Source organism: Schistocerca serialis, chromosome 11, assembly GCF_023864345.2.
Source record: "Schistocerca serialis cubense isolate TAMUIC-IGC-003099 chromosome 11, iqSchSeri2.2, whole genome shotgun sequence".
NCBI lineage: Eukaryota > Metazoa > Arthropoda > Insecta > Orthoptera > Acrididae > Schistocerca > Schistocerca serialis.
The window spans coordinates 45,693,140-45,837,318 of NC_064648.1; the positions used below are offsets into that span (position 1 = coordinate 45,693,140).

Below are 144,179 nucleotides of genomic sequence, written 5' to 3' on the forward strand. Positions count from 1 at the left end.
AGAGTAATGATTCAAACAGTAAAGGTGACTTATCTGTAAGTGTAGAGAATAAAGGTGAAAACTTTTTGAAGTTTGTTTGGTTGGTTGGTTGGTTTGTGGGATTTAAAGGGACTAGACTGTGATGGTCATCGGTCCCAAGTTTGTTTGGAACCAAACTGATAGTAACGTAGATAAATGTGCCTTCTGGAATAAATTAACTGTGTTTAGTCAACATTTGTATCCAAATTGGTGGAAAGAAGTAAAAGATCTAAGCAGAAAGTGTAATATTGGCAGTAATATATTTTGTGTTCTTTCTGTAATAATTGATCGAATAAATTCATTGTGTTCAATCTTTACCTGACAACATGAGTAACTATTGTAATTCTGTGATACCAGAAAAGTTGATAAAACCCTGTAAAGACAGTGTGGATGTAACAATCGATAAAACTGAAAGTGATCTTTTACATAAAGTGTCTAATAACAGAAATGATAATTCATGTTTTGGGTGTCCTTACATTAAGATTAAGACTGACAAGTGGGAAGGTAACTGTTCAATTGATACAGGTAGCCCAATTTTTGGTATATCTGAACAATTTAGAGACAAGATTGAGTATAGTATGAATTTTGTGGAAATGCTGCTTGTAGGTGTAAAGATAAGAGGAGCTACAGGTAATCAAACCAAATTGCTAAGATCTCAGGTACTTTTAATGTTTAGTATAGAAAACAAAACATTTGAATATGGATGCTTAATGACCCCTAGTCTGGAAGAAAATATAATTCCTGGTATGGATAGGATACTGAAAATTGAGGCTTGTTTGGATGTAATGCTAAAGAATTGTTTGTTTTGGAACCTAAAAGTAATACTTATGTGAAAACTAATTTCTGTATTTTAAACTGTGAGAAAAGTTGTAACTATTTACAAAACAATGTGTACCAAGGTGAGTACCAGGTGTTTGATGACGATATAGATATTGGTGGCACTGAGGATCAAAATTTTGAAAGTGTAGTAGATTCTAAAGCAAGGGAAGCTACAACTCCTAAGACCAACAAAAGAAACGACTTAGAAATTTGTTATTGGAGTTTATAAATGTGTTTAGTGAAAACCCAGGGTAAGTGGAAGGCTGTCAGTGCATGCATTTGCTTAGAGATCATCAACCTTTCCTTCTCAAGGCATATAATACACCATTTTCAAAAAGAAAAGATGTAGAGAAAGATTTTCAGAAAATGGAAACATGGGGTGTAATTGAGTGAAGTTGGAATGCTTCCAAAAATCCTTTAACTGTGGTAAGTAAGAGAATTGGTGGAGTGAGAATTGGTTTGGACTCTATACATCTTATTAAATTTCTTGTCATAGAGAATGACCACCCGGAGAACATGGATAAGCTGTAACACAAATTTTCTTATGTAAAATATGTGAGTAGTTCAGACTTGACCTCTGGATTTCATCAGATCGCACTTGAAATTAATTGTAGAAAGTATACTGCATTTTTGTGTTAAGGTGTTTTCAGTACTGTATGGTGCCATTTAGGCTAACAGTATCTGTAGTTGAATTCATAAGAGCTCTGGATTATGTCTTGTGAAGTTAAGTGAGTCCAAAATTAATTGTGTACATTGATGACATTTTGGTCACTGAAAACGTTTGGGAACAACATTTGGATCTGTTAAGAGAGGATGTATGTCTGCACCATGCTGGACTAGTCAACTTTCATGAGATTATATGTGTTGGGCAATGTATTCATGCATCTGCCAACTACATCAGTGTTGTGACTGAGATTGGTAAATTGTTAGCCAAAACTGCCAAAGACAGTGTTATTCCACAAAAATATGTTTCTTTCAAGCAGGGGGATTTATATCCCAATACATTATATAACTTGAAATCAGTATGGTTTTTTTTACCAATTTTAAACGATTCTATTAGGCATTTACATATGTAGGTTAGTTTGCATGAATAGCTAGCAAATAGTGGGGAAGACATTTACTAGTATAGACCATATAACATGATGCAACCACGTAAGCTTTCATACAATGATTTTGGTTCTCAAGCTACTCGATTATGTCATCATTCAAAGCTAATTATGACTCTGTTTACCTGTCTTTATCCTGAGCACTGCAAGATTGTATCTGACTGGAACTTGAGTTGTGGGCAAACTGTCTTGGGTAGCCCTGGTCATCACAACAGTGTATGTGTACACAAGGAGTGCATACAACTAATGGTTGGGGCTAGATGCTTCTTATAATTACTCTTTACATGTGACTCAATTTATTGATACGATTGTGAACTTAATTCATTTCATTGTGTCACAACATTTTTTGCTGTTTGTACATGTGTGGTTTGGACTCATGTGTCGGTCCCTACATCATAAGTTTAGACCCAAATATTTTTTCATTATTTTGTCCTTTCATGAGCCAACATATCCTTAAATATTATGTGGCTGATTGATTTTGAGCTATATTCCTGTTCATGATTGAGTATATTATTCTGGTCAGTACCTGTCATTGTGTTTTTCGAGTCAGTTCACATATCTTACACTTAGGCTTTGAATTTTTTCTCTTCTTCTTTGAAGATTTTGGATGTGTGATTTCTATGGATGTAAACTTGCAATTTGTAGTTCTAGTAATTTACCTTCTCTCTGTATTTATTTCTATAGTTTAGTGTTGTAATGTTGTAATTTTAACTTTGTATTATTTGTCTTGGGACAGTATGTTCCACAGATCTGAGAATCTGAATGCCATGTCCAGATATATGTACAATAGATGTTTCTCTTATGTTTTCTGTAATGTGTTATATATCAGTTACTTCTATACATCTGTATTCTGTCTTTTGGCATCATCCTGTATATTGTTTGGCAAACCTTATAATCTGTCACAAAATATTGTAAACACATTTTTTCCCAATTTTTGTGAGCAGGAGGCTGTAAAGGGACACGTTCCTCTAGCACCACTTTTCTGAACAGAAGTAGTCAATATCAAAAATAATTACAACTTTTTAAACAGGTTAATATTATTTCAGCTGTTTTTTAAAGGAATTTCCCATGATTTTGTACAGGATGTATTATATTTATGGCTATAATGTATAAAAAGAAATTAATTTCTTTTTGTTGTTACAATTGGTATGTGCTAGCTTTGAACATACAGTTATAATTACTTTTAGAAACATTTGAAAACTACGAAATATTTGGCACACTTAAAATTCCTATTATTAATTGGGCAGTGTGATGATGATTATGTTTATTTCTAAGTGACATGCCTCTGATGTGATCAGATGTGTTTTAATTTTGGCAATAACCATGTAATTTTCAGTTTTGAAGTGGAAATTGTAAAGACAGTGTGATATAGAAAAATGTACAAGAATAAGAATTACAGAAGCAGAAATTTCTGCTCAGGCAATACTTCAGATTTATGTACATCAATTGGAACTGTGAGAACCTACAACGTCAAAAATTTCAGCTTCAGGAATCAGCCCCTAGACATGAAGAACTGAAGCCAACGACAAGCAAAGGATATAAGTAATATGTTTATTGTAAATCTCACTCCTCTTGATGCTTATTAAAAGAGTTGGTTATGAAGTCAGTGACAATCAACAAATGACATGATGGAGGGCAGATTGCAAGACTGATGCGCTACTGAAGTGGCATCATAGAAGAGACTACCTAAATCAGGTTGGTTGGCTTACAGTACTTATGCAATACAGTGTCATTGGTGTGGATGACAAAAACATAGAAAATGCAATTAATGCAGCTGCACTGTTACAGCCCACATTAAAAACCATAACTATAATTTTGCACTGTATGCCAGACACTAATACTGAAGCATTTGCACAGTCCTGGGAGAAAACTGACTTATTTGTTGCACAATGATGTAAGTACAGGATATACATTCTTGGTGACATAAATACTGACTTAAGACTAAGGCAACCACACAATTTAGTTTTCTTAAAGTGCTATGACTGGATGACTTGTATTACATTGATGATAGTTCATAACAGTTTCTCTGTTGTCATCAGTGTTCATTAACAATACTTCATAAAATGGCAGGGTTTCTTATACCTCTCATCACATCCTGAAATGAAAAATATTCCTCCCCCCCCCCCCCTCCTTCCACAGAGTTATCCTGCTGCCTACTGAACTTAAATGATATCTTTGTCTCCCCCTTTTCAACCCCTGCTCCAAACCAAGTGCCCCAGGGGACTTATCCTGCAATAGATGCAAGACCTGACCCACACCACAACATGTTCCAATCCTGTCCCAGGCATCTCCCATCCCATCAAAGGCAGTGAGAAATGTGAAAGCAGTCATGTGATCTACCAAGTTATCTGCAATAAATTTCTGGTATTCTACATGGTCATGACCACTAACAAGCTGTGTGTCCACATGAATGGCCTCCACCAAACTGGCCAAGAGACAGCTGGATCACCCAGTTGCTGAGCATACCACCCAGTATGATATGTTTGAATTCAGTGACTGCTTCACTGACTAGATTCTTTCCACCCACACCATCCCCATGATCTCAACCTTCCCTATCCCCTTCCCTGCTCCCACTCCAGCCCCTACACAGCCTTCTACTCCCCTGGTGCACTGGCAAAATCCTTTTCCTTTTTCCCATTTTCTAGATTTGCAATGACCCTAAATTATTGTTGTTCACATTTCACAAGTAGGATTTCAAAATGTCTACATGAACAATTTTTGTCAGTTCTACATGAGTAAATAGAATGCACATAATTTGTTTTTCATTGTAAGTGTCAATTACTCATAGTAATATCTGAAACTGACATCGTGATTTAATGTACAGTTTACTGCAACAGGTGTGCAAATGGTGCCATTTGTAAGATTGTAGGACTCAGTTGTTGGATTCTGTTGTCTCTGATTTGTAAAACCACAGTTCTTTTATTTTGGACTATGTCATACAGTACTGAGAAGTTAAAAATCCATGCTGCTTATTCAATACTTCACTTTAAAAAAAATTCTGTTACTGCTCTTAAAATATTTTGGTAGGGTATTGTACTCATGCATCTACTCATAAATTTTTGTTTGTCTGAAGTAATGGTATTGTGATCATTTATCTTATTACACATATCTGACTAATCTTGATGGTACACAGGAAATCAAAAATATCTGTGAAAGTAAATATCATTTTTTATGTTTTCTTTTATCATTCCGGACGAAGGTCATCCTACACAAGATCATGCCTACTTAACCCAGAGTTCCTGTTTTTAGCTTCTTGTCTGAGGTACATGTCATGAAATATTTATGCTGGATAATAGCTCTGTGGATGCAGATCTGGTGCAAGTGTTACTGCTCTCTTTTACAACAACAGTGTTCTGTTACTGTGAGTACTCACCCAAGTAAATACTGTTATCAGAATGTGCCCACATTTTGTCAAAAGGAGGGGATTATGTGTTATCCAAGAGCTATTATGCTCATCCCTGAACTAATTAAAAATTTGTTGATTAACACAAAATCAATTCAATATTAATCCTTTGACAAAGATTACTTTAGTCCAGAGAGTTACATAAAGACAGCAAATGGTTTTCAGTACCTTTTTATTTATTCTATTTGGTCTTCAGCAGTATAATACTATTTAGCCAAGATTGCCTGTACTTGGGATGTGTTTATTCTTTATGGATTCATCATCTCATCAAACTCATTGCATTAGTATATAGACTATTCCACAATTTCATTGTTAGATGTGAATATTAGTAGTGTGTATGGGTATTTAGCCCCCACTCATAATTTTAGTTTTCCTGAATTTGCTGATGAGCTTTTAATTGACTTAACAGAAACTCTTACAGGCATATATTGTACATGAAGATTAGAAATCTTTACAAAATTGACTCATTCCTCATATGATTTGTTCTCTTCACAACATAGAAACAAACACTTAAAGTGTCAATGAGCACACTGTACAGTATAGCATTTAGTACTGCAGTTTTGGGCAACATGTTTTCCAGTTGGAAAAGAAGTTGCTTACAAAATGCCTTTTTTATGTGCACTCCTCTCTACATAGTTGTATGAGCAGCCATGTTTTATGTTTAGTGCTTCATTAGGAAGCTTTTCTTCATCATTATGGACTCTACAATTGCCTAGTGAAAATCTAAACACACTATATAACATTACTGACTTGGTTATGTTGCTGGTATTCTTTGGTAATGCTAAAATTTTGAAGTCTCATTCTCTGAAACTAGTTGGAGATGTAATCTAATATTTCAATGCTGAACATGAAAACACTGATTTAAACATGAGATTACCTCACATTTCTTAGTGACAAAACACATAATTATGAAGATTAACTTCTGCTATCACCTATTTTTATTGTTTAAATAAACCAAGTAAGCTACTGCACTGGTTGAACTGTAAACACATTCAAGTCTACAAAAATGTAAATCTTCAGAAAATAGCATTTGAAAGAACTCAGTCACTATAGCTTCACTAACACTTTAACACAGAAAAGTTGTGTGGATGACTACAGCCAGATTTTCCAAAAAAGGTCATGATATAGTCACACTGAGTGACTGTAACAGTAAGATCTCCTCGTATTAGTGACTTTGACATTGAAATGTAGAATGATGAGTTCACTCAATGAATTTTTACATTGAGACATTAAGATGAAAACAGCTGATCATGACTCTGCCATGCAGAAGTTACTGTAATGATTACTAGACGCTATATTCCTATTGTTATATAAAGAGAACAATGTCAAAATTAGTAGCAATGACATTATGAGGAAGCAGGTAATAATTTGTTTTATCTATGTGATAGACAATTGGGAAATAAATAAAGTTGGGTGGATTGTTTTGTTCATTCAACACACATTGTTGTGGGTATTTACTGAGCTTCCTGTAAATTTCCCAGTATAGTAGTTTCCTTCATTTCTTAATTGTCAGATTACCCTGATAACCAAAGCAATTTTCCAGTTCAGAAAAATTAGAGTAAGAAAATTATAACTAGATTATTGTGTTATAAACATACAGAAAGGTCCAAATAATAATATTATTTTCTGGGTGGTGGAGACCTTAATTACAGATAACTTTTTAGTTAATTACTTTCCACAAATAATAAAATGTTTACTGACAGAGTGAAATGAGGGCCTTCAAATAATTTATGTCATTCTGGAAATAAACATTTGTTACCTCATGAAATGTTTCTGAGCATATGGCTTCCAAATAAAGTAAATCACCTATTTCTCTTAAAACAACATATACAGTGAATAATTATGTATACCATTGGCATCAGCAGAACTCAAATAAACTGATGAATAATTAATTTTACTGAAACATCACCTAAATAAGAATTTTGGTGCTTTATGTAAATGTGGTACCTCTACTACCAGCACAATATAAAAAAGAAGGTGTAGAGTTATAGCAAACAGAATTATTTCAATTTGCTAAGTTTCAAGTTCCTCATCTGTACAGTAGAAGCATGTCTTATGCTGCTCCCATTTCAAAAAAGTGAATCTAAGGTTCTCAAATCCAAAATGGCACATGTAAATCAGCTTTTATGAAGTTACTGTTGATTGCTTTAGCACTGCAGATAAACTAGCTGGATTATGAAAACATATCAAAATTAGGGACATCTTTAACCCAGCAAGTTTCTGCGAGGAACACAGTATTATAAAAAATAAAATGCTCTAAAAAGGTAATAGAGCACTTGTACACATAGTACAGAGATCTACAAAAGCAAACTTGGTAACAGTGGCATACAAGGGCAGTCAAATTAATATGAAAGATATGAAGAAACTAAGTAAACTATTCAATAATACAAAAGTAATTATCATAGTTGTTAACACATTTATTCCACTGTAAGGCAAGGTGGTGAATGTCTTTGTGGAAAAATGTTTGCAGTTGCCTCCAGAAACATAATTGGACCCAGTCATGCACCTCAGCATCTGAAGCCAAAGGTCAGCCATGAATGTTTTTCTTCAGGGCTCTGAAAATATGAAAGTCACATGAGGAGAAATTGTGACTTTATGGAGAACATGTAAGGGTTTCCCAGTGAAATTTCTACAGCGTACTATATAGGAACTTGGCAGGCATTTTGTTGGCAAGTTGTTTCAACTATGCCGCACAGTTTTCCTGGGAAGCCTCCACACAACCTTCATACAGTCCCAATCTCTCCTCACGTTATTTCCATATTTTTGAAGCCCTGAAGAAAAACATTCTTGGCCATCCATTTGCTTCAATACAAGATGGGCACACATGGGTACGATCATGATTCTGTGGGCAACCACAAACCTTTCTCTGTGAAGGGACTGACCATCTTATCTCACAGTGGCATAATTTTATTCACAACTATGGTGATTACTTTTGAAATAATACACAGTTACTAACTTCCATAAGTCTTGTTTTCATTTGACTGCCCCTTATACATAGAGCTTTCAGCTTGTGTACTCTTACTAAAGTTTTTCATCAATGTAACCAAATATATTAGAACAAAAGATGAAAGTGACATGGCTCACATCCCATGCAGAGCCAATCACAAAATATATTGATTTCATTGATTACTTTGAAATTATTTTTAAATTCTGTTATATTGGTTCCATGATAAATCTATAGTAGCCAATCTGAGTCATGATAAAAATTGCTGTTTTGAAGAGTGTGCTGCAGCACGTTGTGTGAAGCAGTCACCCTCCGTTTCTGGTGGCGGCGCCGCTGTGACAATCACAACTTTGGTGTCTCCCTCTGGTGGAAAAGGAGAAAGATTGCCTGTTCAAGTGCATTTAAGGGGCGTTATGAGCTCGGCAGGAGGTCAATCAGGTGAGTCTGGTCAGTTGGTCAGTCCAAGTGAGGCTGGATCAGTCTCACGACACAAGTTGCTGGTCTGTCTCTCGTTCGCATTTGTGCAGCAGTGAGCGTCTGTCTGTCATCGGAGTGCTAGTATGGCTGTCATTTGGATCAAACTTTAAAGCCAGGAAATGAGAGTCTTGTCACTCAGCCAGTAACAGAACTCAAATAGTGGTCGCCCGGTTGGGGCTGTGTTCCTGCATCTGAGTCTGCGCATTAGGCCGCCAGTCTGCTCGAGTTGCTTAGGCAATGGTCATTGGCGGTTGGATCGGTCGGTTGGTCAGTCACGCACTGAGACACAAGATGACTGGTCTGGCTTGAGCATCTGAGCATGTGAGGTCACCACATGAATCCAGTGGGCCATGCCATATAGAAAGGGGTAGCGGCTTCGCAGTTGACACGAGAGCAACAGGAGTCAACACACAACATCAGTCTGGCCAGTGCGAGCTGCGACGCTGTGGGACGGGAGATCGGCGCGCCTTCCTGCATCCGTTGAAGTGACTGGCAGTGGACAGTTTGGGAGAGTGTTGGGGGTGCTGCACCAGGTCTTTGCCAGAAATTGCAGTTTATTAGAAGTTAAGAGATTGGAGACATGTTGTTTCATTTACTTCTTAAATTCTACTTGTTTTGGTAAACATTTTTGGAACACAGTGATCAATAGATTATTATATTTTGACTAAAGTTCAGTCTTGATCACACCATTTATGTTTCAATGATATAGGTAACCGGTTTCGGTTATTTTTACATAACCATCATCAGACCCATGGTTCCCTTCGGATGGCAGGTGGAGCTCTCCTTAGCTGCTACGAAGTTAACTGAGGAGAGCTCTGCCTACCATCCTAATGGAGCCATGGGTCTGATGATGGTTATGTAAAAATAACCGAAACTGATTACCTATATCATTGAAACATGAATGGTGTGATCAAGACTGAACTTTAGTCAAAAAATCTACTTGTTTTCTTGGTGAGGTCACCAGCCGCTTTGTTTTGGGGTCATCCCACTAATCTTCTCCATTTGCCCACCAGCAGGAAGATGGTTATTTATGAATTGGGCTGTCCATTTTCCCTTGTGGAGTTGGGGCGGGTTAGAGCAATCTGCAGTTTGGGTTGTTCAGAAATCCCCCTGTCAATCTGCCATACATAAATAGCTGCCTCTGTCATGTTTGTCAGATCAATGCTAACGAATTTGTTGCTTAAGGTGTAAACGGCAAATTCCTGAAATATGTTTTTATCTTGCCTATCATCTTGCAAATTGGTATATGTGTAATGTAGAGCTTGTTGGTACATTTAATGTAAATCTGCATCTCACGGGTTTTATTTAAATGGTCATTTTCGTATATGAAGATGCCACCCTTCCACTGTAAGAGTTCTTTTAAAAACCAGTTGCGCTTTTGGTCGCAAATAATTTTTAATGTGAGTGTTTTGTGCCATATCCATCTGTCTTACAGGGTGTGTAGTTTATGTGTTTGTGTGAGTTGTTAAAATTTTTAGTTTAAAGTAATCTGGTGTGTTGCAGATTTGCACCAGTGTAGTCTTTAAGAGGTTGTTGTGAGCAGTCGTGACTACAGCCATGTTAAAAGGGAGCGGCAAGGTTTTCAAACCAAAAGCTCATACTATAAAAAAAAAATTAAAAAAAGATGTTATTTCTGCCTCTGAATAAATTGTTACTTGATATTTTCAGGGCGCTTTCTGGTTACAATTTTAAATCTGTTTAAAAAAAAGAAGGTTTTTAGAAATAAAATTTCCATTTATTTAAAAAAAAAAATTTTAATTCGTTCATCAGTTACCCATTGGCAACTACTTCCGCACTCACATAGTGTGATTAAATGTGTTAATGTTCTTCATGAATTCCTAATAAAAAAGTAAATTCTTAAGAAAATGTTTTGAAAGTAAATACATGGTTCATTACTTGTAGCAGAGCGTGGTTACTTTCTTGCTACTACTCTTTGAGTAACTGATGAAATTATACTTGTACTTATTTTATAATTTAGTAATATTTCGCTTTCGCTGAGTGACTGTTTAGCTGCATGTTTCAGGTTGTCATGGCGGCCAGAGAATGTCCAGGATTCGGTCTATTATGCAAAAATCAAATATCATATGAGTTGCACATCTGTAATATAAACAAAGAAGGCACTGTTCTTGAGTTGCTAGGGGATTTAAAAGATACCTTGCTCAATCCAGTCCAAATTTCACCAGAGGTTATTGGTTCCTTTCTGACAGCCATGGCAGCAGAGGCAGTAGAGGTTGGTGAATTCCAACAACATTTAGACTGGTTTCGTGTTGATCAACCAAGTCGTAAGCAATTAGCTAGACTACGCACGCATTTGGTTCACATGTTTAACTGGGTCTCTGATTTAGAACAACTTACTGTAAATGAGGCTGATCATAAGGAAGTGGTTGAGTTGCAGTGAAAGATGGCCGTGTTGCAGATTAGGTTAACTGGGTTAGAGTCTATCTCCAAAGAATCTAGTGGGCAGGTCCAAGTCATTCTGGCAGGGACAGGAAGCGAACTAAATAACCCAAACAGCGGAATTGAACCTAGCTCGGAGTTTTTCGCAAAGCTACCTAACCCTACCGCACTTCTGTTAAAGGATGTAGGAGAATTAAGTGTAGAATCATTGGTGAAATTCTGTGGTTACTGGTTTATTTTGAGCAGCATTCCCTTGCTTTTCGAATATCGTGCTCCACCCTGTTAGCTCTACTGTACCTGTTAGCAAAGGGGAAGTGTAATGAATTAATTTCTAGAGCTCTTTCAGAAGGGTTCTCGTTACAACAACTTAGGTGACTTATAATTGCTGAGACACTCACAGAGGGCTCTAGGAAACATCCAGAATGTCAGTATATTTGGAAGGTGCAGACCGCTAGTGAAGATTTGTCAATGTATGTGGAAAGGGTAAGGGTAGCTTCGCAGCCCTTTCTAAGTGATTTATCAGAAGAACAATTAATTGCAGTAGTTTTGGAAGGGATGGCAGCTGCTGACAAAATAAATTTTATTTTCAAGTCACCCCCAAAGACCTGGGAAGAACTCTCTGTTGTTGTTACTTCTGCATCTGCACTAAGGTTAAGCGAGGACTCTAGGAATGTTAGTGCGTCGGGACAAGTGAAGGAAAATTTTGGAGTGGAGAGAGATCATCCAAGCAGTATTTATCAAGGCTTACACAGGAAATGTTTTTGATGTGGGGCTAGTACGCATTTGCTTAGGAGTTGTCCGGTTTCATGTGGGGCAAGAAATATTAAATGACATAAGGGCAGACGACACATTTCCGGTAGTAACTTATTGTGTAGTGAGGGGTGTGCCATAGTTGCTGATTCCCGATTACGCCTACCTTATATTTGTCTTAATTTGAATTGGGAATCTCTGTGTGCTTTATTAGATATGGGTAGCACGTATTCCTTGCTTAATGAGACTTGGTTTCTGGAATTTGGCAATCTTACCAAACTGAGACCTAAAAAAATCCCGCTTCGGAGATGTTTTGTGACCAGTGGTCAGGTGTTGCTTCTGGCGGGATGGGTTAAGGGTATTGTTACTGTAGGACAGATTTCGTTGCCAATGACCTTTGCTCTCATTGCTAGCTTGCCAGTAAATATGGTGCTGGGTTGTGATTTGATTTCTAAAACTCAACTAGTTTTGGATTATTCCGGGGGTAGGTTTTCTTTTAAGTTTCATGCCAAATCATAAGTTTGGATTTTGTGAATGTTGAGTGGCGTTAACATCCACACCTCCTTCCTTGTCAGTCACTCCTATTAATGATATTGATCTCTGTCGTCTTTCTCCAGGGGAGGGCCAACAGGTCCATGAGTTGTTGGATGCATTTCCTGGCTTATTTAGTGATAAACTTGGGGTAACAAATAAATTGGAATATGATATTCGTTTGACTGACAATATTCCGGTTAGACAGTCCCCAAACCGTCTCTCACCTCCTAAGATGAAAATATTGCGGGAAAAGGTACAGAAGATGTTAGATCAAGGGGTTATCCATCCCTCGACTTCTCCATATGCCTCTCCAATATTCTTGGTACCAAAGGATCAGGGTAGTGATATCAGGGCAGTGGCAGATTACGGTTGTTTAAATGAAAAGGTGATTTTGGAATCAGTCCCATCGCTTGATCTACACAACCCCTTTACTTGGTTTACAGGCTCATCTTGGTTCATTGTTCTTGACTTAAATCAGGCTTATTACCAGATCCCATTGACAGAGGAGTGTAAACATGTCACAGCATTTTGCACCGATTGGAATCTATTTGAATTCAACCTGGTGCCCTTTGGCCTGGCCACCAGAGCTGCTGTTTTGACTCGTTTATTATATAGTATACTGGGTGAATTTAAACTATGCTTTGTCTGTAATTACATGGATGACCTTGTGGTATACAGTAAATCGTTTGAAGAGTATTTGAGTCATTTGCACCAAGTATTTACTAAACTTCAGCAGGGTGGTCTAACCGTTAAACTCTCCAAGGTCACACTTGTGAGGCCCCAGATTTCCTTCTTAGGTCATATTGTTTCAGGCGATGTGGGTTGGAACAATCAAGATCAGACTAAAGCCTTGCACGTACTCCCACCTCTGACTGATAAGCAGGGAGTCGCTAAGTTTATAGGTATGGCAAATTATTTCAGGAGGTTTGTTCCAAATTTTGCAGCCTTAGCTACCTCTTTGAATCAGCTGCATAAAAAGAGAGTTAAATTTACTTGGGGTTCCACCTAGCAGGCGGTCTTAGAACAGATCAAAACTGCCATAGCTAATCCACTGGTGCTTGGGGTGACTGATTTTGATAAGCTTTTTATATTTCAGACGGATGTGTCGCGTGCGGGTGTGTAAGCCATCTTATTACAAGAATGGAAAGGTCAGCGGCAGCCTTTGGCCTATACCTCACGCCATTTGAATGATACTGAGGCAAAGTACTCAGTCTACAAATGTCAGGCCTTGGTGGTCCTATTTGCATTAGAAAAATTCTGGTTTTACATTGAACACAAACCTTTTTTGCTGGAGACTGATAATCAAGGCTTGAGTTGGGTCTTGGCTAGGCCACGTAAGATCAATCGGATCACACGTTGGGCCGTGAGAATCTCAGCCTTTAAATTTGAGGTTAGGCGTATAAAAGGTTCCAAGAATGTAGTTGCTGATGCCCTTAGCCGGATATTTGAGCCACCATCCGATTGTTCGGAGGAGTAGCACCAGGGTCCACTTCAGGGTCAGCTTTTGGTTTTAGGGGAAGTACCCCAACTGTTTAGTAATCTCAAAGATAACCAGGAACAGGATGTTGAATTGGGTTCCATCAAACAGCAGATTAGGTTGGGTGAGGTAGTCAAAGGTTACAGCTTGAGAAAAGATATTCTGTGTAGGGCAGTGGGTCGAGAGCGTCACATCCGAATTTGTCTGCCACATATATTACTCCAGCCAATATTCCAGTATTGTCATTGCTCTTTGGTGGGAGGTTACTTAGGCACATATAAAATGATTCAGAAAATTAAGCAGTATGAGACCTGGCCTCATCTTGAGTGTGACATTAAGAAATTAGTATCCGGTTATCATTTGTGCCGGGCCGCAAAACCTAGCAATGCACTACAGCAAGGTCTATTGTCTTCGGAACATGAAAATTACCCAATGGATCATCTTTATGCCAATTATGTGGTCCGCTGCCACGTTCCAGTAGAGGGAATATGTATATTTTGGTGGTATTTGATGCCTTTTCTCACTTTACTTGTCTTATTCCCAGTAGAAGTAGTACTACCAACATAACTATTTCTCACCTTATAAACATCTTTAGGATCTTTGGGCATCCTAAGAGCTTGGTTAGTGATAATGCCCCTGCTTTTGTGTCAAATAAGTTTAAGGCCTTTTGTTTTGGGAATGGCGTCAAGCACATAAACACAACACAGTATTACCCTCAGGGGTCCTTTGCTGAACGTGTGAATTGCAACCTAAAATCAGCTTTATTAATTTACCATCAAGTTAAACTGAGTAAGTGGGATACTAACTTGCCCTGGACTAATTTTGTGTTTAACACTGTGGTTCATGAGGCATTGAAGACTGCTCTCGCCTCTTTCTTATTGGCCTATTCTATCCATTTGCCTTTGTCTAACTTATGGCGCATCCAAGACTTACTCCTTGAGCGGGTATCCCCAGGGTTAATTAGAGAGAACTGGAATCAGGCTAGTCGCAATATAGTGGCTGCCCATGGTCAACAAGCCATGCAGTACAACTGCAATAGGCATCCTTATCAGGGAAAACCGGGGGATCAAGTCTATATTAAGAATGTTCAGGGTCGAGGAAGGATGGGAGGCCATGTAGGGAAGTTCACACCCCACTTTATAGGTCCACACATGGTGCTCTGTGTGTTGGGGCCGGTTAACCTGTTAGTCAGACATGATCAGACCGGTAGGGAATATCGAGTCTATTTGAGCCAGGTGAAGTCTCCGAGTTTGGGTGCCTGTTCTAGTTTGAGGGGAGGAGGTTGAGCCATGGTAAAAATTGCTGTTTTGAAGAGTGTGCTGCAGCACGTTGTGTGAAGCAGTCGCCCTCCATTTCTGGTGGTGGCGCCGCTGTGGCAATCACAGCTTTGGTGTCTCCCTCTGGTGGAAAAGGGGAAAGATTGCCTGTTCAAGTGCATTTAAGGGGCGTTATGAGCTCGGCAGGAGGTCAATCAGGTGAGTCTGGTCAGTTGGTCAGTCCAAGTGAGGCTGGATCAGTATCACGACACCATTTGCTGGTCTGTCTCTCATTCGCATTTGTGCAGCGATGAGTGTCTGTCTGTCATCAGAGTGCTAGTATGGCTGTCATTTGGATCAAACTCTAAAGCCAGGAAATGAGAGTCTTGTCACTCAGCCAGTAACAGAACACAGCTAGTGGTCGCCCGGTCGGGGCTGTGTTCCTGCATCTGAGCTTGCGCATTAAGGCCGCCAGTCTGCTCGAGTTGCTGAGGCAATGGTCATTGTCGGTTGGATCAGTCGGTTGGTTGGTCACGCACTGAGACACAAGATGACTGGTCTGGCTTGAGCATCTGCGCATGTGAGGTCACCACATGAATCCAGTGGGCCACGCCATATAGAAAGGGGTAGCGGCTTCGCGGTTGACAAGAGAGCAACAGGAGTCAACACACAACATCAGTCTGGCCAGTGCGAGCTGCGACGCTGTGGGACGGGAGATCGGCGCGCCTTCCTGCATCCGTTGAAGCGACTGGCAGTGGACAGTTTGGGAGAGTGTTGGGGGTGCTGCACCAGGTCTTTGCCAGAAATTGCAGTTTATTAGAAGTTAAGTGATTGGAGACATGTTGTTTCATTTACTTGTTATATTATACTTGTTTTCTTGGTGAGGTCACCAGCTGCTTTGTTTTGGGGTCATCCCACCATTCTTCTTCATTTGCCAACCCGCAGTAAGGTGGTTATTTATGAATTGGGTTGTCCATTTTCCCTTGTGGAGTTGGGGCGGGTTAGAGAAATCTGCAGTTCGGGTTGCTCAGTAATCCCCCTGTCAGTCTGCCATACATTAATAGCTGCCTCTGTCATGTTTGTCGGATCAATGTTAACGAATTTATTGCTTAAGGTGTAAAGGGCAAATTCCTGAAATAAGTTTTTATCTTGCCTATCATCTTGCAAGGTGGTATATGTGTAATGTAGAGCTTGTTGTACATTTTATATAAAACTGCATTTTATGGATTTTATTTAAATGGTTATTTTCGTATATAAAGATGCCACCCTTCCACTGTAAGAGTTCTTTTAAAAACAAGTTGCACTTTTGGTCGCAAATAATTTTTAATGTGAGTGTTTTGTACCATATCCATCCGTCTTACAGGGTGTGTAGTTTATGTGTTTCTGTGAGTTGTTAAAATTTTTAGTTTAAAGTAATCTGGTGTGTTGCAGATATGCACCAGTGTAGTCTTTCAGAGGTTGTTGTGAGCAGTCGTGACTGCAGCCATGTTAAAAGGGAGCAGCAAGGTTTTCAGCCCGAAAGCTCATACTATAAAAAAAATAAAAATAAAAAAATAAGTAAATAAATAAAAAAATAATTTTTTTTTAATTTCTGACTCTGAATAAATTGTAACTTGATATTTACAGGGTGCTTTCTGATTATAATTTTAAATCTGTTTAAAAAAAAGAGGACTTTTAGGAATAAAATTTCCATTTAATAAAAAAAAATTTTAATTTGATCATCAGTTACCCAGTGGCAACTACTTCCATGCTCACATAGTGTGATTAAATGCGTTAATGTTCTTGATGAATTCCTAGTAAACAAAGTAAATTCTTGAGAAAATGTTTTTAAAGTAAATCACAGTTCACAATCCATGATTAGATAGGGATTTCTTAATTATCACATACTAAGATAGATTTTTCCATGTGCACAGTGTAAATCTTCCCCTCTAGTTCCCCCTACCTACAATACACAAAAATTCAAGAGATCAATTTCTTTTATCAGTTTCTTTTAGTGGTCATGGTGAGTAAGGATATAACTGACAAAAGACTTATAAAATGGGCCATTATTAGAAATACATAATGGAGATGCTGAGTCACAGATAAATACAACAGAAAGACTGTAAAACAGCCCTTCATCAAAAAGATGATGTGACTTACCAAACGAAAGTGCTGGCAGGTCGATAGACACACAAACAAACACAAACATACACACAAAATTCAAGCTTTCGCAACAAACTGTTGCCTCATCAGGAAAGAGGGAAGGAGAGGGAAAGACGAAAGGATGTGGGTTTTAAGGGAGAGGGTAAGGAGTCATTCCAATCCCGGGAGCGGAAAGATTTACCTTAGGGGGAAAAGAGGATGGGTATACACTCGCACACACACACATATCCATCCACACATATACAGACACCTTGTGTATATTTCTGTTTCATAACCCATTATAATCTCACAGACTGATCAATATGAAGTCACAAGCACAGGAGAGGCGACGTGTGCAAAGAATCAAGGAAAAAGAACTGAACACATGGCAAATAAGAAGCTGTGTATCATTAGCTGAATGTATTATAACTGGCTTGTTATACCTACCTCTAAACATAACAATATTGTGAAAAGGAGAGTTGTTACTCACCATATAGCAGAAATGCTGGGTCGCAGAGAGGCACAAATATTCGACCAAATATAGCTTCCATACCAAGAAGTCACTTCCATACAGCCTAGCCACTCACAGCAGTCATAAATGCAGTGACACAGAGTCTCACTTGAGACATACCAAGGGTCTCACTGAAGCCTCCACAAACTGTAATTGTCCTCCCAACCTTGTACAAAAACAAATATCCCAAGCCTTATCTTTCCAGTCTCCCACCACATCCCCTAGGTCCCACCATCTGGACACAGAAAAGCATTCCCCTCATAGTTCAGTACCACCCAGGATTGGAGCAACTGAATTACATTCTCTACCAGGGTTTGGAATACCTCTCATCATGCCCTAAAATGAGAAATATCCTGCCCACTATCTTTCCCACCCCTCCCACAATAGTATTCTGCTGTCCATTGAACCTACATAATATACTCATCCATCTCTACACAACCCCTTACCTCATGGCTTATACCACGGTAATAGACTTAGATATAAGACCTGTCCTATACATCCTCCCACCACCACTTGCACAGTCCAGTCACAAACAACACTTATCCCATCAAAGACAGGGCTGTCTGTGAAACCAGTCATGTGCTCTATGAGGTGAAGTGCATTCTATGTGCGTATGACAACCAACAAGCTGTCTGTCTGCATGAAGGGCAACCGACAAACAGTGGCCAAGAAACAAGTGGACCACCCTGTTGCTGAGCACGCTGCCCAACATGATATCCTTCATTTCAATGACTGCTTCACAGCCTGTGCCATATGGATCTTTCCCACCAAAACCAGCTTTTCTGAGCTGTGCAGGTGGGAAATTTCCCTGCAACATATCCTTTGTTGCCATAACCCTCCTGGCCTCAACTTTTGTTACTCAGTGTCTTCTCCTACCCAACCTCTTCTCTGTTACCACTCCAGCACTACCCAGCCATCATTCCTCCATCGCACCCAGTCTTTTTACTTCTGTCCTTTTCTGCTACCGCCTCCCCCCCCCCCCTTGCTTAGCGTCTATCCACTACCATACATCTAACCTCCTAACCTCCTGGCTGTACATAGCTGCCCTTCCCTTTATCTACCTCATCCCTGCATGCTCCCGAACAGAACATCATTGTCCACCACCCAGACCCTACTATCCCTCCCCCTCCCTGCCCCATCCTCCTCCTTATCCCAGCCCCCTCCCCACCAGTCACCACTCCCATCATGCACTGGTGCTGCTCCTGACAGTGTGGCCTCAGTTGCCTGAGACAGCAGATCTAATTTTGATGAAGGCCTTACTAGCCGAAAGATTTTTGTTGTGCCTGTTTGTGACTCAGCATCTCCACTATGGACAGTAGCAACTCTCCTTTTTCACAATATTATTACATTCCATCCTGGATTTTCCATTGTTTGATTATTACTGGTTCAGTAACATCTGACAGCAAACGCAAAACTTCATGGAATATTTCCTCACAATAACAGAGAAACGCAGGTGCAAGTTGTGGTCCAGCAGAAATTTTCATATGTTGCTAATAGGTATTACATCTATACCCAATACAGCTGATTAACAGTTCACAATAAGCGAATAAATTTTGAATAATTGAATATATTATAACACAACATTACATGAACAGCCAGTCACAAAATATTATAATTTCATATTTTTCACAACTTTAGTTTTAAAGAAATGTAAGCAACTCAGTCAAGAAACATTATCCTTAGACTTATAATCATTAGTAGATGGACCAATAAACTCTCTTCTCAAAAGTGCATAAACCCCCGCCCCCCTTTTACAATACACGCACATTACATTATGCAATGATTCTGTATTACTTACTCTGGGAGGGGATGGGAGTAGTGGTTAAGCACAACACACATATAAGATGGGACAATATGGCTGTTTAAGATACATAACTCTTTTTTCAATAAAGAAATTTATTTTACTGCAGTTTTTAACATATCATACTAAAAAAATCACATTCATTACAACAGTAACTCCAACACATGAGATACAAGTGTCATCCACTTCAATAAACATTTTACGACAGTGGCTTTTCACAGTGGAATGTAAACCATTTCATTTTCTTAAAATTGATCTATGATACTATTGTTGACAATTCCATAACATTAATGTATTACCAGGCATATTAATTTGGCACAGATGGTAAAATATAAAATAATGTTCTTGGGTATTGGCCATGGCCTATCCTTAGTAACCATCCCAGAAAATATAGTGTGGTGGTAGAGAATGTTTGGCTGTGCAATCCTGTAGTCATTCTGGTGTGGTACTGGATTTGGAATCTGTTTCTGAAAATAAATCAAAGGTATACTGAATAAACTGTTGAATATTTTTTGATTGAACCTGGCAGTAATGGAAAGAATGAACACAAGTAGAATAACATCACTATATGTCAAATTAGAAAACAGTTAAGTACATACTGATTACTAACATGAATTTTGTATGTAAAGTACACCACTCCATCACCAATGAGGCACTAATCAATCTCAAATGAAGTACCTAGGAGTAAAAACTCCTGCATTTGAGCAAATATTAAGTTGACAAATGGTGAAGGAAATAATCAGTTAATCTGATCAGGTATTCCATTCACATTGTACATGGACAGCTGGAGATGCTAGTGTTTACTGATAATCATTTTGAAGGTGTATCTTCAAGGCATTAAGCATTCTAACAGCACCTTCACAACATATACATTTACTAATGAGGCTTGACATAAATAAACCATCACAATTTCAAAAGTATAGTGATTTTTTCCACTCATTATCATATTCTGTACAACCCACCAACAAGGTGAACCCACAGGGCCATGGAACAGTTAAAGGTACACATTAACAAAAGACAACCAAACATAGAATACGCTGTACACTATATTAAGAATAAATACTGCTTAATACTAGTTCTGTTTATGCTAGTTAAATGTGTATTAGTGAATTAGAAAGAAAGCTGCAGTTACTGTAGTTATATTAGGTATCTGCTAACTTTCTTATCAGAAACTTAATATTTACTTGATTATTCAGGTGTTTTTCAAAGAAAACAGAGATCAAAATATTTAATTACACAGGATAGTTTACAACACACTGCTTGCCATCTAGCTAAAGGAGTCACATCCTTGCACTAAGATAATCAGTGGCAGGAGTTGCTCATGATGTATGTTTTAAATTTTCTTTTGAATTGGCTGAGATAACCAATTACTTGGTGTGTGTTGGATAGGAGCTTCTAGAATGTTTTCACATTATTACGTAGGACAGAACTTCATTAAATCCTAGGTAACGATGCAAAGTTTACACAAGAGTTATATTTCTGTCTTGTATTGATAGTGACAATCACACTTCAGCTTGAACTGATTTTTAAGACCACACTAAGCCTTGACTAAAATAAATCTGTGATTGTGGAAGAGGAAAGGAGTCATACACCTGTAGTTCTTTCATGACACCTGTGTGCTCACTATAATGACTGATTTTTAGGCATCACACAACTTTCTATGGCACAGTAGGATACAGGAAGGGGAGAGCCAACTGGTTCCCTTTCCACCACCCCCACTGATGCTGACAAAGACAACAATAAAAATAACCCAAATGTATGTTTTGCTCCATTTGCATTGCATGTGCAGCTGTTGCTCATTTTAAGCACATGGAATGTTGTATACAACCAACAACCTTGTGCTTCCATGGTTGTTTGTAAGCCACTAAGTTTATTTCAATCCAAATTTAGAAGAAAATGTAATAATTGTTTATCACTAAATATGCCAAAGGCTCTCAAAAGCATTCAACAATAGCCACAACAGTTTTTTGTTATTTTCCCACTAATAAGTTCTGACAGGTACCAATACAATTTTAATACTTTAAGGTATATCCATTACATATGTGGGACACTGTGGGAGTGATGAATAAAGGTTTTCAGAAATTACTGCAATTCGCCACCTTCCGTATTATTTTTTGGTCTTTATTTACCGTGACCAGTTTTGTATCACCATCCTCAGACAGTACATACTTATTGCATGTTTGCAGCATTGTTGCAGTTGGGCACCTGTGGCCAGGCATGAACTGTACATACTTCTCATCACATTCAGTGCATACAGGTTTCGTTCTCACATCTTGACACAGCTACATGATCCACCACAATGCTGCAAATATGCAATAAATATGTACCATCTGATGATAAATCACTTGTAATTTAAAAACCAATCACGGTAAATAAAAACTGAAGACTAAAAGTAAAGCTGACTGGCTGCTGGAAACCCTTCCACAATTTTTAAATCTGACCTGGCAACTCCTGCTCGGAAGATAGATATTTAACAAAAACCTTGTGACATAAAAGACTACAATGATTGCCTGTGCTGTTAAGAAGTAGATGTAAATATTCCTAAACTGTAACATGAGCAGTGAAAGAAATCAATAGGTTCATTATCATTACTTTTCAGCCATTGAGCCAGCTGGTATCTGTAAATGGTTAGTATGAAGCCATAAACACAAGGAAGGAACAGAGTGTAAAACCAATGTAATCTACACCATTTTGATAGAAACAGGCCAATGATCCTTGGAATATAGCATTATTTTTAATTAATCAAAACACACACAAACTATATCTGAAAAACAAAATTAGTCTATACAAAGGTATCTACTGCTCTAACTACAGGGTGGAGCACGAAATGTGTTACCATTTTGTTTTTGAATATAAACTTTATTGTCAATACAATCTGAAAGGAACATATATTACAATGAAGAGTCATCCATGGAGATTTGTTCTAACTCAGCACATGCTCAATATGTCCACCATTTCATTTCCTAACTTCCTTCAAACGAATACTGAAGTTAGTGATTACCGTACAGCACATGTCGTCCATAATATCACTGCGAGCGTGAAGAATAAGTCTTCTGAGCTCCATTACATCACGTGGACATTTTGGGAAAATTTTTTCCTGTAGGTGCCTCCAAGGAAATAAGTCTGGACTATTGGGGGGCCAATTTTGTCTATCATTGAAGCGACCTGGAAACCTGAGTGACATGTCGAAATGCTCATGTAAAAACTCCAACACAGTGTTTGCAATATGTGGCCTTTCTCCATCTTGCATGAACCACTGCGTGTCGAAGGGCAAAGCAGCAAGGCAGTAGCAAGAAGCTGTGGAATTTAATGGAGCTCAGAAGACTTACTCTTCAAGCTTGCAGTGAAATTATGGAAGACATGTGCCGTAGGGTAATCACTAACTTCAGTGGTCGTTTGAAGGAAGTTAGGAAATGAAATGGTGGACATATTGAGCATGTGCTGAGTTAGAACAAATCTCCATGGACGGCTCTTCATTGTAGTATATGTTCCTTTCAGATTGTATTGGCAATAAAGTTTATATTCAAAAACAAAATGGTAACACATTTTGTGTGCCACCCTGTATAATAGAAGGTAGATTGGCATAACTGAAAATTGTGACTCCACCAATATGTTTTAACTAGAAATGTCATAAATGTGGTGCAAACATCTACTTCAAGAAAATACAATATGGTGACCATGGTGTCACTCATTACACCTGCAATTAAACATAAATAATATGTAAAGTATTTACTCCCGCAACAGAAAGAATGAAACTAAAAGTACAACCAAATGAAGATGGGGGGTTTTTGGCAGGGACAAACTAAATACATGACTGTAAGAATAACGATATCAATGCAAAACAAATATTTTCCCAAAAATCAAGTACACTAAATCCTCAAAATTTAATACAAAAACATTGCGAAAATGAAAACTATTGGTGTTGTAAATTTTGAGTGACCGATACATCTCAAAAAAAGACCACAATATCAGTAACCCATACACAACTCAAAAACTCAACACTACAGTTTTCTCTTGACCTACATATCTGAAACAAAGCATTTGATACCAGGACAAAACATACAACTCTAAAACATTGTGTTGAATATTTCAATTCACCCTTCTAGATCAAAGGCCTAGATACTGTGAAACCACACAAAACTCAAAAACACAATGACACAAATTTCACTTGACCTACACAGCAGCAAAATACGAAGCCCACAATACAAAAAAACAACTTTTAAACTATAAAATTCGTTACACACCCCATTACATTTGCAACATGGGTCTCTGCAGATGAGTGTAGTACCAGAACCCGATCTTATGTGAATAACCTTACGTTAGCCTCAGGTAGTAAATAGTGATGTGACAATGATTGCCAAATAGCAGAGGGCTAAATTATCTAGAATGAAGTTCAGTTACTATTGGAACATTTGTTCAAAGTGTGCACCTTCTTGGTACAACTTAAAAATGTCAATACTGGCAGCTTTGCACTTAGAAATCTTTCTCACTGTAGTGGCCCACAAACAGGACTGACAGCATACTTCTATTCAGTCTGTCCTAGAGCATTTTATTTTGAAGCAGTGCAGCTAAGATCTATAAATTTTCTATTCTAACACTGAAATTCTTATACTTACATCCTAAACCAAATCTCAGATGAACCCATACAACACATTACACTCAGCACATACACACAAACCACCAGAAGGACCATCAAATACAACAAAGCAACATATACAAACACAACCAACCCAAAAATTCTGCGCCGTAATGACGTCACACACAGCACCCTTACGTCACATGTCAAAGCAGATGGGTGGAATCGGATGCTTCTGTTGAGATAGTTCCAGGAACTCCATTACTTAACTACTCAAAATGTTTAAATGAGAGTTAACTCTGAAGAAGCTTTCCAACAGTCACTACAACAGTATGTAGCTGCATACAGCATAACTCTATACCCTTTCATTTGCACGTAGCTATGAGACTAAATCTGCTGTTTATAACAGTTATCAACACAACACTACACTTGCAAGTTGAATACATACATTACACTATTAAATAAATCCTATACATTTATATTCTATGGGAAAATAAAATATTCTAACAACATAATTTTAACCAATCAACTTACTTGCCTTTTAAAATGTGAATGTATATTATGATTCCTATTCTCTCTCCAACAGTTTTGCGTTCCGATTACCATATCTTAGAAATGAAAATAGCCCAAAGCCTACTGCTGAGTTATTATTACATTTCAGTACAGCATCTACTATCTTGGTGAAAACAAGAATGACATAGGTCTTTCGGCCCGCCAAAACTTTCGTGTTCGAAGGTTATTCTCATAACACCTTCCACTTGCTTTCTTCTTGCTTTTGCTACTGGTTTTATCCTGCATTGTGCACAGGGTCGGCAGGGTTAAGTACAGAATTGGCATGGTTAAATTTAAGGGGTGGCTGGATGCCCTTCCTGCCACCACCCCACAGCCCCTGGAACGGAAGTAGTGTACCCCTAGCTGTCTGCATCTAGTGTAAATTGTGAAATAGTGTGAATGTGTATCAGATGTCTGTGAGTCATGTAACTGAGGCGGGACATGAGGACCAGCCCAGTATTCACCTAGTAGGATGTGAAAAACCGCCTAAAAAACACATCCAGCATGGCCAGGACAACGGCCGTCGTCGTCAATCCACTGGGTGGATTCGATACGGGGCCGACGTGCCTACCCAAGTCCAGGAAGCAGCACGTTAGCACTCTTGGCTACACTGGCGGGTTCATAATGCCTTCCACTGGATGTGTTAAATTCCATTAACTACGTTACTTCCTGTGTTTCGCTGTCGCTAAAGATTGTCTCGGCAGCCATATTGCATGGGCACGGCCGTTTCCGACCAACACTGCGCTAAACGTCACCTTATTGAGGACAAACGGTATGTATAATTTTGCCAGTGTCGCCAACATAATTATTGTACTTAAAAGTTTGCCAAAAGTCAACTGATTATATAGACAAGAATGAAGCTGTATAAACTTGACAGGATCAGATTTATATACCACCTAAAATATTTATTCCAAAGCTTGTATACAATGCCTCAAAACAACAACCTCCACATCCTTTGAAACTTAATCTGTAATAGTGTTGTTATGATGCACACTATGTGTTCAAAAGTATCCAGACACCCCGAAACACATACGTTTTTTATGTAAGGTGCATTGTGCTTCCACCTACTGCCAGGTACTCCATATCAGCGACCTTAGTAGTCATTGGACATTGTTTGAAAGCAGAATGGGGCGCTCTGTGGAACTCATGAACTTTAAACATGGTCAGGTGATTGGGTGTCACCTGTCATATGTCTGTATGAAAGATTTCCACACTCCTAAACATCCCTAGGTCCACTGTTTCCAATGTGATAGTGAAGTGGAAATGCAAGGGGACACACACAGCACAAAAGCATACAGACTGACCTTGTCTGTTGAATGACAGAGACCGCCAACAGTTGAAGTGGGTCGTAATGTATAATAGGCCGACATCTATCCACACCATTACACAGGATTTTGAAACTGCATCAGGATCCATTGCAAGTACTGTGACAGTTAGGCAGAAGGTGAGAAAACTTGTATATCTTGGTTGAGTGGCTGCTCATAAACTACACATCATGCCGATAAATGTTAAACAACATTTCGCTTGATGTAAGGAGTGTAAACATTGGACGATTGATAGTGGAACTGTATCAGAAGGATCACGTGAAGAAGGACCAACAAATTTTGAAGACTATAGGGGCCCAATATGAAAAAAAAGATGTCCTTGACTTGTTGTTAAGCTAAATTAGCATGCCATCTGCAAGATGGAAAGAGAAAAATAAGCTGTTTGTTGTTTCATGTTTCTATTAGTGCATACATTAGAGATATGTGGAAGGGATACAAATTACATGTGGGATAAGTGACAGTATGTTCCACCTTTTAATGCAGAAGGTACAGCATTTCTCCAGTACTGATAAACTAGCGCATATGTCACTGGATGAAAAGTCTCTAATTGCAAATTTAACATATGACAACACTTCTGACAATGTTATTGGCTTTGATGACTTGGGGTTTACACTCACAGTATATTTCTCCCACTACTTGTCAGTTGCTTGTTCCACTTAAAATAATATGAAGATGAAGGTCATATTTGCGGCAACAGGCGACAATGACTAAAACACAGTAGGCCTACGGAATGAGAAATGGGGCGTCGATCCCTTTTGCATGTAGAGGTATATGTATATGCTTCTTATGTGTGAATCTATGTTTTTTTTCTTTATTGTTATTTTTAAACCTGTTTACAGGCAGGCCAGCAGTAGCATACTATGCCGCTCTTTGGCCTCAGAGAAACACAAAAGATACAAATGTAGACAATTAGAAAAAAAACACGGTGGACATATAAACGGAGACAAACACTTTTTAAAATACATGGAGCCATTCACGGGTCTAGAGTCCAAGATAAAATTTGTTCAGACACTTGGACACATACATAGATGAAAATCGTCACACACGAATATAGGTGCACAAAACTAATAACACTGAACCACTTAAGCACAATACGACGGCACACACAGAAACACGAGGCGTTGATCTCCAGTGCGAGAATGCTCACGATGCGTGCACGAGTCCGGGGACCTGCCAAGAGAGGAGGAGGGGGGATGGGAGAGGGAGAGGGGAGAGCAGAGATGCCACGGGCAGGGGAGATAGGGGGAATGGTGGAAGGGTGAGGGGAAGCCCAGGGGAAGAGGGGTGGAGGAAGGGGGATGGGGGGAAAAGGAGAGAGAAGGGAGGGAGGGTGCCTAAAGGAAAAGACACAGGAAGTGGGGGCGGGAGGATAAAAGTTGATAGAAGGGGTAGCTGGAGGGGAGGAGGACATCATCAGTGAGGGGGAGCTGGCGGAAGCCACCTTGGGTTAGGGTAAGGAGGGTGGAGAGATGGAGACCGGGTGGGACATGGGAATATAGTCGCGACAGCAGGCAGGGGTGGGAGAGGATGGGCAAGACAAGCGGATGAGGAGGATCGAGTTTACAGAAAGTGTACAGGATCCGTATCCTTTCAAGGAAAAGGAGGAGGTGGGGGAATGGAATGAGATCGTACAGGATCCGCGTGGGGGAGGGGAGACGAATGCGATACGCGAGGCGGAGAGCGTGGCGTTCAAGGATTTGAAGGAATTTATAAAAGGTAGGGGGGGGGGGGGGGGAGATCCAGGCCAGATGGGCGTAACAAAGGATAGGGCAGATGAGGTATTTATAGGTGTGGAGTGTGGTGGAGGGGTCCAGATCCCACGTATGGCCGGAAAGGAGTTTGAGGAGACGGAGTCGGGAGCGTGCCTTGGCTTGGATTGTCCGGAGATGGGGGGGTCCAGGAGAAGCGACGTTCAAGGGTGACGCCAAGGTACTTAAGGGTGGGGGTGAGGGCGATAGGATGGCCATAGATGGTGAGATAGAAATCAAGGAGGCGGAAGGAGGGGGTGGTTCTGCCTACAATGATCGCCTGGGATTTGGAGGGATTGACCTTGAGCAACCACTGGTTGCACCAAGCGGTGAACCGGTCAAGATGGGACTGCAGAAGGTGTTGGGAGCGCTGCAGGCTGGGGGCAAGGACAAGGAAGGTGGTGTCATCGGCAAACTGGAGAAGGTGGACGGGGAGGTGACGGCGGCGGCATGTCCGCCGTATACAAAAGGTACAGAAGGGGGGAGAGGACGGAGCCTTGGGGCACACCGGCGGAGGGAAAAACGGTGTAGTAATCCATGTTATGGATGGTGACGTAGGAAGGATGGTGGGAGAGAAAGGAGCCAATCAGATGGATGTAGTTAATGGGAAGGGCGAAGGTTTGGTGCTTGAAGAGGAGACCGGAATGCCATATGCGGTCATAAGCATGTTCGAGGTCTAGGGAGAGGAAGATTGCTGAGCGACAGGAATTAAGCTGTTCAGAAAGGAGACGTGTTAGGTGAAGGAGAAGATCATCGGAAGAGAAGGATGGCCGAAAGCCACACTGGGTAATGGGAAGGAGGCGGTGCTGGCGGAGATGCTGGTGGATGCGTCGTGTGAGGATAGATTCCAGGACCTTGCTGAAGACCGAGGTACGGGTGAGGATAGATTCCAGGACCTTGCTGAAGACTGAGGTAAGGCTGATGGGACGGTAGGAGGAGACGGCGGACAGCGGTTTACCAGGTTTAAGGAACATCAGGATACGGAAGGTTTTCCACAGATCGGGGTAGTAACCAGTGGACAGGACCACATTGTGGAGCCTGGCCAGGGTGGAGAGGAAAGAGACAGGAGCTTCACGAAGGTGATGGTAGGTGACACTTCCGTGACCAGGAGGGGTGTTGCGTTTTGTGCGGAGTGTAGCAATGAGATCCTGTGTGGCGATAGGGGCATTGAGTTCTGTGTGTGCAATGTTGTCCAAGTCCTGGAAACCAGGTGCGAGGGGAGGGACAGAGGTGTCAGTTCGATCGCAGACATCCGGGAAGAGTGAGTAATCGAACTAGGGATCATCGGGGATGGAAAAGACATCGGAAAGGTAGGATGCAAAGTGATTGCCCTTACTAAGGGTGTCAGGGAAGGGGTGATCATCATGGAGAAGAGGATAGTAGGGGGAAGGTTTAGTTCCGGCAAGGCGACGGAAGTCCGACAGGAACTTGGACGAGTTGTGAATCTATGTGTTTGTATTCGGTTGATATCCATGTGATAAGCTGCAGCTCTATCCACAGTTACAAGTGTTTCTTCACAAATGTATTGTAACTTGCCACTGGTTCATGATTTTTATCCCTACTTGCGCTTATGTTAGAATCATTTTTAGAAACATCGTTGTCTTCTGATATTACACAAACTCTGGTAGGCAAAAAGAAAAAAAAAAGTCAAATATTTCGTCAATCACGTAGGAAAGGGATGCATAACGAACGTGCCGCCGACGCATCTTTATCGCCGCTTGGAGCGCTAGTGTCGCTCCAGCTGTCAAACGGTGACAACTTTAACAGCAGTGAGCTCTATGTAGCAACCTTGAGCAGTGAGTGTCGCGACTGTTAATGTTAGACTGTGTGTCATACTAACAAATGTACACCGTGGAGATAAATAAGCAGAGGTAACAGTAAACTTGTTTCATTCGATCACATTTTTATTATTCTTGTAACTGCATGGGTAACACGAAGCATTTTACATGTTTTTTGTGACGATGCTCTGGCAATAGTTTCAATATTGTATTAACTTAATGGCTTTTGCGGCATATTTGAAATTTACTTTGTTGTGTATACAAACGGCCATGATTAAATTATCGTTGGTGGATTTGTTTATGGTCTGGGCTTGCGTGCGAATTTGGTGTGTACTTGTTTTAGGTTATGTTTTTCAATGCAAACAGCTTGTTTTCCATGAGCTTGTAATTTTTCTCAATAGACAGAGATCAATAATTTTTCCACCAGTATTTCGGAGCGCGCTAAGTACTCTACGTATACTGTTCATCAATTACGAAAAGTACATGTGCCGTTTGTAGCCTGTAGCGTCTTGTGAAGTACATGTTTTTTTGTCCCATCCGATAAAATCTCTACATGTATACTCTGTAACTTTGTAAAAGAGACGATTTGTATTTTCGACGTTTTTTCAATAGTTTCTACATATTGTGATCTCCAGTGAAAGTGCTAGTCATTTATAATTGCTGTGGCTAGTCATTTATAATTTTTGAGTGAAGGACGACCGAAGACAGCGAGGTGCTCACTTTCACTATTTCGTTATCTTAATCAGTATCACTGTTATGTAATATTTGTTGTGAAGGAACGACGAGGAATAAGAATAGCGTTTGGTATGATGTAATGTGATGCTCCTCCCGATAATAGCGTGAGTAACTTGATAGTATTCGTCAGTCCTTTAGTGCACATAGTTACTACCTCTTTTCAGGAATTGGGTACCGGTATCTGCAGATAAAAGATGATGTTGGATGTATTAATTTGTTGTGGCTATTTAGAATCATTTTAGTATCCTGTTATTTGATCTGCTGCATAGACCTGGAAATCTTACATTAACAACAGTTTGTGTTAACATGCGTATATGAATGTGGTTTAGTGTAAGGGTAATGCTGCAGTGTTGCAAATAGATGTAGAAAGAAATTAGCTGGTGTGGAAAAAGCTACTATGTAAGTGCAATTCTCACTGACAAAGAACATTACACATCATCAGACTGTAACAGAACATTCACCATGGGTCTGCAGTTAAGAGGGAGGAGAGCCAGTAAATATGTTTAGCAATAGAAAGTTAACCAATATTAAAAATAGAAGACATTTTAAAAAAAAATTCGACAGTTCGTATAAAATACAGTATGTGTGATTTTCTTTAGTGGATAGATAAAAAAAAAATCAGCATGGCAATATTTGCTCTATTGTGGATATTCAGTAATGCCTTGTACAAGGAAAGCCTTAAAGGAGCAACTGTGTCAAAAACACACATTAAACAAATGACAAAATGATGGTTTGTAGGCTGCTGAACTCCTCTTATAGTTAGGTTTTAATTTTGTACACATCAAGATGATACTGAGTAACTGAAGACAAACTGCAGACTAATGTCTGAGTTTAGAGATTAAGTACTGAAAGTGCCACATACATGATTAAGACCCACAAATTCCATTTTACATTGATGAGAACAGGATTATAACACATTTGGATAATCATTTGCATTAGGGTATTCCCAAACTAAATCCCAAAAATGGAAGGCTTTATTTCAATTTATCTTTCTTCAAATTTAAAATTGTGGTTGATGTAAGTTACTTATTTTCTGTAGAAAATATCCTTTCCATTCATTAGTTGCTTTGATTGCTCATAATGCTGTACGCCTAGTTAGAGTTCCTCTGGGAAAAAGCAAGACACCTCTCAAATAATGCTCACAGTAGTAGAGTATACCTTAAACCAATGGCAGACACAAACAGTATCAGTCAGTCTAGCATTTTTTCTGTTGGATGGATTTTGCAAAACATGATTTTCTATCATTTTGAGATTATGTGTTATGACACTTCATTATGAGAGAATTGTAAATCAGTTCTTGACATTAGACTCTTTTCTTCACCTAGTTTTAATTTATTTATAGTTTAGTGGTTCATCTGCTGCACCCAGTAATGGACTCAAAATACTGCCTTTCAGCTGTATCTCACATTAACAATGGAAATTGAATGTGACTTTTATTATCTGGTTCCTTGTCTTTCCTACAGCCTGACTGCAGTAATGGACCACGAAAAAACTATTTGGATAAAAGAGGAAACAAGTGAGATATCAAGTTCACCAGGCTCCATTGTAAGTAGTTTCTTAGTATTTTTTTACTGTTGTTTAATTAATTTCAGTGTGCAGTATGTTGTGTGAATAAACAGAATTCATGCCACTTTGCTGAAAGTATGAGGAATTAAGTGCAATAAAATCTCCAGTGAGTTTTTAAGTTTACACTCAACATTTACAACACTATGCATAGATTATAATGTGTGTTAAAATTCACAAATGATGCAGGGGAGGGTTTGAATTTAATTTTTGTAAATTTAGACAAATTTGTAATGCACTGCTTATTGGCAGTTATAATATATTTATATAAAATTGAACTATTATGATAAAAATAGTCATTGGCTGGATGTCATTTCCAATGAGCACAATATTTCAGCAAGTGACCACATTGCCATCACCCGGTGCACTAACTTACTGTGCACTTACTAGTGATCAGTATGAGCTATAAGTGTAATTTTTTAAAAGTGTATCATAGGTTACATAGATGGCACCTTGGATCTTGTGTTTGTATGTTCCTGTTGTAGACTGTGGTTGTCTGTTTTGTTTATGGGGTCGACAGAAGCGTCCGATCCCACGCACTGGCTTTGACCCGTGACGTAAGGGTGTTGTCGTGTGTGACGTCATGACGGCGCGGAGTTTGGTTTGAGTGTGGCCGTCTCCAGTTCTGTTTTATCTTATTTTATTTACTTTTCTGATCTGTTCGTTCTATCTTGTGAGATTTTTTTAAAATTTAAAAACACTTATTACTTATTTTAATTATGTGTTTCCTCCAATTTCTGTTTTAGTTTATTATATTTATCTTTCTGATCTGTTCGTTCTATCCCGTGAGATTTTTTTTAAAAAAAAGACAAAAATCACTAATCAGCTACTGAAGCATCTTTATCTTCTATGGGTTGCAGGGGTTACGACCCCTGCGGAGGTAGGTGGGTATTCATGCATGGCTGTCTTCACTTACACATTGTAGCTACTCAAGGCGTCTAAATTTGTTTATATTTAGTTTGCCCCCCACCCAAAACACCCCATTTCCAGTTCTTGTCCCGTTAGTGTCATTAGGCTTCTTGTGGAAAGTGTGTGTGTTTGTTTTTGTTTCCGCCATATTTGTGATGTAATGGGTCAAAGCAGACGGGCGGGATCGGACGCTTCCGTATTTCCTTGTTTATGTCACTACTTGAGTGGTGTCATAGATTGTCTTTTTGCTATACCTGTATAGGGCTAGTGGAGATGATGATCACTTGAGGAAAGCAATGAATTTGCATTGAGTGCTATACTATACCTGTTGTGGTTATAGAGTTGCAGCATAGCCTAAGGCCTAGGTTAAGTAGGGAGGTGAAAGTCTAATTGTGGGTTGGGAAACCCAATGAAGTTTTTATAACAATCTTTTTCCATAGCTACATTTATGCCATTGATGAAAACCCTTGCTTTCCTACCGTAGTCCAGTATTTTCAGGTTTTCAATGCATCTGAAGGTGTTAATCACACTCAAACTCCTGATAGTTATTCAGTTTTAATTTTTCTGATATTTGCAAGTGGTTAGTGAAGTTATCTTTTGATAATTTGTTAAGGGTTGTATTTATGCTGTGGTAATGACATAATCGGTCTACCAGTGCTCAGTCAAGTTCTCATAGTTACCTGGAAAGAAGTTTGAAGAGACTTTTACTGTGAACACTGGTTTAAGAAGTTAGTTTCATATAATATTTTTTTGCGTTAGCACTTGTCTCTGAATATGTAAACCAAATGTCAATAAGACTCATGGCAGAAAATTGTGATTTGTGTCTTTAGTTCACACTAATTAATTTTTAGAACACAGTGTACATGCACGCTGATATATTCCAGTGTGTATATTTGTGATGGTAGCAAAGTTGTGGCAAAACTAAGAGGTTTTACATTCAGTACTGATGTGGATTTTTTTTTTTAATTTTTTTTGTAGCTACCTGTTCTATTTACATCACTTCATGATAAATTATATTTGTTAAATTGCAAGGATGTTACAGAAATATTAAGGAATTTTTGTTGTAACTAATGTAACTCAAAGTTTGACCCAAACTTTTTGTTGCACTGTAAAATATTTGTTGCTTCCTTTGCCTCCCTCATCTTGAATGTTTCTGCAGAATTGGTAATGATACAAATGCATGAACATGCTCCATAGATTGGATTTGCAAAAATTGTGTTGGCATTTTGTGTGTTTATTGACAGCATAGCAGACAGTCTGCATTGAATGAAGCTAGACTTCACATTTATTGTAAGCCTGGCTTAAGACCAACAGTACAGAGATGTGTGTTGTCCAGCTTTCAACCTTTTCACCTTGATTATATTTCACTTCTCTTCATTATATTTAACCTCTCTTCATTGATGTGAAAACTCGAGGATTATCTTGCACATTTTTATTCTTTAAATGGTATTGTGTCTGCTGTAGGTAGTGAATCATGAGCAAGTTGAATAATTTGTGATGCAATAAAACCTACAATTTCTGTGATGATGATCTTTTGCCACTCCTATTTGGAGTAACTACAGAAACCAATATACACATGACATTTATCTTTCACACTACTTCCATTGTATAAGAGTGTTTTTCAATAACTCAGTGCTGTATGAAAAAGCTGTGGGTATTTCATCACTCAGTAAGAATTTATTTTTAGAATAGTTCTGTACTGAGTAATATCTAGAAAATAATGTTGTCATTCACGTAATTTCATTTTCTCTCTAATTGAAATAAAACAAATCAGTTTTGCATCAACCAGAATTACTGTCACACGAAAGAACATACACTGAGAACTGGCAATAAAATGATAGTTGATGCTAAATTATGTGGTGTTAATTATTCATGAAAAGTACTTTAATTGTGGCATAGAAGTTGTGAAAGTTGCTAACAGTGTGTGGAGATCATGACTAGCTGAGCATTATTGTCAAGGTGGAAATACGGAAGCGTCTGATCCTGCCCGTCTGCTTTGACCCATTACGTCACAAATATGGCGGAAACAAAAACACACACACACACTTTCCACAAGAAGCCTACTCATTTTGCTTTGTGTTACTCTCACCACAGGTCCAGGTATACCCCTGTAGTGTGAAAATAAAAGAAGAACCACAGGAGACTGGGAATCAAGAGGTAATTCTAGAATTTTTTTGACAGAATGGAATTAATCACTGATTTGTTATTTCACAGTTGTGGGGAATGTAAATGAAGAGGTAAGCAATATAGCTGAGCATTATTGTCAAGGTGGAAATACGGAAGCGTCTGATCCTGCCCGTCAGCTTTGACCCATGACGTCACAAATATGGCGGAAACAAAAACACACACACACACACACACTTTCCACAAGAAGCCTAATGACACTAACGGGACAAGCGCGGGATATGGGGTGTTTTGGGTGGGGGAAAACTAAATATAAACAAATTTAGACGCCTTGCATGAATACCCACCCACGTCCCCAGGGGTTGTAACCCCTGCAACCCATAGAAGATAAAGATGCTTCAGTAGCTGATTAGTGTTTTTTGTCTTTTATTTTTAAAAAAATCTCACGGGATAGAGCGAACAGATCAGAAAGATAAATATAATAAACTAAAACAGAAATTGGAGGAAACATAATTAAAATAAGTAATAAGTGTTTTTAAATTAAAAAAAAAATCTCACAAGATAGAACGAACAGATCAGTAAAGTAAATAAAATAAGATAAAACAGAACTGGGGACAGCCACACTAAAACCAAACTCCGCACCGTCATGACGTCACACACGACAACACCCTTACGTCACGGGTCAAAGCCGACGCGTGGGATCGGACGCTTCTGTCGACCCGTCAAGGTTTGTTCAGATATGCTAGTAATTATGACTGACTCACAATATCATAATTTGCCCACTATTGTCAAATATGGCACAAAAGCCTAAATATAGTATTTTTTAGGCATTGCTCTATATAGGTTGAAGTATTATCTTTGTACAGGAACAATAGTTTTAATATCTACATTAGTAAAATTATTGTCTTGTACAAGGACATGGTAAAAAGTAATGCCTCCACATTTTTTATGCAGAAACTGTTAAAGCTTTTCAAATAAAACAACCTTTGTTAATTTTTTTATGTCTTTATTCCTCATGTTGACGTATTTATTTCTCAACATAGTCACACACACAATAAACACATTTCTCTTGCTGAGAGACCAGTTCATTGATACTGACACTGACTTTGTTGACAGAGCCACAACCTCACCTCTGCTTTCACTGCTTCAGTCACAATCTAATGGAAGTCCTCGAAGGTATTCTTTAGATTTGGAAACAGATGAAAATTGGATGGGGCCAACTCAGAAGTATATGGAGGATAATTGATGACAGTGAACCTAAGCTGTCGGATTGTTGCAGGCATTGCAACCCTCATGTCTTGCCTGGCATTGTCATGCTGAAGGACAGGGTGGTGCATGTATGGGCAGACTCTTTGAATTTGAAACTTGATCACAGTACGCTGCTCCTCACGCACCAACATAGTTAAGCTACACATGTTCATGTTACATGCTACAATCCAGAGCCCTCTAGCAGCAGATGGTTCCAATTTGGGTCAGCAGAGCGAAAAAGCCTGTGCACATTACTCAGTCGAGTAATATACGTGACATGTAGTATCTCGACCGATACTGCAAACAGAATTAAAAAGTTGGAGGCATTACTTTTTAGCACACTCTTGTATATACAAACAAAAATAAGAACTACGCGTGATTGTGTTGATGTCTAAATAAAATGATGCATGATAGTTGCTGCAATGCCCTGAACCTGAACAGTGATTTCCTACGTATTTGACCAGTGCCTTGACAAGTAAACTATCCACAGACACTTCTTTGACTGAGTCAGTTATTCTCATGGGAGGTTTGATTAGTGGGCAGAGCAAGAATGAGAATTCATCATATACTGTGAAAATGATGACAAAGTACAATTCAAGATATGAATGCTTTTGCTTGAAAATACTCCATTATGTCCAGAAACCCATTATCATTCACATCACCATCTGAATCAGCATGATACTATATAATACCCACTTTTACAACAATGTGGCAGTTTTCATAATATACACCAAAGTATTATCTACCATTAAAATTACAGCACTATTGTAAGCTTCTTTTCTTTGTCCTCTCTTCTACATTTTAATAAACCCTTGCAATGTCATGTGCTTCAATTTATTTCATTATCCTTGTTATCAAGGTATTTACTTAAATTGCGGAGCAGTTCTGTTTGTCTTCATTAAATTTACTTTATTCTTTTTTTCATTTCTGTTTTTTCCTTCATTAAATATTTTTACTCTTTTTTTTCATTTCTACATTTATCATTTCCTCCATTAGGAAAACCTAGAGAAAGATGGACAGATGGAGCAAACTCCATCCTCCAGAGTATGAGTTCTTAACAACTGCAATGCCTCATTCAGTTGGTCCCTAAAGCCAATGTTATTTTGATCATACACAGTTTACACTATAGTGCATTTAAAAGCAGTTGCAACTTTTGACGTTTGGCTCACTGTGTGCCATTGCCTAGGTAGCACCAATGGTTAGCTGTTCAGCTGGTAAAGTGCCCATGGTGCCACACCATGGGTAAACAGTACCATGTGGTGTCACGCATCAGAGGCACCTACATTCATTTCCTCGCATTGTAAATTGATACTTTCTGGCAGTGAAGTGTTTTACAGCTGTCAGGCATTGTAAACAAGTGTTCCGTGCTGCCGTTGCATTAATAATAACATTGCAGCATGTCTGAACATGAGATTCACAGTAAAAGTGATCACCCAAGAACTCGTTCACCAGCTGTGAAGTGTTCTGCTGCAAAATTTTCCTCCAAATTCGACAATAGTAATGGACAATGCACAATACCATTCAGTTGGGATGGATAAAGTCCCAGCAATACAGCAGAGGAAAGCAGCTATTTTTCTCAGCGTACAAAGAAATATTCGATTGGATAAAGTTGAACCCATCTTGTGTACTTTCAGTACTGTACCAGCCAGAAACTCCATGCTAACAGGTCAGTGAACTGGCTAATGTTTGGACATTGTTTAATCAGTCTTTCTCCATATTATGCTCATTTAAATCCGGCTGGGAATATATGGTCCTAGGTGAAAAGTAATGTGGCAAAAAAACAACAAGAAATTTATACTCAGTGATGTTGAAATGTTGACAAGAGAAGTCACTGCAAATGTTATATCGAACTGGTCTCACGTTATCAGGCATATCAAGAATGTAGTTGAGGAGAGCTGGATTCATGGACCGTGACGAGTTTTGAGAAATATGGTACTTCTCTTGTTGCTGTGTTAACATCTGCTTCTTTTGCCTAAACACAGTATAGTTTACAGATACACATCTCACTAACATTGTAAGGCAATTGAAATGGTAACAGAATCCTAAAACGGTGTGTTATTAACCAAGCAACTGAGGGCGAGACATATCAGTAGTTATAAGAAAGCCAGTTCTCAGTATAAAAGTAAATGTGCAGCTTCTTCACTTATGTCAGTATATGTGGCAATTTCAGATATTAACCATATGGTAAAATACTCTCCTCTTTGCATGCTATCATCTCCCAAGCTTGTTTTGATATCTCAGACCATTTATGACTGACTTGATTTAATTCTTTTGGCCCCTATGGGGGCATAGGGCATCCAGGAAAACTCGCCATCTCTCTCTGTATTTGGCCATTTGCCTCAATTTTGCCCAGGTTTTGCCAACTCTTTTTGCTTCCCCTTCCATTGTCCTCTTCCATGTGCCCTTAGGTCTTCCTCTCTTCCTTGTTCCCTGGGGATTCCATTCCAATGCTTTTCTCTCGATGGTTCCATCTCAAGGTGTGCCCCAACCAACACCACTTTCTCACATCTGGTCTTGTATAGGTATTCGGTTTGTTATTCGCCAGAGCTCCTCATTACATATTTTTTTCTGGCCACCAGATATTCATGATGTGTCAGAGACATCTATTTATTAAGCTTATCCATTTTCCTGCTTTCAGTGGCATACACAAGGACAGCCTTCTCATTTGTATTAAAAATACGGATTTTTGTTTTGTACGTGATATTTCTGTTTTTCTGTATTGGATACAATTTATGCCTTTTTAATGTGGTTTTTCATGTCATCTCCAGCTCCACCATATTCCATCACTATACAATCAAGATACAGAAATGAGTTGACAGTCTCCACCCGCTGCTCCTCTATTAACAGTGGCAACTCCGATGTTCCCTGAATTTACTATCATTTCCTTTGTTTTGCCTGTATTTATCTTGAGGCCAGCAGTCTCTGCTTCTTCTTTCAGCAAGTTTAATGTAGCTTGCATATCCGTCAGCTAGGCTAGTGATACTGTGTTGTCTGCAAAATCCAAATTCTCTAGACATACATGGATCTCCCACTGGATTTCTCGTCTCCTGCCTGCTGTGACTCTTCACATAACTCAGTCTAGAACAAGTAGAAAAAGTGTTGGTGATAAAATGCAACTCTGCCGGACTCCAGTTATTACTTTCATGGGCTCTGTCACATTTCCCTTGTGGAATATGCAATGTTTGTAACCATCATATAGATATTTTATGATGTTTAAGATCTTCTGTGGTATCCCATACTTCTGCAACACCTGCCAGAGCACTTTGTTTCATGCAATCGAAGGCCTTCTGAAAATCAATGAATACCAGGTACATGTTTGCTTGGAATTCTTTGCTTTGCTTTAAAATTATCCTAAGAGTGTTAATAAGATCAATACAACTGTGTTGTGCCCTAAAACTGGCCTGTTCTTTACGCAGTCACTTTTCAAGAGACTCTTTAATTCTGTTTAAAATAATTCTGGTGATGATGTTACTGGCACTGACAACAATGTAATACCATGCCAGTTGCTACAGTCTGACAAATATCCCTTTCTTGGGAGCTTTATGACCAAACAATTTTTCCACTCCTTCGGAGATTTCTCTTCAAGCCAAATATGCTTCATCAAGGGATAGAGCATCTTAACAGTACGTTCAATATCAGCTTTTAAGAGCTGTGGTACTATGTTTTCTAGGCCTGGAGCCTTTGTATTCTTTATGGTTTTCAAAGCAACCCTAATTTTGTCCATTTTGGGACACTGCAAATTTATATCTTGATCTTCTTCGACTTACTCTGGAACATCTCTTACCTGTTCATCATGGTTGTCTTCAAAATTTAACAGTTCCTTGAAGTGCTCCTCCCATCTCTGTAGCTGTGCCTGTTGAATGGTAGGCATCACCCCATCCTTGTTCTTAACTGGTCCTTCACATCTGAAGTTCTTCATTGACAACCATTTGGTTGTATTGTAGAACCCTTTAATATTTCCTTGTCTTGATGCCTCTTCTGATAATTTTGGTTTCTCATCTTTCCATTTCCTTTTATCTCTCTGTGTATTCTTTATGCGCTTCACTCTTCTGCACTCTTGTCATACAAAGATTTAACTTAAGTTTTAGTTCTTTCCGGTGGCTGATCTCATCTGATGTAGCATTGGAGGTCCGTTCCTTCCATAGATTTGCCTTACATCCTATGATTTTTTCTATCACATCTAAATAACTGTCTTTGATTTTTTTCCCCAACATGTTTCAATTCCCTTTTCCATAAAGTTTTCTTCAGAGAGGATCTGGAATCTGTTTTGTAGTTCAAGAGCAAATGTTTCTTTGATCTGTTGGTCTTTTAGCCTTGCTAGATCTGTTTTCTTGCTCCTGTGACTGATCTTGGTTCTGTTTGCCTCTTTTTTCAGTCTGAATTCTGCCAAAACTAGGTGGTGGTCACTTCCAACGTCCGCTCCTCTTCTGTTTCTGACATCTAACGGAGAGTGTTGGAACTTGCAGCTTATGACTATGTGGTCTATTTGATTTTCGGTAACATGGTCTGAAGAAGATCACGTTTTCTTATGGCAGTTACAATGTGGAAACAATGTGCCTCCAATGACTAGGTCATGTTCAGTGCATGTGTCTATCAGCAGTTCACCATTTACATTCCTTATCCCAGTACCGTACACACCCATGATATGTTCAAGCCCTTCATTTTCTGAACCAACTTTTGTGTTCAAGTCACCCATTAAAGTTTTTAGGGCCCTAGAATTTGTTTGTCTAAGGGCTCCGTTAAGCTCTGTATAAAATGCATCTTTTAATTCTCCTTTAGCTATTTTATTAGGTGTCTAGCATTGAATTACAGTGACATATCACACATTTGTTTTAAAGCATGTTGTTGTTATCCATTCTGAGACTGGTTTCCACTCCAGTAAGCTCTTCTTGCTGCTTTTAGATAGTAAGAGCCCTACACCATTCCTACACATCACGTCCTCACCTGTCTGACCGGCGTACAGCAGCAGTCCACCAATTTGTGTTTGTAACTCCCCAGATTCTGGCCACCTTATTTCACTTAGTCCCAATATATCTAGTCGGTAGTTCTCCATCTGGTTTTCAACCTCTCTTAGCCTCCCTGCCTCTCTCAACATCCTTACATTCCAAAAACCAATACGGGTTTTCCTTTTCAGCCAAAGGTCATATCCTTAAGATCCATCCAGCTGTTTCTCCTGTTAGTTTCTGTGATGCGTGTTTTTTGTTGGTGTGGGTTATCAGCCCACAGCACCTGAGTGTCGAGGTGGGGCTGCCACCTCATGGCCTGGACACCTGCCAAGGTTTTATTTCAGGACATTACCCTATAGATAGCTTGTCTTCAGCACAACTAAAGAATGCTGTCCATGCCTTTGCAGTAAGGCCTATGTGCATCAATGTTGTCATGGTTTCCAAGGATCTTCTGCTGTCCACATTAGGGGGCTGTGCCTGCTGCCACACAATCACAGGGAGGAAAAGGAAAGAAAGGGAGAGTATAGGATGGGCCACGATAGAATAGGACAGGACACTAGGCGGGACATTGTGAGACACACTTCATCTGGATCCTCTATGGAGATCTGTCCAGCTTGGGAGGCCCTGCTTGTAGTTACACTACTGCTGGTATAGCCCTCCACTTCATTGGATCTCACAAACCTCTCGCCCACATGGATGGTGTTTCATTAAGGTGGTGTCTCCTGAGGGGGAGACCATTTATGAGATACAAGGGATTTATGAATATTTCATTCTGGCATTTTTACTGGCATGTGCGTTGCTGATGGAGACCTTTACTAACATTCCATTTACTTGACATTGGAGATAAATAGCAATTTCTCAGAGGTTCAAAGAATAATTCAATATGTTATATAAATTTCATATGCAGCATAATATGACCTAACACAAATCAAATGCAAATTCATAGTGACCCCCTATGTTTGTTTGCAAACTTTAAGAATTTCTTGCAGTAATTTAACTTATACTGAAATATCACAATATCTATGACCTTTCTTGAAGTGATAGGGAATTAATCAGAAAGTTGACAAATGAAGCTATAAGATGTGCAAGAAAGATTACAGATCAACCAGATGTGCAGCTGACAGGTTATGTGCCAAGCAGGCCTGACATTACCTTTGCCTGCTGATGTCATCCATGCTAGCAACTATGCACCCCTCCACTCAATCCATACTGAATTGTCAAAAGTCACAACTAATTTTAAATGCACTATAAACAACTTCTTCTTTTGTGCATTGAGTATTAGGCCTTCACTCTTCCTTGGCCTTCCCCAGCTTCGTCAACCTACTGGGCTATAATCTCTGATGTTGTAATATTGTCTGCCACTGTTCATTGTGTCAAGATATCGACTCAGTTTTCCTCTTTGTCATCAATTTTGTTTTGTGTGTTAAACATTTTAAATTCTGTCCTAATATCTTCTCTCATATAGCCATTTGTGGGTGTAAAGAATTCCATTGCACTGCCTGGATCTTACTGCCTTGTCATTTGTAAATGACTAATGACTCGCCTCCACGGGGTAATGTGCGGATGGTCATCATTTTCTAAAACTTCCTTCATGTTATTTTCTCTGTCTTTTTTTCTGAAGTACCTGTTTGCTTTTACATGTAGTTTCCAAATTTTGTTACTTTCTTACCTGTATCTTTGTCATGTTTGTATGTGATATCACATTTCAGATAGTTAAAATAGCTGACCTGTTGTACTGCTGTATTGCTCAGCACTGTTTTTAGATTTAAAGAGGTCCCATCCTATAAAAATCATACTTTACTTTTGTTCTCACCTTGGTAATGGCTAAGGAACAACCCTGACAGAACTGGCAGGTCTGAAGCCCATAAGCTGACAGCTACACCATCAGACTCAAACTGCATGGCACTTGTGATGTGATCAGAACATTTTCACACAGCAAGTGTTCCATGCAAGGCTTGAAATTCTGCCAGTTATATTATACAGGATGTATTCACTCTGGGAAAACTGGGAAATCCTGGAATTTTTTCATCTGAGGAAACCTAGGAATTTTTTAGGGCTATGGAAATATTTCATTGTTTTAGTTCTCAGTTAAAATTTTGTAATTAAGGCTGGTAAGAACTGATGCTCTAACAAAGGATTTTACAGCATCCTGCTGCAGCAGAATAATACTGTAGCAATAAAACATAAACAAGAGGATAAAACCAAAATAAAACATTGCAAAGGAAATGTGCCATTTACAACAACAACAACACACACACAGTGTACACACAAGTGTCTGCCAACAGCAAAATGCGTCAAAAGCTTCGGGATGAAGACTATGCAACATAATAACAAACAGCTTCCAATCAGTGTGACTGTTAGGTTCGCGTGAGTGGTTGCGAGTGGGCTCATGCACATGCTCAGTTTATTCATGTAGGAGCAGTACCTTTTCCTGCTTCGAGCCACTTGAAAATTTTTTCTGGCACACCGAAGCTGCCAGGGTGATTTTACTGTTTCTTCTTCATTTACAGCTCTCACATTAAATGGAAACAAAATGAATTTCTTTGGTCAGGAGCTATGAAATGGATTACAATGCATTCACATAATAATGGAAGTCTAAAATATCATATTGATTTTAGTTTCCTCATTTTATTTTATTTCAGCATTTTGGCAGTCAAATATTAATCACTTTGCAGAACAGTGAAGTTGTTTTTGTTGGTTTGCTAAAGAAATTTTGGCTTTTATTGATCCTTTCCACAGAGGCAGTCAATTTATTTGAAACTAAATGTTTCATTCCACACTGTTGGCTACTTTCGGCTGTTCACTGTAATTAAAGAGCATTTTTTCATCTTCTTGACAAAGTAAACTGCTAACAGGAGCCAAAGTCTAGACCATAGCAAAAGTTGTCTTAAGCATATATAAACAGTCCAGGGAGCTATCCAAATCATGAAGTGTAATGCATGCAAGTTAAGAAACCTAGAACCTTTGCCTGCCTTCTACAGGCAAGTGCTCTACTGATAGTGCACCTGCCTGTGAGAGGGAAAGGTCTTACTTTTGAGTAAGAGTCCTGCACACAGTGTTAATCTACCAGGGAGTTTAAAATCAATGCACACTCTGCTGCACAAGGAAAATTTATTCTATTTGGATGATTACTGCTTTTTTAGCAATGTAATTTTCTGTGTGAGGTGTGGTTGAAGACAAACCTCTCCATCACTCTTAATAGTTACACAGTTGTTACAGAGTTTTATATGCAAACTTTAAATGGGTAAAATTATTCTCCTTTTTTCAGTTACTTCAAGATCCATTAAAAATTGAGGCTCCATTTTACAACACAAAGGAAGATCCAGGACTGAAATTGAATGTGAGTCTCTCTGAACATAGTGTAAGTTTTCAAATCAGTGTTGTTTTATGCTTGAGGTACAGCAAGACAATCATGGAATGTAATTGCTGCATATAGTTAAAAAATCATAGATGGAGAGCCATTCTAACCTACAATATCAGTAATTTTTAGTATTGTTGTAGAGTTACCATGACTCATTATCCTTGTGCGTTATATGTTATCCGTGGTGGTGGTGGTGGTGGTGGTGGTGGTGGTGGTGGTATGTCAAAAGACTGCTTTGAACCCAGCTCTCCAAGCTACTCTATCCTGTGTAACCCTGTTCATTATAGAACAACTAATGCAACCTACATTCGTCTGAATCCAGAATCCTTCTTACTGTACTTATCTCTGGGTCTCCCTTTACAATTTTTAGCCCACCTCCTCCCCTCCATCCCCTGCCTACACCTCCTTCCAGTACTAAATTGGTAATCCCTTAATGTCTCAGAATGCATCCTATCAACCAATCCCTTTTTTAGTCAAGTTGTCCCTTAAATTTCTTTTCTCCCCAATATGAGTCAGTACATCTTCATTAGTTCTGTGATCTACTAATCTGATTTTCATACTTCTGTTGTACCACATTTCAAAAGCTCATATTCTCTTCTTGTCTAAACAGTTTGTCACCCCTCTTTCACTTCCATACATGGCTACGCTCCAGATAAATACCTTCAGAAAAGACTTTCTAACACTTGTGTGTGTGTTCAATGTTAACAAATATTTCTTCTTGAGAAACGCTTTTCTTGCCATTCTCAGTTTTTTTGCTACCAAAATAGCAAAACTTGTCTACTACTTTAAGTATATCGTTTCCTAATCTAACTCCTCCTAACCTTTGACCAGTACAGCACGGCATCATTTGGATATACACAGATAAGGCAAACATTACAGCTACTGCCCACCATGAGAGTGAATGCGCAGTGCTGTGGACACAGGGCTACTAAAGGAAACATTTGCCTTGGGTATCATTGAACCTCTAGTAGTAACCGAATGCATTACGATTACTGTGAATTGTGTGAACATGGTTCCTTTGATGCTTTGTTTTTCCTAATGGTAATCACATATTTCCAGCTGGGTAATTGTCGATTTCACAAGGCCAGAATCATGCCGCAGTGGTTTGAAGAGTATTACAGTGAATGCACATTCATGACTTGCCCATCACATCCAACTGATGTGCATCTGTGGAACACATGCTAATCTGAACCCACAAACCAACAGCCAGTAATTCAAGGGATTTGCATGAACTAAATTCTAGCACATCTAGTGCCATATACCTGCAGAAACCTACCAAGAAATTGTCAAATCTTTGCTATCCAGAAATACTGCTGTAGTGTGTTGCAGATATGGATCCACACACTACAAAACAGATGGTTTGATGAGTTTGCTCAACAGCGTATGGTACTAAAATATCTGATCAGAAAATTAGCTTTATTAAATTACTCTTTGAATAAGAGATGAGTCACTGAAAAGTGTGATCATCTTCATAATGAAATATTGAGAGCTATGTTGTATGTACATAATCAGAGGTTTTGTTTTCTTCTGTCAGCATGTGGCAGACCCATTTATAGCCTCGGGGTCCACTGATCATATTAAGGAGGATTCAGTACTAAATTTAGGAGCAGAAGAAATTGAGACTTTTGTAAGTATTCACATTTTACAGATGGATTGCATATGAAGTAAAAATGTCATTTGGTAACTGTGGAATACAAAGAATGCATTACAGTGAAATTAGCATCGTTTATACCCCTTAGAAGTTTTGTAGTATTGTATTATTCCACTTGAGTTATTTGCTGACTGTTATGAGTAGAATTTCAACAGAGCTGTAACAATATATGTAATCATATTTTCACTGTCACAGGTCGATATCAGTTACAGTAAGATCATGATAATTTGGCACTCTATAATCCAGTGAACCCAATAGTCCAACATGCGTCTGGTCTTTTGCCATGGCGTGACACCTTTTCAGCAATAATTGTTTGCCTAACTGTGTGATTATAGTCTTGCCAAGATAAGCCAGTTGCATTACTGGCTTTGTCAGTATCAGTGATTCTTCATTCACTAAACCTAAGTTTACAGTACTTATGTTTGCATCAGCGCTGTGGTATTTTAATTATTTAATGAAGTCATTGTGTGTGTTAATATTCAGCTACTTGTATGACTGTCAGTTAGACTACATCGCAGTAAAATGTTTGTATGTACAGTGAAAAATTTCCAAACAGAGCAAAAGTGCACCTAAAGCAGCAAAACACAAACGTGATGTTGACAAGCCACAAAAAACTGGTCATCATAAGCAGACTGGAAAAAGTGAGAACCAAAACAGTATTATGAGTGAACTATGGTCTGGGAAGCAATTTAAATGATGAGTAGTTTACAGCTGATCGCTCTCAAATTGTACAAATGATAAATTCTGTGTCTACGAATGAAGTGAGTGCTTTTTCAGGTGAAATTAAAATTGATTGACATAGGTAGAAATTCAGTTACCGAAGGAGAGTGGATGATGTGATATTATAAAAGTGTTTTGAAGTCACAGGAGGCACCAGAAGTTGACAGTGATTATGGCAAAATGTCTGCAACTAACATATCTGGGATTGACGCTATGGAAGCCTTAGACACTTTAGTGAGATTCACTAATTGAAGACAATAATATGGTGCCTGTGAAGTTGTAAATCTGAACATCAAGCAAAATAATTGTTGTCAAAAAAGGGCTCAATCCAAGAAACAATTTGGAATTTTTGTAATGTTCAGGGTGCTCTGAAGATAATTTCAGCTAAACCATTGGTGGTAGACACCAGTCTGGCATATTCCATGCCTGTGAGGCTGTCAGATATCTGTACTGTGTCTAAGACAGTGATTACAACTAAACTGCACCACATTATTGACTATAATCTTTATTAATTAGCTTCTTGATATCCTCAAATCAGTGGTCCTTATTGTATTTTGTAACTAGCATACAAAACTTTATTTATGCACAGTATATCGAACTTCTCTAAAACTTTGAGCCTTAAACTGTTGTGTTAGAGCAATGTACTATTTGACTTTCAATTCAATTTTATATGTATTGGAAAGTAGTTCTTTTTCTGATAAAGGCTGAGGCCAAAAGCTTAAATGTAAATCTCTCTTAATTTTGCCTGTTGGCAACTTAACATGTTATCTTTACGTTAGTAGCAATCTATCTTTTTCTAGAGTTTTGATATTCCTATCAGAAGTTTCACATTGTTTGAAGAAGACTATGCATTTCAGTATCTTCGATTAATGTGTTGTAAGCAAATTCATTGGGCTCTTACCTGGTCAGTGAGTCTCTGTATTTGTGAGTTTGTGGTAAAAGATTTCCACGCAGGGAAAATTATTAAATGTGCTAATATGTACACAGACTAGTCACAGTGAACTGGGGAAATAGTGATTGTCATATAAATTTTGAATTATATAGTTTAGCCTCATGTCACACACATGGTATCATTAACAGGTTTAAGCTATAATCAGATGAACTGTGCAAAACAGAAATAAAGAGGCAGTAAACTACTATAGTGTGTTTAAAAGAAGTTGCAACTTTTGGAAATTTGGTGAAGAAAGAGTGCAGGGAAGCATAGTTTCCAAGGGGTAGCAACAACACAATGCCTATCTTAGGTTATGACCTATAGTCAGCTGCCAAGCAAACATTCTTTGGCCGTAAAGAAATACAATACTAAACGGAGCAGTTACATCAATTAATTTTTCATATGTACTCACATTTACAGTGTAGTTAAGTGAAACCAAGGGAAGAATCATCGCTGTCTCCCTCAGAACTGGAACTGGCACTGGAGCTGACTGAACTGACTCTCTGTTCCATCTGTTCTTTCAGCAGTCCATAAATCCATGTCTCTTCAATTACCTTCTTTGAATGGCTGACAACTCAGTATCATTACTGTGGGGTAAAGTTTGCAATGGCTCTTTTTTTCTGCATTTCAACCTCAATGAGCCCAAACTTCTTGGTGTCTCCTGCCACAGTACCTCTCACCTGGACCCATATATGCTCAGCTGGATTCAAATGAGCATGATATGGAAGAAGCCTTGATTGCATTATGCTCTTTAATGTTAACTGGTTTGTTGACTTTGTATTGTGGAGGTTTTGGCTTCTACAGTGCAAGATCCATTAACTATGGTTTATTCATGCCAAGTTCAACTTTATCTGATAGAATGTTTCTTTGTGCACAGAGCAAAATATTTAGTTTTCGCCTCCTTGTTGTTAGAGCGTGATCCACCACAGCAGAGTGGTATGGCACATTGTCCATTATTATTATCAAATTCAGATGAACATTTCACAGCAGAACATCTGAAAACGTACAACTCTATACTGCACCGCGTATTATATTAACATACAATGTGTATTACCAAATATGTTATTACGATGCAGTAAATGTTACCCTCTGGGAGGATTTAAGTAAAACTGACCATGAGTTACCTAATGGGTTTGTCTTATTGAACCTGAATTCAGTGCTACGGAGGAAACCAGAAAGCTAAAGATTGAAATTTGGAATTTTTTTTTAAGAAACCAAGTTTGCTTAAATGAAATAAAAATTGTCACCAGCCTAATTAGGCATACTAATGTTGAACATTACTTTTATATAATCTGTATAGAGTTGTGATAAAGGAAAGCTACTATTACTTCTTACCCAATGAAGTGCAGTGAACTCTACTATAATCAGACAAGTGGTACAGTGATGCTAGCAGTTATAAATAGTATATGCAAGTTCTCATAGAAACAGTTAACAGCTTATTTCTTCTCAATAGTAATTACTTCATTATATATGAATTATGTGATCACCAAAATTTATGAAAGTCAAAATTAAACCAGAAATGGACATGGACTTAGTCCTATTTCAACATTTACTTTCCAAATAGTACAAATATAATTAAGTCACTTGCAATAGGATTTTTCACTCATTAAGAAGTAATATTGTTTCTACTTTTATGGATAAGGGCAATTACAGTAATTTTATCTTCAATAAACAAAATTGTTGGTGGGGGCTCTCAAATTGTTCCCCCCTCTCGGGGGCTAGCCACTCTTTGGCAGGTTCATACTTGGCTACCACGGAGCCCCAGCCTTTGGCAGCCCTTTTTACCTTCTGTGCTACATGTCTATCCTTTTGCTATTCTCTTTCCTCTCCCTTGGGGAACATTTCTGGGGTATTATGGGGAATGTTCTGCATTCTGTTGCTGACCTGCAAACAGTCTCAACTTTCTTTGTGGCTCCTTTTTCCTTTCTTTGTGGCTCCTTTTTCCTTTCTTTGTTTCCTTTCACCTCCCATTCCTCTGCTTCAGTGTTTGAGGATTCTCTCTTTTCTTCTGCTTCTTCTTCTTCTTCTTCTTCTTCTTCCCTGTGCGCTCCTGAAGGCTAGACCACATGTCTAACATGTAAAAGGTGACTGTGTAACACGTAATTCCCAGCCCCAGGTCGACAGGTAGGGTTCACATGTATCCCCTGATACAAGCCAGGCCCAGGGAGGGGTGACTGACTGAGCTGTAACCTCCCGCTGGTCCCTCTGTCATGTGTTCGGGAGGTGTGACCTGAGGTGTGAACAATCACCTAAGGCGGGTGTGCCCCCTTGTGTAGGAGCCCCCCAGTAGGAGCACGCCATTGGAGATGTTGCAATCATGGGGGATTTCCTCGCGATGAGTCACTCATCCTCTTCATCGATGTCAACGAAACGAAAACGTTATTAGGGTTCTGATTTGAAGACCCTTCCCACTGCACAGCGGTTCCTTGTTGTATCACGTACTGAGGATGGTCAGTCCTTCACCACAGTTAATCTGTTTATTATTTAGGAAGGTGTTGCCATTGTTGGCCCTTTGTAATCCTACTCTCATTTACGGAATGGCTCTTTGCTTTTGGAGACGGCTTCTGATGCTCAAGCACAACTATTTCTTGCTGCCTTACTTCACCACGGCTACACTGTTCATGTCACGGCACATAGAACTTTGATTTCCTCCTGTGGTGTAGTTTACACCAGGCTTCTTGACGGTCTGATCAAGGCTGAAATACAATCTTACCTCTCCGATCAGGTCATCATTGTCATCCATCATGTCATGAAAAAGGTCGATTCTTCTTTGGAGCCCACCCGCACTCTTTTCCTCACCTGTTATAGGGTGGTGCTGCCATCCAAGATTAAAGCCAGCTGAAATCATCACAGTCCAGCCATACCTTCTGAATCCGATGCGCTGTTATCAGTGTCATTGGTTCAATCACACTAGAACATCTTTTCGACACCCAGCCATACGTGTAACCTATGGCAGGGGTGCACACAAGAGCGAATGTCTACCTCTTCCTCCCTGCTGTATCAACTGCAATGGTGACCACGCCGCCTCCTCCCAGGATTGTTCCGTGTATCTCGACGAGCAGGCTGTTCAAGAGATTCAGGTAAAGGAAAAAGTGCCTTACCCAGTAGCTTGCTGGCTAGCCACAAGCTCTGTGTTCATCTGTCAGGCACTTACAGTTCAGTTCTTGTTACCCCTCCCTCCATGAACGACATGGTTACACAGATATGCAACCTCAAATTTGGCTCTGAGGTTGTGAAGTTGCCCAGTGTCAAAGTAGCATCACTGACCCCAGTCCTGCTGTGCAACAAACTATCAGACTCTCACCTCATGAGGCGAAGCTACCCACTACACAACTGGCAGGCAGGAAGGCCAGAAGGAGTACTTGTGGGAAGACTTCGTCCATCCCTCCAGCCAACTAACACCCAAGTCTTCCTTTAAGCAGAAGTGCTCAAAGAAGTCCGCTAAAGACAAACGGTCTGCCCCTTCACCAACTCGAAGATCCTGTTTGACGTGGTCGCTTAGCCCGGCTGGCCTTTGTCTCGCTGGTGCACACCACTATTTGTTTTTTGGCATTGGACTCCACCAACCAACCAACCGCACAAGCACTCCGATGCTTTTGTACACCCCTTGGAGCAGGATCCTCCTGCTTCTGAGCCCTGTAGTAGCGACCTTCCACCGGCTGTCCCTCCGCAGACATTCTCTTCCTCCTCATGACTGCCCTCCTATGGAATATTCATGGCCTGCGGTCCCACAGAGGATTTATGTCTGCTTCTAGCATCACAGCAACCCCTTTTGCTTTCTGGTGACTTTAATGCATATCATCCCCTCTGCTGTTCTCCCAGGGTCTGCCAGAGAGGAGCCCTCTTGGCTAACATTCCTAACCAATTCTACCTCTTCTGCCTTAACACTGGTGCACCCACTTTCCTTTCTGACTCCTTGCACCCCTATTCCCATTTGGAACTATCATTGTGCACTGCCTAGAGTGCCCCTCATCTTGAGTGGTCCATTCTTTCTGACACCTACTTGAGAGACCACTTCCCATGTGCTCTCCGTCTGCTGACTCCTACCCCATCCACATGCATACCTAAATGGCAGCTTACTAAGGCTGACTGGCAGCTTTACTCCTCCCTGGCGACCTTCGCAGAACAAGATTTTCTCAGTTGTGGTGACCAGGTGGACTACCTCACAAACGTTATCCTTACTTCTGCAGAACGTTCCATTCCTCGCACTTCATCTTCACCACATCGTGTCCCAGTCCTATGGTGTACTGAGGCATGCCGTGATGCAATTCACGCCTGGAGATGTGCTCTCCGTGTTTTTAACCACTGACCTACGCTGGAAAACTGCATTCATTATAAACACATGCGTGTGAAGTGTTGTCGTTCTTTGGTATAGCAAAAGAGCTAGTTGGATTTCGTTCACTAGTTCTTTTACCAGTTCCACACCTTCCTCTGTTGTGTGGGCAAACCTTCGATGGCTCTCTGGAACCAAGATCCATTTCCCCATTTCCAGCCTGACAGTAGGTCAGGATCCTGTTGCTATCTCCAACACCTTGGGCCGCCATTTTGCATAAGTTTCAAGCTCTTTCCACTATCACCCTGCCTTTATCCATAGGAAACGAGTGGAGGTGCTTGGGGCGGTACCCTTCTCTTCTCCCAATAGTGAGTGTTACAATGCCACCTTCACTATGAGGGAGCTAGATCCTCCATCCCAAGGCCAGATGCTATCCACATTCAGATGTTGCAGCTCTGCTCTCTTGCAGCAAGCACTTCGTGCTTAACACATACAACCGCATCTGGGCTGAGGGCACATTTCCTGGATGGTACCGTGAAGCCACTGTCATACCCATACCTACGCCCAGTAAGGACAAAAACCTTTCTTCCAGCTACCACCCCATCTCTCTTACCAGCTGCGTTTGCAAAGTGATGGAATGTATGATTCGTGCCCGGCTGGTGTAGGGGCTCAAACTCACCATTTACTCACAAATGCACAGTGTGGATTTAGAGCACAGCATTTTGCAGTTGACCATCTCGTTACTTTGTCCACCCATGTCATGAATGGTTTTCTGCAGAAATCCCAGACTGTGGCAGTGTTCTTCGATTTACAGAAGGCCTACAAGACCTGCTGGAGAACTGTTATCCTCCATACTCTTTACACGTGGGGCTTCCGTGGATGCCTACCCTGTTTTCTTCGAGCATTTTTACAAGACCAAATATTCAAGGTGTGTGTGGGTTCTGCTTTGTCAGATACCATTCAGGAAAATGATGTGCCTCAGGGTTCCGTCCTGAGCATCATCCTCTTTGCTATCGCCATTACCCCTATTGTGGCCTATCTCCCACTGGGTGTCTCCGGCTCCCTTTTTGTTTATGATTTTACCATCTATTGCAGGTCTCCATGGATCTGTCTCACTGAGTGGCGTGTTCAGCAAGGTCTTGATTGTCTTTACTCCTGGAGCATCAACAGTGGCTTTCACTTTTCTAATCACAAAACCGTCTGTTTGAATTTATGGAGGTGCAAATGGTTTCCCCCACCATCTCTACATCTTGGACCTGTTGCCCTTCTGTTTGTTGACACTACGAAATTCCTGGGTCTCATGATCGATAGGAAACACTCTTGGTCCTCCCATGTCTCTTACCTGGCAGCCCGCTGTACACAGTCCCTCAGTGTCCTCCGTGTCCTCAATGGTACTTCCTGTGGTGCTGATCAAACCACCCTCCTGCGTTTGTACTGGTCCCTTGTCCATTTGAAACACAACTATGGGTGCTTTGTTTATGCATCTGCTCGCCAATCCCTTTTATGCCGTCTCAACACTATCCACCATAATGACATCCATTTGGCCACAGATGCATTTTACACCAGCCCAGTTGAGAGTCTGTGTACTGAACTACCACTATCCTACTGCTGTGACTTTCTCCTCAGCAGGTATGCATGCCATTTGTCTGCCATCCGTGGTCACCCTTCCAATGCCTCCTTCTTTGATGGCTCCTTAGACCATTAGTATGGGGCTTGTCCCTCTTCCCTGTTACCTCCTAGCATCTGCTTTTGCCACTTGCTACAGTGGCTTAACTTCATGCTACCTTCAGTTTTCCCTGTGGGCGTGAACCCTTCACCACCTTGGGTTCGTGAAGCAGCCCATGTTAACTTTGGCCTTAATTCACTTCCTAAGGACACTACTCTAGCCTCACTCTGTCGCCTCCAGTTTCAAGACCTTCGCATGGAACTTAGTGATAGTACCTTTGTATACACTGATGGCTCACATACTGACCGTAGGGTCAGGTGTGCATTCGTTATTGGCGCCCGTGTCTTTTGATATCTGCTTCCAGCCCACTCCTCAGTATTTACAGCCAAGCTTTTTACCTTGTATCAGGCTGTGGAGTACATCCGGTGACACAGCCTTCCCGATTGTATCCTCTGTTCAGACTCACTCAGCACCCTCCAAAGTCTCTGTGCACTGTACACCACTCATCCCTTAGTGCAGCAGGTCGAGTAAATCTGTCATTTGCTCACTCTTCGTGGAGCCAATGTCATGTTTCTGTGGGTCCCCGATCATGTCGTTCTGCCAGGAAACGATGCCGCTGATGCTGCTGCCAAGGCTGCAGTCTTCTTACTTCAGCCTGTAAGCACCTCTATTCCCTCTGATGTTCTCTGCATTGCTGTGTGTCAGGTGGTGATGTCCCTTTGGCATCGCCAAGGGTCCTCCCTTCACAGGAATAAGCTTTGGCTTTTTAAGCCTCTCCCGATGCCTTGGACGAGTCATTTTCTTGGATTGTCCATAATGTTGTTCAAACCACTGATGAACAATTGTAGTCTGTTGACCAGGCTACGGTTTTGTAGTCACCTAGGGTCCAACCAATTTTGTCATAAGACCAGGGAGCCACTGCAGGCAATGTCGTGCTGTTGGTAAAGGCACTCACAGTGGTTGTCTGCTGCCATGGTCCATTAATACCAAATTTTGCTGCTCTGTCCTAACAGATATGTCTGCTGTACATCTCACATTGATTTATGTGGTTATTTCATGCAGTGTTGTTTGACTGCTAGCACCAACAGTACACAAACATTGCTGCTCTCATTTGTTAAGTGAAGATCGATGGCCATAGTGAGAGGTAATGTAAGTAATTTGGTGTTTTCATCATACCCTTTACACCATATGTCTTGGAATATGTAATTCCCTAATGATTTCCAAAATGGAATGTCCTAAGCATCTAGCTCCAACTACCATTCCGCATTCAAAATCTGTTAATTCTCGGTGTGGGGTCATAATCACTATGGAAACCTCTTCACATGAATCATCCGAGAACAAATGACAACTCTGCCAAGCACCTTCAGTTTACGTGTTGTGTATGTGATAATACCACCATCTTTACAAGTGAATATCACTGTCCCATGACTTTTATCACCTCACTATGTATGTTCTTCAATGAGTTACCCAATAATTCAACTAAACATACTCAGAGGTTCCCACAATATAAACATATTTATCCTCTGACTGTAGGAACTGAAGGCTACAGTTAAATACATAAAAGTATAAAGTTGATAACTTCTAGACCACAAATATAACATTAACTCTTAGTGCTCAACCAATGGGGTAGCCTAGACTGCCATATTTGGTCATTTTATTATTTCTATGCGCATACTTCAGAAAATGTAGTTTAATTGATGCACCACATTAATGAACTCCCCAAACCGTTCTTTTTGTAGTGATGTGTTGAGCAAAAATATTATGACATATGATGTCGGCAGATAAAATGATTACCTGTTTTCCAAGTTAAAAGTGAAGATTGCTTCATTATTCTGGGGAGGGGGTGAAGAATTTATGTTGATCCCACCAGTAAGATTTTGAGAAGTATGATGAATGATATACCGGGTGATCAAAAATTCAGTATAAATTTGAAAACTGAATAAATCATGGAATAATGTAGATAGAGAGGTACAAATTGACACACATGCTTGGAATGACATAGGGTTTTATTAGAACCAAAAAATACAAACGTTCAAAAAAAGTCCGACAGATGGAACTTCATCTGATGAGAATAGCAATAATTAGCATAACAAAATAAGACAAAGCAAAGATGATGTTCTTTACAGGAAATGGTCAATATGTCCACCATCATTCCTCAACAGTAGCTGTAGTCTAGGAATAATGTTGTGAACAGCATTGTAAAGCATGTCCGGAGTTATGGTGGGGCATTGGCATCGGATGTTGTCTTTCAGCATCCCTAGAGATGTCAGTCAATCACGATACACTTGAGACTTCAGGTAACCCCAAAGGCAATAATTGCATGGAGTGAGGTCTGGACCTGGGAGGCCAAGCATGACGAAAGTGGCAGCTGAGCACACAATCATCACCAAATGACGCTCGCAAGAGATCTTTCACGCGTCTAGCAATACTTTTTTTTTTCTTGGTTCTAATAAAACCCCATGTCATTCCAAGCATGTGTGTCAATTTTTACCTCTCTATCTACATTATTCTGTAGTTTATTAAGTTTTCAAATTTATATTGACTTTTTGATCACCCAGTACTTCAGACGGGGGAGAAGTAAACACTGGAACACTCTGGATTGCATCTTCAGATTAGACTAACCACTACTTTGGCCACAGATCCATTTACTAAGTCTGTGTTCGTAGCTCTGGGTTCTTGTTTCAGCCATGGGATAATGAACTTTGTTAATGCTGATATTATAAGACTTCTGAAGGGATACAAATCCACAATTTAGTGGAAAAACAGTTTTACTTCCTTGCAGGATATGTGTACATTGTCAAATGTCTGGTGTGTGGTGGCACTGAAGGTAGTTTATCTCCCATGATCTAATTTAGACTCCAGTGACTTCATTTCACACTATAGTGAAGTTCTTAAGAATTGTCTGCATAATGTCTCAGAAGAGAAATTTAAAGTGTTTGTCAAGTTATGTTTTTCTTTATATAACTAGATTTAATAGGACTACTGTGAATGGTATCTTTTTTAATAATGTGAATAAATATGATCTGCAATATCAATAAATGTAATGTGATTCATGGGCATATTTTAATTTTCAACATAACACTAAAAAACAGTGAATACAGACAAAATAAAGAATATATTGTACTTCAAAAATAAGATTTCAACTTTGCTAGTATGCAGGGTGAGATGACAAGGAGATGCCAATCCCAAGTCTACCCAGAATGGGCAAATTTAGCGAGCTGTGGTGTTAGCTGAGATATAGCAGAGAATATGGCGAATTTTCTGACTTCAGTAATTTTTAATGTTTATAGCTGCTGAATTATTACACTGACTTTAAGAAATGGAATTACATGTTTTATTCACTTGCATCAGAAAGTGTGTCCAAAGGGGTTTTTAATGGGACAACACGTGTTTCACTTAATCCACATGTACACAAGATAACAGTACTGCAAACCATTTCCCCACCATTAGGAGAAGAACATTTGTTCTACTGTACCAAATGTAAGCAAACATGCAACTCTGGCACAGATCATATTTTCATTAATACAGTTGTTTAACAAGTGCTCAGACTGCTGGACCGACAGCATTGTATGCTGAATTTCAAGGGACCTTATGGCAGCAATGGCCTGTGTTGTATAGCACATCATGTCTTCAGGATTTTTGGTTTTACTTGTAGGCTTCTTAATTTAATTTTCGTCACAGATAAAAGACCAGAAGCGTTAAGGTTGGCAAGATGTAGGCCATTCTATATTTCACAAATGATCACTCTAACAGTTTCAAAGTTTTCTGTTAAGTATATCTGTAATTACCTTTGTAGAATGGATAGTACATTTGTTGTGGTGGTACTAAATGGATTGCATTGTGGCCAGTGGGCTCTGTTTCCAGTAAGTGCAGCTACATATCTCTTATGAACTGCAGAGACTTGTAGTTACTTAGAACACTATCAATGAAACAGGTGCACAAGATACAATTCCTCAAAAGGCTGTAACACATATTGACAGACAAAGGTTGTTTATTCACTTCTCTTGGTGAGCATAGCTTTCAGCTGACCAGTAGTGCATGATGTAAACAATAATTTGCTACTAACATTCATTTTAATCGGATTACTCTAGTGAAGTTGTCTTCTCCCTTGACAAATTTTGCCCCTCAGCCACACTTATGCCATTATCAAATTGACAATTTCGCATTGCTTTTGATGAGTCCTGTCAACTGACTTCTTCTTGTAGTCAGGTTGTGCCAAATTTAATTCAGTCATCACTAGTAATCTGATCTAAAATTGCAATCTTCAGCTTTCTTCTGTAGTAGCATATTTCAAGTGCTTCTCATCTCTCATCATCAATCACTATTATCATCCATTTTATTACTTATCTTCCATGTTTCACATCTGTAGAAGGCTACACTTCAGAAAATACTGCCTAACAGATAACTGTTTATTCACTCTTAACAAAAGTTACTTTTTTGGAACTGTATTTTCATGCTATTGCAGGTCTGTATTTTATACCCTTCCTATTTTGCCCATCATCGGTCAGTTTCCTATACAAACAGCAAAACTTATCTTCTGCAATTAATGACTGTATATCTCTAGTTCTGTCAGCATCACATTATTTAATTTGACTTCATTTCGTTACCCTTGTTTCGATTTTGTAGATACTCATCGTATAAGCGCCTTTAAGAAAGTGTCAGTTTTGTTCAATTTTACTTTCAAGTCTTTTTCTGTCTTTGATAGGATTACAGTGTTATCCAGTGTGACAGTGTAGTTGATGGCGGTGGGATCACTTGTGGAAAAATTCCTGTAGTAGTTGGTGTGAGAGCTGCACCTTTTTTTAGACTGAAGTCAGCTGATAGGTATACCTACTTAAAGGAAGTCCCACTAACTAAGGGATCACCTTCAGAGGACATATTTCCAAGTAAAGGAATTACCGTATTTCATCAAAATGTAAGAGGTATTAGAGATAAAGTTAGTGCACTGCTTATAGATGTTGACTCTGAAATTATTGGTATATCGGAGCACCACTTAAATAATTTGACAACTCAGAGGCTTCCTTTACAAAGATACAGATTAGCTGGCTGTTTTTCAAGGAGTCCCTTGCAGGGTGGGGGAGTGGCTATATACGTAAAAAAACAGTATTCCATTTGAGTCCATAGACCATCATGGCACTGATCTGACCAGATATTTGAATGTTGCACAGGGACAGTTGAATTGAGTGAAATTAAACTTCTAATTGTTGTTGTTTATAGGTCCCCTAACTCTGATTTCAGAGCACTTCTGCCCAAGCCAGAGAGAGTTCTTGATTCACTTTGCAGGAAGTACCAGAAATTAGTTATGTGTGGTGACTTCAATATAAATTTTGTATATGATGGTGCAAGTAAAAGGATGTTGGTAGATCTCCTAAATTCATATGATATGATGCAGACTGCCTTTTTTCCAGCTAGGCTTCAGGGGAACAGTAGCACAGCCATAGACAATATTTTTATTCATTCTTCATTACTACATGGGAATTCTGTTAACAAAAGTGTGAATGGCCTTTCAGACCATGATGCACAAATTTTAACACTAAAAGGCTTTTGTACTCACACGAATGTCACATATAATTACAAACTATGTAGGAAAGTTAATCCAATAGCAGTAGAGAGTTTTTTAAACCTTGTCAAGGAACAAATGGCAGTACGTTTATGGTGTCGATAACATAGATGATAAATATAATGCTGTTCTTAACACATTTCTCATGCTCTTTGAGAGTTGCTTCCCATTACAACGTTCTGAACAGGGTACTAGCAGTCACAGGCAGCCTGGGTGGCTGACTAGTGGGATAAGGAATTATATCAAAATGTTAGAAGTATTCAGTCAAGCTACAGTAGCCCATTACAAACAATATTTTAAGGTGCTTAAAAATGTTATTAGGAAGACAGAGTATATGGTATGCAAATAGAATAGCTGATTCACAGATAAAATTGTCAGTTGTGAAGGATGTGTGTGGTCAGCAGCACAAGGTCGATGATGCAAAGTCAGATCATAGTAAAAATATTTCTGTTATTGACAAATCAGATATATATACAGCATTTAACAATCATTTTTGAAGCACTGCAGGTGAATTACATAAAAATTTAGTTTCTACGGGGAATCACATAACTTCTTTGGCAGGATGCCTTTCTGAGATTGATGTCTGAAAATCTCCTCTGTGATACAGACAAGGGAGAGATTGAGTCAATAATTGAATCACTGAAGACTAAGGACTCTCACCGACATGATGGAGTGTCTAACAGAATATCAAAGGACTGTGCTGCAAATGTTAGCCCTGTATTTAGCCATATTTGTAATTTTTCTTTTAGGAATGGTCAGTTTCCCGAACAATTAAAATACTCAGTAGTAAAGCCTCTTTGTAAAAAGGGTGAAAGGTATAATGTAGACAACATTAGATCTATTTATATGCCATTAGTGTTTGCTAAGGTTATTAAACAGGCTGTGTATGTAAGGATAATTGATCATTTTATATTGCACAATTTGCTATCAAATGTACAGTTCAGCTTTAGAAGTTGTTTAACAATTGAAAATGCTATATTCTCCTTTCTCTTTGAGGCACTGGATAGGTTAAACAAAAGGTTTTGAATGCTGAGCATATTTTTTGATTTAATGAAGGCATTTTATTCTGTTGTTCACAAAATATTGCTCCAGAAGTTGGACCATTATGGAATACAGGGAGTAGCTCACTATTGTTTCACCTCTTGCATGAGCAACAGACATCAAAAGGACATTATTCACAATGTTGAGAATGGCTGTGATGTGGGGTCTGACTGGGGTACAGGTCAAGTAGGGGGTGCCCCTGGGATCAGTGTTGGGGCCACTCCTGTTCCTTATTTATATAAATGATATGCCCTATAGTGTTGTGGGTAACTCTGAAATATTTCTGTTTGCTGATGACACTAGCTTGGTAGTAAAGGATGTTGTGTTCAACATTGGCTTGGTTTCAAGTAGTGCAGTTCTTGACATAAGTTCATGGCTTGTAGAAAATAAACTAATGCTAAATCACAATAAAACTCAGTTTTTACCATTTCTAACACACAATTCAACAAAACCTGATGTTTTAATTTCACAGAATGGGCTTATGATTAATCAAACTGAACAGTTCAAATTTATAGGTGTTCAGATAGATAATAAACTGTTGTGGAAAGCCCACGTTCAGGATCTTGTTCAAAGACTTAATGCTGCCATCTTTACTATTTGAAAGGTATCTGAAGTAAGTGATTGTTCAACACGAAAATTAGTGTTCTTTGCTTATTTTCATTTGCTTATGTCATATGGGATTATATTTTGGGGTAACGCTTCCCATTCTATAAGTGTATTTTTTGCTTAGAAACAGGCAGTTTGGGCAATAAGTGGTCTAAGTTCACAAACCTCTTGTCGACCCCTGTTCGTGAGTCAGGGTATTTTGACATTGACCGTACTATCATTTCTTGTTAGCAGTATTAGCTTATTTGCAAGAATAGACAACTTTCACTCAGTTAATACTCGGCAGAAATGAAATCTGCATTTGGATCAGACTTCCTTCACTCATGTGGAGAAAGGTGTGCAGTATACTGCTGCATCCGTTTACAATAAGTTACCAGTCAAGTTCAAAAATCTTAGCAGTAATCCACCCACTTTCAAATCAAAACTGGAGTTTCCTCATGGGTCACTCCTTCTATTCTGTTGAGGAGTTCCTTGAAAAAGTAAGCTGATTCCTATTGTATTGTTGATTGTGTTTACTTAAACTAATGGACTGACTTTTTTTCTTGGGTTTCTAACATCTGCATCTACATCCATACTCCGCAAGCCACCTGACGGTGTGTGGCGGAGGGTACCTTGAGTACCTCTATCAGTTCTCCCTTCTATTCCAGTCTCGTATTGTTCGTGGAAAGGAGGATTGTCGGTATGCCTCTGTTATTATGTGTATGTTGTAATTTCATGTAATGACATGTTCCATGACCTTGGAGATTTGCTCCTATGGAACGTGATGTGTAAATAAATAAATAAATAAAATCGACAAACTGTAGATTTTATTTCTTCTCCCTGAACATTAATTCACGAACTAAATTTTTCCTTGGTTTCTTTTACTGCTTGCTCAATGTTCAGGTATAAAAACATGGGGATAGGCTACAACTTGATCACACTTACTTCTCAACTGCTGTCTTCCTTTCATATCCTTTAACGTTTAGAACACCAAAATGGTTTCTGAACAAGTTGCAAATAAGTTTTGTTCCCTGTGTTTTTTCTCTGCTACCTTCAAAATTTCAAAGAGTGTGTTCCAGTCAGCATTGTCAAAAGCTCACCATACATCTAAATGCCCTATAAACAGGGGCTAGCCTTTCTTACCTGCTGAGTTAAGTTGTGAGGTCAGTATTTCTTCATGTGTTCCTACATTTCTCCAGAAACCAAAATTAATGTTGCCAAAGTTGGCTTCTGTCAGTCACTTCATTTGTGTGTAAATCATTCATGACAGTATTTTGCAATAACGACTTCTTAAACTGATGGTTCAGGATATTCACACGTCAGCTCCTGCTTTCTTTGGACCTGGAATAATCACATTCTTATTAAATTCTGAGAATATTTTGTTTATTTCATATATGTTACATGCTAAATAGTTTTTTCCTCATGAATGGATGAATGAATGAATAAATAAAAACACTGAGCTTATACTTTAAGAGAAGTGTGTGATCTTGAGTCATGTTTTAATTTGGTGCATGCCATTAGTGTATTCTCCTCATCCTCTTAAAGAAAAGCACTTTATACAATAATTCATATGAGAGATTCCTAATGTTGTGAATTTAGCGTGTGCATGTACTGCATGTTGAACAATAGTAATGAATCTCTTACATTATTTCTTTGTTACAGATGTTCAGCAATCCCGAATATGATCCTGTGGGAGTTAAGATGGAGGTGGTAAGCTACTGCTATGTCTTAAGGTCTTTTAAGTCTTTCTTTTCTCGGGATATATCTCTTGTCTAGTTTCTGTGTGCACTTAGTGGAACCTCAAATTCCAGAGGAGGAGGGTGTAGTATTCACAAGGAAAAACACATTCAGCTTTAGGTGCTGCATTTTTTATACAGCAGGTGGATACTTGGGGAAACACAAAATTCATACTGCTAATCCATTGTTAGTTGTGAGGCATGGGAATGTCAAATAGATTACAGATGAAAGGGTAGTTTTATTGTACATGATTTCTGCAGGGAAATAGGGCTCCTTGCTTTTTGGAACCATAAACCCAAGTTCTGAACTTATGTACTCACCATTGTAGTTTGTATTGGAAAATGTTCAGACGTCTTTGAAACGAAAGAAAGTCTCAACTCCCCTACTTGGCAGATTAGAGGACAACATGACTGAGAAGTAAATGTACTTCTTCATCTCTGATTTCGCACAAATTTATGATACATGCAGGGCTTGGCCAGAAATGAGAATGACAGAAGCGGGAACTCCAGATGTCCAAGCATTTAGAAGGAACAGTATTTTGGTACAGGTCGGGTAAGGCATGGGCCATTTATATTAGTATAGTTTATAGGGAGTGGTTGGCACAGTGAAAAGAATACAAAACAATAATCTGAAGGTTATATGTAAATGAAGGTCAAGGGGGGTGGAAATGAAAGGAAAGGGGAGCGATAATTGCTGTCAGCTACGTTGGGACATTATGCAGAATCGGTGATGACAAGTGAAAGTATGTACCAGACTGTGATTCGAACATGGGATCTCCTACTTACAGGGCAGATGCGATAAACACTGCACCATCTGGGACACAGTGTTACCACAACTGCACGGACTATCTTGGCTCGCCTCACAGCCGATCCACACTCCCATCGAGTGCCACCTATCCTCAGCCCCTGTCCATTTCCTCCATATTTACTCATCTGAGATTCCCACAGCAGGTAGGACATACTTGTGCATCCACATTGAAGTAGCTGGATTCATTGCCTAGCTAGGCCTATAAAATTATATGAAAGTGTGGTGTCTGCTCTTTTGGACGTGGACAGGAGCTGTGGGTAGGTGGTGCTCGATGGGAGTGTGGATCAGCTGAGGGGCAAGCCAAGATAGTCCATGCAGTTATGTCCTGGATGGTGCAGTGGTTATTGAACCTGCCTAGTAAGCAGGAGATCCAGGTACACATGTTCACTCCGTAATGTCCCAATGCAGCCAATAGCTGTGATCGATTCCCTTTCCTTCCCTTTATTCCCTCTCCACCTTTAATTTACATATGATTTATAAGAGGTGCAGATTCTGTGTCATGTCTGTTGTTTCGGACATGTCAAAAATGGTAGACAACCAACATTCATGTAGTCTGAAGGTTGTTAGGTCAAGCCCTATGTGGATGATTCTTTTAATCTTCTAACAATATTGTGAAAGTTGCTACTCACCATATAGCAGAGATGCTGAGTCACAGATAGGAACAACAAAAAGCCTGTCACAAATATAGCTTTCATCCAGTAAGGCCTTTCTCAGAATTAAATGACAATCATACACATATATACTTGTGCAAATGCAACTCGCACACACATGACTGCAGTGTCAGGCAACTGAGGCCACACTGTGAGTAGCAGCACCAGTGCATGATGGGAATGGTGATTAGGTGGGGGTGAGGAGGAGGTTGGTGTGGGGATGGGGAGAAATAGTGGGGTAGGGGTGGCGGAGGTACAGGGTGTCATCCTGATGGGGAGCACACAGGATTGAGGTGGAAAGAGGGTAGGGCAGCCATGTGCAGTTGGGAGGTTAGACGAAGGGCAGTGGAGAGATGGGGAGGGGAATGCAGAAAAGAGGAAATGTAAAATGATGGTGTGATAGAGAAATGAGGGTCGTGTAATGCTGGAATGGGATCAGAGAATGGATTGGATGGGAGAGGACAATGACTTACTAAGGTTGAGGCCAGGATGTTATGGGAACATAGGAGATATTACAGGGAAAGTTCCCACCTGCGCAATTCAGAAAAACTGGCACAGGCTGTGAAGCAGTCATTGAAATAAAGTATGTCCTGTTTGGCAGCACGCTCAGGAACAGGGTGGCCCATTTGTTTGTTGGCCACAGTTTATTCGGTGGTCATTCATGTGGACAGACAGCTTGCTGGTTGTCATGCCCGCATAGAATACAAGACAGTGGTTGCACCTTAGCTTGTAGACTGCTTGACTTGTTTCACAGGTAGCCCTGCCTTTGATGGGATAGGTGATATTTGTGACTGGATTGGAGGTAGGTGGTGGTGGGAGGATGCATAGGACAGGTCTTACATCTATGTCTATTACAGGGGTATGAGCCATGAGGTTAAGGGGTTAGAAGAAGGGGTTGTGTAGGGATGGATGAGTAAATTGTGTAGGTTTGGTGGATGGTGGAATACCACGGGGATGGATGAATATATTCTGTAGGTTTGGTGGATGGCAGAATACCCATGGTATTCTGGCCAAATTGCTCTTAAACAGTGGGAAGTAAGAAGGTGCTTAAAACATCAGTGTACGCCTGGTCTGCGATAGTACCATGCAAAACAACATGGGCTTCAAGCCCCCTCCATGAAATACACGACCACGCCATATCACCACTGCCTCCGAATTTTACTGTTGGCACTACACGTTCTATCAGATTATGTTCACTGGGTATTCACCATACCCACACCCTGCCATCAGATTGCCACATTGTGTACTGTGATTTGTTACTCCACAAAATGTTTTTCCACTGTTCAGTCATTGAATGTTTACACTCCTTACATCAAGCGAGGCATCGTTTGGTATTTACTGGTGTGATGTGTGGCTTATGAGCAGCCGCTTGACCATGCAATCCAAGTTTTCTCACCTCCTGCCTAATTATCACAGTACTTACAGTGGATCCTGATGCAGTTTGGTACTCCTGTGTGATTATATGGATAGGTGTCTGCCTATTATACATTACAAATCTCTTCTTCTATTGGAGGTATCTGTCAGTCAACAGATGATGTTGGCCTGTACACTTTTGTGCTGTAAGTGTCCCTTCACATTTCCACTTCACTATCACATTGGAAACAGTGGCACTAGGGATGTTTAGGAGTTTTTAATCTTGTGTACAGACGTATGATACAAGTGACACCCAATCGTCTGGCCACGTTCAAAGTCTGTGAGTTCTGCAGAGTGCCCCATTCTGCTCTCTGATGATGTATAATGTTTACTGAAGTTGCTGATATGGAGACCGTGGCAGTAGATGGCACCACAATCCACCTAATATGAAAAATGTATGTTTTCGGGGATGTCTCTATACTTTTGATCAGATAGTGTGCTGCCTTACCCTCTTTCCACCTCAGTGCTGTATGCTACCCAACAGCACATCACTGTCTGCCACCACTATGCTACTATCCCTCTCCCTCACTACCCCAGCCTCCTCCTTACCCCCCACCCAGCTGCCACTCACTTCATGATGCACAGATGCTGCTGTTTGCAGTGTGGCCTCAGTTGGCTGAGACTCCAGTCATGTGTGTAGGAGTTATGTTGGTACAAGTGTGTATGTGTGTGTTTGTTGTCTATTATTTTGATAAAGGCCTCACTGGTTGAAAGCTATATTTGTGACAGTCTTTTTGTTTCTCCTATATGCGACTCAGCATCTCTGCTATATGATGCACAGCAACTGCTCTTTTCACCATATTGTTCCATTCTGTCCTGGATTTTCCATTGTTTGATCTTTTAATCTTTTTATTTTCAATTTTTATATTACACTGCAAATAAACTGAAATAATGTCCAGTGTATTAGTGTACTGTATTTATTAATATTTCATAAAAGACAAGAAAAAGAGAGGCAGAGGAAAATTTGAGAGTGCAAATAAATTTACAAGAACGGATTGTACTTAGTGTCCACAAGGACTTTGTATATAACTTTGGATTGTAATTAAAGTGTAGAGAACTTATTCAGTTCCATTGTGACCAATTTCTACAGGAAGAGAACAGAAATCAGACCTTGTACAATGTCTGAAATGAAGAGTTTCATCGACCTTCTTATATACACTTCAGTATTCAAATTGATTAACTAAGACATATGTTCTCTCTTTTGTATTGATGGGACTGTCCATGCTATTTTCCGTATCACTATATCTTCAGCATTATTTGCTGTAATTCTCACCTGCTTGAGATTTGACAACCCTGATGACATGGAGTTACGTAAGGTTTCTGATCCAGCAGCTGCTATAACAAACATTCTACATAAATTCAACGAAAATTTGCAGCGATCCTATATTTTTGGGGTTAATGCTACAGTTGATGAAATGCTAATCGGTTTCAGAGGACACTGTAAATTCAAAATGTATATTCCATCTAAACCGGCGAAGTATGGCCTGAAGCTTCAATGCCTAGCTGACTCCAGGACTAACTACATCTTCAACACCTATCTCTACTGTGGAAAAGGTACTGATGGAGTAGGACCTTCCCCAGATGAGAACAAATATGCCATTATCACTCAGGCTGTCCTCAGATTGTGCAAGCCAATAGCACATGCTAACCGAAACAACACTGCTGATAACCGGTATGTGTCAATCGAACTTGCAGATGTGCTACAGAAAAATGATTTGACCACAGTGGGAACAATGCAGAAGAACCGAAAGGAAATTCCTGCATCTTTCTTGCCTTCCTGTAGGCGTGAAGTTGGAACAACGCTGTATGGATTTACCAAACACATCACGCTCATTTTGCATGTACCTAAGAATGGAAGAGCAGTAATTCTTATATCAATAATGCATCACTCCATAGAAGATGACGTGGAAAGTAAAAAAAAAACCTTTAATAATAGCCCACTATAACAACACAAAGGGTGCTGTTGATACTGTAGACGAAAAGTGTGTCAAATATTGTTAAAGTTGCCGCACACAACGTGGGACCATGGCCGTGGTTTTCCATATTCTTGACATGAGTGTTGTCAGTGCATATATTGTTCATCAGTCATTCAAGGAAAGAACTGTGCTTACCAGGATGAACTTCATGAAAGCCCTAGCGAAAGAACTAATCAAACATTCACTGCATGAAAGGATAGTGAATAAATGCCTCCCATGAGAATTGATGTTTTCTATGGTTAGAGTTCTAGGAACTGAAGTACATCTCCATGAAGAGCTGGAAAAGGAGGACAAACTACCTAGGGATGGAAGGAAGCCATGTCGCATTTGTCCACCAAAAAAGAAGAGAAAGACATGTTACTTGTGTCGCAAGTGCAAGGTCCCAATTTGTTTGGAATGCTCTTGTAAGGTGTGTCCGCAGTGCATGTAAGGTGGTGTGTAATGAGGCCGCTTTCAGTAGTGCAGATTTTTTCTGTTTCATTTGCTGTCAAGAATACTCATTAAATTTAACACCGGTGGTACTTGATCAAAATTAACCTGCAACAACCAAGTTTCAAGTAAAGAACTACACTTAGATATTTGGATATTTGTCCATTACTGTAAATTTCAATGAGAATTTAGAGTGCAATATGAATAAGTCTTTTTCACAGCACCGAAACAATATTTTGTTCATAATACTAAATTCAAAAAGTAGCACTAGATTGGTGATTTTTACTTATTTTTCCCACCTTCTGAATGCAGTCCACGGGACTGCATGACTGTAGTTGCGTGAGAAGTACTCAAGACTGTGATTAGGGGTTAAGAGCATCTGCTCCAGGGCGAAAGGTACTCTAGTGAATACCAGAAGGACCCTGAGGTATGCACTGGTTGTGCAGTACGGTGGTTAGACTTAGAATCTCCTATGGAGCCATAGTGTCGTGGGAGAAGGTAGAACAGCAGGTTGCAGCTAAGAAGCTTGCTAAGGTGCAGAGACTGGACTGCTTCGCTATAACAGGCAGAATTAGTAGCACGCCAACTGCTGGGATTGAAGCTGTGCTGGACATGCCTCCATTACAACTTTGGGTGTGAGTTTAATCTCTTGGCTGTTAAAGCCCAGGATTACAGAGCTTCTTTCAAAACACGGCTTTGGCATCATTAACTTGCCATGTTTTTGCTTATCGACCTTGGACCAGTATTCTATGTGCTGTCTTCTAAGCCAGTTCTGTAGTTCTAGTTTGATCATAGCCTTGGTGATTGTCAGGACAGGTTTCGGTCCAATGAATGGAGTCTCTGCCCCCAATTTGTCAGCTTGTTCATTGCCACCGATCCCTGAGTAGCCAAGGACCAACATTGGTTTTACCCAATCGCTTCCCCCTAGCTCCACCAGAGCCCTGTGACATTCTGCAATAATTTTAGATCTTGTTACAGGAGATGCTAATGATTTAAGGTCTGTCTGGCTGTCTGAATAGATGTAGATGCTACGATCCTTCTAGCACCTATGTATTTTTTCCTCCCCACACACACACACACACACACACACACACACACACACACACACCCTGATTGCAGTAATTTCAGCTTGGAATACCGAGGCCAGTTGTCCTAGAGAGATGATGCCCTCCAGTCTTCACTGAATTCCATATACCACGGCCCCAGCACCTTGGTCTGATTTCAACCAATCAGTGAACCAGACAATGTCCCCAGTATGGTGTCAAACTGTTTTTTCTTACTGTTCCCAACTTCAAATTATTATATTGTAAAGCTTGTTGAAGCAGTTGGGAGTTATTGTATAGTCGGCCGGCAGTTCCCCAGCCATTCCTATATTTGCCTCACTCACTATATTAGTGTGTGGGTCTGGATCTCTCAATGAGATGCAGTTTTTACCAGTTTTGAGTCTGTATGCACCAGCTGCTTCCCAAAGGTTTAGTGGAGGCATGTCCAGCATGGCTTCCACCCCAGTGGTTGGTGTGCTACTAATTCTGCCTCTTGTGATGAAGCAGGACAGGCTCAGCACCTTAGCAAGCTTCTTAGCTGCAACCTGCTGTTCTACCTTCTTCCAGGACACCACGGCCTTATAGGAGATCCTAAGTCTAACCACTGTGCTGTATATCCAGTGCATACCTCAGGGTCTTAGGCCATAGTTTTTTGCCAAAAGTCCTTCTGGTACTCAGTAGAGTACCTTTCGCCCTGGAGCAGATGCTCTTAATGTGAGGGGTCCATATTAGTTCCTCATCTAAGGGTACCCCCTAGATTTTTCACTATCCCCTTCACAGATTGAGTTTCATTGAAAAGCTTTAGATTCCAGCTTCAGTGTTGGATATGCTTCTTCATGATTGATACCACAACAGTCTTCATAGGATTAACCCTTAGGTTCTATTTAATGCACTGGTCTTGCACAATGTCCAGTGCACCTTGTGCCATATTCCTAACTGTGTCAGTAAATTTGCCAAGTATTACTATGACAAGGTCATCTGTGTATCCTTCACAAAATCATTGCCTGGAATCTAGTTTCTCAATGAGTTTGTTCACCACTAGATTCCACAATGAAGTGGGCAAAACTCCTCCTTGTGGAGAATCTCTAGTGGTGTTAATTACCATCTTTTCATTCATCACGGTGGCTTCTACCCTCCTCCTACTAAGCATGGCCTTAGTCCACCTACATATAGTGGTCACTAGGTCATGCATCTTTGCTGCCCTAATCATGGAATCAACGGTTGTCTTACAAAAAGTTCCCTCAATGTCCAGGAAGATGGAGTGGGCTCTTTCTTGAAAGCAAAGGACTTTCTCCACCCTCACAACAAATTGACAGAAAGCTTTCTCTGGTGATTTACCTGGTTGATGTGTGTGTTGGTTTGAATATAGATAAGCCATAGTTAGCCTCCTCTCCCCAACATGTACATTAACCAGACTGATTGATCTCATATCCTTGGGCCTGTTATGATCAGTATTCCCTGGCTTTAGAATAAAGACAACTGTCACTGCCCTCCAGGCGTTGCGAATGACTCCCGCTGCTAGGCTAACCCTGAATAACCTGCACAGTGCTCTTACAAGATTCTCTCCTGCTTGTTTCAAGAGAGCTGGAAAGATTCCATCGGGGCCAGGTGACTTGACCAGTTACAATGTTCCCACTGCCCATTGGATTTTACTGAAATCGACACACGCCTTGGCAGGTCGCAGCCCTCTCTTTGAGTGGCTGAGAACCATTGTCTTTCAGGGGTCGCATTCTGGCCTATGTTATCCGCCAGAGCATATTGAAGAAAATGAATTTTGAGGAGCAGTTCCAGTGTCTCACATGCTGTTTTTATATTTTCCCCATCCTCCTTCCTCAACGTACCTTCTGGATTAGTTCGTACCCTAGTGAGGAGTTTGTGAAGCCTGGCTTGAATTAAGCACCTCCCCATGCTTCTCACTTTAAAACCTTATGAAATATTCTAAGATAAATATTACATTAAATATTGGTGGAAACATAATAAACTGCCATCATTAAACTGTTAAAATAAGTAAACACAAAGGAATATTTCTATACAAACAAATGCGTCTTATCAGGTTAGATCATAATTTCCTGCTTATTTACATGGTGCTTTATGCTACTATGTAGCACATACAAAGTTTGAATTCAACCAATTGAACTGAACATATCTTGTTCACACTGCATAATAGTTAATTTTCCAAAAACGTGCGAACACATACTGACTAAGGATAAAGGTAAGGGTGTAGTGTAAAATATACTGTCTTTTGGTGTATGGAATTGTGGAGTATATTTAGCTCTCGTCAAATTAATTGAGTAGTTTTAGTCAAATTTTAGATACCCTGGATACAGTTGAGTTCCAGATAATCTGTACAGTTTGATGTGTGGTTTGTGCTTGTGGCAGTTTTGGCTTAACAGTAGTAAAATTCAGCATTATTGTAATCAGTGTTTATAAAAATTAATTAATGAAAAACTTTACAGTGCTATATTTAACTCCTGAAGTTCAGATGCACAGTTTGATATAATACCGTTGAATTCAGTTTTAGTGTTTTTCTATATAATACTTGTGAATAATGTTCTATAGCTGGAAAGTGACAAATTAGCAGTTGGCTATGCATCTGATTTTTTGAGAGATCAGTCAGCAGAGTTAGAATATTTGATATGTTGAATCTTTTGCTTATTGCTGTTCCTCATTTACTTTGGCTGCATTCATCTTTTGTTTGTCAATGGGTTGATGAGTATGTTTAAATGTGTGACAAATTCTACTTGCCATCATAGCATTGACCTTCGAAATGTCCTAAACTTCCTCAAAGATACTATTGCAAAAGTTGTATGAATGGGAATTTAAATACTGCCTCACAGTTGTCGGCTTTCTCTCTCAGGAAAGTATTCCAAATGGATAGCCGGTTAATGGTATTTCTCTTGGCTTGGGAGGAACATAGTTCACCAGAGAAAAATATTAAATGTATATTTATTTATTTATTATTTATTGTTCCGTGGGACCAAATTAAGGAGAAGTCTCCATGGTCATGGAACGAGTCAATACATGAAATTATAACACGATATTAGAAACAGATAAAATGAAATATAAAAAAACATATTCAGGTGACAAGTCGTAAATTTAAAGAAAGAAAATCAACAATGTAACACTGGAATTTGTTTAATTTTTTAGCTCTTCCAGGAGCTCCTCGACAGAATAGAAGGAGTGAGCCATGAGGAAACTCTTCAGTTTAGACTTAAAAGTGTTTGGGGTACTGCTAAGATTTTTGAGTTCTTGTGGTAGATTATTGAAAATGGATGCAGCAGAATACTGCACTCCTTTCTGCACAAGAGTCAAGGAAGTGCATTCCACATGCAGATTGGATTTCTGCCTAGTATTAACTGAGTGAAAGCTGCTAACTCTTGGGAATAGGATAATATTGCTAACAACAAACGATATTAAAGAAAATATATACTGTGAGGGCAATGTCAGAATTCCCAGACTATTGAATAGGGGTCGACAAGAGGTTCTCGAACTTACACCACATATAGCTCGAACAGCCCATTTTTGAGCCAAAAATACCCTTTTCGAATCAGAAGAACTACCCTAAAAAATAATACCATACGACATAAGCATATGGAAATATGCGAAGTAGACTACTTTTCGTGTTGAAGTGTCACTTATTTAAGATACTGTTCTAATGGTAAATAAAGCAGCATTTAGTTTCTGAACAAGATCCTGAACATGGGCTTTCCACAACAGCTTACTATCTATCCGAACTCCTAGGAACTTGAACTGTTCTGTCTTGCTTATAATATGCCCATTCTGTCTGATCAAAATATCGGTTCTTGTTGAATTGTGTGTTAGAAACTGTAAAAACTGAGTCTTACTGTGATTTAGCATCAAATTATTTTCCACAAGCCACGAACTTATTTCATGAACTACGTTATTTGATACTGTTTCAATATTACACACAAGATCCTTCACTATCAAGCTGGTGTCGTCAGCAAACAGAAATATTTTTGGATCACCTGTAATACTAGAAGGCATATCATTTATATAAATAAGAAACAGCAGTGGCCCCAGCACCGACCCTTGGGGAATGCCCCACTTAACAGTGCCCCATTGGGACGGAACATCACTACCACTTTCAATATTGCGGAGAATTACCTTCTGCTTTCTGTTCTTAAGGTAAGAGGCAAACCAATTGTAAGCTACTCCCCTTACTCCATAATGGTCCAACTTCTGCAGTAACATTTTGTGGTCAACACAGTCAAAAGCCTTCATTAAATCAAAGAAAACACCTAGCGTTCGCAACCTTTTATTTCATTCGTCCAAAACCTCACACAGAAAAGAGAATATAGCATTTTCAGTTGTTAAACCATTTCTAAAACCAAACTGAACATTTGACAGCAAATTATGTGACTTTAAATGCTCCAGTAACCTTGCATATACAACCTTCTCGATAACTTTAGCAAACACCGATGGCCGGTCGCGGTGGTCTCCCGGTTCTAGGCGCGCAGTCCGGAACTGTGCGACTGCTACGGTCACAGGTTCGAATCCTGCCTCGGGCATGGATGTGTGTGATGTCCTTAGGTTAGTTAGGTTTAAGTAGTTCTAAGTTCTAGGGGACTAATGACCACAGCAGTTGAGTCCCATAGTGCTCAGAGCCATTTGAACCATCATAAACACCGATGGCATAGAAATAGGTCTATAATTGTCAACATTATCCCTGTCTCCCTTTTTATAAAGTGGCTTCACTACCGAGTACTTTAATCGGTCAGGAAACCGACCACTCCTAAAGGAAAAGTTACATATACGGCTAAGTACTGGGCTAACATACAAAGAACAATACTTCGGTATTCTGCTAGATTCCCCGTCATATCCATGAGAGTTCTTGGTCTTTAGTAATTTAATTATTAACTCAATCTCCCTCTTGTCAGTATCATGGAGGAGCATATCAGGTAACAGTCTCGGAACACTTTTTTCTAAGAGCGCTATATGATTCCCTGTTGGGACTAGGTTTCTATTTAGTTCACCTGCTATATTCAGAAAGTGATTGTTAAATACTGTACATATATGCAACTTATCAGTAACACGGACATTCCCACATATCTGTTCGTGTTTCAATGTTAAATGACAAATGTTCAGTGACAATCAATCCTGTACATTTGATGATACTCACATTAATATCTCACTCGTAGTATTTGAAAATTTGAATGCAAGATAAATTTTAAGTTACCTTAATTATTTGTTCAAATTAATTTCCAGTGGTACTTACAGAGACTTGATACCATATATTACAGATTATAAAACTCATTTCTTTGTTAAAAAAATGGTTCAAATGGCTCTGAGCACTATGGGACTCAACTGCTGTGGTCATAAGTCCCCTAGAACTTAGAACTTCTTAAACCTAACTAACCTAAGGACAGCACACAACACCCAGCCATCACGAGGCAGAGAAAATCCCTGACCCCGCCGGGAATCGAACCCGGGAACCCGGGCGTGGGAAGCGAGAACGCTACCGCACGACCACGAGATGCGGGCTCTTTGTTCAAAAAAGTGCCTTCAAAGTTGAGGTGTGTTATACTCGAATTTAATATAACAAGTCCAGTGTTGGCGTCAAAATTCCTGGTTGCCTTAAAATTTGCCACATATTCAATGCTGCAGGAAATCTATTTCTATCTAGCAACATTGGATTCAATTGCACCAATGCAATGAACATGAGTTATTGGGATTCACAAGCTTGCTAACAGTGTCTCCCTCATGCCCCACAATCACAAACCAAGAGCACTGTCTAGCCTGTGACGTGTCATTGCAGTCTACAGTGCCAACAAACTTGAATTGAAAGTGATTTGTGTTATTGGTAACAGAAGAATATTTTCTTTAGTAGCTAGCTTCACAGTGGAAAAAATAAAAGGTACTCATATGATGCAAGCTATAAATAGAAAGTAAAAGCATATGCAGAACAATGTGGAAACACAGCAGCTGAGCAGCATTCCAGTCCTCCAGCAACAGAAAAAAAAATTGCTATTGGCAGGCTAGTAAAGAAGAACAGAAAAACATAAGGAAGGCCAAATGTGCAAATAGGGGACTGAATACAAAATGGCGAAAACTAGAAGATGCTGTACTGAAATGGATTCAAGCACACCATCCAAATGGTGTTCGAATTGCTACAAAAAGTCTCGAATACATGCTTGTAAGCTAGTGCTACAGTGGAACTTAACAGATACTAAGGGTGAAAATGTTTGGTGCTACAGGTTTATAAAGTGTCATGGAAATAGCATGTGAACCAAGACCAAAACATCTCATAAAATTCCACAAGAGTATGACAATAGTATTACCTTTCCATCACATTATTATACAACATAGAAAGAAAACCAGTATGGAACTAAGTTAAATAGTGCATAAAGACTTGATTGCCAAGTAACAAAATTGTTGCCATGAAAAGTGCTAAAACAGTAACTATTAAAACACTACACTGTTGTTCTTTCGTGTTGTGTTGATGGCACTAAACTTAATCCAGTGATCATTTTCAAGTGCTAAAAAATGTCAAAACATTGTGGAATACTGGCAGGTGTTGTTCATGTATGTGACAAGGGTTGGATGGATGAGGCTGGTATGAAATTGTGGATTAACAGAAGCAGACACAGGGGAGTGACACATAAATGCATTGCTCTTCTGTGACTGCATGCAAGCAGTACTGACAGTATAACAACGCAACTGAAAAATACTTCTGAGCACTGCTGTAGCCTAACAAAACACTCCAAATACTGTTATCTGCATATTTGCAGAGACTTTTTGACCTCCTTGCTGTAGTTCATTTGCAGTACATACAGCACCACTATGCTATACTGCGAAGGTATTATGAATGAGAAACAAATTTTTTTGTTCTGCTCAGTTACAGGCCAGCTAAGGTTTAACATTTCTTTATGCTACTCCTTCATCTGTACGCGTATTTCTCTCCACTCACCTGATGTCTAGTTTCTATCTTGTCTTTTTGGAACTATTTTGCTGTGGAGAATTTATCAACTCAATTCTGTTTCTGTATTTGGTTCGGTTTTCAATTTCTTGCGTATTTATACAAGTGTCTTGTAGGTCTTTGTGCACTTCTGTAAGCCAATGAGTTTTTTCAGTATGCTAAGACTCATTACCCTTCTTTGCCAAATTCTGGCCCCAGATATTTTCCTACATATTTATGTATACTTGTCTATTGTTTCTGAATTTAAATGTTTGTACTGGTGTTCTGTTTCCTAATATCTTTTCTTTTTTCATAATTTTCACTATTATTTGTTAAATCTGAAATCAGTGTTTATGATACAGATGTGTATTCTGGCCAAATGACTGCCTTCCGAGTCAGAGGTTCTGCAATTTTGGAGAATGAATATTTACTATGAACATCTTCTGTTTACTGTAATGCAAAGTCCATCTTTCATAGTCTTCCTCTTGTGACTCCATTTTCTCCACCATTTGGCCATATGACTTATCATAGATCCTTAAATTTGTCTTCCCCTGATACTCTCATACTCAGTATTTGAGTGGGATTTTGCAGTATTGCTGTTCCCCCATTACTGCTTCTTATCAGAGGAGATAAGTAGTCATGCTTTTCCTACTATTTTTCTTTCTCTCTGTTTTGTACCTTCTCTACGCTATCAGTATTGCTAAATTATCTACAAAAGTATAACAGAAAATTTTGACATCCATTTTCTAACCAAGTAGTATTCAACTTGTGGTATTATGTTCTGACAAGTGCTCCATCTGTTCACTGTTCATTTTTCTATTATGGTCTGAAAGAAGAATGGAGTTAGTCCATTGCCTTGGCTAAAGTCTATTCTTATATCAAATGAGGCTGAAGTTCTTTTAAAAGGACTCATGTTGTATTCTGCATGTCAGATTTTTTAAGTATTTTGAATAAAAGCAGTCGTGCTTTATAGTCATAAACCTTCTAAAATTTTACAAATGTATTCCAATAGTATTTTGCCACTTTAGTCCTTCATCAATCTGCCCATCACAGGACCTTCCTGTCCTAAGCCATCCCTGATATATCTTGTATTTTAGAATTTCTGCTGTAGTTTTCTCCTTGAACTTTTCATGTAATTTCTTTGAATCTTCTGTGAACATGATTATCAGTTATTCTAGGCCAGGAACCACTTTTATTAATCAGTGGTAATGGTCAATTTCAACAGGTATCTATGTCTGACTATGAAATTTATCAAGTTCTTGGAATTGTGCTTTGTTATTGGCACATAAGCTATGTGATATTATCAAATCATATTAGTGTTGATTGCATATCTTTTTATTGATTTAGTGATATATATATATATATATATATATATATATATATATATGTGTGTGTGTGTGTGTGTGTGTGTGTGTGTGTGTGTGTGTGTGTGTGTGTGTGTGTGTGGGGGGGGGGGGATGCTTATCTGCCAACAATTTAGCTAACTGTCTTTTTCTTACCATTTGTCCTTTTTTCTTACATCCACAGTCAGGCAGACATTTATAAATGAAAACATTTTCTCCCTGGACTGTTATGGTATATATTTATTCAAAATAATTTGGCGGCTGTACGATTCTCAAGTGGTAAGTCAGTGTATGTCTGAAACCTTTATAATTCCTTTTGAGGTAGTATTTTCCTTGTGTTAACCGTGTTTGCAAATTCCATAGTCATTACAAGACTGGAGTCTTCATTATGTCCAGACAATGTTAGTACTTAATGTACTAATTTCTGTCAGTCATATCATACTGCACATCTTTATGTCCACTCCCCAATGACTAGGCATCATGACATGTAATAACTTCGACATAGTTCGTAGTAAGCTGTCACCTGAGAATGGCATAAGTCAAAATTGCAGTTGTGAATACATTTAATTAATAGCAGTTTAGGCAGAAAGTGTTGTCATCTCCATTCTGTACCAATCTGAGGATAAAAATTTAATAAAAACTTACGTTTTCCTCTGGAACTTCAACAGATGCTTCTCAACATAGTTCTCAGGACTGTTTTGCTTTCTGCATTGTTCTTGTTAACATGATTTATTGTGCATCAATTATTGTGTACCTCTCATCTAAATATTGGATTACTGCAGGGAGTGAGTCTTTCTGGAGGTAATGGAAAAATTTGGTACTGATTGCAACATAGATTTGACGTTTATGAATGCAGAGCCTAGTTCTGGGATAGTTTCGCAAATTTCTTCCCTGTGTTCTATGTAAAAATCTACAGTTCTCTGAATGTGGTATTTCTTCATCTGTGAATGTGCTGTTTTGTAATACCAATTTTGTTATACATTTATAGTGTCTGAAAGTATTTTGAGTTTGCCAATATTTATTAATGTTTGTATATTTAATGGTCCAGGTCTGTATGTAGTTCTGGGTGTGAACTTAAGGTTGGGTTTAGAAGTCGCTCCTCACCTCTGCAAGTTCATCTGGGCTGCCCAGAGCACAAAGGCCTAAATGTGTCATTTATGATAATCAATTCTTCTGTCAGTGAATGGCAGTTTTCATAATAAAAAAACGTGAATGAAAATTTTACACAAGACGGAAGTGCATGACAGGTTAAAAATGTGAAGTGTCTAGTAGGAAGTATGGCTACAACCAAATTACTAGCTTGTGTAGTTATTTACAGTACTGAAGACAAATTGAGAAAATGGAAAGTGAATTCTGACTAATATTCTGTTTCATTAACTGCAACAGTTTATCATGTCCTCTTTAATGATATTTTCAAGCTTCACTTACAGCATTTGGTGGACTAATCACATGTTGGTAGGTGTTAATATAAATCTATTTATTTACTGTCCCATCAGTTGTAAATCACTGACCATTTCTTGAAATGTTTCAGGTGGAAGCCTCAACAAGATATGCATCTGATAGTGCAAGGTAAGTTTTCATAATTCACTGCAGAACTTTTTGAGAAATATTAATTTTTATTTATTGTGAGAGTACTTCAGAAATAAAATACACTACTTTAATTATTTAGAATTACCAATAAGCACCAACATTACAAGGCAGTATGGTCAGTAATGCTGTTCTGTGCAACAACCATTATGTGACTGTTCCTAAATAAATAGAGCACATGTCTAATATCTGTACAGGAAGACAAATGTTCAGGTTGTATATCAGCAGCTGTATTGTGCTTAATCTAGAACATCACTTGAAAATCACTGACATTCAAGAAATTCATCTTGATAGCCACAAGCTAATGTCATACAGCAGTAGAACAAGAAAGGGTGAGTGGCTATAAATCAAAAAATCGGAGCTGATTCCCAGCCTTTCAGATGAATGAATATAGTGTTGGACAACTCTTTCAATGCTGTGCCACAGTGGTGCTCAGGAAACACACAAGCTTGTAGTGGTGACAGTTTACGGGCCATGATCAAGAAGAATTGTGAGTAGCTGGTGCCAGTTTCAGTAAGTTTGTGAAGACTTAACTGGTAAATCCTCATTCTCTTTGTTCCTCCATCATCCTGGTGTGTTCCTGAAGGCTGGCTCTTTCATTAGACACATTACAGGTGACAAGGTAATGCATAATTCCTAGCTCTGGGTCAACAATAGGGTTCACACATACCCTCTGATACAGGCCAGGCCCAGAGAGGGGTGACTGTTACTTTCCCAAATGCCAGTTGGTCCCTCTGTCAGGAGTTCGGGAGGTGTGAACAGTCATTTACAGTGTGTGAATCCCCCACTGAGGGGGCACCCAATTGGAAGGAGCATGCCATTGCAGATGTTGGCAATCATGGGGATTTTTTGCAGTGGCTCAATCAACGTCTTAGGGTGTGTCTACTAAACATAAACAGAATGAGGCTAAAGATTTCAAGGCCATACCAGCTGTACATCAGTTCCTCATGGTATCACGTACCGGAGGTGGTCAGTCCTTTGCTATGGTTCATGCTTGCATTATTCTAAAAGGTGTTGTTGTAGTTGCAGGCCCTGTGAAATTCTTTTGTCATTTATGTAATACAACTTTGCTTCTGAAGACGTATTGTGATTTTCGGGCCCTACAATTGCTTACAGAATCACTCCTCCAGAGTTATCCTGTTTGTGTTGAGGACCATCGTTCACTGAATTCTTCACATGGTGTTCTTTACATTCTGATGCTAGATGGCCTCACCGAGGGAGAAATCCACACTTCCCTCTAATCATAGCATCACTGTGCCCCATTGAGTAATGAAAAATATGGATGCAAACTTAAAGCCCACATGCACTCTTTTTCTACCATTTGCTCAAGTAGTGTTTGCCTCAAAGATTAAGGCAGGCTATGAAGTCATCATGGTCCAACCATACATTACAAACAAAATGAGTTCAACATTATAATAAAACACATATCCTGTCAAAACATGGCCAAATGTGTTACTCTTGGCAGAGATGCTCATTAGGGCAGCTGTTTGCCTCCTCTCTGCTGTATCAGTTGTAATCCCATGAATGTCCCATGTGTCTTAATGAGTGAGCCATCCAGGAGATCTGAGTGAAGGACATCAAACTCCACCTTGTCACTCACAGTTGTTTGCTAGTCAAGATCCTTGCATTTTACCATCTGGCATTTACAGTATCATTTTTGCTATACCATGAATAATGGAGAATATGCCCACCCAGACTTGCAACTTCAAGTTCAGTATTGCAGTAGTGAAATCACTCAGGTCACAGTAGCATCTCCTTCTCCTCCTGCGGCTGCACAACAAACCATCAAATCCTTGCCCCTGATGACGAAATCGCCTGCTACAGAACTATCAGGCTGGAAGGACAAAAGCAGTACTCCCGCAAATACTTTCTACAGCTAAAAATGTAGTCTTCATCTGCCATCTAGAAAGTTCTATGAAATCAAACAAAAATGAACGGTTTTCTCCTTCCCTGACTTAGAGATCCCCTTCAGTTCTGTTGGCACATATACCCTCACAGAGCTGACCTTCATTTTGCTGGTGCCCACTGCCTACTGATTTTCTGCCATGGAATTCAAAGGCTGACCCAAGGAGAATGACAAAATGTTTGTAGATCTCATGAACAGGATTCTCCAGCCTCTGCCCCTGTAGCAGTGAATTTTTGAAGGCTGGTACTCAGCAACCGCAAGGTGACTAACCTTCATTTGTTCCCTCCTCCCCAATCCCCATTATGACTCTTCTCCAATGGAACATTTGTGGTACTAGATCCAACAAGGAGGAATTACAGCTGCTCTTGGAATTGCAGTGTTCGCTTGTTTTCTGCTTCCAAGAAAAAAATTGTCCTCACAACCCCTTTGACCTCTCATATTTCGTTCTGGGACTCTGTGACCTTTCCCCCGAGGACTGCATTCCACCTCATGGAGCCATGCTGGTCATCCATCTCACTGAACACTCGTTGGGTAGCTGTTGCAGTCTGCTTTTTCCTCCTTCATTTCACCTTTTCTCTTTGTAACATCTACAGCCCTCTGTTATTTGCTGTTACCAAGTCAGACTTACTCCAGCTCATTGGTCAGCTCCTTCACTCCTTTTTGCTACTTGGTGACTTCAGTTCCCACCATCCGCTTTGAGGCTCCCGGAGAACCTGTCCAAGACGTTACCTCTTAGCTGACCTTCTGAATCATCCCTGTTAGCACTGGAGCACCCATGTTTCTTTCAGATTCCAGTCACATTTATTACCATTTCGTCCTCTCGTTCTGCACTGTCCAGCTCACCTGTAATCTTGAATGGCCCACTCCCTCTGACACATACTCAAGTGATCACTTTCTGTGTGCTATACATTTTCCGACTTCTACCCCACCTGAGTGCAAACCCAGTTGGCAGGTTTCTGAGACCGACTGGAGGCTTTACTCCTCCCTCACGACCTTCACATAGCTGTGATGACCAAGTAAGGAATCTTCTGAACGTTATCCTTCCATTGCAGACTGTTCCATACCATGCACTTCAAGTTTACTGTAGCATGTCCTGGTCCCTGGTGGACTGAGGTGTGCAGGAATGTGATTCGCTTGTGGAGATGTGCTCTCCACATTTTGAACCATCATCCATATACATCTGTTTATATGGTTTGGCTTTGTCGGACACATTTATCTGAGTATCATTGTCTTTGCTATCCCCATTAACCATAGTATGGATTCTCCCACCAGCCATCTCACCTCCCTTTTTGTCAAGGATTTTACGATCTGTTGCAGTTCTACATCAACTTATCTCCTTCAGCAGCGTCTTCAGTGTCGTTCCTATCGTTTTTTCTCGTGAAGCTTGTGCAGTGGCTTTCACTTTCCACTGCCAAAACCTTTTGTATGAATATTTCTCGGTGAAATGAGTTTCTTACACCATCCTACATCTTGCGCCTTTTGTTCTTCCACTCGCTGAAACTAGAAAATTCCTGGGGCTCATGTCTGATACGAAACTTCCTTGGTCCTCCCATGTATTCTTACTTGGCTCTACATAGTACCTAGTTCCTCAGTGTCTTGCATCTCCTAAGTGGTACTTCCAGGTGAGTTGATGAGACTACCCTGCTCCGTTTTCTTTATCCCATGTCCATTCATAACTAGACTGTTGGTGTTTAGTTTATTCCTCTGCACCTCTGTCCATCATATGGTGTCTTAACACACTCCACTACCACGGAATATGTTTCGCCACTGGTGGCTTTTTCACTAGCCTAGTTGAGTGTCTGTGCAGAAGATGCTGAACTACTAGTCATACTGGCATGATGTCCTCCTCAGTGGATAGGCATGTTGTATCTCTCTCACGTGTGGCCACTCATCCTATTCCCTCATATTTGAAGACTCCCTTGCCTGCCAGTATGGGACATGCCATTCTTCTGTTACATCCCAGAGTTCACTTTTGGCTTTTGCTTTGGCAGCCTAACTTCACGGTACCCGCCACATTCGTGATGGTTGTGAACCCTTCACCTCCTTGGCTTCGTGTAGCAGCCCATGTTCATTGTGGACTTCATTTTCTTTACTTTTATAAGCAGGACCCACTGTAGGAAAAAATGGATAAATAGTATGGACTAACCTGTCATCAAGGTACAAAATTCGTTGCGATATTATGCTCTATGCGAATTGTACTGACAGTATGGCCACCAGTTGATAACTCAAAAATTTTATCAGTATTATACACCATCACTTGACCCTTTGAGAAATGTAGTAGCCATCCTATTGAATATTTGTGACTGAAGTCAGCAATGTGTTTCGTTTTTATCTCTGATTTAAACATATTAACGTTTACATGTACCTCCAATCCCTCAGCAAAACGTTTCAAGTGTACATATGAATTGACAATGTGGCAAGAGCCAGGAGGTATTGCCACAACTTCCCCATTCCCTAGACGCAATTTATTATTAATTCAGTGACGTTAGCTATGCTTTTGTGTGTTTCCAGACCAGTTGATTCTGTACATCACTATTCCCTGCTCATCCATTGGAGGAAAGTAGTTTGCTTTCAATTTAGACCAATTAGCATTAGAGTGTACTTAATTACATTGCAGCCTCAAATGATGTGGAGACTTGCATACTGCTTGTTTTTATGCAATTTTCTGGAAAAATACCATGCAGAAATATCCTCAGAGGTATGAACTGAAGTTATGGTAGTGTCGAACATTGTACAACAGCTGGTTCCTATTGGTAAAATGACAACACAATCTTTCATGTGGCCTTAAATCACAAAGCGCTACATACCCTGAACAACATCTAAATTGACAGTTCCACGTTTCTTGGGTTTCCACACTGTCTCAGGCCATGTATCCTACATAAACATGCTGTAAAATATCGCGATTTTAAATTTTCTGACGAGTTTAAGCGGATCTATGTTTTTAATCCTTCTTTCCAGTACCACTGCTGTGGGCTGTTTCTTAAATGTACAACCAAAGTTATTTCCTGTATTGTAAATATAAGCCTTTACCCATAGCGATGGCCTCCATGGTCATATTATGCCTTTTAGCTGCTTGTAATTACTTTTCGCATTTTTGGATGTTCTGTACTGCTTGAAATATATCAGGTCTCCTAGCTAATGAAACCAGTGGCTGACAGCCCAGCAAATGGAGGTATCATAAACAGAATTGGTCCACCAGATCTCTTTGGTATTGGTAGCAACCTATGCCTTTTAACACATCGTTTCCTTCCTTCTTTCTGCCTCTAGGCTCGTTTTGCCGCTGTCACGAATTTTTTAAACATCACATAGGTTTTTCTTCTTGTTTAGTATGCAGTGAGCTGCATTCAGTATTTGCTTGAAGGTTAGTCCAGTACCCAATTTAAGTTTGAGCAAACATCGCCTTATCAACCACATATGCAGACATAGGTTGTCCTACATGAATATCCATCTCTTGACATACCTGCACAACCTCATCAATAAATATTTGGTCTGCAATATGGTGATCTTTGTTTGTAGTGTAGGCGATCATGTGCTCTTTGCGTATATTGTCCAAAGCATCAAAGCCCTTATCACCATAAGCTAGGTGCTATTTCAATTTTGTTCCAACTCCGCAGAAACTGTATCCAGAGATACAAACTTCTGATCGCAGATTCTTGAGAATGCCACCTCCAACTTTGTTGATACGTTTCCTAGCACTCATATCACACTACTGCATGGTTTGAGCTTTGCTTTTCGTATTACATAGCAAAATGCAAGTGTTCACCCAGCTGTAGTGCTTTGATGAGAAACTAAGCCATTTCATCAATGCCCTGTTCCCTCAACATCTTATGACCTGCTGTATGAGGAACATATTGGGTTCGAAGCGTTCCCATAATTCGTTTGTAACATCAATAGGTTTGTTTTTAATTCTGTGGTGAATAATGTGATTATACTTGAAATGATTTGTGGCTGTATGTTCAGGCATTTGCACGTACGTTGAAGATTAAATTGCTTCTACATTCGGTTTCTAATTATCCAGTTCAACCATTTGGCAATAATAGTTTCCAAATGAGAGAATGCTGAATAGTGATTTATCCCACATCGTTCCAATTCTGCTTTGAAATGCCTATTGTAAAATTCACTTCCATCATATGCCTCAAGTCGGTTGGGCAGTCGATTTAGTCCTGTGTGCAACAATTATTCAGAATCCTCTGTGCCTGTGACCGTGTGTGCCTGTGACTGTGAGAATGTAGTTGAAACCATTATTTGATTGTAAGTAGTCCTGTGTATCTAAGAGATCAGCCTGCCATGCATAATCCATTCCTCGTATTATCAGATATATTCTGCATGCAGGTCTGTAAAGCTCGTGAGCTACTCTCTTCGCAATTACTCGACGATGCGTATTTTTCTAAGCTCAGGTAAGATCAATAACATTATGTTCATGTAATCTGCAATCTCTTGCCTAACTGAAGCTGTAAACAGTCGTAATCGAGCTATGATTTCATTTAGTTACCATAATTTATATACTTCAGAGGCAGATTGTTTAGTCTTTCTTGCTGAACTTCGACTTTTATCTACACTATGTGGAGCTGCTACTGCTGCTGTAGTTACAGTCCTGTATTTGTCGCTCTATGAGACATCTATTCATCCTTTCGGGGTTTTACATGCGTTCGTCATACTTAATATTGCACCACGTGTTTTTATAGTTACAGGGTATATTTTTAACATTTGCCATTTTCAAAATTATTAACTGTAACAGCCTAGGCAATCTTCCAGATTCCTTGTTAACAATTCTTACTGCCTTCGTGGTTAAACATATTGTGTGCTTACCTAAGAAATATGGTTTCGCCCTGATGACCCCATATGTTCTGTCTTAACTCAGCATGCCTCCTCCTCCTCCTCCTCCTCCTCCTCCTATTTCTGATTCTATCCATAGTACATGACAGCTCTTTCAGCCTGTCAGTTACTGGCTTAAATATTACTGAGAGATAATGGTCTTGTTGCAGTTGACCTTACTTTCACCAAAGTAACTTCGGTCAAATTTCCAGTTTTTAACATTATACTTTCTCATCAACATGTTGGTGTAAACTAAGCCATTGCTGGCCGTTGTGGCCGAGCAATTCTAGGTGTTTCAGTCTGGAACTGTGCGACTGCTACAGTCGCAGGTTCGAATCCTGCCTTCACCATGAATGTTTGTGATGTCCTTAGGTTGGTTGGGTGTAAGTAGTTCTATGTTTTAGGGGACTGATGACCTCAGATGTTGAGTCCCATAGGGCTCAGAACCATTTGAACCATTTTTGAATTACGCCATTTTTGAGACAGTTTACAACTTAGGTTTACTTTGAGACAATTGGTGGTGATGGGCATGAAGGGCCTTAGCTATCACATCAATATTTCACACATACATTAGTTTTATACTGACTCCTTTAATTTTCTTGTTGACACACAGCTCATATTTCTGTATATGAACATTCAACACCTCAAATTCATAACACCTCTCTTAACAAGACCTTCAGTTCCATTAATTTAGTGTTGATTGCCTCCATTTTTTTGTCAAATGCGCGTGCTTTGCGTCCTCTTAATGAATGTGCAACACATCTGCAAATTTGTACATAGTGTACAATATACTGACACATGTGCATTGCCTTTTTGAAGAATCTAGTTAAAGTTCTGTTTCTATTGACTCTCATTCAATTTACTAGTTTTATCTGTAACCAGCAAGCTATGCTGAGAGTTAATCCAGCAATCCTTACATATAACGAATTCATTGAGTAACATTTCTGTTCCTAGATGTGCTTCGAAAATATGCTTTAATTCAGATTGCCTGTTCGAAAGTTACAAGGTTGGTGCATTCCAGACCAACAGCTTTTGGATGCGTAAGTATGTCTCACTGAAATAAAATATATTGACTTGCATGCGGCGAGCAAAGCAGAAATATCTGCACATATCGTGATTTCCCACAGAGATGTTGCCAAATAAGAATGTGCTGTTTTGTTTTACTTTTTCAGGTGGTGAATATCACTGCCTGTTAGTCCCTCAATTCCGTGCAAAATCTCCTGCAGTAGCTGATATTTTAACTGAAACAGTATTTTTGAAAAATATGTACATGCTCTAAGTGGACTCCCACAGGATATGTCAACAGTGTAAAAATTTGATTATTTTCCACAGCATGAAGCCCCAATAACCAAAGCATTTCTAATATCAGGAAGTAATGATCCATTCGTCTCGTTCTTCTGGTTTATACCTTCATCATTGCAGGACCAGTCATTTAAAGACCCTTGGGGTGAGACTGTTTCTTTCGTCCACTTGGTCATGGTGGTAACTGTTTATTTACATTGAAATGGAGGGGTTTTATAAAGTATTAGTTACAGCTGGGCATATAAACAAACTTAAATATGATCATAATTCAGTGCCCACATCTGGTAATGTTGAATAATACATTGACACTTACCTCAGTGCACAGAATGCATCATGGAGTAGAGCTATGGTAGTTTCTAATGAGTGGAGAGTTTGGCAAGCTATCGACAGTAAATTACTGCACAGTGTGTTGTAGAATTGGAGAATATGTGACTGCCATCTTTGCCAACACTCTAGCTCATCCTGTACTGCATTTCATTAAATGTTAAAAATCAGCTCCTGTAGATCTGTGCTCCCTCTGTTAAATATTTTAACTGTACCGACTGAATCCCCTACAGCGATGGTATGATCACTTTGTAACATCAGGGAACATCAGGGGAGAGCAAACTTTTCTGTGGAACAAGGATGAAATCTGCGGTTACACACTGCATGCTCAATGTCATTAATCCAAGGAGAATATCGTTGTTGTTGTTGTCTTCAGCCCAGAGAGTGGTTTGATGCTGCTCTCCATGCTACTCTATTCTGTGCAAGCTTCATCATTTCCAAGTTACTACTGCAACCTACATCCTTCTGAATCTGCTTAGTGTACTCATCTTTTGGTCTCCCTCTACGATTTTTTCCCTCCATACTGCCCTCCAGTACTAAATTGGTGATCCCTTGATGCTTCAGAATATGTCCTACCAACCGATCCCTTCTCTTAGACAAGTTGTGCCACAAATTTCTCTTCTCCCCAATTCTATTCAGTACCTCCTCATTAGTTACATGATCTACCCATTTAATCTTCAACCTTCTCCTGTAGCATTCTAACTATGTAATCTTCGACCTCCTGTAGCACTACAATTCGAAAGCTTCTATTCTTTTCTTGTCCTAACTATGTATCGTCCACGTTTCACAACCATACATAGCTACACTCCATACAAATACCCCAATAAAAAAATATTTTAACAAGATTGCGATCAAGACTGTTTTAAATTTTAATTTCAACCCTCAGAATCGCCTGATTTAATTAGACTACATTCCATTATCCTCGTTTTGCTTTTGTTGTTCATCTTATAGCCTCCTTTTAAGACACCGTGTGTTCCGTTCAACTGCTCTTCCAGGTTCTTTGCTGTCTCTGACAAAATTACAGCCTCGTCGCATCGGCAAACCTCAAAGTTTTTATTTCTTCACCATAGATTTTAATTCCTATTTCAAATTTTTCTTTAGTTTCCTTTACTGCTTGCTGTCTCACTCCCTTCCCAACCACTGCTTCCCTTTCACGCCCCTCGACTCTTAAAACTGCAATCTGGTTTCTGTACAAATTGTAAATGGCCTTTTGCTCCCTGGATTTGACCCCTGCCACCTTCAGAATTTGAAAGAAAGTATTCCAGTCAACATTGTCAAAAGCTTTCTCTAAGTCTACAAATGCCTTTCCTTAATGTGTCTTCGAAGGTAAGTCGTAGGGTCAGTATTGCGTCACGTGTTCCAACATATTAATGGAATCCAAATTCATTTTCCCTGAGGTCGGCATCCACCAGTTTTTCCGTTGGTCTGTAAGGAATTCGTGTTCGTATTTTGCAGCTGTGACTTATTAAACTGACGGTTTGGTAATTTTCACACGTCATCAACACTTGCTTTCTTTGAGATTGGAACTATAATATTCTTAAAGTGGTTTGAGGGTATTTCGTCTGTCTCATACATCTTGCTCACCAGATGGTACAGTTTTGTCAGGGCTGGCTCTCCCAAGGCTATCAGTAGTTCTAATGGAATTTTGTCTACTCCTGGGGCCTTGTTCCGACTTAAATCTTTCAGTGCTCAATCAAACTCTTAACACAGTATCATATCTCCCATTTCATCTTCATCTGCATCCACTTCCATTTCCATAATATTGTCAAGTACATCGCCCTTATATAGACCCTCTGTATATTCCTTCCACCTTTCTGCTTTCCCTTCTTTGCTTAGAACTCGGTTTCCATCTGAGCTCTTGATATTCATACAAGTGGTTCTCTTTTCTCCAAAGGTCTCTTTAATTTTCCTGTAGGCAGTATCTATCTTACCCCTAGTGATATATGCGTCTACATTGTTATATTTGTATTTTAGCCATCCCTGCTTAGCCATTTTGCACTTCCTGTCGATCTCATTTGTGAGACATTTGTATTCCTTCTTGCCTGCATGATTTACAACATTTTTATATTTTCTCCTTTCATCAGTTAAATTTAATATCTCTTCTGTTACCCAAAGATTTCTACTAGCCCTCACCTCTTTACCTACTTGATTCTCTGCTGCCTTCACTATTCCATCTCTCAAATCTACCCATTCTTCTTCTACTGTATTTCTTTCCCCCATTCCTGTCAATTGTTCCCTTATGCTCTCCCTGAAACTCTGTACAACCTCTGGTTTAGTCAGTTTATCCAGGTCCCATCTCCTTAAATTCCCACCTTTTTGCAGCTTCTTCAGTTTTAATCTACAGTTCATAACCAATAGATTTTGGTCAGAGTCCACATCTGCCCCTGGAAATGTCTTACAATTTAAAATCTAGTTCCAAAATCTCTGTCTTACCATTACATGATCAATCGGAAAGCTTCCAGAGTCTCCAGGCCTCTTCCAAGTATACAACCTTCTTTCATGACTCTTAAACCACGTGTTAGCTATGATTAAGTTAAGCTCTGTGCAAAATTCTACCAGGTGGCTTCCTCTTTCATTCCTTTTCCCCATTCCGTATTCATCTGCTACATTTCCTTCTCTTCGTTTTCCTATTATCGAGTTCCAGTCCTCCACGCCTATTTAATTTTCGTCTCCCTTCACTATGTGAATAATTTTTTTTATCTCATCATACATTCCTTCAATCTCGTCATCTGCGGAGCTAGTTAGCATATAAACTTGTACTACTGTGGAAGGTGTGGGTTTCGTGTCTATTTTGGCTACAACAACGTGTTCACTATGCTGTTTGTAGTAACTTACCCACGATGCTATTTTTTATTCGTTAGTAAACCTACTCCTGCATTACCCCTATTTGATTTTGTATTTATAACCCTTTATTCACCTGACCCAAAACCTTGTTCCTCATGCCACGGAACTTCACTAGTTCCCACTATATCTAGCTTTAACCTATCCATTTCCCTTTTTAAATTACCGAACGTACCTGCACAACATTGCACACTCCAATATGTGGAACGCCAGTCTTGTTTCTCCTGATAACAATGTCCTCCTGAATAGTCCCCTCCCAGAGATCCGAATGGGCACTATTTTACCTCCGAAATATTTTACTCAAGTGGACGCCATCATCATTTAACCATACAGTAAAGCTGCATGCCCTCAGGAAAAATTACAACTGTAGTTTCCCCTTGCTTTCAGCCATTCACAGTGCCAGCATAGCAATGCCATTTTGGTTAATGTTACAAGGCCTGATCAGTCAATCATTCAGACTGCAATTACTGAATAGGCTGCTGCCCCTCTTCAGGAACCACACGTTTGTCTGACCTCTCAACAGATAACCCTCTGTTGTGGTTGCACCTATGGTATGTCTATCTGTACCGCTGAGGCACACAAGCCTCCCAACCAACGGCAAGGTCCATGGTTCATTGGGGGGGGGGGGGATATTACTTTGTCATCACTAAATTGATGGTTATCAAGTAATACCACTTATTAGAACTCCCTTTTCGATATTACACTGACACTAACATGCTTACACCCAATGGTATTCAAACAGTAGGTTTGGTTGAACAGCATTATGTTGACACCAGATGCCTGCTGCTACGACGACTTCACCTTTCCCGCAAGGAAAGCACATAGTGTTAGTTAGAAGCTTATTTGCTCATTTTCTCTGTTCATCAGCGTCAGCATTAATACTTAAACTGGCTCACAACAGGGACTTCTGATGCATGACTTGACATCCTTATCATTTGTTGTTGGTCACAAGAGAGCAAATTATTTATCAATTGATGTAAGTATATTTTCGTGACATCTACTATCATTATAGTTATAATTGTAATATTGTTGTTGTTATTTAGCTTCAAACCCTGTATTTTGTGCGCATTTGTGTATTTATCAGGCACATTTATACGCTTTAGTAACTGTGTAGTGCATAGAACCACTGTCTGCATTGAATCATTCGTTTTGTGTTACTTGCAGCACTTAGATCGCCCAATCCAGTGGTAGCTCTCATAGTAGCAGCAGTAGCACATCAGAGTACTGTGGGCTGACACATGTTTCCATTAGAAGCGACTTATTTTAAATTTTGTCAATGCTCCTTACCTTCAACTCCTATTTTTCGCATATGTCTGTGTATCTACCATACCAACTCTGGTATGGACAGATATAGTAATTGCTGTGTTCAGATGTGAATCAAGTTGGTGATTCTTCGCTCACAGCTCCAGGCAGTGTTGTACACCAATTGGTCCACTGCTGCAGTCATATTGGGTACTGTCCACACTCAGATTGACCTCTCACTTGTGGTTGAGTGGAAAGTCATTCAAGCGTGTGGGAGGCAGTGGAAGAATTTCCATGTTGCTGATCGAAGAGCCTGCTCTGTTCGTCTGATGAACAGATTTGGGAGCTGTGTATGGCTGATGGAATCCATGAGCCAGATGAAGTCGTGTGCCATGTTCCAAAGGAAGCCTCTCAGTGTGCAAGACTGAGCATTCGCAGAGGGTAGTATTACTGGTACTTGGAATCTCCGATGTTAGGTGTGTAATGGCGCCATTTAGAGATAAGACTGCATAGGAGGGGAAGGAATCCAATGTGCATTCTGTGTGCATACTGGTTGGAGTCTTTACAGATTAGAAATGGGTGCTTCTGAATGCCATGAAAACCATGGCATAGCCAGCTGTAAGTGGTGACTCACGTTGGTGGTAACAATACAGATTGCGTTCCATGAGTAATGAGACCAATGTCTTTCTAACACAATGGTACACCACAGTGTGTTGTAACCTGCTGGGCTAAGTGGATGGGGGTGTTAGTTTCAAAACGCTCTTTGTCTCATTCAGTTGCAAGCTGCCGGAGAGTCAGGACGTGCGTTTCTGTCAACCCCGTTTTGAGTTTATGTAACTCGGCACAATGGATCATTCTGTACAGGAATGGTATGCTATCAAATTTTACGTTAAACTTAGGAAGTCCGCCACCAAAATGTTTCCATTAGTTCAGCATGACTTTGGGGATGATTGCTTGTCCAAATCGCAACTTTTTCGATGGCACAAGTCGTTTATGGAGGGCCGAAAGGAGATCACCGACGAACCTTGCAGTGAATGGCCATCAACCGCATGAGTCGACGAAAATGTGACGCTTGTGCGCGATTGTTTGAACTCTGACAGACAGCTGAGCCTTCAATTGATAGCACAAACTTTAAACATGTCAAAAACAACCTTTTTCCGCATTGTGACCGAAGATATGAACATGAGAAAGATGTGTGCCAAACTTGTCCCAAAAGTGTTGACCGAGGAATACAAGCACGCTGCCAAGAAATGTTGGAAATGTGTGAAAATGATCCTCATTTTTTAAAATCAGTTATCACTGCTAAAGAGTCGTGGATTTTTGAGTACGTCCCTGAGACAAAAAGGCAGAGTTCAGAGTGGCACACCCTATCGTCGCCCCGTCCCAAGAAGGCATGCATGAGCAAGTCCAGGATCAAAACCATGCACATTGCCTTCTTGGACGTCAAGGGCATTGTCCACCACGAATTCCTACCTACTGGGACTACAGTGAACTCAGCTTTCTACTTGGAAGTGCTCAAAAGACTGAAAAGGAGGGTCTCGTGCTACCGAAGCGACAGCAAGAATAAATGGAAAGTTCACCACGACAACACACAGTCACAGTGCCTTCATTGTAAAAGATTTCCTTGCCAGGACCAAGACCCCATTGGTACCTCAGCCTCCCTACAGTCCTGACCTGGCTCCTGCTGACTTTTTTTGTTTCCTTGGTTAAAAGGAGTCATGAAAGGAAAACACTGGGACACGATTGAAAGCATCCAGGCCCATGTTACATCAGCTCTAAAGAAATTGCAGGATGCCTTCCAGGCATGGAAACACCGCCTCCAGAAGTGTATTGACGCAAGAGGGTGCTATTTTGAATTTTTTTTATTTGTACGAATATATTAAATAAATGATTTTTTTATGAATTTGGTCGCATTTCTTATGAAACGCAACTTACATGTGTCACATTGCAATGAAATAGGTTCTGTCTGGTTTCAGCGCCTAGCTAATAAAGACTGCCATTCTTGCCTGAGAGATGAAGGTGGAGCTCACCATAATGGGCTAAACTGAACGTGGTTATTTCGTACAGAGTGGAGTGAAGGTCTGAATCAGAGTCCCAGACAGTTCTGCAACTGGGTAGGTTGCAGATTCCTCAACCTGCGCCAAAAGGTGGTGGATTTACAGGTTCTGCTAAATGGGTCAGGAGTAAACTACGCAAAGAAAGCAGTTCCACGAGTATAGGGGATGTGTAGAGGAGACTGGGCTTTTCTAGGTGAGAGGGTCTCAGGTAAGTGCAGAAAGGGCTTCAGTTTCAAAGGCTGAAGTAGAACACCCAAGGAGGGTAGATACAACCACAATAAGTATTGTAGTTGTAAATTGTGGTAGCTGCATTATAAAAGGAACAGAGCTCAAAGCGGTAACAAAAAGCACTGAATCTCAAATCCTTGTAGGTATTGAAATACGTTCAGCTGAAATTTTTCAAGAGACCTAACCATGTTCACAAAGAATGGATGAAATTCAGTTGGTGTAATGTTCATTGCTGTTCGAAGTAGTTTACCTTGTAATGAAACTTAAGTAGATATTCCTGTGAGGTAGTACAGATAGCAATCAATTAAAAGTTCCAGGCTGAGAGGCTATAGTCTATCTGTAATTCGTTGGTAACTGCGGGCAACATCTTTGGAGGTGAGTCAACGATGGCTGCCAGGCCATGGATTTCCCGTTTATATAGAGGGCACCAACGTAAGTCACGTGGGGCCGACTGTAAGTCTGTCTCTGACTAACGTCATTATTCTCGATTTAATGTAATAGATCGTCATATCGTTGGTGCAAAGTTGACTGCCATATCCTGCCTAACTTTAAGCCGTCCTCTTTTGTGCTGAAATCATTGTGGTGTTCCTGAATCTCTATAGCTTCCCTATACATATGTGCATAATAATCGATGTCCTGGCTAGCACGTTTTTCTCATTAAATTTTATTTCATGGTCGACATCTTTAAAAACATGTTCTGCTACAACTGATCTGTCGATATATTCCAGTCGACACTGCCTTTTGTGTTCGGTTTAGCGGGTATTAACACTTCTTATCGTTGTTCCAATATAAACCTTCACACAGCCACACGGAATTGTATACACCTCAGGAGTTGCTATGGGGTGTAGTGCATCTTTCACCGATCTTAAACACTAAAACTTGGTCACTAAAATTCTTCCGGATTTGAGGCCGCATTGTCAACTACAAAATTCCGACGTTTCGGCGACTGTTGCAAGACACCTTCGTCAGATACCCTGAGGAAGGCGTCTTGCAACAGCCGCTGAAACGTCAGAATTTTATAGTTGACAATGCGGCCTTAACCCCAGAAGAATTTTTTGACTGTGACAAGGGCCGTGAAAGCCTACGTTTACACTCACTAACCGTTTTCGTAGGTCTAAAGATTGTTATAACTTGAAACTTTGCCAGAACTTTCCCAATACTGTCCGTAATATTGCAAATAAATGGAAGAAAAACTCTTCCAGCTGACAGTTGTTCTTGCTGAATGTTGTCACACGCTTTTCTTCTGGGATGAAGTGCTTGATCTATCTCGTTGTCAGCGTATCCATTTTTCTTAACAACCGTTCGCAAATGATTTAGATCATCTTGCAAGTAAACTGGCTGACAGATATTATTAGTTGTGTCCACCAGTGTTTTAATGACGCCTCTCTTCTGCCTGGGATGATGGTTCGAATCCTTATGGAGGTAATGGTCAGTGTGTGTGTGTGTGTGTGTGTGTGTTTCTCTTTTATACACTTTATGCCCTAGACTGCAATCTGCCCGTTTAATTACTGATACATCCAAAAAATTTAGTTGTCCATTTCTCTCTTCCTCCGTAGTAAATTGTATATTTCGATTAATACTATCCAAATACACCGTGAATACATACAACTAGTTCTAAGTTCTAGGGGACTAATGACCTCAGCAGTTGAGTCCCATAGTGCTCAGAGCCATTTGAACCATTTTGAATTCTAATCAAGAATAACTGTCTGTTACTTCAGGCGTTGGTATCCTAAATGCAGTGGAGCAGCTTAAGAAAGGCAATGCCTCTGGTCCAAATTGTACACCATTCAGGTTCCTTTTAGAATATGCTGATGCAATAGATCGATACTTAAGTCATATACAACTCTTCATCTGCAGAAAGATCGGTACGCGAAGACAGGAAAGTTGCGCAAATTACTCCAGAACCCAAGAAAGGAAATGGGAGTAATCCGATGAAACGCAGACCCGTTCCAGTAACATCGCTTTGCAGTAGGATACTGGAAAACATAATCTGTCTGAACGTTATGAATTACCTGGAAGATGTCATTTGTTGACAAATAGCCAACACATATTCGGAAAACATAATTCTTGTGAAATACAACAAGCTCTTTATTCTCGCAAAGTAATAACTCATATAGACAGATGACATTAGATTGATTCCATTTTTTTTTTTTTTTTTTTTTTTTTTTTTTCAGAAGGCTTTTGGCTCAATTCCTCACAAGTGACTTCCAATTACATTGTGTGCCCCTGGAGTATCATCCTAGTAGTGTGCACTGATTCGTGATTTTGTGCCAGAAAGGTCACAGTTCGTAATAACTGATAGAAAGTAATTGACGTAATATCTGACGTTTCCCAAGTTTGTGTTACAGGCCCTGTCTTGTCCCTGATGTACATACACGATGTAGGAGACAATCTGAGCAGCCCTCTTAGATTAGGCGGTCATTTACGTTATTGTAAAGTCATCAGATGATCAAAACGAATTGTGAAGTGAGAAAGATATCTGTATGATGTGAAAAATAGCAATTGACATTAATTAATGAAAAGTATGAAGTCAACCACATGAGTACTGAAAGGAATGTGCTAAATTTCGTTCACACGATAAATAATACAAACCTAAAAGCTGTGAGCTCAACTGAATACATAGGAATTACAATACGAATACGCAGCCCCCGCCCGCGCGCGCCCGCCTCCCCCCCCCCCCAGCCCCCGCCCAGCCGCCCCCCAGCCCCCGCCCGGCCGCCCCCCAGCCCCCGCCCGGCCGCCCCCCAGCCCCCGCCCGCCTCCCCCCCAGCCCCCGCCCGCATCCCCCCCCAGCCCCCGCCCGCCCGCCCCCCAGCCCCTGTGAGCTTAAACTAAATGGAACCTTTATAGTTCTAGCTGTGTATAGGTCCCCAGTCAGATATTTCCAACGATTTCTGAAATACTTTGAATCTTTATTGTGCCATCTGCCAGTCAGACAAGCAAATTATAGTTTGCGGGGTTTCCAATGTAGATATTCTGAAGAAATCAGATAGAACTACATTGAAGTATTTCTTGGTTCTTTCAATTTGATGTCAGTTATAGATTTTGCTGCATACAGGAAAGCAGCACTAAGAAAGATACTTTACAGACTGAATATAAATTTAGTCAAATACTTACCCCTTTTGAGAATGATCCTTATGATCAGGATGCACATCTAGGTATACTATATAACATAGTTCCATACAAGTAATGCAAAATAGTCCTCCCAAAATAGTGCATTCAATTTAACAATTGTACAGCTAGAAACAGAATGGGATGAAATCTACAGGGAAGCTGATGCTAATTTCAAATTTAATGTGAAAATAATTTCCCAAAGGAAACAACAAATCATAATTGTAAGAAACAATCTAAAAAGCTGTGACTTATTAAACAGATAATATGTTGTAAACAGAAAATCGAAATTTATTTTACAGCCAGGAGTAATTATCGAGTAAGAGCCAAATATTACAAAAAACTGTTGCACTGTATTAGGAAAAGTTATTAAAAAGCCAAGAAGTGTGTGCACCACGTCTCGGATTAGCACCTCTGATGATAAAATGAAAAAAATTTGGGATATTGCTAGAAAGGAAACATGACAGTGGAAATCACAGAAAGATTTTATTCCTATCAAACTCAGTGAAAAGTTTAACAAAAATCAGAAGTAATTGTATAATAATTTTTTTTAATGTTGTAGGGAAATTAGGATACAGCTGTTCATTAGGAAATACAAGGTTGTACATGGAAGAAGGAATACCTATGCAATTTGATAAAATTGAAATTCAAACCACCTCTCGAACTGAAATTAGGAAAATAATTAATTCACTCAATGTAGAAGCACACATGGAATTGATGGCACTTCCAACAGAGTACTAAAAGCCTGTTGTGAGCAGGACATGCACAAACGGTTTAAATCATATTTAAGTGGAAGAATGTAGAAGGTTGATTTTAACAGTAGAGATAGTGTGCTAAAGTTTGCAGTCCTTGTAATATTAGTAATATTTTCCCTACAAACATTAGTATACGCTCAATGGTAAACGCCTGATGGCCTGAAGCTATCAAACAATTGTAATGTAAAAGAAATTAACCGTCAAATAGCGGTGGCAGAATCTATTATTCTTTATCTTTGCCACTCTCACCCGGCGGTCGTAAATCTCTAAGTACACTTATCGATTAATGATATAAAAAAAGAATTCTGTTATTTCAAGACAAATGAAGCCTTGAGCGATTCACCTTTTACTGTTATTATTCCATGAAAAGCAGACTTGCTGTGTTCTGCAAAAATTTTAAAATTTGTGTAAAATACTCCGTAAATGTCCTAATTGTCTTTTCAATCAGAGAACATGTAGTTTTATGTAATTAATTACTAACAGGGTCCATGGAGAGGACATTAGTATGAAGTATTGCCTGTTATGTACAAAGCTTTTGTTAATACGCACCAGCCATTGTAACTTAATATTAAAAGGTACGTAGCATTAAAAACATGTGCTTTTATAGCCAAATTATCCATAAGTATCTGCATCTCCTCATTACTTTAATGTTAATCATTTTGTATCAGTTTATCTCCAGAACCTACAATCATGCTGATGGACCCAACACAGCATTGAGGCAGGGAGGAACACTACCATTCTCCTTTCATTTCTGAATCTTTTTTTTTTTATTGTGTAGTATTGCTTTTCTTTTAAAGTCAGTAAATCTTTTGGTCTATTAGTGTCGATCCAGGTATGGCTGCATTGCGGTCATGTGAATGAGCGGAAATGGTAATGTTGCTTTGATAACACTACATCTTCTGATATCACTACATCCTCTGAGGTGGTATGAAGAATGGTGTCCCACAGTGTTCACGTTTGTTCCTCATATTTTTCTTTATATATGTTAATGATCTGGCACTCTACAGTCATGAAGATGCAAAGCTAGTTCTTTTTCTGATGATGCAGTAATCACACCAAAGAAATATGAATTAGCTGAGGAAACTGTGAATTATGTCTTTCAGGAAATTAATTGGTTGTCTGCAGATGGTTTTGAGAAAACACAGTGTACACTGTTATGTGCAGTAAATGGCACAATACCATTGATAAGTATAGATTTAGAACAGGAATCTGTTGCTAAGCAGAGTATTTGAAATTTCTGGGTGTGTGCATTGATAAAAAATTGATTTGAAGAAGCACATCATGAGCTTGTGAAACATATCAGTTCAGCATCTTACGCCATTAGGTTTATTGCAAACTTTGGTGACAAACATATCAGTAAATTAACTTATAATGCATATTTCCATTCACTTCTTTCATATACCATGAAGTTTTAGGGTCACATCATTTAGAGAAAAAGTATTCATTGCACAAAAGCCTGTAATCAGAATAATAGTCGGGAAGCACTGAAGATCACATTGCAGACACTTATTTAAGGAAGTAGGGAGGTTCACAATACAAGAATCACAGTTCAAAGATAGTAGCAAAGAGCAGTGGCTAAATCCGACTTTGGCACAGAAAGAGATGAACTGCGCTTCCAGAAAAATCTTTGTTCGTCTATCAGGTAGCATTAACAGTCAGACAGATAGCCAACCAGCTTCTAAAAACAAATCAAAAATATTTATGAATGAGGACATCGTCTACTCAGTAGATAAATTTTTAAATTGAAATAGTAATTGTAAAAAAATACATTGTATAAAGAAACCTAATGTTAAACTCACAAGTTCCACATTGCAGAGTGACATATTCAGGATCTGTGGAACATGTATTAATGTATTGTAGTATCATCAAACCTGGCTAGGACTGTATATAACTCTATAGTTATCATAATTTGTATCTTACCAGCTGTAAACAACATCATGTTGAAAGTTTGGTCAGCATGTGGTTTACCTGTGTCAAAGATCCAAGAAAGTACTGATTGACTTTCTGCCGGGGTTCAAAAGGTATCACTCTATTATGTACACTATGATTGCCAGAATGCACTGACCACCTGTGTGTCAATGTTACGTTTGAGCAGTGCATGATAAATTAAGTTTGTAATGGTCTTATTAGTCTTATTAGTTGTGTTCAGACGACCCTCAAGTAGATAGTCAGCACTTGCCATCTGTAGATCATGAAAGTTTGTCTTCTGAGCAATATCTAAAAGGGATTCACTAGACCTCTATGCTGTGTAACTTGTCCTATCTGACAGCAGGTGTATAAGAAATGTACCTACATGGGTACCAGACAGGCATATATTTTTTGAAGACAGAGTGCAGAAATCAGTAGGATATGATATTACACATTAACCTGCCGACTTGGAAAATTGGATGAAAAGCCATTTCATTGTTTTATTCTTAAACTACAATTTTTAATTCATTGAAACAATGTGTAACATCGTGAGCAGTTAATACTACTAACCGATAAAGTGATTATCTGCAAACATTTTGATCAATCACAAAATAAATATATTTAATCAGACATTTAGAGTAAATGGTTCTAAAGTGTGTGTACATGGATGATATACACTCTCCAGTAAACAAACCTCACCAAAATCGGAAAGCTTTAATCAGTGGTCCCTCAAATTTTCTCTTGACTAAAAATTGTTTCCATGAAATAATGAGAGAGTGAAGGAGTGATACTGTGTGTTAAGGATGACGAACATTAACAGTGATTTCAACTTCCTATGCCTTATGGCAAAGGAAGTGATAACGTCACTTTCAACTTGGGCAGAAAGCCACACCAACATATGTAATTGAATTACTTAGTCAAAACACAGGTAGCAGTGAGGGATATGTAGCCCAGGACCCAGTCTGTAACTTAGCAAACATACAAGGCGATAATTATTGAACTATATCAAAAAATCGTAAATTAGTTACAAACTACAGCGTTCACACACTTTATTCAACATGTAAACTTCACCACAGATATTGAGATTTAGGTTATGACATGTTCGATATGCCTGCCATCATTGCCGATGATGTGGCTCAGCCAAATAGCAAAATTCTGCTATACCCACTGAAGTGTCAGAACATCATTGTCGTCGATGACCACCTGAATGTCGCTTTTCAGCTCAGCAGTGGTTTGGGATTACTGTTGTACACCTTGTCTTTAATATAGCCACACAAAAAGGACTTGGATCTGTTCAGATCCGGATAAGGGATTTTTCAGAATTGTAGGAATTTTTTAATTTTGTTTTTCAATTAAATTTTTGTAATTTTGATTGCTAAGAACTGATACACTTATAAAAAAAATTAGTTTAGCTCGCCATTGCAGAATAATACTGCAGCAATAAAACGCAAAAGGAGGAATATCACCAAAATAAATCTTTCGTTGCAAAGAAAATGAGCCATTCACATAAACAGAATAAATGCACACACAGGCATCTGCTGACAGCGCTGTTAAAGATTCTACAATATTTTCTAACAATGAACTTTCAATATATCTGATTCCTGGGCACATTTTGATGAGTGAAGTCACAACTGATTACATTTCTACATGACGTGGTGAAATATGTCGAATGTTGGTTTCAGAGGCACTACTTTTGAAGTAAATTTCCTTTTATGTAAGATGATCATGCATGTCAGAATGTGTGATGATTTTCTTAAATCATGGAGCATTATATTCACATTCAAGACTTAACGCTGACCACCAGCAAATGTGAAAAAATTTTGGGCCCAGAGGACAAGCCATTTATGCCTTATATTTTAAATTTTGGTGACACACTTGCATTTGCTATATGTTGAAAAGGTAATACAAAAAATGACGAAGTTTCGAGTTTAGTCTTTCATAATTATTATAGTTTGTTCATTGATGACACATTATGCAATAATGCTGGCAAAAAATATAGTTGCCTTTCAAAAACAAGAGCGAAGTTCTTGAGTAATTTCACATGTAACTGGCTTTACTATGGGTGAAGTCGCAGTGCTCTACAAAACACACATCCAGCCACGTAACCCACAAAGTGTCTGGTGCACATCAGTGAAATTTACAATCGTACTTGTCAGAAATATAAAGCTGCTAAAATTGAAACTGGTGCCCTCAGAAAAACAGCAAAAACTGTTAGTAAGTCAATATACTTACTTACTTACTTACTTATCGCGAATGGACCCAGAAGGATCACGCAATGCTTTCTGACGTCGTTTCTTCCATACTTCTTTCATTCGTTCTCCATGTTTTCTTTTTCTTTCTTCTGTCCATTTTGTTCCTGGTCTCTTTAGTGCGTCCTTCTCCGACAATACAATCCACTTTTCCACCTTATTTCTAAAAGTTTTTCTATCTTTGACATCTTTAAGTTCAATATTTGCTTTTTGTAAATCTAATTTTACTTGGCTAATCCATGGTGTTGTTAATTTGTCAATATTATATATGAAAACTTAACTTTCCTTGTAGTTGACTGATGCATAGTAATTTAAACAATTAATTTCTTTCGCTTGTGTGTTTGCACAGCTTAACATTCATTTTGTTATTGGCTGACATCACATTTCCTATGCTCTGAATATCTGCTGTCATCGACTGGCGAGATCATGTGACACAAGCTATGCTTGGCCCACAAAAGCATGTCACAATCTTTCAGTGCTTTAGAAGCTACTGTGATGTAATTGTTGGAATTCGTGTTCGTACTTTCGTCATACGAAAATATGTAGTGGACATGTTGCCACACATCAAAGATCTTTCATAAATGCTTTGATTTTTGCTAGGTTGAGATTCCTAAACTGCCAGAAAGTTCTATACAATCTTATAAACCCATAACCATTCCAGGGATTGATGAGGTTTACAGCTCCTAGGGTAACGATATCTTTCAAGATGAAAAAATGTACTTCCACCCACTAAAACGTTTTTCACCCTGGAAAGCGCGTTTCTAACTGGGAAATCTGGGAATTTTTCTTTTCTGGACATACACCGAGTTAAAAAGGTTTAAGGCTTCCATATGAAATGAAATGCCTATTGAGAAGAGACGTCTTGCATGGGTGGTACAGTTGTTTTATCAGAACAGCAGCACTGCATTGCAAGAATATCATTGACATAAATGGCCGAGAAGAGCTCCATGTCAATAAATACGGTGAAGAATACAAGCAAGAAATTTGAAGAAATAGGTGAATTGAGTGGTACAGCAGATTCCCATAGCGGTCATTCAAGTTGCTTTTAGCTGACCATGCAACAGATGCCTCAAATTCTGCATTAAGTGTTAGAGTTGTCACAGGATCTCTCTCTCTCTCTCTCTCTCTCTCTCTCTCTCTCTCTCTCTCTCACTCACACTCACACACACTGCCTCTTACCGTGCCTCCCCCAGTCAACAGTTCAAAAGATTTTGTGGCACATTTCACACTAGTATCTCTATAAGGCTCAGAATTTGCTGTTAAAGAAGCCCCAGGATAGGCCATAACGCTGTGACTTTGTCTTTATTTTTGGCATGCCTGGAAAAGAGTGACTTTCGGCTGGGGAATATTCTTTGGAAGTACAAGGCATATTTTACTCTGCATGGGGCCATGAGTGCACAGAACTATTACATATGGGGTTGTCCTCCCAAATCTTGTGCAGGAACATCCACTGCACTCAGCTTATGTGACAGTGTGGTGTGATTTCACAAGCCCCTTCATTCTGAGTCACTGTTCCTTGTAGGTGACAGGTCAAGCACCTCTTAGGTGTACAGAGACATCTGAACTTTATAAGGACCTTGTTATGTAACTTGATTCAAGCATTTCAAGACCACAAGTGTCTGCACCATTATTTTGATGTGAGATGGGGTGGCATGATATGTCAGTTGTCGACTGAACTATTGGTTTCATGAAATCTTTGGTATCACCCGCATTATATCTAGGCAGTTTAAAATATGCGGCCTTAGAGATCCCCCGACCTAAGTTCATGCGACATGTGCATGTTGGGATATTGCATAAACTAACAATTACTTGTAGTTACTTTCTGATGTCAAGTAATGCATGTGTCTTGAAAGTACCCAACTGAGTGAAACTTTTGTCACAGATATCACATTTGTGAGGTCCCCTTCCCATTGATTGGGAAGATTTATTGGGGATGTATCCAGATATTCCTGATCAGAAAGATATCATATGATGACAATCAATCTGATTACACTGGATATGCTGTAGGCAACTGTTAACCATGTCATGTCATGGATACAGCATGTTGCAGAGTCAGTAGACCATTTTGAACACGTAACTTCTGATCATATCCTAATAAATGTACCAGAACCACCATTATCATCGCTCTGATCGTTTCTCCTCTTTTCCTACATTACGATGTTACAGCAACCTACAAAGTATAGAGCGCACACTGCAGCACCCAAACATCAATTTTCCCCTCAATACATTCATAATAAAGTTGCTATGACATCTTGCAGAGATACCACACTCATTCTATGATTGCTACTCAGCAGAGGTTTTTATCAACAGCTTGTGTTTATTGTTGTTATTACAGTGTAATAGTTATCGTGTCTTCTGTTAGATTCTTTTACAATATGCAGTGTGTGCCACGTCTCTCTAATCATTAAAACCTGCCTGAATGGACATGCTATTCTCCATGAGTTCCGTCTGCAGCTCATGGTCTAGTAGCTAGCATTGCTGCTTCTGGATCATGGGGTCCCGGGTTCGATTCGTGGCCAGGTTGGGGACTTTCTCTGCCTGGTGACTGGGTGTTTGTGTTGTCATCATCATGATCATCATCATCATCATCATCATCATCACATCATCATCATCGTCGTCATCATCATCCGTGACATTGGCTACAATGGACTATGTAAAAAAAATAGACTGTAAAATTGGTGATACAAATTCACAACAGGGCCTTGGTGGTGGCGGTGGTGGTGGTGGTGGTGGTGGTGGTGGTGGTGGTGGTGGTGGTGGTGATAACAGAGGACATAGTCATATCACCATGATTACTTCTATGGGAGGGGAAACGATTTCAAATGGAGAAATGCACAACCCAAGCAATGTTTGTGCTAGACAATATAACATTGCTTTGCAGATTTCTGCCCTGTTACTCAGTGGTATTGTGATGGGTAGAAATCGAGACAGTGAACAACAAATCAGGTGTACTTTTCCCTTGAGGAATTTTAGATGGGATTCAACAGTGTGGGAACAATCTTGATAATATAAAAATGTTCAAAAGAACATACCTTCTTTGCTTGATATTGATGTTTCTGAGATAAAAGCTTTTTATAGGCTTGCTTGCATTAACAGCAGTCTCCAACCCTGACATCAAATGCATTGATAATATTTCCTTAGTAGATGGAAGCAGATGTTATATTTTCATGGCAATGTATCAAACGACCCGCCAGGGTAGCCAAGAGCACTAATATGCTGCTTCCTGGATTCGGGTAGGTACAGCGACCCTGGATCGAATCCACACAGCGGATTAACGATGAAGGGCCGGTGTGCCAGCCAGCCTGGAAGGGGTTTTTAGGCGGTTTTCCTCATCCTAATAGGTGAATACCGGGCTGGTCCCCACGTTTCACCTCAGTTACACAACTGGCAAACATTTGCAGACATTCGCACTTTCCCATGAATTACACTGGATGCAGACAGTTGGGGTGTATAAAATCCGGCAGTTGGATAGAGGGTACCGGTATAGATATATAGAATGTAAGAAATGGTATTTGTTCATGATGACAGCTCTTTGGTTTGAGAATCGAGAGATCAAAGGAAGGAATAAAGTAGAGGTAACAGCTTTAGTGCCAAAATTTCTAACAAATGTGGTGTGAGCCATCAGCACTGTTACTGTCCAGGCTGTAGTATGTGTGTTGATAAAATACATGTGCACTTCCATTATCACTGCATGAACAGTTTATGGATGTGCCTGCCACAAAAAATGTTGTGCAGTAAATATTAAGGATATGACACAAGTACCCAGTACCTACACAATGGTTGCATGGAGGTCTCTAAAACAATTGATAAATAATTAACATCAAACTTTATTTGTTGAATTTTTCCGCAAATTCTCTTCCTTATCCTGGTTTGTTTATGGTTCACTGGCATAGCATAAAATTTTAATTGTAAGTCATATCTAGTACTTTGAGAAAAAGAAAGCTATTTGTCTGAAACCTTACTTGCATATTTTTTGATTTCTTTCTTAATTATTAACATTCAGTTGCTTTTCTTCCATATGTATGAAAATACATGTTGTAACTGAGTTCTAAAAAAGTTACAATATCTAGTTATACAGTTGTCAACTTCTAGAATCTGACACGCACCATGATACCAGTTACGTTAAAAAAATCGTGTGATTCTAATTAAGAGTTTAAAAACACTCGAAATTTACCAGATATCATGGCACGCAAAACTATATCTCCAACAAAACGCAAAAAAGTCAAAAGTTGCAGAGCAAAAGATAACACTGGGTATGCATGCCTTCAGTAGTTCATACTCTTTCATGTCCAACATGATGCACATACTGGGGACCTGAAAGACATCACAGTTCTGTTCTGTGGGAAAGGGTTTAACTGCAGGTGGAATAATGGGACCCAGATACTCAGCTCATGCATCAGCTGTTACCACTGCCACACAATATGTGGTGTCAGCTAGCAGTGTCGTATGGGTGATGAAGTGGCCATTTATATGTGTGCCCTTCAGTCAATGGTGTTCTGCAATGCCAGATGAGCAGATGTTAGGAAGATGTAAAAATTTTCAAAAAGGCTCAGTGCAAATATACTGGAAAATTTACAACTAAACTCCTGGAAATTGAAATAAGAACACCGTGAATTCGTTGTCCCAGGAAGGGGAAACTTTATTGACATATTCCTGGGGTCAGATACATCACATGATCACACTGACAGAACCACAGGCACATAGACACAGGCAACAGAGCATGCACAATGTCGTCACTAGTACAGAGTATATCCACCTTTCGCAGCAATGCAGGCTGCTATTTTCCCATGGAGACGATCGTAGAGATGCTGGATGTAGTCCTGTGGAACAGCTTGCCATGCCATTTCCACCTGGCGCCTCAGTTGGACCAGCGTTCGTGCTGGACGTGCAGACCGCGTGAGACGCCGCTTCATCCAGTCCCAAACATGCTCAATGGGGGACAGATCCGGAGATCTTGCTGGCCAGGGTAGTTGACTTACACCTTCTAGAGCACGTTGGGTGGCACGGGATACATGCGGACGTGCATTGTCCTGTTGGAACAGCAAGTTCCCTTGCCGGTCTAGGAATGGTAGAACGATGGGTTCGATGACGGTTTGGATGTACCGCGCACTATTCAGTGTCCTCTCGACGATCACCAGTGGTGTACGGCCAGTGTAGGAGATCGCTCCCCACACCATGATGCCGGGTGTTGGCCCTGTGTGCCTCGGTCGTATGCAGTCCTGATTGTGGCGCTCACCTGCACGGCACCAAACACGCATACGACCATCATTGGCACCAAGGCAGAAGCGACTCTCATCGCTGAAGACGACACGTCTCCATTCGTCCCTCCATTCACGCCTGTCGCAACACCACTGGAGGCGGGCTGCACGATGTTGGGGCGTGAGCGGAAGACGGCCTAACGGTGTGCGGGACTGTAGCCCAGCTTCATGGAGACGGTTGCGAATGGTCCTCGCCGATACCCCAAGAGCAAGTGTCCCTAATTTGCTGGGAAGTGGCAGTGCGGTCCCCTACGGCACAGCGTAGGATCCTAGGGTCTTGGCGTGCATCCGTGCCTCGCTGCGGTCCGGTCCCAGGTCGACGGGCACGTGCACCTTCCGCCGGCCACTGGCGACAACATCGGTGTACTGTGGAGACCTCACGCCCCACATGTTGAGCAATTCGGCGGTACGTCCACCCGGCCTCCCGCATGCCCACTATACGCCCTCGCTCAAAGTCCGTCAACTGCACATACGGTTCACGTTCACGCTGTCGCGGCATGCTACCAGTGTTAAAGACTGCGATGGAGCTCCATATGCCATGGCAAACTGGCTGACACTGACGGCGGCGGGGCACAAATGCTGCGCAGCTAGCGCCATTCGGCGGCCAACACCACGGTTCCTGGTGTGTCCGCTGTGCCGTGTGTGTGATCATTGCTTGTACAGCCCTCTCGCAGTGTCCGGAGCAAGTATGGTGGGTCTGACACACCAGTGTCAATGTGTTCTTTTTTCCATTTCCAGGAGTGTATTTCCATCTTTTCAGACAGTATTTCCATTTGTGCAAGGCTTCTTACAAGTTGCAGTGCCGAAAACACAGTCTTAGATTAAAACCATCTGCAAGTGTGTCATTCACTTTCATTCATCAGTATGCAGATTGTTCCCTTGATTGATGTGACAGTGATTCTTGTTCATGAACCATCATTATTCACCTGATTAACATCTGTTCTAGATACCTAACAAAATGTTGAAGCTTGCACCAGTTCTTTAGTCATTGGGAAACAAAAAAAAATCTGTTAATTAGGTGAAATAAATTTATCATTTCCAAAGCTGAAAGTGTTTGCGAAGCAGAAAAAGATAATGGGAGAAGAACATTTAAAAATTATCTCTCTTAATCAAATCTTAAATGCCTTGAATGTAAGAATTTTTTTTGATACATTTAATAAATTGATGTAAACTGTTAACTTGTAGTACTGTATTTTGAAAAGATAGTAACACATGAAAGTGAATTATATTAACTCTCACTTAAAATTTCAAATGAAATCAGCAGTGACTCACATTCATCATTATTGAATTTCCTGTGGTTAATTTCGTTTTAAACCACTTTTACCTCATCAGTTCTTTCCTTCTGGAGGAATATAGTAATTTTAAATCATTAACAGTTACTAAATATGCAATTTCTTATGCACATTAATGACTTGTGGCCTATAGTACTGCATTTATCGACACTCAAATATTGTTTCTTTGTTGTACATATGTCAACCTTTAAAATTCTTGTCTTCACTCTTCAGATTGACTCAGACTACTGGTGGGAGCTGTGGCATAACATGTGAAGAAATTTATCACCATGGGCTGGTCCAGGATGATTCGGTGATAGACAAGGAGAAGTCAACACATGAGTTTGGTACAGAAAATGTGACTATTGACAAGGAATGCTCAGTTGCCACCCAATATGACTGTAGTAAGAGAGAAAAGGAATTACTTCTATATAGCTGTGATTTCTGCCAACAGAACTTTCCTTCAATATACAGACTCATAATGCATGTGTTTATGCACATTGATGGCATGCAGCCACCTTTGTATGTTTGTAAGTGGTGTGGTGAGGTATTTCACAGTAAGGTTAGTTTGAAAACACATTTGAGAATGAGAGAGAATTATCATGTCTTAACTGCTGGCCACCATGAAAAATATGACTATAGTGATGAGCATCAAAGCAGTATCTTCTTGGATAGTGAGCCAGAAGTTTCTTTTACAGAGCACATTGAACAGTCTTCATATAAGGAAACTTGGAAAATTTCAAAGAAGGCCTCTAATGATATGTGTAACAGACACATGACAAATGATGCAGAGAAAACAAGTGCTTATGGAATTTTATCTACAGCTGTTAATCTCAGTGGCCAGGCTGATCTATATATTGCAAACAGAACCAACAAATGTGGTATTTGTGCCAAATGGTTTGCAAGGTCTGGCGATCAGGAGACACCGTCATTAATTCACACTGGAATTAAACCTCACAAATGTGAAATTTGTGGGAAATCTTTTACTTTGTTACGCAGTCTCAAGAAGCATTCATTAAATCACACTGGAAAGAAACCTCACAAATGTGAGATTTGTGGAAAATGTTTTGCTAGATCAGATTGTCTCAAGACTCATGAATTAATTCACACTGGAAAGAAACCTCACGAATGTGAGATTTGTGGAAAATGTTTTGCTAGATCAGATTGTCTCAAGACTCATGAATTAATTCACACTGGAAAGAAACCTCACAAATGTGAGATTTGTGGAAAATGTTTTGCTACATCAGGTTGTCTCAAGACTCATGTATTAATTCACACTGGAAATAAATCTCACAAATGTGAGATTTGTGGAAAATGTTTCTCTACATCAGGTTATCTCAAGACTCATGTATTAATTCACACTGGAAAGAAACCTTACAAATGTGAGATTTGTGGGAAATGTTTTGCTACATCAGGTTATCTCAAGACTCATGTATTAATTCACACTGGAAAGAAACCTCACAAATGTGAGATTTGTGCAAAATGTTTTGCTACATCACGTTGTCTCAAGACTCATGTTTTAATTCACACTGGAAATAAGTCTCACAAATGTGAGATTTGTGGAAAATGTTTTACTACATCGGGTTATCTCAAGACTCATGTACTATTTCACACTGGACAGAAACCCTACAAATGTGAGATTTGTGGGAAAAATTTTGCTACTTCAGGTTCTCTTAAGACACATGTATTAATTCATACTGGAAAGAAACCCTACAAATGTAAGATTTGTGGGAAATGTTTTGCTACATCAGGTTATCTCACGAATCACATACTAGTTCACACTGGAAAGAAACCTCACAAATGTGTGAAATCTTTTGCTAGGTCAGGGAATCTCAAGAGGCATGTATTAATTCACACTGGAAAGGAACCTTACAACTGTGAGATTTGTGGGTAATCTGTTGCTACGTCAAACTATCTTAAAAGACAAACATTACTTCACACTGGAAAGAAACCTCACAAATGTGTGATTTGTGGGAAATCCTTCGCTAGGTCAGGCACTCTCAAGAGGCATATAACAATTCACACTGGAAAGAAACTTCACATCTAGAAAAGACCTCACAAATGTGATATTTGTGGCAAATCATTTACTACATCAGGTAATCTCAAGACACATGCATTAGTCCACATGGTAAGGGGACCTCACAAATGTGATATCTGTGACAAAAGGTTCACTCAGTTGAGTACTTTCAAGACACATGTATTACTTCACATCAGAAAGTAACTACAAGTAATTGTTAGTTTATGCAAATAGATATTCCTGGTTGGTGCCCTAAAGGCCTATAAAATAATGAATGTAGTAGGAGGACAATAAATTGTAATGCCTGTGAAATAACATTAAAGTGTTGCAGAATTGTGAAAACAGTGCAATAATCTGTACTATATTGAGGTAAGAGATAATGTGAAATATAAAAATCGCTATCTGCAGCTTGAGATGTTAAGAAATTGTATTACTAAATACTCCAGAAACATTAATCAAATGTGTTTTGTCATTAACGCTGTCAATAGTTATAATTACCACGCAATATTCAGTATAAGGCCAAGGAAATGTGATGACTTGCTGCTTATTATTCCAAACATGGTCATTATATAGTACTTGTAACTCTGCATTTGAGAAAGTGACAGCAAAAATATATTCATGGCACTTCCTTCACTCAGGTTCATAAACTCAACACTGGAGATCCATGATTATGGCAATTATTTTACTCAGGTATTTTTCCTCAAGAGATATGCTGTATATGTCATTAACCCATTAGCGCCGGAATTAATTATTTCGTGATTTTTCTTCAAATTGCGTTATTATATCTGTAAAAGGCATAAATTACACAACAGAGTTTTTTGACGAAAGTCATTACCGTCATTAGCAAGATATTTTATGTTGCCATATGGCAACAATAGGTGCTTCCACTACCTAATTTTATATGGATTACAACTTCAACTAAAATAAATAGGTTATTGAAATTTCTTATTACATATACAAGTTTTGTGCAAATTTATTATTCAGTCTTCATCATACAATTGATACTTTATAGCACAGTACAATTAAGAATCAAACATCAAACTCTGAACTCAGCGTTATTTTACATGAAATGGAATAAAACAGTCAATACACAATCCCACATTACACTTTGAACACATTGTTCTCACAATAGGTTTACAGTCCTTGTTTGCACACCTTTTCTTCCCTTCTTTGTGCTGGACGAGGTGGTCAGTCTTATCAAACCTAATTGAATCTGATATGCAGCTGTCGGAACATGCCCTTCATGCAGATGGTCTCCCGGCTCCTTTTGGTAAAGCTTGGTGTCTTTGCAAGTACACTGTTGCTATGTCTGTCTTCAAATCAAGCTGAGAAATGGTTTGTTTTCTTGCTTATTTATACAAAAGCCAACTGTTTTGTATGGCGACATCTAACATCCATGTAAAGAGACACCAGTACCATTTCTTGCTTCTTATTGCAATGCGATAGCATGCTAGATTCTGATCCATCTGATCAGTACCTCCCATATACATATTATATTTGGCTACCAGTTTTGGTCTGGGACTCATATATTTCGCTTTTTTAGCTGTGAGAATCTCTTGACTTGGCCAACTTCTTGTGCACCACATAAAGAAGAGATCATTGTGACAACTGAGTTGTCCAGCCGCCGCACATACAATAATCCATCACTCTTCTCTATTGCTCTCTCAAAATATCCCCAATCTTTCTTGGAAAATAATTTTTTGTTTTCCAGTATACATTCCTTAGGAAGTCTGTTTTCTCTGATGGTACCAATGGCAGAGTATCCACAGTAATTGAGAAATGAAAATAGAGATGCCCCTGTAAATAGATTGTTCATGTAGAAGTTGTAGCAAATTTTTCTGTTCACTTCAGGAATTTCATCCAATAAAACAGGTAAGGGACTTGCCGACTTGCAAACAACTGCTCATAGACTGCTTTTCCCTTAGGAACTTTTCCCTGATACGGTTCATAATTCACCAAATATCCATTTTTAGTATTTAGGCTCCAAATTTTATAGCTGAATCTAATTGGCTTACCATGAATGAACTGTTTGCATCCATGGTGGCCGTAGTACTTCACCATATAATTCGTTATATGACAGGTGTTCTTCAGGTACAAAATTCTCAATCCAGCACTTCTTCAACATCTCCATAACTGGACGAATTTTCCATGCCTTGTCATTTCCACGGATCTTAGTGTTATCTGCACAGTGCAGAAACCTGCATATTTGTAGAAATCTGTCTCTTCCCATAGACTGAGACACAGCCAAGTTTTTCATGTCATCTTTTGAGTCCCAATAATTTCTTTTAGAAGGTAACTTATTGTAGCCACTGAGACACAAAACGGAGATGAAACACGATATTTCGTCTGCTGTAATTTTTGGGTCCTGACAATTGAGAAATAGTGCATAAAGCTTTGTTTCTTTCGCTAAATGCTCAATAAATTCCTGGCCAATGGAAAGTTCTAATATGTCAATGATCGACATGTTTCCATAGCTTGAGTAGTCAAGTTTTGGAAATGTAGAGGTAATTTGACTCTCAAAGTCAGCTCCTTTCTCCCACTGCCTCCCACACGTATCTTTTACAGAAACCCAGATCACGATATTGTCTGATAATAAGGTAGATCTTACCTCAGATACAGATGGCTCTGGTATATTTGGACGTTGTGTAGCTGTATCAGGTACAATTGGATCTTGTGCAGTACGCATTAATGGTGCTGGCGGATTACAGTGCTCATAATCAACACCAATCCTTTCGTTATTTGGCATTCTTATTTCGGCATTAGCTCGTGGTTGACGAGAGGACAGGTTGTCTAATGATCTGTAAAAATAAGAAATGAAATAGTAAATAATAATAAAGTCGGCATCAGTATACAAACAATTACAAAACAATGATAGGCATACTCACCCGCCAACATGTTCATCTCCCGAATCTTCATCTGTCTCTACCTTCGGATCTGGGGGCTTAAGAAACACATCACCTTCAATATCGTCATTATAAAGAATCACCAGCGCCTCAGCAAGCGAGAAACCTCTTGTAAAACAAAACAAAAAATTCGTCCTTTTACTGAGTACAAGCGCCTAGCGTTGCCATATGGCAACACCGGCGTTCAAACGGACTAAATGAACGTAATTTATTTCACAGCAAGCAGTAACTTCCAAAAAATATATATTTGAGTATTTAAAGCACAACCATACTAAAAACCCAAATTATATATCGTAACTTCCTGTGTAAAACATACTTACTCGAACTTATACTCCATATTTCTTCGTCGTACAGCAAACAACGACTTCCAACACTGCTTACGCCGCAGAATTTAAATGTATTGTTAAAACTGTTGCATTGTAGTTATCTATACAGTCTTGTGGAACGGAATCCAGTGCTGCCAACACTCTCGCTTCATTGTTGTCGTGGAATCAACGATTTTAAAAAAGTGTTACAAACATTGCATATGGCAATGCACGGCACTGATGGGTAAATGGTGTGTACACTTATGTTCTGTTAGTACTAATCCTGCATTAGTAAACGTATCAAAAGATATAGCAACCTGCTTAATAGCATGTTTGTCCACCTGTGGAACACAATGCAATGACAATTCTACATGATATGGATTTGACATGTCTTTTACACATTTCTGGATGTATGTTGCACCAGTTGTATTCCACACGTTCAGATCAGCTAAATGGAATAATTCCCAAAATGTAGTACAAAAAGTGGGCAGGAATAGAAAACTCAAAAGAATTTAAGAAGTTAAAGATAATAGTACAATAATTTATAGTTTGAATTGGCCAATTTTGGTTATTGTAGAAATATGTGCAGCCAACTGAGATAATGAACTGGTACAGTGGTGTGGTAGTGCAGAGGCAGCAAGTGCTCCGACCATGTACTGACCAGCTGGGAGAGGATGAGGGCTGTCAAGATGCATCAGCTGGGCAGTGGCTAGGCTGCTGCAGTGGTGATGCCTATGGGTGGTGATGGAGTATTCTGGCCAGGAGTGACAGCATTGGGGCCACCAAGTGTTGTTACCAGTTGTGAAGGTCTAGCCTTGCAGATCACGAAAGACTGTAAAACTGCATCAAAGGGTGCATCAGCAAAGGCTGGCTGGGTATTTCAATCCAAAGAGAGGTTTATCTCAATAATATTGATAAGATTCGTTACCTTTCCTATAATCTTTGCGGATTGTAGCATAAAAGTTAAAATTACAAGGTTATTGAAGGATACATTACAAACTGATTATATATGCATAATGAACTAATCTCATTAAGACAACTGCAACACAATCATTGTTTTATTAAATCTTATTTCATGTACTTAATTATTGATTGTTAAACCCTACGCCATTGGTTTGGTCCTTAACTAAGTGAAATGTAATGCTCTCCCATGTTACAAAATACGCAAAATGATAAAATTATACAATGGAAACAAACTAATACATATTAGCATCTCATCTCCTAATGCTTAGTCATAAACGACAGTCGTGACTGAATTGCGCCAGGATCCAAAATCCACTGAAGTATAAAATTACTCAACAGGTGCTGCTTGTGCGCCACTGATTTTGGTGATCTGAATATTTCAAATTATCCTTGATCATATATGGCCCATATAACCATTCTGAGTACAACTACAGTGACTGGAAGAGAGATGACACTTGGCAACCACTCTATGTAGGTATTCCAGCTTACTCCATTCAGTGATGTGAGCAGTGCCATGGTCAATGATAACTTGCAATTTTCCCAAGCTAACATTCATCAGTGGTTTGCAGAAGGCGAGTCTTTGATTTTTTTGGTAGTGTAGGCAGGCTGTTGGTTGGGTGCCAGCACAAAAGCTGTTTCAGGCATATCAGCAGAAAAAGTTCAAAGCTGTTGTGTGTGTAAGTTAAATGAGCAGATAACCTAATGGTGGGTGTGATACATCATAATAAGAACGTTGAATAAAAGTCTACCAATAGAGAAACTCGGTAAGTCTGAAGTGTAAATGCATGGTCACAGCAGAGAACTGCTACTACAGTTGACTGTGCTACCACATAAAGTAATATGTTCCCAATGGGCATAAATAAAGATTTGTGCACTGCAACAATAGTGTGAGAGCAAGGGAACTCCTTAGTTTCCTCTTAAAACAGTGCAATTTCACAATTCATGATACTAGTGAGCTACCCAAGCACGACTCACGCCCCATCCTCACAGCTTTAATTCCGCCAGTACCTCGTCTCCTACCTTCCAAACTTTTCAGAAGCTCTCCTGCGAACCTTGCAGAACTAGCACTTCTGGAAGAAAGGATGTTGCGGAGACAGCCTGGGGGATCTTTCTAGAATGAAATTTTCGCTCTACAGCGGAGTGTGCGCTGATATGAAACTTCCTGGCAGATTAAAACTGTGTGCCGGACCGAGACTCGTGCTTGGGTAGCTCAGTTGGTAGAGCACTTCCCCGTGAAAGGCAAAGGTCCCGAGTTCGAGTCTCGGTCCGGCACACAGTTTTAATCTGCCAGGAAGTTTCACAACAAGGTTGATCCCTGCGTGGAGTAGATCATTTGCATGTGTACTGATGTATGAAAAAGTTTATTAGTTATGGTTTACAGGAAGATTTCAGCTGGCACTAAGTTAGGGCTAAGTCTCTGTTGCAGTCTTGGCTGAATGGTAGTGTGCAGGGTGTTAACATGCAACTGTTGCATGTGTGTTATACAACAAGATCTCTAAGGCTTTGGTTACTTCCAAAGTTGCAACCAGTTTACACATTCCCTGTGTACAGTCATTACGTCACCCTGGTAATATTGCATTATTAGCACAGTGGCTATATTATGGATTTGTCAGTTGGTAGCCAAAAGGTTGTCTTCCGTGTGATTGTGCTGCACATGTGAGCATACGAGCATTTCATGATACTGCGTAACAAAGAATGAAGCTCGCTGGGGAACTTTATAACAGCGATCAGCATCAGTCTGATCAGGGGTACCAAATTTGTTTTCAGCACAGCTGCACTTCCATTAAAGCAAACTCGCATAACATTGTGAAGTGGTACTGTGACTGGTTGTTCACAGGATGAACAGTGTCTGTAATGCAGTTAATGAGAATTAAATCAGTGTGAAAAGACAGACATGGCAGTACACACTGTCGGCTCGTTTCTGCTTGCATATTGCAAGAGTTACCACTTATGTAGAGGCAATTTCAACATGGTACCAAGGTTTGATGGCTTCACAGTCAAGATGATTGATCAGCAGTATTTATAGTGTGTTCACAGGTGATAGTTGTCTCGAAACATTGCACATGTTTAAAAGTTTATTATTGTTTCGAAAAAATAGTGATGATTTATGTTGAGTATGGCTGAATGTTGAGCGGACTGAATTCATAGCCAGTTGTTTTTGGCATGCTCTTAGAAAGAACAGATGACGTTATAGCCTGGCATATTGCAGGATTAGGTCAGCAGTTCGCTAACGTGTATGATTTACTGTAGTTGTGCTAATTCTTCACTTTGTTGGGAAACCAAATGTGAGTTTATTTCCCATTTTTCTGACAATCTAATGAGAATGAAACTGAATTTTGGAAGTGTCCGTTATGTAAACTGACATGATTATGGAGATGTTAGATTTAGGACAAGCATGTCAAAATGGGAGCCAGTAGACCTACCCAGTAGTGATAACTTCCTTGGTGAGCTATGGGAAAGAATAGAGGGCTTAGCTGTTAGGAAAATGGCCAAATCAGCATCAATTATCTGTAACGAAGTTAAAGTTGAGAGTATAGGTTACATTTATAATTATAATGTATTAAAATATAACAGAAGGTGCCGTAAGGATGGGAGGTGAACAAGGAAGGAAACCATGATCAACTGTCCAAGCTTATGATGTCTCAAGCAAACTTCCATGTTGTGCACCACACAGGGTAGCCTATATAATGAACTGAAAACAGGCGTTCACAATAGTCAGTTTTTGAAAATGATTGTATTCTTGTGACTGTTGAGGGACCTAACTGGTCCATGCCAGTCCTAATTAAATTAGGTGATAAAAATAGATGGCAGAACATGACAGTATGAAGTGAAAAACAGAAATACATTAACAGGAAAAGAGGTGACATTGTGCACTAGAATTACTGCAACTGACATTTAATCATAAAGGGAAGCAAAAGGAAGGGCAGTACCTTGTTGCTAGATGAATCAGACGTTTTTTCGTCATCTCATCAGCCTATCAAGGTGTAATGAACTTACGAGCCGTAGGAATCGAAGTGAGTGTGCTGCTGCCATACAAGATTTGTGTCATGAAGCCATAGAATTTTGATCTACTGATATAAAAGTATGGCAAAGCTAAAGGTGGTAAAGGAATGTGAAATGTGCATAAATGCTTATAGCTACATGAGGTAAATAATTGAGTTAAAAGAGGCAAAGAATTTAATTTTTTTTTCAGTGATGCATTGCTGACAAGTACTACATTGACTTTGTAGGTGTGTAAGGAGCTGTGGTGTGTCCAACTGTATAAATATTTATATGTACTACATGTGATTGTATAATGTGGTACATATCAGCGGAAATGAAAGGGTCAAAAAGTAACCTGTGTCAGTAATGTATACATATCCAGATACACTTCTCTTTTGGTTAGTTATAGATGGGGAACCACAGAGCAGTTGAACAGATTGCACGAACCATTCTAAAGCTTTCTGTAAACGGAATGGTGGTCATCAGATGAGTTTGCATTCATCTCATCAAAATAGCAGAGCCTAACTGGCAGGTGAAACACATCACTGGAGGGACAAGTACACAACATTGTGGGTTAGTGAGTATTTAATTAGTGTATGAGTGTAAGTGATAACATTGGTGGTGGCCACATAGGGAAAAGACTTCATTATTCATATTTCTTCTTGAAGGAGTGAACAAGGCTAAAATTCGTGTGGTGTCAGGTGCATCAGCTAGAAACTGCTCGATAAATGTGATTCTGTGCTGCTGAATGCCATATATAATTCAATGGAGTATGTAGATAATGTCTGAGATACCCTTTTGCACGATGGCGACGAGTAATGTAGGACAAGTGTTCATAAGCATCAAATGGAGGCTCCAGTATTATTATAAAAATGTACTAAACAGATAGATATCCAAGGGCAGATCAGTGTTCAAACTGGAAAGTGTCAGTGGTTAGTGAAACATTACGAATAAAAATAACACCATAGTGTAGGAATTAGAGATACTTACCTACTCAGGGAAAACTCTGTAGGTGTCTTAAGACGAAAGTTATGTTTCATAGGTATTTGTGTTGTGTGTGAGTGGAGCCACTACGACCATAATTGAGGTACTGTAGTTCTCAGTGTGCAAGTGGGGCACTCATGTTTTTGTGTGACAGCAAGATGAATGATGGTAGAAACGACCATAGTACAATCATAGGTAAGTGGTGTGACCAGACCAGAGTCTCTGTGATGGCTAACCACACCGTGTTAGGAGGATGTCCCTGGAGGAACCAGAAGACCAAGCAACATCCTCCTGTCTCATTTGCATGGGGTAGATGTTGAATGACGCTAACTGCCTATCTAGCGAGCCTCATTGGTTCCTTTCACACATAAATTGTTGAGCAGTTAATGATATGGAATAAACAAGAGGTCTGTGCATTGAACAAGGCATATCACATTGCTCACACTATATCATTGTTTAATGGTCTTACATCCTTATGTTAAATGTAAGTTGTTGTAAAGAAAGAGAGTGTAAGAGATAGCAGTACTATTATGTTTCAGATTAGGATGCACACAGGAACCAGTTCTAAACTTGCTGAAATCACCTTTGTCGAATTGAAACATACCATATGAATATCTTAAAAGAATGATCAAGGTTCCAGATCATTCTCTTATGGTGTGGTAAGTCCAAAATTAACAGGGCATACATATAATTTGCGGAACACATGAATGGAGTGACGATATTCCCATTGCCAAGATATATGAGCCAAGATGATGTGAATAAATCACAGGTAGGTGGAGGCCGAGATAGAGTGCTTAGCGATTTTCCTGTCACTGGTCAAACACTTACTTTTTGACAACTGATGTGTCAGATCATTCCTATAGAAAATAACACTGCCTCCTTGCTTAACTGATCAACTGAGAGACGGCACATACCATGCAGTAAGTCTCTGGAGAATAGCTAGAGCGGACACTGCAACAAAGCAGCACTGATAATTCTGTTGTATTGGCTGGAATAGTGAAACAGAACTGGTACTATGGTACTATGAGAGTGACATGGTCAAAATGAGCTCAGACTAGTCCCTTCTTAGCGGAAGAAGAAGAGCAGAACTGATTCAGGAACATGGTGGTAGGGACAGGAATAACAGGGAAGAGTTAAGAAACTAACTGCAATGATATATGATTACAGGATTTCTCCAGCAGTACAGGATGACTGTTCGTCATGCATTAGCAGTAGTGTAAGAAACCACGTCATTGAGAAGTTGTCCCTATTCCTCTTTGTTTACTGAATATGAGAACCAATGACACTACATGCATTTTTTAGCAGATAGCCAGATTAAAAGAGGTTAGCATAATCTTCATTATCACATTCAGCACCATAGGATTGTCTAACGACAAAATGGTACAACTATGGATCCATGCATATATTTATTCATAACCGTGGGGTTGTATCAAAATTATGCCACTTGGACATTAACCATATGTAATACAGGTAACTACCACGAGGTCTTGTGGGAACAACTCGTTTTAATGATGCCTACACATTTGAATAGTGGGAGATGCAGTAGAAGCGCAACTACAATTAAGATATAGTACTATATTACTTGGCCATAGCACACAATGTAGTTAATGATGCCAAAAGTGGATGGAGAGATAACATGCGTCACTGTAGTGAATGTAGTAAGTAAGGTTTCCCAGGAGAATATTAAATCACAATCACTGGGTAACCCATAAAAGAAAGAAACAAAATAATTATTGTATAAGAATATGCACACTGACTGATCAGAGTATTTCAAGTGAAATACTGTGTTGAAGCTTAAAGGAAGGTAATCTATCACATAATAGTGTAACAAACCAGCTTACTGGTTTTGGCTAGTTTCAGGGGAGAGTGACTGTCATGTCATCATTTCTATCACACATGAAATACAGTAAACAAAATACAGAAAAAGTAACACAAAGCATAAAAAGAGGTACTCATGAAAATATTTAAAGTGAAATGTAAATTACCATCTATGAATGGCGTGCTTTCAGAGTAACTGTCGCAGTGACAAGAGCAGTTAGCCCATCACCGTGTAATTACAACAATCAATGCATCTACCCTTGTTTGCAGAACCGTAAGTAAATCTTATTCATCCATATGACAGTGAAGGTGCTACTGTTGTTAGAAAATTGTTTGTCTCTTAACTTAATATAGAACTGGGCATAATTAAATATTACCTTTCGCAAACCATTGCTGGGAGACTACATTTGACACCTTCTGTGTTCGTAGTTCCTTTCAAGTATCATTGTTTGGTAATGGAGTTAAGTCATTTTTGATACAGCAGTAGTATATAATTCAACTTATCTATGCTTTCTTTCTCCTGAGGTACCATTTATACCCTATATTTTTGTCATGCTGGATCTATGGTCTCGACATGTAGGAGTGTCTTCTGACAATGGACTTACCTGTGATGTTCAGGATTTCACGTCTGAAATCTATTGTATATTAGGTGGAGAATCGAGGAAAGTGTACTTTTTAAAGGCGTATTACATTTCCTATAATGGCATATGGCAAAATTCGTAACCATAAATCGCTTGTTTCACCAGATCAATCCACGTGAGGTACAACACATTCCACCACAAATTACGAAGACCAGGGCTTATTTTTGCTGTGTTATCCTTTACATACAAAGAATATAGGTCATCTGACGTACAAAGGTGCTGCCAAACAGTAACATATGCTACACTATGTGCATGCGTTAGCCTGACTGCTAGTAAAATGTTGCAGTGTGAGTTATTATTTGTTTACAAAAGGGCTAACACAACTTCCAGATAATATTGTTTTATACATTATAACTTCCCACTAGTGTATACTACGAGAGTTTTGGGTAATTTCAAATAACTGTGGTTTGCCGATTTTAGGCGAGTGTGTCAAGTACATGATCTCTGTAGGTTACTCATTGCATTAATTGGTCTTTAGTGTTAACGCCAAACACTTCATGTAGAGGTCCTCTGATTGTTGCAAATTTGGTTCTAAACTGTTTTATAAATGAATGCACTTATCTCTTGTCTCTTCATGTATTTAATTAAGAAGTTTACTTGCCTATTTTGGACAAGAGAACTATGAATTCTAAAGTAAATTTTGATAGTAACGTGGAAATAGCATGACATCTGATAATAATTGAAATTTCGTGTATGTGTTTTTCGTACGAAACTCGGCAAAAGAAAAATATGTATTCCTATAAAGAAACCATTTTATTAATAGCAGCTACTGGAAAGACACTTCGTTACATAATGTCTCCAATTATCTATTTCACTTCAACGCCGCTTATGAATTGGTTCAGTAAAACATTCTTCTACCTCAAAACTGTAATTCTCATCTTATAAGAATGTAGTACTGATTAAACCTCGTTTGCAATAGTGTAAATTCGTTCGTAAAAAGTTCACTTCACATGACGTAAAATCTTTAGTGCATATAACGGAAAACAGTTATTTCATGTATCACCACAGTGCGTTTCTCACTTAAAGGAACGTCTAAGGCCTTACTGAGTAACATAGTAACCTCCTGATGATGTTGAATAGTAGCCCCCCACATTCTCTTTTACTGGTACATTATTATTACTAAATAACTGATCTCTCTAAACTCTTGTCCACTGTATAAGCAATTACTTCTGGTCACACTTTAATCATTTACATTATCACTGCTCTCGTTACTTTGCTGTTAATATGCAGTAACTTATAAAACAGCAAGGCACACTCCAGTTTTAGAAAGCAATTCTTGCAACTTCTTGCATAAAAAACTGCAAATGGAAGATGGCAATCTAACCTCAACTGGAGACTGGTTCTACAGTCTAGCACAATTCGTTTGCACCAGTCAGTCAAAATGACTGACTGGACAAAAGAATATTATTCACAACCACATCAATAAGCTACATTTCTTCCCATAGTGAAATCACTCCTACACAGAATAAAATACCACATGAAACTTGTTCAAACAAACAATACCTCAATCCCATGACCTCAAGGCATAAGGGTGCTTATTTCCCAAGGCATACTGAGGATATGCTGACAGCAACTTGTCCTTTTCTTCCTGCATTTCTGCATGATAGTACATGTGCCTTCTCATAAATTATTTTGAGCTGGACTAAGTGACACTGTAGAGGGTGGCAGAGCTTGACCATGGTATAGCTGTAACCAGTCAGAATATACTACCACTGTATGGTCAGACAATGAATATCTGCACTAACAGAAATCACTCATATGATGGAATAAGGGGTTTCATATTGAGGCATGAATTTCTTAGTCCTCCATTTCTTAATCATGGGGTTACGAATCAAAAGTTATTCTCCAGGTTTATACTGAGAAAGCACAGCTCCTTTGTTACTTCGTTCATCATGTTTCTGGATAGCTTATATTTATTTTACTTTATCTCCTTACAGATACCCTTGAGGTGACAAATTTTGCCAGATCCACGACAGATGGGAGTTTATCATGTTCAAATGTGGAGCTCATAGGCCGTCCATATACTTCCTCATAGGATGTATACCTAGTTGATTCATGTATATGACCATTTTAGGCAGACGTTACATAGGCGACCTACCTGTCCCAGTCACTGTGTGGTTTATGTAGTAAGACAAAATCCGAACTGTTGTTTGATGAACACATTGGAGGTGGCTGTTAGCTTTTGGGTGAAAAGGTGTGTTTCTCTATTTTTGGTTCTTAGAAATTTGTCCGCTTGTAAAAACAGGGTGTACAAGAAATTAGTCCTTTGTTCACTCAAAATATCATCAGGACTTCCGAATGATTAAACTTAACTATTGACAAAGGCTCTTGTTACTGTTCCTGTAGTCATGTCTGCACATTTTTACTAGAATTAGTTATCTAGGAAAAGATCAGTGATAGATAGGATATATTTATTATTTTATGTCGTCTGTGACAACGGTCTGACAATGTCTGAGGTAACATTCTGAAACGGGTTTGTAACGTCTGTAGCGTCTAGAAGTGCTTGCAAGGCAATTTAAGATCATGGTGGGACTGACCTTTGACCACAAGACAAGTAGTTTTGTATGTGCTTCTGAACATCAGTCTGTCTATCTTCCCATCAATACCGTGTGTCTATTCTGGCATTCATGGGTTTATGTCCATTATGACATGCCTGCAAACTGTCATGATACTGAGATAGTATACATGCTTGCAACTCTCTCTGCAATTATGACTCTGTTGCTCAGGGGGATTTATATGGCATACAATATAATCAACTGGACAAAATGTGGAAGAGAATTGTACCAGTGACACTGTACATCTCTCAATTCCTTTATTAAAACATTGTCAGTCTGAATCATTTTGACCATATGGCTCAGTGCATCAGCGTTCAGGTGTGAACAGCTTTGTTTGTGGCATACGCCATAATCCTATTTTGACGGTTTTAATGCCCAACGAGTCAAATGACTACTGGGGCCCTTTAAACTGAACCTCTACAAAAGAGCAGTATTATCAGGTACTACAGCGAATTTTCTTCTGTACAGACAACATCCGAAATAGTTGACTCCAACTTTAAGTTCTAGCAATTATACATGACAACGAACAGCACTAACAGCATATTCGAGGTGTCTATTCAAAGGATATAAGGCTTCTCAGAATCAGTATATTAATAATGAGAACCTGTCAAATCATATTTAAGTTTCCTCATAGCCAATTCAAATCCTTCTGTCCACTCAAACACTGCACCTTACTTTAACAACTTATTTAATCGTTTGGATGTTATTGTGTAAACGTTTACCAAAGACGATAATAATTAGTGAGGCCAAGAAACATTGAATCTCCTTAACGTTAGTGGGCCTGGAAGAGTCTCAACTGCTTTGGTTAGCTGTGGATCTGTCTTAACCTCACCTGAACTGGTATAATATGTCCCAGGTACTTAGCCTTTGACTGTGCAGAAAAAAAAAAACTTTAAATTCAAATGTGTACGTTGTTAACCTTGATAAAACGTACCTTAATCTCACCAAATGTTCCTCAGTACTCTTTGAAAATATGATATTATCTAAATACAGTAAGGCTAGGCGCAAATTGAGACGCGTATAGCGCGTGTGGCGCGACGCAGCGCAGCGCGCGTTTTTGTAACTCCACAGGTTCAAATGGGGCCGCGCAAATTGCGACGCGACGCGACTGGGACGCGACTCGCGCCTGCGCCAGGTCGCGCGGCGTTGTGGTTGCGGCACAGTTTCTCGCGCCGCGCGTGGGGAGCGGAAAAGTAGCCCGGCCATATGCTCACATCGGAACGGCGCATATGAGCTGTGGTAATATTGCCCATTCGATAAATTTTGCCTTACTGTGTACTGAATTTTATTGCCTTTGGGTAGTGTTTCGTTTTTCGCCATTTAAACGCTCCAGCTTTCTTCGTTACCACGTTATACTTTTCTGTTATTTATATGTGCACAGTTTTGTTTTGTTTTTCTTCTGTCAAGAAAAATGTGTACTTCAGTAACTGATGAGCCATTGGCCGTTGGAATTGCACCATATGCCTCCACGATGTTTTCAGATCGCAAGAAGGGACAGAGGGTAGTGAATAAGGAAGCAAGGAATTTATAAAATCATGTGATTAAGAATCAAGGCAGGAAAGTAAAGCAAGGTTATCTTCTCGCTGCCTAGTAAGCTAGCGTATCTGTACGATCTGTTACAAAAATTTTGAAAGGGATAATCTCCACAGGTGTGATCCCTTTGTGCTTCTGGTAAAAGGCGTCCAAGATATGAAGTATAGAAGTTTCAGTGTGATTACTCTGATATGGATGTAATAATGTAATACGACACTCTGTACTACATGGTTCAAATGGCTCTGAGCACTATGGGACTTAACATCATAGGTCATCAGTCCTCTAGAACTTAGAACTACTTAAATCTAAATAACCTAAGGACATCACACACATCCATGCCCGAGGCAGGATTCGAACCTGCAACCGTGGCAGTCCGGCGGTTCCAGACTGCAGCGCCTAGAACCGCACGGACACCGCGGCCGGCTGTACTACATGCATGTCAACAACATATTTCCACTGCAAACTAGAAACAGTCGAAAAGCAGTCACAAATAACAATGTTTTAATTGGTTCGCCGTGATGAGAAAAAGCATGTCAATTGTTGCATGGACATTATCAGCAGTAATAAACTAATTATACAACAAGAGGCTACACAAATAAAGAAAATGGTCGGTATTATTACGAAAGTAGGAATATCCTAAAAGAGTGTTATGATTAGATATATTTAATTTGTTGAAATGTGCTGCTGACAAAGGCAGATCTACTTTCATGACAATGTTTTTCGAACTCCATCTCACAAGGCACACATGGCTAGCTTGTGCATTCCTGTCGCGGGCATTATCCTTCGCTGCTGACAATACACTGACCATTGTGTTGTGCGACAGAGCAACTGTTTATTTTTCTCAATAACAACTATTTTATTCGCGATCACACATTGTCATTTTGGCAAGCCGTAGGTGAGGAAACAGTATCTGGCATGTGCCTATCATTCCGCTTGAAGGAACGCTCGTCATTACTTTAATACTGCCCAGATCAAGAGAAGGAATAACATCCTTTGCTATGTTTCCATTCCAGTCGCTCAGTGTTAAAAATACGATGGGTAACGAGGATTCCACCAAAATTCCAACAGAATTGCCAATCTGTTTTTGTGTGAGTTGTTAACCTTTTCTCATTCGAAGAAGCATAACCATTTATGAGGAAAGGCCACATTTCTCTTGGTGACTGGTTTAATTGTATTTCCTTTGTCACAATGTAATTTGCCAAACTCATCTCACAGCAGCTATTGAGACAGAATTCCGAAACGGAGGGCCTCATTAAACAAGTAATTGGCAATCACAGAGCTCAATAGCTTACGAGAAACCTCATAGTATCGGTTTGCAGTAACATAAAAGAAGAAATTTCATATTTATTTTCATACTAGGAAGCTCTTGTTTCGCTAGCTGTCGATAACTCTTAAAAATTACAGTCACTGGAGTGAAATAAATAAAAAAAGAAGTATAAGTAGTGATATATCGCCATAGATAAGAAATTTCCGTGTGTTTAATAATTGGCAAAACACTCTCCTCCTTGTGTGCTATCATTCGCTAAACTTTCGTTTCGATGTCTCGAGCGGTTTAGGAAATAAGATAGATGTTGCGAGTATTTCATTCTCGCTGGCGTGAGATCGGAAGTGAGCGCGCTACATGGGATCCATTTTCTCGAGATCGGAGGCAGATAGAGATCTTCTCCCAAGTTTAAACAAAAATTCAGCATGTTAGCTAAATTTCATACGCAGCAACATATGGTGTAATACGCACCAAACGGAAAATCATAGCGACCCCTAATTTTCGTTACAAACTTTTTGAGTTTTGCGTAATGCCTTACTAAAATGTGTACATTACAATAAGAATGGTCATTAGCGAGGTGATGGGCACTTCGTCTCGAAGCTGACATATAACGCTACAAGTAAGGCAAAAATATATTTTCGGAGAATAGTTTCCGTAAAATCGTTTGAGAAAGATAAGAGGTTGCGCTCGCTTTGGTTCAGTCAGCGCAGAGCGTCGCCAGTCGGCGCGTGCGAAGTACGGTGTACGCGTCGCAATATGCGCTGGACCCGCGCGACCCGTGCGGCACGTGCGTGTCGTGCTGTACTATCGTGTCACGTCACACGTGCTATACGCTTCTGAATTTGCGCCTAGCCTAAAGACGTTGTACGCTTCAGTCATCTTAGCAACAAGTCAACGAATCTTTGGAAAGTGACAGGCGCATTTCTAAGGCTGAAAGGCATGTGTTAAAACTAATACGAACGTCATGGAACCACAAATGCGATTTTTCGGTATTCTGATGCAATCGGAATTTGGTGGTAATTAGAATACATGTAAAAGGTAGTAAAATACCTACAGTTTCCCAGTCTGTCTAATGTTTCGTCGATATGAGGTAGAGGGTAGGTATCAGTGGTAGTTACCTTGTTTATTGCTTTTACGTTAATGCATAGGTGATAGGCTTTCTCTCTGCTGATTGCCTTTTTGGGTACCACAACTATAGGGACCAAGCAAGGGTTCGCAGAGGATTGATCTATCCCTGCATCCAGCTGTTGTTGTGTAACATTCTGAACGATGGATTGTAGATAAAATAGGAATCTGTCCGGTTCCGAACCTGTCCCTTTTCTAAGCTATTGGCCTCATCTCTTAAGTTCGAATTTCTTGTTGAACAACGTCAGTGACTGACATATACTGCTGTTCCTCGAACAACCAAGCATATTCCTCCAATATCGAGTACAAAAGATTACACTTACACTGGCAAATGTGCTAACTTCTGATAGGCCTGATTTTCAAGTAAGGTCGCTAGTGTGCAAATTGTCCTTCTGTCAACTGCTTGCTCTTACACTTTAACTTATTTTCACACTGAAATTCTTCCTCTACAACTTCCTGACCACTAATAAGTATTGTTTCACGTGTAACGTCTATATCTCCTTACCAGTGTCTCTATTTTATTTACACCTCTTCTCACATGAATCAACGACCTGTAAAGAACGTTGTTTAGGCCGATTGTATCAACGTTAAAGTCCAATCTAGGCAGCATTTGGATTGTGAACACTGGCCTGTGCCACTGCTGATTGTTACCAGTTTTGTAAGTTTCAAATGCCCATGTATGTGATTCTGTTGGAGGTTGTGGAAGAGGCCTCATCCCACAAATTCCTAGCTATTGAGGTTAGCGAGTTCCACCGAAATAGTTGCCTCACTGAATCTAACAATATGCGCACCATAATCTACCACCACCCGGTGCCAGTGTAGGAAATCCTTCTCTAGAACGACACTGAAATCCCTTCCGCGTCTTCTCCAAACTTGCCTTACAAAACCATAATTCTTATCATCCGTCTGCAGGTTTTACGAAACATATTCCTGCAGGCAGTATTACTTCTTCTCTTAATCCTTTAATGCTACAGCGCAACGACTTAAGTGCACTCTTATCATTATTAGAAACAAATAATACTCTAATTTGAGTCCCTGTATCTACTGACCACTGACTCTTTGGCAGCTCTTCCTCTGATATTGGCCTCTAAAGTTATATTAGTCACGTCATTTACACTTCTGTCTTGGACTGGATACATTACCCACGTTACGTGGAGGATGGGTGGTGGGGCCTCATCGACCATTTCCCCAATGTGGACTCACATTTTGTCTATTATCATGTGGAGAATTGCGCTATTGAAGATTCTGTCTCTCATCTTTTGGGCAGGCAGTACTTGCATTTCATCGTTTGAAATTCGTGTCATTTACAAAAACGATGCACAGCTTTCTGCTTTGCGACAGAGTAGAGACGAACCTTGCAACAACCTTGCAAAAAAGTGTCAGTCTTACTGCCTCATGCAGTTAAGTAGGTGAGGCCACATTTACTTCACTAGATTTATTCCACATATGAAGACGTCAATTGTTCTGGCTGTACCTACCTCAATTAACACGTCGTTACGTGTGGTATCCCACCCTAACGCATATGTGCCACCTGAGACAGCTCGTATTTGATCAGCAAAATCTTCATTCATCTTGTGCTTTAAAGTGGATAAATGATCTGTAGTAGCTGATTTCTCATTTGTCGGGATAAAGCTCTGCTAAATCGTAAGCCAGGGCTTCAGAGAAAGGCAATTAAGAAGATTACCAACGACTGTCCTCAAAGTTCCGTAAGTGGTCCACTGGTTTGGGATCTTAGTATTGAACTCTGTTACACCTGAGGCAGATGGTGTTGAAGGCGTTGTCGCATACGCAGGTGACATCCTAGTAGGTGTGTCTGCAGACTCCAGGGCGAGACTTAGTTCAATGGCGAGCGATGTGCTTGCTCAGATGCAGCGTCGGTGCAAGAGCAACAAATTAACTATAGTTGTTCATAAAAGCACATACATACTTCTGACCGGAAGGCTTTCTCTTAGTAGGAATCCTTCCCTGAGGCTTGACGGAATACCTGCAAAATGCAGTACTGCTAGTACATATTTACGGTTTCTTCAAGTCGAGGAAAGAAACTGTCAAGAACACTAAAAATCTGTTACTAAAAAAATGGCTCTGAGCACTATGGGACTTAACAGCTGAGGTCATCAGTCCCCTAGAACTTATGACTACTTAAACCTAACTAACCTAAGGACATCACACACATCCATGCCCGAGGGAGGATTCAAACCTGCGACCGTAGCGGTCGCGCGGTTCCAGACTGAAGCGCCTAGAACCGCTCGGCCACACCGGCCCGCTCTGTTACTCAGAAAGCGGCCAAAATTATGCATAATATTGCCTGTGCTGACTATAAATTACCATTTCATGTGGTGTGGTTATAACACGGAGCTAACTTCGACACCATTATGGACTTCATCGTATTGACATATTGTCTTAGACTAGGGAGCAACAAAACCGTACTGCTACGAATTCAGTGGAGCATACTTCTGCAGCTCACTGTGCCTTTCGCACTACGCCTTTAGAGGGTTTGTTGGTGATAATCGGGATATGTCTGATGGATATCGTGGTATCTTACAGGGCAGTGCTGTTTTGGTGAGGGTGTGAGCAATATGATCTTGTGTATGAGATCAGAGGAATGCATATTACTGATAAAAGACATTTATGAGCCTGGTAGCTAGATCAATAGCAGTCTTATTGGAACGCTAGGAGCACTACAAGGAGTGTTTAACGCATATTGTCAAGTATCAGGAACAGATTCAAATTGCGCGACGAGGTATGGTGCAAGAGGTCGATGTCGAGGGCACTGTCCATATCCCAAGCATCTGCACCATGTGGGATGTAGTAACACACGAATCTGTGAATGTGGAGAGGAAGATTATGGTGATCATGTAGTTCTCAGATGTCTCCTTTTTCAGGTAAAGAGAGACTGCAGATGATTAGACTGCAATCTGCAAACAGTTGCAAGTGACCAAAATTTTAGGTCCGAAGTCAGTGTGATAGCACATCAGATATCCAAAAGGCAACTGCTTAACGTTCAGTCTACAAGATCAAGTGGAAGCTCTGAGTATCAAAATAATGTCAAAAGTTTACAAAAAGCATTTTCTCAGTTACAGATAATAATATGCACGTACATAATTTGTCGTCGGTCATTTGCTGCTCTATGCACACAAATGGAGGATGCCACATTTATTTACACTGACGGCTCCAAGACCACCTTTGGTGATGGGAGTGCCAATATTACTGACGACACCCCTATTAGGTTTCGCCTTCCCGACCAGTGTTCGGTTTTTTATTGTAGAACTTTACGCTGTTCTCAAGACTGTCCAATAAATCCGTCTCCATCAGTGGATGCAGTATATTATATGCTGAGATTCGCTCTGCTCTCTTCTCAACCTCCAAGCTCTTTATCGCATCCGCCCTTTGTCCACCGGATTCAGGACTGCCTCCACATGCTCCACCTGGGGGGCATTTCTGTGGCATTCCTCTGGATCCCAGGGCATGTTGGTATACACAGAAACGAAGCAGCCAATATAGCGGCTGCTGTCTGTCTTCCTCGGCCCACTGTTCGCATGGTTCCCTTTGACGATCTACTGAGCGTTTTCCGTCGACGTGTTGTTCTTTTATGGCACACATATTGGTCTGCACTTCTGTATAATAAATTACGGGACATAAAACTTCTTCTCAGCGCTTGGACCTCTTACTCCCGGCCTCGTCGTCGGGAGGAGGTAGTTTTTACCAGACTCCGGACTGGGCACTGTCGTTTTAGCCATCGACATCTTTTAAGTACCGATCCCCACTGCTCTCAGTTTTGTCTTCAGTGCCCCTATTTTAATTCGATACGCGCCCGCTTACAGCTATCGCGTAATATATACACTCCTGGAAATGGAAAAAAGAACACATTGACACCGGTGTGTCAGACCCACCATACTTGCTCCGGACACTGCGAGAGGGCTGTACAAGCAATGATCACACGCACGGCACAGCGGACACACCAGGAACCGCGGTGTTGGCCGTCGAATGGCGCTAGCTGCGCAGCATTTGTGCACCGCCGCCGTCAGTGTCAGCCAGTTTGCTGTGGCATACGGAGCTCCATCGCAGTCTTTAACACTGGTAGCATGCCGCGACAGCGTGGACGTGAGCCGTATGTGCAGTTGACGGACTTTGAGCGAGGGCGTATAGTGGGCATGCGGGAGGCTGGGTGGACGTACCGCCGAATTGCTCAACACGTGGGGCGTGAGGCCTCCACAGTACATCGATGTTGTCGCCAGTGGTCGGCGGAAGGTGCACGTGCCCGTCGACCTGGGACCGGACCGCAGCGACGCACGGATGCACGCCAAGACCGTAGGATCCTACGCAGTGCCGTAGAGGACCGCACCGCCACTTCCGAGCAAATTAGGGACACTGTTGCTCCTGATTTATCGGCGAGGACCATTCGCAACCGTCTCCATGAAGCTGGGCTACGGTCCCGCACACCGTTAGGCCGTCTTCCGCTCACGCCCCAACATCGTGCAGCCCGCCTCCAGTGGTGTCGCGACAGGCGTGAATGGAGGGACGAATGGAGACGTGTCGTCTTCAGCGATGAGAGTCGCTACTGCCTTGGTGCCAATGATGGTCGTATGCGTGTTTGGCGCCGTGCAGGTGAGCGCCACAATCAGGACTGCATACGACCGAGGCACACAGGGCCAACACCCGGCATCATGGTGTGGGGAGCGATCTCCTACACTGGCCGTACACCGCTGGTGATCGTCGAGGGGACACTGAATAGTGCACGGTACATCCAAACCGTCATCGAACCCATCGTTCTACCATTCCTAGACCGGCAAGGGAACTTGCTGTTCCAACAGGACAATGCACGTCCGCATGTATCCCGTGCCACCCAACGTGCTCTAGAAGGTGTAAGTCAACTACCCTGGCCAGCAAGATCTCCGGATCTGTCCCCCATTGAGCATGTTTGGGACTGGATGAAGCGTCGTCTCACGCGGTCTGCACGTCCAGCACGAACGCTGGTCCAACTGAGGCGCCAGGTGGAAATGGCATGGCAAGCCGTTCCACAGGACTACATCCAGCATCTCTACGATCGTCTCCATGGGAGAATAGCAGCCTGCATTGCTGCGAAAGGTGGATATACACTGTACTAGTGCCGCCATTGTGCATGCTCTGTTGCCTGTGTCTATGTGCCTGTGGTTCTGTCAGTGTGATCATGTGATGTATCTGACCCCAGGAATGTGTCAATAAAGTTTCCCCTTCCTGGGACAATGAATTCACGATGTTCTTATTTCAATTTCCAGGAGTGTATTTCCTTTTAGCGGATGACGCACGCTCAGCCGATCGCGTCCGTGAGTTTATAGGTGTTAGTGAGATGACATCGGTTATTTAAAGCTCTTTTCGAGGAAAACCACACTTCTTCAATAGCACTTTTTTAGGATTTCCTTCCGTTTTTAGTTTCCCTTCTTCTTGAGTTTCGCTCCCATTACTGATGATTTAAGTACCTATTTTTACTCTTCACTAAGCAAGAGAATGGGCGCTTATGACCCTAGCTGTTTGGCGCCCTAAAACCATAATACCAAAAAAAAAGCAGACCTGCGAGTCGTCTCGTACAGGTTCGTAGCAGGCATCTCAATCAGGTGCATAACGTCCTGCTCCCCTGCGGCTTGGTTCATATATTCGGCCGCAAAGCAAGCGGGAGCGTGGAAAATCCGTATGAATGTTTTGCGTAATATGAAGCATCTTTATCTGAGTCGGAGCCTCATTTCCCCACGTGGCTGATGCACAGTTCATCACTGGAAGTATGAGGAACCTGCAAATGTGGAGACCGTAGTCAGTGGACTACACAGAGTTCTGGTTGAGTAGTGAGTAGAAGGCTCCTAACCACTACAGTGTCCTGGTGTTGACGTCACTGTTGGGCCACTGTCAGGTTAGTTTAGTGCGCAATAAGACCCCCAAGTATCTTGCAGTGTATGTACGTCATACTGGGGTAGCGAAAAACAGGACTGGTTGTACCTCTGGTTTCCGGCGTTTTGAGTGTATCAATCTTTGAATTTTGGCGCTGTTAAATCCTATTCACCATCGAGCCGTCCATGCTTCAAGGATTGTACAAGCTTCCTGCAAACCACTGGTGGACCACGTGCGGCCGTCTGTTCCTGGTATAGGAGACAGTGTCGTCGGTGTGTACAGCTGCAGAGGCACGAGGAGTTACCGGCAGCTTTGACGTGCATACAGAGTACAACACAGGGCCCATGACGGAACCACGTGGCGCTCCTGCAGGCATGCTATAACATTATCCATTCATTCATCTGAATTTTTGCATTTAAAATTGCCGTAATATAACTGTGATATGCAAGGCTATTTGGTAAGTATGATATATGTGATGTTAGAGTGCTTTTCAAATGTATCTTTGAAACTTGCGTGAAGAAAAATGTGAAATGTTTAATTTATTAAATACTATTTTGTCATGGAGTAATGAAATGAAAATGTTTGTGTGTGTAATTTTATATGTTTGTGCAAGTTGTCATTTGTGTAAACTAACACACGTTTAGTGACGATGTGTAGGTTGGGTGTTATGTAAAAGATGGATTGCTTTTGTACTGTACTACTAGGTTGGGTTTTGGCGCACCACCTGTAGCGCCAGAGGGAACGAGAGGACGCAGTCTGTAGGCGGCAGTGGAAGAGGCAACCCTCGGACGGAGCAGACGATGCCTTGCTGGAAGTTGTTGCGTAGTTGTCTCGGGTGACGACTCCTGTGTTATTACAGCTTCGGTACAACTTTAAAATAACTTCCGGCAATTCAGCCAGGTAACAATTTCAGCGACCGCCGATATTTCGGCGGGAGAACACCCCGCCATTTTCCAAGGCAAACTGCAACGGACAGGCGGCGTACATGCAAATCTAAAACCTCGGTTCTCGGACTGAAGATAACACACACACTGAACACTAGTGCCACCAAAGATGACCAAAGTCATAGCTATCGATAGTGAGACTATGAACTCGCAGGTGAGGTAGCATTGACTCTGTCCCTCTGTTTTTTGACAAGGGAGAGAGCCGGATTCCAAACAGAGTTTAAACAGAAACCTCCATCCCTGTTAACGAGGTTGCTTGCAAATTTAATCTCAACTACCTCCCTAACAACACTGTCCCAATAGCTGGACGTGCGTGCCAAAATCTCGGTGTACCCAAGCAATGTTCAGCAATAGCAGATCTATTTGGCTGCTGTAATTGTATGTGCCGTTTATGCTCAGTACATCGGTCCTCCACGGTCCTGATAGTTTGACCAATATATGCCATGCCGCAGCTACAAGGAATACGACCGATCTTGTTGGACGTGTTTCCTACGTAAGGCAAAAAGGCAGTAGTTACATTTCATCAAAATGGTTATAGTGATAGATTGAACGTGCGTTGCGCTATCGACCAACTGTACATCGGGTGATTGATAATAATTCTGAGTCAACACCCAAGTCTACTGCCTTTTTGCCTTACATGGGAAACACGTCCAACAAGATCGGTCGTATTTTACGGAAATACGAATGTTTTCCGACCTCCATCTAAAATTAGAGCACTTTTGAGTTCCGTTAAGGATGATCTTGGACTGCGTAAGGCGGGTTTATATCGTATTCCTTGTAGCTGCGGCATGGCATATGTTGGTCAAACTATCAGGACCGTGGAGGACCGATGTACTGAGCATAAACGGCACACACGATTACAACAGCAAATAGATCTGCTATTGCTGAACATTGCTTGGATACTGGTCACCCCATGTTATACAATAACACCGAGATACTGGCGTGCACGTCCAGCTATTGGGACAGTGTTATTAGGGAGGCAGTTGAGATTAAATTAGCAAGCAACCCCGTTAACAGGGATGGAGGCTTCTGTTTAAACTCTGTTTGGAATCCGGCTCTCTCCCTTGTCAAAAAACAGAGGGACAGAGTCAATGCTACCTCACCTGCGAGTTCATAGTCTCACTATCGATAGCTATGACTTTGCTCATCTTTGGTGGCACTAGTGTTCAGTGCGTGTGTTATCTTTCTTGCTTCAGTCCGAGATCCGAGGTTTTAAATTTGCATGTACGCCGCCTGTCCGTTGCAGTTTGTCTTGGAAAATGGCGGGGAGTTCTCCCGCCGAAATATCGGCGGTCGCTGAAAGTGTTACCTGGCTGAATTGCCTGAAGTTATTTGAAAGTTGTATACGCCAGGAGAAACTCAGGTCTCACCGCTGCGGTACAAGTTGTTGGGCTGGGTAATGTGTGTTAAAACGACGCCAAGAAAAATTAATTAGCCCATACTATAAGAAACTTGTACGCCGTATCATGGTCAGTGTAGCCACCATTACTATTGGCTATGGACGACGATGTACACGAGATCGAGCGGTCAGGACTTGAAAGTGGGCATCCAGGAGTGCCGTTAAATAATGGTACAAAAAAGTAGATAAAATAAGGAGAATACATTTCAATGTACGGTATACAAGTGGCGCTCCTAGGGAGGAAGTTACCAGGTGTAGGCCAGTCTAGGAGGACGAACAACAAAATAAGTGGCCAATGGAAGAGGAGGCGATTTTTGTTACCTTGTGTTAGTGGCCAGTCACGGAACGCAGAGCCAGAGACCCTGCCTTACGAGAAAGACGTCTGTTCTGCTCGAGGTCTGGATCACAGAAGAGAGAAGCTACTGTGTTCTGCACTGCAGAGCCCTCCAGAGTCCACACACGTGACCTGTACCCAACGCACGCCATTGGCTAAAACCAGTGGCTATTAGTTTCAGCAGAGAGCTCAAGGCGTCTCTTGTCAGCTGCTTTAACTGGACAGAACGGCATTGGTTATGAAAGGCAGGGAACTTGTGTCACCTAGGCACAGCAGAAGTTGCTCTGGAAGAAAACTTGTAAGGATTTGACTGGTTCCTTTAAAATAAAAATTTTTAAACCAGCTCCCGAAATTATTCTTTGACTGGCTGCCACCCTGTATACCGCCTCATCCAACGGCTTCAGCCAATAAGTTAAGAACAGTATGATTAGAATTGTAGATGCGTGAACCATAGAAATTAACATTTTTTGATTAATTATTGTGTTAAAACATAATATTTGGAGCACCCTGTCCGTTATTACTAATGATTCACCTATATAGGATCTTTCCTAGTGTCTGATTATTCTGAGTAAAGCTGTTATAAGAACATTTGAAGTGATTTATCCAGTATCTACAAGAACTAATTTTGACCTTTGAATAAATGTCTGAAAACAACTGTTGTGGCTAATTTTGAAAAGTGAAAGTGAGTAAATAAGTTTTGAGTAAAATACAGACATGAAATACAAAGTATTATGCATTACAAAGTGTTATGAAAACAAAATTGCTTATGTGGCTGAATGACACTGAAGTAGGGTTGCGAATAAATATTGAATGACAATATCGAGTGATCACACCCTTCTTACATTTGGCTTTTGGCAAAGATATAAACAAAGTGTTATAATAAATTTAAATGTGTGTATTATGCTATTAGAATATTCAACTATTTAATTTGTTGGTTATAAAAAAATACATGTGTCGCCCTCCGCCAGCCAATATTTTCAATTTTTTTAGCAAATAGTAATGATTAAAAATTTGTGACCTTTCTAGATTGAAGCAATATAAGTATGTATGTGGATGTAGTAGCTAAACAATTTCTGTGTCTTTCTCACAAGCATACCCTCAATGTTATATTTATTTGTGAAGTTATATTAGGCAACAGAAGGACGGTAGACCACTGTATTTTCTTGTTTTTCTGAAACTTAACCATTCCTTTACCTAGATAGGATGACGACCGTAAATCTGTTAGACAAACCACTTAATGAACTTGATGCAGAAAGATTATAGATTCAGTATTAACCCATTTTTACTGCGTTTCTTTCTAACAGCTAGAAAACTCTTAGGAAAAGGAACTAATAGTCTGATTACCATATCCATTAGTCATTGATCACGGTCAAATCCTGCGAAAGGCGTAACATTATACTATACGCTCAATTCCCTATATAATAGTGTTACACATGCCTTTTCCATTTGAAGAACTATTTCTTCTCTTGCAGCACATTTTTTTCTGCCTTGTACACACTCTAGGGATTGATCGATCAGAGGATGTGGAACAAAAAGGTGTAATGAACCTACGTTCAGAAAAGCACGGTTTCCATGCTGCAGACCATTTATTCAATCATACATTGTAATGGAGACTGCGGTCTAATACGCAGTATACCATGGAGCCAAAGTTACGGTATGTGATGGACATCGGTTCCATGTGCCTCGACACGTTCGTGCACACGCCGTAGCGTGTTCTGTCTCACATGTTCACATCGTTCAAGCTACATCCGAACAGTGTCAAAGGCAGCATGAATACGCTGCTCCAGTGTCTCCACATTTGGAATGGGCTCTGCATACACGATACTTTTGAGATGGCCCCACAACTAGAAATCGCACAGGTTGAGATCCAATGAATGAGCAGGCCATGCAACTGGATGCCCTCGCTGATCCATCGACCAGGGAAGACACGTTTGAGATGCGTCTCGATGTTAACGGCCAAGTGGGCTGGACCATCATCATGTAGCAGCGACATAACCCTTCGAATCATCAACGGCACTTTTTCCAACAAGTAAGGCAATGTCACCCACAACAAACGCCGATAGTTCCGGTCGGTCAGGCGACGTGGAGGGAAGACTGGCCCCAAAATACGTTCGCCAATTATGCCTACCCACACATTCCGGCTGCACCGATGCTGATGATTCGCTGCCGCCATACCGTGGAGTTCTGCATACTGTCCCACAGATTACTGTTATCAAAGTTGAAGATACTACTCTGGATAAGGTGACCTCATCTGTGAATGGGATGGATGACACAAATCCCGGAATCGTGGTCGCCTGGTGAGGAAGCCAGTGACAAAACTGCTCCTGATGTCGAAAATCTTTCGCTAGTAATCCCAGCACAAGGTGTAAGTGATATGGGTCGTAATAGTTGTCGTGGAGAAAAATTGCCTTGAGAAAATAGCAAGTGTAGTCAAAAATGAGACTAATGCATTTCTCATGGCACTTTTTTACTTCACAATGTCCATATGCTAAATGGATGTAATCAATTACCTCCACTTCGAATTGTGATGGCCAACAAATTTGTCATTCTTCACTACTATTTCCTTTTCTAATATACATTACATCTTTAAAGATTTTGTAAAATTTTTGTATCTGTTGACAATCAACACTCTCAACTTCGACCTTCACTGACTTCCACACTTAGTCTTCATTTTGAAACCGTCTGATATTTTTACATATAGTAGCTGAGCCGTGCTTCGACTCGCATTTGTGCCATTGACAGGTTGGCGTAGTGTATTGGGATTGTGACCTCTCGTTTTCTTAGTGTGTTCACTGGCGCCACTACGTTTGCTCGCTTTGTCTTTCCATGAGTGGCAGCAGCAGCGCTCATCGATAGCGAGTACTCTAGTACTATCTTTGGGGCGAACTGTAGTATTTCCTGGTCGTTGTGTGTCGGAGTTCAGTTCGGACGGAGCAGCACTTTGGTCCGCACAGCCAGTACTCGCCCGAGCACTGGCGACATACGTCCACTGCCCGACGGTATGGTGTGGTCGCGAGAGTGCACGACCACGTCGAGGTCCGGATTCAGCAAGTTCAATGGATCGTTATATTCGAGTAGTGCAACCTTCACTTGTGTGTGTGTGTCAGTCTGCCGAAGTGACCTCGTGGAATAAGCTGTCAGTAGACGATTCGTACTGGGACCTTTCCCTTGCCTGACTGCAGCGGCGACGACCGTTGGTTGGTCGTTCTGTCGGTCGCCTTAGCGGACGACGTGTATTTGGGCTGCCGACCGCTTCTGGCTTCTCTGTGTTTGCCTCGACTTGTGATTCGTCTTTGTGGCTCTGCTGTTACTAGTTTTAGTATTGTTTGAGTTGTTTGTGGAATTGTTTCAGCGGATCCGTGTGTATCTTGTGTGGTTTTGAATGGGTGGTTATTTTAACTCTGCCTGCGTACTGAGTAGCTGGCTTGGGACGAAGCAGCGAGGAGGTCCGCACAGTGCGAGGGGAGGCCGGGACCTCTGGCGGCGTGCAGCCACTGTCGGATCGAGGGTCTGTAGTCGCGAGGGTGACGACCTCGTTGTCCACCGAAGCTGAGTGAACTTGATCCAGTAGTGAAACCTCCACTGTTTGAGATCTCGCTGTTGTTTGCGTGTTGCTGCTCCCAGGGTCGGTGAGACAAACTGCAGCAAGTGGAGTGTGTCAAGTTGACGGAAGCTATTAGCCGTCTTCTACTGCTTGTTATTAGTTTTGAATTTGGGTTAGTATTGGTCAAGTGCTACCAGCGGTATTTTACTGCCTAGTGGCCGCTAACGCCCCAGTTACCTGCCCTGGAGGTTAGCTTATTTTGGGGCAGTGGACTTTTCCTCGTCTTGCCGATACTGTCCGGCATGGCGTGTAATTTGACAGCTTCCTTGATTGGGGTGTGGATAATTGTTTCTCTTGTCTACCTTGGTTGTAGCGGTTCCTTCCGCCGTTAGGTGTTTTAAACGTCGGATTCTGAAGAAGCAGTGCTGTCGGCCACTTCGCCCTGGCCTGAATTACTCCTTCGTTGTACTGGTTATCTGACGTTAGGTGGATTTGGTAAGAGGGTTGATCGGCGTTTAAACCGTCTCTAGTTTGAGTTACCATCCTGTTAGTTGAGCATTACTCTTGCCTGCCGGTCTCACCGCTTACACAGCTGTAGGGACTTTCCTCAGGTCGATCCTTGGAGCAATGTCTGTGGATCACTCCCTTCTTATTTGGTCAAATTGTGTTAATTGTTTAAAAAATTATTTTAATATTTTCAGCGTGTAATTCTCTTCCTGACTTGTAATTCAGGCCATTAGCCATTAATCGTTTGTGGTATTGCTTCTGGCCTTCAGCCGACAAATAATTTTGAGTATTTTCTTAATAAGGCCTTCTGCCCAGTAAATTTTTTTAAAATGATTGTTTTAAAAACATGTTTTAGTATCTTCAACGTGTAATTTCTGCCTCACTTGTAATTCAGGTCTAGGCGCTACAGTCTGGAACCGAGCGACCGCTGCGGTCGCAGGTTCGAATCCTGCCTCGGGCATGGACGTGTGTGATGTCCTTAGGTTTGTTAGGTTTAATTAGTTCTAAGTTCTAGGCGACTGATGACCTCAGACGTTAAGTCGCATAGTGCTCAGAGCCATTTGAACCATTTGTAATTCAGGTCTTCAGCAGTTCATTGTTTGTGGTATTGCTTGTGGCCTTCAGCTGACAAATAATTATGAGTTCTTTCATAATAAGGCCTTCATCCGTCAGCAGTCAATAACTGAATGATTGTTTGGAAATTTGTTTTAATATTTTCAACGTGTACTTCCCTTCCTGACTTGTAATTCAGATCTTCAGCCATTAATTGTTTGTGGTATTGATTGTGGCCTTCAGCTGACAAAAAATGTTGATTTCTTTCTTGATAAGGCCTTCAGCCGCCAATGTAGTTTGTGTTACAGTCAATTCCTTTAAAATGATTGTTGAAAATTATTTCCTTAAATAAAGTGTATGTTTTGCTGTGCAACCCACGGTAGCCGATTACGGATCCGTCCACAATTGTAACCTTATCCTGCCTCTCCCTGAGTACCAGATTACAGTAGCTGTTGTCTTACTACCAGCTTGTCGTGTCCCGAGAGGGAGTGACATTGACACGGATTCAGGGGACTTACCTCAATCAATCTTCTCGAAGAGTAGAAGTATACGCGGACACCATCTGCAATTGCAACAGCTAGAAGGAGCAAGCTAATGCTAAGGTGCAGGATACGGAATTCGGTGAGGAGTGATTACTGCTGCAGGGTAGAATTCATAAGAGCCCTTACAGTTTGATAACTGAGAATCAGTACTGGCACTGACTTGCACTACTTTCCGTCAGTAGAAGCTCTTACTCTGGAATCTATCTCCCTGGTTGTTGCGGAGCCGAGGCTAGCGAATCGTACTAAGTTCCCACTTCTGGCGTAGAACGACACGGGGCTTGCATTGTTATACTCAGCAGATCTCGACTGCCTATAGGGTGCTCCTGACCCCCTGTTTATACTACCTTCGTGCGTCACGGAAAGCTTCTAGACCGTTCTATACCTCCTCCCCGGAGGCTGACCATGTACTTGGTATATTTCCATCATCATGTGATGTGAGAAAGCTGCTTTGATCCCTGTTATGCACTCGGCTGCAGCGTCCAGCTGGTCACGTAAGGTTTTTTGTCTCCTGGCGCCGCTTCGACGGCGCTCGCCCGTATCATCGACAAACACTGTCGCAGTGCTTCCGTACCGGAGTGCACGCCTAGCTGCCTCTCCCGCTGAATAAGTCCTGTTGTTGTTGTTGTTGTTGTTGTTGTCTTCAGTCCTGAGACTGGTTTGATGCAGCTCTCCATGCTACTCTATCCTGTGCAAGCTTCTTCATCTCCCAGTACCTACTGCAACCTACATCCTTCTGAATCTGCTTAGTGTATTCATCTCTTGGTCTCCCCCTATGATTTTTACCCTCCACGCTGCCCTCCAATACTAAATTGGTGATCCCTTGATGCCTCAGAACATGTCCTACCAACCGATCCCTTCTTCTGGTCAAGTTGTGCCACAAACTTCTCTTCTCCCCAATCCTATTCAATACTTCCTCATTAGTTATGTGATCTACCCATCTAATCTTCAGCATTCTTCTGTAGCACCACATTTCAAAAGCTTCTATTCTTTTCTTGTCCAAACTATTTACCGTCCATGTTTCACTTCCATACATGGCTACACTCCATACAAATACTTTCAGAAATAACTTCCTGACACTTAAATCTATACTCGATGTTAACAAATTTCTCTTCTTCAGAAACGCATTCCTTGCCATTGCCAGTCTACATTTTATATCCTCTCTACTTCGTCCATCATCAGTTATTTTGCTCCCCAAATAGCAAAACTCCTTTACTACTTTAAGTGTCTCATTTCCTAATCTAATACACTCAGCATCACCCGACTTAACTCGACTACATTCCATTACCCTTGTTTTGCTTTTGTTGATGTTCATCTTATATCCTCCCTTCAAGACACCATCCATTCCGTTCAACTGCTCTTCCAAGTCCTTTGCTGTCTCTGACAGAATTACAATGTCATTGGCGAACCTCAAAGTTTTTATTTCTTCTCCATGGATTTTAATACCTACTCCAAATTTTTCTTTTGTTTCCTTTACTGCTTGCTCAATATAGAGATTGAATAACATCAGGGAGAGGCTACAACCCTGTCTTACTCCCTTCCCAACCACTGCTTCCCTTTCATGTCCCTCAACTCTTATAACTGCCATCTGGTTTCTGTACAAGTTGTAAATAGCCTTTCGCTCCCTGTATTTTACCCCTGCCACCTTCAGAATTTGAAAGAGAGTATTCAAGTTAACATTGTCAAAAGCTTTCTCTAAGTCTACAAATGCTAGAAACGTAGGTTTGCCTTTCCTTAATCTTTCTTCTAAGATAAGTCGTAAGGTCAGTATTGCCTCACGTGTTCCAGTGTTTCTACGGAATCCAAACTGATCTTCCCTGAGGTCGGCTGCTACTAGTTTTTCCATTCGTCTGTAAAGAATTCGTGTTAGTACTTTGCAGCTGTGGCTTATTAAACTGATTGTTCGGTAATTTTCACATCTGTCAACACCTGCTTTCTTTGGGATTGGAATTATTATATTCTTCTTGAAGTCTGAGGGTATTTCGCCTGTTTCATACATCTTGCTCACCAGATGGTAGAGTTTTGTCAGGACTGGCTCTCCCAAGGGCGTCAGTAGTTCCAATGGAATGTTGTATACTCCGGGGGCCTTGTTTCGACTCAGGTCCTTCAGTGCTCTGTCAAACTCTTCACGCAGTATCGTATCTCCCATTTCATCTTCATCTACATCCTCTTCCATTTCCATAATATTGTCCTGAAGTGCATCGCCCTTGTATAGACCCTCTATATACTCCTTCCACCTTTCTGCTTTCCCTTCTTTGCTTAGAACTGGGTTTCCATCTGAGCTCTTGATGTTCATACATGTGGTTCTCTTATCTCCAAAGGTCTCTTTAATTTTCCTGTAGGCAGTATCTATCTTACCCCTGAATAAGTCCTAATACATTTAATTTGTACCCGTCGCTGATTGAGATTCGCAACAAGCTAGGTGTTTCAGATATAATAACTCAAATATTCTATAGTCATTGTTTTCCAGATTAGTTTTGCCTTTGCCTTCAGGTAGTCTCGAAAGTGAATCTGCAACCTCTCACGAAAAGTATCTCATAGTCATATTGCTGTAGATATAAAGCCCAACGAGATAACCTCTCGTTCAGTAGTCTTCAATCCTTCAAAAATGTTGCTTGCTAAAGCAATGCATTTACCATTCATATTCGACTTCCTGAAAGGTCTCTACTCCTGCCCCACAGTGTTGCTACTATTCTTACTCATATGGGATGGTAATGATCAGCGTAGTGCAAAATATTGTTTGTAAGCAATTCGCTTTTCATTTCTTCGAAATCTCTTTGGCATTCAGAGGACCAAACTAATGAACTGTTCTTTCGTAACAAGTTGTTTAAAGCTTGAATGTTAAAAGTTTGCCTCTTTACAAATTTTCTATAGAATCTCCACAAACCTAAAAAAGCTTTCAACTGTTTCCTGTTCTTTGGAGGAGGACACCATTCAATAGCTTTTAGTGTGTCAGGGGCCTTCTCTATTCCCTCTGTTGTAATAACACGTTCTAAAAAATTAATTTATTTTCTCACCAGTTCACATTTCTTAAATTTCAGCGTATTCCTCCATTCTGCGATGCAATGAATACCTGTTAGAGTTGTCCACAATATATCCTTTGCATTGTTGTGTCGTCTACATAAATTGTGAACCTGCTGCTTAATTCTGTTCCTAACATCCAGTTTAACGCACGTATGAGCACAGAATCTGATGTATTTAAGTAAAACGGTACTACCTTTTGGTGATAAAATTTTCCGCTGAAAAGGAAAGCTGTATGCTCTCTCGACTCAGCACCAGAACTGACTGCCAGAAACGGGCCGTCGTGTTCAAGCATTATAAATATTTGATATCGTAA

General features: G+C 40.1%; 1 protein-coding gene across 1 annotated transcript; it reads left to right on the forward strand.

Moving 5' to 3' along the window:
* Window positions 1-34,900: 34,900 nt before the first annotated feature.
* Window positions 34,901-110,266, forward strand: LOC126427346 (zinc finger protein 492-like). The gene is made up of 7 exons (XM_050089672.1): window positions 34,901-34,957; window positions 44,387-44,458; window positions 46,014-46,106; window positions 62,569-62,616; window positions 78,752-78,789; window positions 108,309-109,867; window positions 110,027-110,266. Exons 4-7 carry the CDS (start codon window positions 62,569-62,571, stop codon window positions 110,119-110,121), a joined length of 1,740 nt encoding a protein of 579 aa, XP_049945629.1. The 5' UTR covers window positions 34,901-34,957; window positions 44,387-44,458; window positions 46,014-46,106; the 3' UTR covers window positions 110,122-110,266.
* The last annotated feature ends 33,913 nt before the right edge of the window (window positions 110,267-144,179 follow it).

Excerpts from the sequence above, each read along its gene's own strand:
- LOC126427346 (XM_050089672.1), top strand. The coding sequence starts at position 62,569 with ATGTTCAGCAATCCCGAATATGATCCTGTGGGAGTTAAGATGGAGGTG. Across the intron at positions 62,617-78,751 it reads TGGGAGTTAAGATGGAGGTG|GTGGAAGCCTCAACAAGATA; the intron begins GTAAGCTACTGC and ends GAAATGTTTCAG. Across the intron at positions 109,868-110,026 it reads AGTTCACACTGGAAAGAAAC|CTCACAAATGTGTGATTTGT; the intron begins CTCACAAATGTG and ends CTGGAAAGAAAC.